Consider the following 124,020-nt stretch of genomic DNA (forward strand, 5'->3'; position numbering starts at 1 on the left):
CCAGACTCTGTTTTAACCAACCCGCTTTACGTTTCTTCATGGACAAGGACCATAAATAGTAAATCGCGTCACGTGCTGCTCTCCCATGTTCAGTAAGCGGTGGTTTCATACCATCAGTGCTGAAACTACAGCCGGGGGACTACGTAGACTTTCCACGATACCCCAGACCTGGTGTGTGAGATCGATCAACGAATGAACCGCACCCGGTGAGGTATTTTCATAGCCGCGATATTTGCGCGCGTCTTGGCTAAATACTACCATTTGAACTATGTCGAAGTAGCCGCACTGGTCGACTCGAAACGGATCGACACTTTACCACGGGCCTTTTTGTCGGAAAGACCCCTACCACCATTACTACGCTTCCTAGATCTCTGATAGGTCAACTCATCCGATATCAAGGCTTCATCATGAATGAGGGTTTAGATACCTACAACTAGAGTAAGACCAAGTTGCCGCCTTTGACTAAAGCCGGCATTTCTACTCTCGTTGTGGAGCATGTTACCTTGTAGATGGCTTCCCCGGGGTGCTTCAGAGCAACCCTTCAGGCCGCCAAGAGTTTTGCGATGACGGCTTCACATATTCGCTCATCTCACCTGTAGGTATTTCGTATAAGTAGGCACTGCATCCTCCGGCCTTCAGAAATGAGGTTTGTGTTGTCTCATCTCTTCCACCTTCGCCTCCTCTCCTCCCTCACCCTCCGTACATCTCTTCTCCCTCCGTCTCCTTTATTTTTTTCACTTCTTCATACAGCTGGGCTGTATTTCGGGTCACAATGGCACCCAATTTCAAAATAATGAAGGCCTTCAACAGTCGTCAGAGAGGCAGTGCCCCACCTCAGAATATTGATACTACGATCGCTGAGACTGAGGCGGCGGCCAATGCATCTGATCAGGACTTAGAGGCTGGTAGTTTTTTGACGGAGACCGAGAGGAACAACAATGTCAGCACTAGCAACCATGGCGACAACCCATACTTGGATGAGTATAGAGCGTATGTTTCCCCTCTCATGTCACAGAAGTCCCGGTATTAATCAGCGTGTTTAGCTTGGTCCGCTATGTCGACACATATAGAGATGCAAATGCGGAAGTGGGGGAGGAGGACTTCTCGCAGCAGAACGAGAAGAGGCCATGGTGGGCGTTTTGGCGAGGCGGAAAGACTGGCTATACTGAAGCTTCTCTGACCGACTTTGAGACTCCTACTGATTGGTTGAACACGGACATCAGAGATGGTCTTTCGTCGATGGAAGTCGAGCGAAGACGGAAATACACTGGATGGAATGAGCTGTCAACTGAGAAGGAGAACATGCTTCTCAAGTTCATCGGCTTCTTCCGCGGTCCTGTTCTCTATGGTTCGTACTACCTACGTCTGCTGCTTAAACCGAATGATCTGATTCTAATATAATCAACAGTTATGGAGGTTGCTGTCATCATTGCTCTGGGCATGCAGGATTGGCTGGATGCTGCTATCATCATCGGTATCCTATTGCTTAATGCCGTCGTTGGTTGGTACCAAGAAAAGCAGGCCGCCGATGTAGTTGCCAGCTTGAAGGGTGATATTGCTATGAAAGCCCGCGTCGTTCGGGATGGCCATGAGATAGAAATCAAGGCCAGGGAACTTGTGCCGGGCGACATCGTGAGTCCCTATCCTTAACGTTTCCTGTGGGATTACTCGCTAACAATAATAGATCATCATTGAAGAAGGCCACGTCGTCGCCGGCGATGCCCGTCTCATCTGCGAATATGAAAACCCCAACGGACAAGCTCAGTATCAAGCGGAACTCACAGCCCAGGACGTCACGTCGCCTCGTCGGGAGAAATTTGAAGAAGGGGATGATGAAGGCACCCCCCATATTGGCCACGCCATAGTCGCTATCGACCAGAGTGCTATCACTGGCGAATCCCTCGCTGTTGATAAATATATGACTGATACTGTCTATTATACTACTGGCTGCAAGCGAGGCAAGGCATACGGTGTAGTCACTGCTGGTGCACAAGCCTCTTTTGTTGGAAAGACGGCTAGCCTCGTCCAAGGTGCTAAGGATTCCGGTCACTTCAAGGCTATCATGGACTCAATCGGAACTACTCTTCTCGTCCTCGTCGTTTTCTGGATCCTCGCAGCCTGGATCGGAGGTTTCTATCGCAACCTCAACATTGTGTTCCCAGAGGAAAGCTCGAATAACCTTTTAACCTATGCTCTCATTCTACTGATCATCGGTGTACCTGTTGGTTTGCCCGTCGTCACTACAACCACCCTGGCAGTTGGTGCCGCCTACCTCGCCAAGGAGAAAGCTATCGTACAAAAGCTGACGGCTATTGAGTCGCTCGCTGGTGTTGATATCCTTTGTTCAGACAAGACGGGCACTTTGACTGCCAACCAGCTCTCCGTCCGTGAACCTTTTGTCATGGAAGGCGTTGATATTAACTGGATGATGGCAGTCGCAGCTCTGGCCTCATCGCACAACATTAAGGCACTTGACCCCATTGATAAAATCACAATTCTCACTCTCAAGAGATACCCCAAGGCCAAGGAGATGATCAGCGAAGGCTGGAAGACTGAGAAGTTTACCCCTTTCGATCCCGTCTCTAAGAGAATTACGGCTATCTGCACCCATGAGGGTGTTCGTTATACCTGCGCCAAGGGTGCTCCTAAGGCTGTTTTGGCCTTGACTAACTGCAGTGAAGAGCAATCCGCTCTTTTCAGAGAGAAGGCTACTGAATTTGCCCGCCGCGGTTTCCGCTCGCTTGCCGTTGCCGTCCAAGAGGAAGATGGCCCGTGGGAGATGCTTGGCATGATTTCTCTCTTTGACCCTCCCCGATCCGACACCGCTCAAACCATTGCCGAAGCACAGGCCCTCGGTCTCTCCGTCAAGATGTTGACCGGTGATGCTATTGCTATTGCTAAGGAAACGTGTCGCATGCTGGCCCTAGGAACCAAGGTCTACAATTCCGATAAGCTTCTCCACAGTGACATGGCTGGCACGGCCATCCATGACCTGTGCGAGAGAGCCGATGGCTTTGCTGAGGTGTTCCCTGAACACAAGTACCAGGTAGTGGAGATGCTTCAACAACGGGGCCACTTGACGGCGATGACTGGTGACGGTGTCAACGATGCACCTTCGCTGAAGAAGTCTGACTGTGGTATCGCCGTCGAGGGCGCTACCGAGGCTGCTCAGGCGGCCGCAGATATCGTCTTCCTCGCTCCAGGCCTCAGCACTATCGTCTCGGCTATCAAGATCTCTCGTCAAATCTTCCAGCGCATGAAGGCTTATATACAGTATCGAATTGCTCTTTGCTTGCATTTGGAGATCTACCTAGTCACTACCATGATCATCATCAACGAAACCATCCGCGCCGACCTTATTGTATTTTTGGCACTATTCGCTGACTTGGCTACTATTGCTGTTGCTTACGACACTGCGCATTACGAGAAACGACCCGTAGAATGGCAACTCCCCAAGATCTGGATTATTAGTGTTGTACTTGGTGCTCTACTTGCTCTCGGGACGTGGATCCTTCGCGGCACGCTTTGGCTCCCGGGAGGTGGCGTCATTCAGCACTATGGCTCGGTGCAAGAAATCATCTTCCTGCAGGTATCGCTTACAGAAAACTGGCTCATCTTTGTCACTCGTGGGTTCGAGACAAGGCCTTCGTGGCAATTGGTCAGTGCCATCTTCGGTGTTGATATTCTCGCATCGCTATTCGCTGCTTTCGGGTGGTTTGCTGGCGGTGAGGGTGAGCCTTCTAGCCCTGCCTCGCTGTCCTCTAAGTTGTCTGGAAACGGCGCAACGGATATCGTGACCATTGTGGTGGTTTGGGTGTACTCGATTGCCTGCGTCATTGTCATTGCTATCATCTACCAGATGATGACACGTATGAAGAGCCTCAACGACCTCGGCCGTAAGAAGAGGTCTGCGCAAGATACTATGATGGAGAACATCCTCACACATCTGAGCAAGGTTGCGCTAGAGCATGAGCGTGACGACAAGGGTGGTGACCGCTTCTACATCGCTCATAAGCAAGTAGTCGAAGAAGAGGAGTAATTGGCCAGGTTTAGACTAGAATGATATCCAAAGGAGCATGGGGTTCGGGTTTTCTCATATTGGGTGGTGCATATTCAATGATAAGGATTTGTCTTATTTTTTTTTATTTTTTTTTTACTTTGCTTTTGCTTTTTTCAACAAACTCGTCGTTCTCTTTGCGGGTACGTGCAGCTATCATGATTATGTACTTTATGTAACTCGCCCTCGACAATAAAAAGATCGGCTTCTTTTGTTCACATGTTCAGACTGTTATGCCCTTTTTTATGTCTTGCACATTCTACCTCGTATCTGCTGTGACTGGATGACCCTATTACCTATTACCCTATTTTCCTTGGTGCTTCATGTAGGCACTTAATCAGGTACTGTATGTAATAGTTAGCTACATGGTAGGTTAGGTATCAATACTATCAACGTAGGGAGGACCTGGGAGGTCCCTAGGTGCGATGCTAGTGTTAGTCAAGTGCAGAGGTTAAGTGGAGAGTCGTGTGTGTCGGTGTCGGTGTCGGTGTCGATCATTCCATGAACCATACTATGATAGGTTCCCTATCAACACGGTCGAGTCTATCTAGGTTAGATATTTTCAATGTTGTATTGTATCTTGAGGCGTACCATGGTATGTATATATTCGTATGTCGTATGTACATGTAGGTATGTAGGACCGGACATATGTAGTATGTATGTATGTATGTATGTATGTATGTATGTATGTATGTATGTATGCATAGGTATGTATGCAAGTTCATCTGCATAGTTAATACATATGTATAGTGTATGTAATGCATCAGGGTAAATGGAGACTTTTTTGAAAAAAGAAAAAGAAAAAGTACGTATAAACATTACCTGTCTGGTACATAGGATTCTGTGTGTACTACCATGTAGGTCAGTAGGTGAAACATGTTAAACGTAAAAGCTATACCAATATCATCGCTATGTGCACACCGGATAAGGTACCGACTGGATACATGCGCAGGTTGCCGAGATGCAGGTGGCAGCTCTTGCAGCTTCTTGCATTTGCCTCGAATCAGGATTTCAGATGTTGCATAATGTTGCACAGGTATCTACAAGCCTAATTCAACTTTCTGACCAATCAAAGGCCTTAGACGACTTTGTGGCCCGTGCATCAGGATTGTTGACTGGGCAACAGCAACTGGGGGAGCCCCTTGGAAAACAGTGCCTATTATGTAGTACATGTTGTCTTGTACTTGGATTTGCATAGATTTTAGCGGCGGGCGCTTGTGATTTTGGTGGGACAACTAGACTTGGCCCGCTATCCCCCACTCCCCACTTTCCTCAAGTCTGTTTACATCCACCGCCGTCCAAATAACCTCCTACACCTGCGATCTCAACCGTCGACCACCTGCCATCAACATCTTCATCCTCACCACACACATTTCCTCGTTTTTTCTTTTCTGGCTGAGAGGGAAAAAAAGATAGGAAAGGAAACAAATAAACAGTCTTTGGTCATAGTTTGGTTACTTTTCTCTACCTACTTGACCTTCTAATTTTACATACTCTTTTTATTTTATTTTTTTCTCATCTCACAACAATCCATACGCCCGTCTCACGTAGATCTCGATTGAATCGCGTGTAAACATTGATTGATCTCTTATCAACACACAATAGCATTCCTTGAAAGCCACTCTTCCCTTTGACATCGTTCTACGTCGCATACTACAAACAACACAACGGCATTGCGCTTCGCATCACGCCAACGCCGCGAGCGTACTCATTTTCTCTGTATTCTTCAATCCCCCCTCTGGGTGACATGAATTGGCCATAATTGAACCCCAATCTGCAAGTCCTTATCTGCCAACATGGCTTCTGATGAGCAACCAGTAAGTAACCTACCTACATATTATGCATCCAGCAGAAAAATAGAGGAATAGCCAATTGACAACTCCATCTTTAGGTAACGCAACCTTTGCGCATTTCTAAGAACAACACACCCATCACATCGCCAATTAAGAGTAGCATTCCTCGTCCGCTATCTGAAATATCAGCCACAGAACAGCGACGCAATTCCCCAAGCTGGACCGGATCTCCAAAGGTAAGTTTCTAGCCTGCATCAGCTTGTCTCAAACCATCCATTGCTAACACGCATTTCATAGAAAATGGGTCTCAACACCGACTCATCGCCATTCCAATCATCCCCCTTGGACAGCACCAGTTCCCCTCGTCTTTTCTGGCAGAATCGCAATGCTAATGGCAGGCCGGAAAACGATCTCTATGCTGGTCGCAATGGATCTCCTTCGCCAAATAGGCGCTCTTCTATTGAGCGCCTGCAAAAGGCATCTCGCGTAAAGAACAGCACCATGTTTGCCCGGGAGCAAAAGCTAGAGTATGACCCGACACGTATACCAACAATTGAGCGCCCTCTCGCTAAAGTCCAGGGCAATGCGTTCACTGGCAGCGGTGTCCCTGGCCTTCGACCAAGCCATATTCGTTCCGAAAGTCAAAACAGTGTCCAGAATAGTGGTTCCTACAGCCCTACCAAGGGTAGCTCTCGGCCAATGCCGGGCGTTACTAGCCCAGGATCCCCAAGCAAAGAACAATTCTCTCCCATGAAGTCATCCTTATCCTCAGCTCGGTTCAAGAGCAGTCAAGATTCCCAGACTGACGATGTCTTCTCTGACCCGGCGTCCGAAACCCACGAGCTTCCAAGCGGTAAATCACTCCACCGGCATGCTAAATCTGTCACCTTTGATGCTGCACCACCTCAAATCAATGAATATGAGATGGCAACTCCCGACCTGTCCTCGATTGGAACCAACTCTCGAGAAGGCAGCTTTGAAGACGACGAGGATGAAGACTATATCTATGGCCATTATCCTGGAGAAGATGGTGAAGTGCAAGACGATAGTTTCGACGCCACTCTGGAAGACACGGATAAGACCCCTGTCGTTGGTCCTGATGATTGGCGTCAGGACAGAGATGCGCGCTACGACAGCAGCCCTATGCCTGAAGGCACTTTAGCACAAGCATCCTCACCACAGTCACAGCATTGTCGAACGGACTCGTCTGCTTCTAGCAGCGACCATCGACCGCTCCCCCCTCTTCCAGGAATGGGCCACGCGCGATCTCAATCAGCGTCTTCTTCTAACGGACTCTCTGCCACAGCAGAGCGTATGCTTGGCTCTCCCCGAAGTCTCCCCTCGCCGCCACCAGCTTCGGTAAGCAAGTCCGAGCTACACAACATCGGCAATGGCAGCATGTCTTTGGAGGAGCGGCTAAAGCTCATGATGCTCGATGAGACTAGCCCCAAATCTGATGCCAGCTCGAAGACCTTCGCGGAACAACAACGAGAGCGTCGAATGCGACGAGCCGGAGCTCGTGAAAGAGTTACGAGTCCTACCCCTGACCATGAAAGGCACGAAGAGCTTGATGGTGTAACTAGTGAGGAAGATGACACACTGGGTGATCTATCCGGACTTGACATGGATTACCAACTTCCAAGCATCTCTCGCCAATCCATCCTTCGACGTGTTAATGGCAATAAGACGATGGAGCGGGAGTCTGATTTTACTTTCAACTCGCCGGGTCCAGACTCGAGTCTTGCTCACGCAGCTCCTTACGACCCCGATGTCCCTATTGCTAGCATCGAAGACTCTGTTCTTGATGATATCACAGAGCAAATGGAGGATAGCGTAGTAATTCATGAGACTGAGGATGACAAAGACGATGTATACGATCTATACCAACGATCTGAGGACGGTGAAGACGGCGATGATGGCTCGGATGGAGATGATGTATCACAGAAGGATGAGCATGATGAGCATGATGAGCATGATGAGCACGACGATGATACGGACAGCCAAAGCCATTACTCAGATGAGATGCACAAGCCGCAGCCTGCAGCCGGCCAATCTGTGGAAGATCAAGTGACAACTCCTCGAGCAGTTAGCCCCGTGTCTGAAGGCGGCATCACGAATTTCAGTGCGACGCTACCGCAGATAAATAATCCGTATAAGGATGCGGAATTTACGCGCAGCTTGCAGTCGCACATGCTACCAAGGCCCAAGGACGCGGGTGCCCTTACTTATTCAGAGATTCGTAAGACGTCTGACCCACAAGTCCATCTGCAACGGCCCGCCACCCCACCAAAGTTGTTTTCAAAGCCTGAGTATGATGGCTCCGGTTGGGGCGAGCCCGAAGACGAAGATGAGGAGGAAGAAGAACCCGGCACTCCTGAATCCGTTATTCATCATCCTGTCCCCGATGACGAAGAGGACGAAACAGAGGACGATGTATCAGAGGAAGAAGAAGATGAAGAAGAAGAAGAGCTAGAGGAGGGAATATCCTTATCTGAGGATGATCTTGAGGATTTTCTCATTGAATCCCCGGCAATTCCAGAGCGAGAAGCAACCATTAAGTCCACCTCCGGATCTAAGCTCAAGACTCGCCCTTCCGCAACTCCTTCTGATATTATGGCCATGCGCGAAGCCCGTAGACAAGTAAGCCGCGAGATAGCGCCAATAGTCCCCCCCATTCCAGAGCGACATCGTAGCCGGCTCTCTCATGACCTAGCACCTGGCCATCTTGAGGTCCCTACTGGTGACGATTTCCTCGAACGTCATCCCAGCTTCAAAGAGCGGAGCCTAACTCTGGACCTCGATTTGGGACTTAGCCTCGATCAGGATTTCGAGAGGGTTATCGAGGCACAAAAGGTAGGAACTAGTAACCTCCCCTCCATACATGAGGACAAACCCACCTCCAATTTCTCAACAAAACAAACCCCAATTCATTCTCCCACAAAAAACGAACTCTCCATCACACCATTCCAAGCATCTCAGAATACTAACCATGGTGTTCACAAACAGCGCGGTTACCTGATGCGCCAAAATACAAAGCTTGTGACTGCCAGTGACAAAGAAACTGACGAAACACGACCCGGAACCCGATCAGCAGGTAACTCACCAATTAAGCAGCAGAGGCCACAGTCGTGGACTGTTGAGCCTTGGAACGGTAAGCACAGAAAGAGTATCAAGAAGCGACACGGCCCGAGCATTGGTGGTCAGGTGCCACCTTTGCCTGGCCGAGAGAGCAACGCAACCGGAATGAACTCGCTGCCCGAAGAAGAGGCTCCTGAGCTGGCCACTGAAGAATGTGGTGAGAGAGGAAGACTGTTTGTGAAGGTGATGGGTGTGAAAGATCTTGACCTTCCCCTACCCAAGAGTAAGTTCCATGCCCAGAAAGCAAAAAGCTTGTCTTGTCCAGTAAGTCTTGATGAAGTACTAACCTTGTATCAGATGAACGAACATGGTTCAGCCTTACCCTGGACAATGGTGTACACTGTGTCACCACATCTTGGCTCGAGTTGGCTCGCAATGCACCGATTGGCCAGGAGTTTGAGCTTGTTGTCCCTAATGAACTTGAATTTCAACTTACCCTCAACGTAAAGCTGGAACGACCCGCCCCTCAGGATGTCCCACTCTCACCCACCAAAGTATCAAAGCCTAAGTCTTCGGCCTTTTCTCGCGTCTTTGCAAGTCCCAAGAAGCGAAAGGAAATGGAGGCTCGCCAGCGTGCGGAGGAGCAAGCGTATGCTCAAGCTCAGCGAGATGCTGCTGCTAAACAGAGAAGTGTTGTGCCTACTGCTTGGGATCTACTCTCCCCACTCGCAGCTGATGATGGTACCTTCGCGCGCTCCTATGTCTGCCTTAAGGAGCATGAGTCGCGTTGCTATGGTCGTCCTTACATGGTTGAGATTGCTGCCTTCAATGAGTGGGCTACCGAAGAAGCTGCCTTTGCCAGTAGCGTCAAGAGCAAGCGTGCTGGAGTTCCCAGCAACTCAGTCGTTCGTCGAGCACCTTACAAGATCGGCAAACTCGAAGTACAGCTACTCTTCGTGCCACGACCCAAGGGCTCCTTGGATGACGAAATGCCTAAGAGCATGAACAACTGTATCCGAGAACTCAAGGCTGCTGAGGAGAGACTGAGCAGAAACTGGGAAGGCCACTTGAGTCAACAAGGCGGTGACTGCCCTGTAAGTTCTAATGCTAATATAAGTCCCTCGAAGTGGTTGAAGATTACTAACCTTGCAAATAGTACTGGCGTCGTCGTTACTTCAAGCTTGTTGGCACCAAGCTTACTGCCTATCACGAGACCACACGTCAACCTCGTGCGACAATCAACCTCTCTAATGCCAAGCGTCTCATTGATGACCGTCGACAACTAGTTGACCCTGAGACTACCGGTCGCGGTGGCAAGAGACGTCGTTCTGCATTCGCAGAAGAGGAAGAGGGCTACATGTTTGTCGAAGAAGGCTTCCGTATCCGCTTCAACAATGGCGAGATTATTGACTTTTATGCCGATACCCGCGAAGACAAGCACGGTTGGATGGATGTCTTGGGTGATGTCATCGGCCGAGTTGGCGAGGAAGAGGACAGTGGAAATGCCCCTACTGGTCGTCGCAAGTGGTGTGAACTTGTCCTCAAGAGGGAAGAGATGCTTCGCAAGCGTGCTGACAGTAGACGAGTTCATTCAAGGACTAAGAGCATGATTGTCTAAACGTCTGACCTGGCCGCGGCAAGTGTTCACCATTGTTATCTGGCCACAGAAAATGAGAAAACGAAAATCATGCCCGATATGATAATGCACATGTTGATCTGCGTATGACTTGATGATCAGCATTACGGCACGGCTACACTTTCGCTTTTCCACCCTGCCATCCAATTCTTCACAAGGTTTGTTCATTCAGAAGCCTGCATTGGCTGTCTTGAATGGACTATTGCTGCACCACCGTTTGCTGGTCAGCCATTACACGCAACACACCCCTCTTTCCCCTGTTTATGGAGGTGTTGGCTTTGCCTCAGAAAAGCTCTTTCATTGTACATTTCTAATTAATCACTGTCTCCCCCCCTTTTTTCTTTCCCCCTTTTTTCAAAAAAACTTTCAGCACGCATGGCTGGCCCCCTTTGATGCAAGTTGCAAAAGATTCAAAGGAGGAGGAGGAGGAGGAGGAGAAGGAAAAAAAAATAAGGAGAGTGAAAAGAATGGAGAATGGAAACAACGGCCCCGGCCCCCCCTCTCCCCCCGAAAGAAGAACAACAGCAAGCCTGGAGCTCTGAAGTCTAGTAAGCTAAGGAGTGATGGCGTGTATTTGGTGGTGGGATGTGTGGTTTTTGAGGGCTTACATATATCTAAAGTGTTAGGGGAGTTCTTTTTTTACACCAATGGATGGCGAAAGATCAAGTCTTTTCTTGTCTTGTCTGTCTATCCGTCTGTGTCTGTAAGGCTGTGTTTTAAGGCATTGCGTGCTGGCTGGTGCGTGCGTGCTTGCTTGACTTGCTTGACTTGATTATAATAAAATCCACTACTACTGAACCATTGAAGTCTTTTATGCGTGTTTCTGTTACTACGTGTGTATGTGCCTAATCTATGTGGTTGTACTACTATAGGAATTGTGATGACACCTGCAGACATGCTACATAAGTATGTTGTATCAAGAAATTCCATAAGCAAGCACTTGGTGATAAGTAATAAGTGGTACCAAAAGTTTCATATACTATACTACTTACACCTATTTGCTAGGTGCCTGGGCAGAGGCCAAGACAGCTTCGTTTTCGCATGTCTCGCATTAATTACCTAGCATTGAAACCTTATGATTCATCTTGTCTTTTCCTTCAGTATTTGAGTAGGCACCCAGGTAGCTGAATCAACATGACTTCTATCCCTGGGTATAGAAGATATATTAGGTAGGTATCGACTACCTAGTAGCTCTCACCTATGCCACACTTACTACCCTACACTACACTACATCCGCCTATCCACACATGCATACATCCCACGCACACAGATATCATACCACACATCTAGCCTTTCTCGGGGATATATATTCCTTTTCGACTTGAGACCCTCCACTGCAAGATAGAAACAACAACAGGAAAAACCAGTAACTTGAGATCTCTCGTTGCTCGAGATAGCCCCGTCCTTCATCTCCCTTCTTTGTCCCCTCCCCCCCTTCCCTATTTATCCAGAGTGTTCAATGCAAATGCACTCAGTTTTAACGGGTTCAACCTAGTGTCCATACCGGGGCCTTTACCAAGACCTGTCGCCCTCTTACCTCCACTGCTAAGAAACCAGCGAACCGAACCTTGGAAGCGTCTTTGGGTGGTGGTGGTACCCCTGCTGCTGTCGAGGATGCCGTGTCAGTATTAACCGAAGCCGTGCTACCTTTTCTGCTCCCGGGATACGGTGTCCCGCTGAGCATTGTCAACATACCACTTTTTGTCTTTTCTCGTTTAGCGGCAGCAGTTTTCTCGCTGTCCTTATCGTTGTTCTCTTCCACGTCTTCTGGGGCGTCCGGTAAAGGAGGCAAGCCCGTCTTCTCCGGTTCCATGAAGTCGGGTTGCACGATGTCTCCAGGGAGGGGATAAGTAATGGCTACATCTCGGCTTTCTAAGGGTAGGTTGGCAGCAATGCCCACTGCTAACTCAACAATCATCGAAGCGCTACCGTCTACGCCTGCCGGGGGCGGATCCGTGAGATACTGAAATAGAGTGGCCGTGAGATTGTTGGTGGCCATCTTGGTGAAATCGGCGCGATACTCAGCGCTTTCAGGCGAATTGAGCACCTGTTGGAGTCCTTCCAAAGTGGCCATTCGCCAATTCACGACCTTAGCTGTTAACGCATCGAATTCTTCCTGGCTGTTTAGTGTGTACGAGAACCTTCGGATATTCTGCTCTATTTGTTTCAAGCTGGCGCTGACGTGGAAGTCCAAACCAGGATGGAAACACTTATTGAAAACCTCTTCCACTATCCATCGAACGATAATAGCCCGCCCAACTGCAGTCATCTCCTGTTTGCCGGTCTTGATCGCTTCTGGGCTAACATACCTCTCGATCCAACCTGGCAGCGTTCGCCAATCTTTACGAATATTAAATGCCAGGTTGTTAACCGCGCCGTTAAGACGATTAAAACGGGTTGAATACTCGTTGTCATCGAGTGCTGTGCGAGACTGAGACATTCTCTGATTCGCAACGGCATTTTGTAATTGTTCGACTTGAGAAGTCAACTGTTCGATCTGCGCCTTACCATCGAAATAGAGCCTCTTCACATTCTTGTACTTGGTCACTGCAATATAAAGTAAGTACTTTGCCTAGCAAGGCTATGGAGGAAAAAAAAAAAAAAAAAGACCCGGCTTCATACATAGGTCCTTGAATTGTTTCTCCGGGTCGGCGTCCCCACCTGCTGCGGGCTGGGGACTATTACGACCCTCGGCGCCAGGCCCATCAAACTGCGCCCGGTCCGGTACACCGCTAGTACGATAGCTCTGTGGTGTACCTGATACACTTGGCGTAGGTGGTGGAAGGGAACCCATTGTATTCATTGGCCCTTGGCTATGTCTATAACCGGGTGGAGGGCCCGGAGGGGGTTCGACGGAGCGCATTGGCTTGTCTTGGTCTCCAGTTCTACGGGTCTGACCAGATCCTCCAGCCGGGGGTGCCATGTTCTGCGTCTGGTCCGTTAGCGTCGACGATTGCTGCGAGTTTGGTGGATGCTGTTGGCCCTGTTGTGTAAGTTTTACGGAGGATGGGTCCTGAGTAGGTTGTGAGCTGACTGGTAGTTGCTGTTGCTCTGGATCAGATTCAAGCGACTCATATGACACCTGAGAAATGGTTTCTGGGTTGGGCGGCTGCGAGCTTCCAGTACTGAGATGCCCGGTAAAAGCAGATGGCCGACGATCTCCTAATTGGTATTGCTCGTAATTAGGAGGGTATGGGTACTGATTTGGGGTATGGTCAACAATAATTTGGCCAGCGTATGGCGATTGCTCTGCTTGCGCCTGTACCTGGGCTGCTTGAGCTTGAGCTTGAGCTTGTGCCTGTGCCTGTGCCTGTGCCTGTGCCTGTGCTTGCGCTTGCGCCTGAGCCTGGGCTTGTGCCTGTGCCTGAGCCTGGGCTTGTAGTTGAGCTTGGTGTTGAGCGATAGCTTGCTGTTGGTGGAAAACAAGGTCGTCGCGGCCGTAGGGTGAAGAGTCAGTCTCTGTGTCGGACTCGACAGGAACTTGCTTAATTGTATTCTGAGGTGGATCTGAACGGTTCTATAAAAATAACTCTTGGTTAGAATTAACTACAAAGGAGATATCTTGGAGATCGCATACTGGCTGGATTGGTGAGTGGTGACTACGGGAACTAGTGGATTGTGGCGAGACCCAATCGGGGTGGTCGACAGGTCGTGACAATAATGAATTCCCTCTAGGTGTGTTACTTGCACGTTTGGAAGGTCGACGAGTCAAGCCAGAATTATCGTAAGAAACGTCCGGGTAGTGGTCCGAAGTGGGCCTGCTGGTGGAGGAAGAGTTACCAGATAGGATATTCTTAAGCAATTTCCGAGTTGATCGCTTTGTTTCAGTGGGGGCGGTTTGTGTATGTGGTATGGATGGCTGATTGGGAGGGATAGCAGGAGAAGAAACGGTATGGGGTAAACTGTCAACCGAGCTCGAAGCGATACCAAATGGTTGCTGGGTCTGAAGTGGGTTTAATTGGGAATATCTTGCAGACTGGGAGCGAGACACTAATTCAGCGAAATTATCGTGGGGCTGCTGCCGCGCGGTGTAAGCAGCACCGGCTTGATTGAGGGGTATTGAATTAGTGGGTAAATTATTTGGGTTGGATCCGAATATTTCTAGGGGATGGCCCGTCTGGCTTTGTTGCTGGATACCTAATTGAGGGTGGTGCGGGTGTGGATGCTGATGCTGGTGCTGATACTGCTGGTACTGCTGCTGCTGGTGCTGCTGGTGCTGGTGTTGCTGGTGCTGGTGCTGCTGGTGCTGGTGTTGCTGGTGCTGGTGCTGGTGCTGCTGATGTGAGGAGGAGATATGTGGAGTTTGCTGCTGTGGTTGTGGTTGGATGGACCTGTTATCGGCTTGCTGTGGTGGTAGTGAGGGCTGCGGTGGTGGCAGCTGTTGCTGAAAAGACTCACTAGAGCTTAGGCCGATTGACGAGGCTGAAGACGGCGTAATATTGGACTCGCCAGCAGAATTGGGGCCGGATACAGGGACAGAGATGTTGCCAACTAGAGAAATAGGTATACCAGCGGCAGATGGTCGACGTCCTCCTCCGCTGATTGAAGGTGCAGGTCCCGAAATAGGCACGGGAGGAGGAGCAGAAGAAAAAGTATTAGCAGGCGTAGCAGTTGTAATAGGCGTAGTGGTAGTAGCGGTGGTACTGGCTTGCTGTTGATGAGGGTGATGGGGCGGTGCAGTAGCTCCACTGCCCGCTACCTGTTGTTGATGGGACAAAAGCTGTTGCTGATGCTGCTGTTGCTGGTGCTGAAGCTGTTGCTGCTGAATCTGGAACTGTTGTTGCTGATGATGAAGATGGAGCTGTTGCTGTTGCTGTTGCTCAACCAAATTATGCTGAGAACGATTGCTATGCTTGCCAATGCGACCGAACGAGGGCATAATGGTATTATCGTGTCAGTTCGCACTCACTGACGTAGATTTGAGCTTTTTCTCTCTTTGCACGTACTACCTCTTCTTCTTCTTTTTCCTTTCTTTTTTCTTCTCTTTTTTTCTTTCTTTCTTTCACACACACACACACACTCTCTCTCTTTTCTACAGTCGCAAATCTACTTAGAAGTGTAAAAGTAAACAAGCTAACCTAAATAATTGAGAAAATGAGGCAAAGCACAGAAGTAGTGATATGGAATTGTTCTGCGCAAAAGGTACCGGCTCTGATTTGAGCTACGTCGCGGGGGATATTGGATTCGCACATGCAACCCCTCTACAGTTGTATTGTACTTGTACAAGGATTGCAAGTGCTGAAAGGGGGGGCTGTGCTGACGATGTTTCCTCTTCCCCAGTTGATCCAGTTGATCCAGTTGATCCAGTAGCTCCAGTACATGTACTCCAGTCTCCAGGTGCTTGCTTTCAATGTTCAGTCACGGTGTTGGCTTATTCGAATCGGTACCTAATGTAGGTAGGTCGGAAGGGAATCCTGGGTACCTAGTACTGGGTACCCGGTGCTGGGTACTGAATACTGGGTACTGGGTACTGAGTATGTACTGGTGGCCCAGGTGGGTTCAGATGGCCGGCCAGAGGTTATCTATCTTCCCCAGTCGTATAAATGAATGAATGAATAGAACTCGCTAACTCGGCGTGGTTTGATTTGATTGACAATTGTATATAATAAAACGGGTTAGGTTTCAAAAAAATCCCGAGTTTGTCAATTCTAATTGTCTCCTCAGACTCCTCTCTTCCCACTTCTGACGTTACTAACCTAGGCAGTTAGGGACGGCGCAGGTGACAAAGCAACAGTGGTTCTAAATAGGCTGAACCAATAGTTGTATCTAGTAGGGATCGACGTCAAGTTAAAAAAGGAAGGGGAAAAAAAGAGCGTGATAATAGGAAGATAACCCAAAGCGATCTTGACGGCCAGGAACTTCAATGTATGCAGGTATGTACATAACAAAGAATGGAGACATACATAGGACCATGCGACGACATGCAACATGCGTTAATTAACCTAAAAGATGTCTAGTTAAGTCATATATATTATAGTGTGCATGTGCTAGTATTGTACAATGTAAAGAGTGCACAAACAAAAGGGTTCAAAGTTGTCAAGAGACAGGAAATGGGGAGAAGCCTAATAAGGAAGAGAAATTTGAAAAAATAAAAATAAAAAAATAAAAAAATGAGAGGTGAGCAAAAAATCAAGATCGCATTGTTCAGAAATCGCTGCGCGAGAAAGCACTACTGTGTAAATGTTTCAGTTAATACTCAACATGAATGCTCTTTCTTTGCTACGTCGGCAGTACTTACCTGCGCATGATGTACAACATACATAAGTACTATACTACCTAGGTAGGTACTACTAGGTAGGTTAGGCAGATTCAATGTAGGTGTGTATGTACGACAGAGTTTCTTTTCTTTTATTTTCTTTTTCTCCCTTCTCCAATAATGATCTATGCTAACCTTTAGTACTCTAAAGTGATATGTCGTTTCAATGGAAGTCAAGCCCAATGGATTGAACATATGTACACGTTGTAATGTCCAATACAATAACTATTAGGTACTACCTATGGCAGCTTGAACCAGCTAACTGTGCTATTCTTGGTTCTTTTCTTGTAGGCAGATCAAGCGGGTCAACCTGGTCAGTTAAGAGACCCTGATTACCTTCTGTGCGCCTGCATAGTATCAATTTGTCCAATGCAGGAAAAAGCCTCATGCATAAGGGGGAAAATTGGCATCAGCCCCAATGGCGCCTCTACTAGGCATGTAAGTTTCTTCGATAGAAACAGGTGTGAGATAAGAGGAGTAGCCTAGATAGGTATGTATGTAATTTCCCTCTCACATCAGACTGCATGCAAAGATGGTGTAAGATAGATATCTACCAAGGGTAAGTAAACAATATATTATATGACATTCAATGTTGACAGACAGACATTGAACCTCATGTCGAACTGATAGCCCCCAATGAGGGTACATATGTAGTAATATCACATATTATGTAGTATGTACATGTACCTACTGTAGTACCATTGAACCTAAGATCTTTCACAATTCAAGCCTAGCTGCAAGCGGAGTGAGGGGATCCTTCGAGGTAACCTCAGCCTAACTAGTGTCTGCTATATATAGATTTATAGTCTAAAACCAAAACCAGCCTGTGGTTGGAGGGTACAGTACATAAATACGTCATTGGGCTCTTTACTAGTAAGGCGTAGTATACTAGGTATACTGTTTCGACCCACCACAGCACTGAGGTAGCTATGTACACTGAGGTGCAGGTACCTAGGATCCCTAAAGGGTGCTTAAACAATTTAACGTTACTTGCTGCAGATCACATCGTATAGTGTAATAGGGGTCCAGCAAGATTGTCCCAGCAAAATGCCTATGTAGCTTATAGGAGACCAACATCTACAGTTTCAAATTCAACTCAATTGCTACATTACCGCCGAAAAAAACTAAAGCCATAAGCCGAAGAAGGCCCAACTTCCACATACCGTCTTCGGCCATATCAACTAATATTAGACACCAAATCGGTCCATATAAGATTTGAGTCCAGCCACAAATCTACAACATACCGGTAACCCTTTTCAGCTTATAGTAAGTGAAGATATCGGAATACTCCTAACTGGCCCCTTATTGTGAATACAAAGACTATCACCGTATGATATCTCATTTTAAATAAATTGTATTGTAATAATGCATTCTGCCCTAGGGTCATCATAGGCAGGCCGAGTGAACATCCTCCCCCCTTTCCAAACAGTGGTTCACTAGGCACCAGCAAACGACTCAATGTGACCCCCCTAGAATCAGAATTGTATCCCTACACTGATGAAAATACTTTCTATTTTGTTCGTCTTGAAGTCCAGATAGACGTTTCATAATGTGAAAGTAGTAAGTATCATGCATACGAACTTCTGAAGTAGACTGTGTCATACTGCTCATTGCTCAGAATAGTCATACCTACCTAACATTCATATTATGGTTCGATCTGAGTACAAGACCTCTCGTGTAGCAAATCTCCTAAATAACGATGTTTCGGTTGGCCGCATATCGTTGTCGTGCTTCCCTCGGACTGAAAAAGCTTTGTGCAAGGGTGGTTCATCACACGTGTGTGAAGCAGTAGCTGGAATGTTGCACAGTTGTTGAAGTCTCTGCTGAGGTTATTCATGGGCGGCGAGGAAGCTTGTTCGGGTATAAATACCTGGGTATCATATGATACAAGAAATTTAGTCAATGAGATGATTTCTAGACATTTCAACTCGGAAGTTAGAAGCCAACTTAAGCCCAGTTACCTCATCTCCCTATTATAAATATCTTTCAATTATGATCAGGGTGAAGGCCCCTATATTGCAACTACTGCTCGCCGTCACTCTACTCCTCCACTCCGCAGTTGCTCGACCTCCATCCCCTGGTAGGCATGCATACCACCCCATCAGAAGCGTAGCCTACAAGCCTTGGGAGTTGGCTCAATTCCATCTCGACCCTTTCCAGCTCACGCATATGTGTATCGAATGCAAGAAGAACATATGGGATTCCTTGCTCGGTTGTGAGATTCAATGTGAGTTACATCACAGTCTTCACTACATCCCTACATCCTCATTTGCCTATCTACCTGACTGCCCTCGAGACCACAACCTTTATCCTGACCTGACCTATCCAACTTACCCGCCATCTAGTCAACTGGGACGACCCTAACGCAAACCAATCCTGCACCTGCCACTCCCGCTGGCAATGGGACGGCGCCACGCGGACCCAGGGCCCGCTAAACAACTACAGCACGGAGTACTCCGCGTGCAAGGTCGAGCGCGGCGCAGCCTTCCAGTTCAAGTTCATAGACCTCTCCGAGCTGTCGAACTTCGGCCTCGAGCTCACGCACATGTACAAGGATACCGAGTAAGCCTGTCTTCGATCCTGGTCCCTTTCTGGTTTGGGGGGGGGGGGACAAAGGCTCACCGTTTGTCTAGAAACTTCCCGACGCCAACGGTGGCGAATATGTTTGCCCAGACGAATGTCACACTCCAGGTAGTTGAGAGGTCGAATACTTCAATCACCTACTCTTCCCCCTCCGACTGTCCTGTGAAGGCGAATATCACGGGGGTGACAATTTGAAGGTCTGGTGGTAATCCTTGCGTGGCGGACTACGGGAATCTCGATAGGGGGAGGGTTGGCATGGGCATTGACAGCCATGACTGAAATATCAGAGGGTGATTAGCCTAGCTTAAATACCGTCGATGCCTACATATATGTAGCTATTAATTCACAACATATTGCCATTTCTGTATACCTAAATCTACGAAGTGTGCGCTTTCCTTGGAGTATATTAGATAGGTATGTAAGGTATAATTCGTCAGCTATAGGCTGGTGCCTACATAGGATACCTCTGTAGGTGGGGACCTCAATTTGCACGAATACCTCCCAACTTACCTACCTGGGGAAAGGCACCGATACTAGTGCAGACTCTCCCTCAGCTCTCGAGGTCTGGACGCGGCGATGAATGAGAGCTGCATCGCACTAGTATAATGGGTAAGGGGGGTAAACCTGTATTGATTGTATGTATACCGAATTGCCTTGGAACTTCAACGTCTTGCCTACCTGCCTAGGTATATAGGTAGGTAGGTACCTATACACGTATATGTAGTAGCGCATGGACGCGTGACTTCTCAAGTTAGATATCCCAAGAAACCTCCTTTATTCGTCGTCAAAATGCGCTGGCTAAGTATCCGCGCTCTCATAGCGTCGTCGCTTGCGATGTCCGCCACCGGCGTCGGTGTCTCGGCGGCGCCCGAGCAGCACGCGAAAGCCCTGGAAGACGTACTATCACCAGGAGCTAAGGTGTACTATCCCAACTCGACCGAATTCACCACCCTCACGACGAGGTGGTCCGCCCTGGCCGAGCCCAAGGTAAACGTTGCCGTCGTCCCTGCCGTGGAAGACGACGTCGTAAAGACGGTAGGTGGCTTTTTTTTTCTTTCGCTTCTTCTCATTTCCCACTCCCCTGGATCTCTCGCCGTTCTCTCTGCCGCCATCCGTCTTGGCGCAGCCACCTATGCTACTCGAGTCCCGAAAATCTGACTGTAACGGAATCGCTCTGGCGCTTGCATTGTTTATTTAGATCCGGTATGCAAACAAAGCCAAACTGCCCGTGCTGGCATTTAATGGCGCCCACGCCGCCATCACCACGCTGGCCCGAATGCAAGGGGGGATCGAGATTTACATGGGCCAGCTGTCGAGTGTGACCATTGCTGAGGACCAGAAGACGGTAACGGTTGGTGGAGGGACATTGACCAAGGCCGTCACTGATGCCCTTTGGAACGCAGGAAAGCAGACAGGTAAGTGATGCTTAGTGCTAGCTCATGGCCTCGATGCTGATATTAGAGATAGTAACGGGTACCTGTGAATGTGTGAGTGTCTTGGGGCCTGCGCTTGGGGGTGGCCATGGGTGGCTTCAGGGGCATTACGGGCTTGCAGCAGACCAATTTGTCTCCATGAATGTCGTTCTCGCAGACGGAACCTTGCATAAGATCGATGCAAGTTCGGACCTCTGGTGGGCTATGAAGGGCGCTGGCCAGAACTTCGGCATCGTCACCTCTGTTACGTCTAAGATTTACGACATTGAGCAGTACGACTGGGCGATTGAGACTCTGATATTTAGCGGCGATCAGGTGGAAGCTATTTACCAGGCCGCCAATGATCACCTTTCTACCGTGCCTGTCAACATCATAAACTGGTCGTACTGGCTCAACATCCCCGGTATTGACCCGGACAAGGTAAGCAAAGAAGCGGTTCGTTGTTTTGTTCTCTTCGTACTGACTTCATAGCCTGTTATCCTATTTTACATCATCCAAGAAGGCGCCAAATCGGTCGACCCGGCCATAACAAAGCCTTTCCACGACCTCAACCCAATTTCGATTGATGCCGAATCGGGCGACTATCGGGACCTTGCCAGATGGACTCAAATCGCCCTTGAGTCTGCCCCTTGTCAAAAGTCCGGGCTCGCCAACCCACGCTTCCCCGTCTATGTCAAAAGGTACAACGTCCCAGCCCAGAAACTAGCATACGCTGCCTTTGCAGCTGAAGTCTCGGGGGACTCCCCCTTCTCTAGCTCGATTTTTATGTTTGAGGCCTACCCTGTCCAGGGCGTCCAGGCAGTTGACAGCAATTCTGCTGCGTACGCCTTCCGAGGCGACAGCATTCTTACTGCTCCACTGATCACTTACACGCCAGCTGGTGACGAACTTGATCAGCAAGCAGCCCAGCTTGGCAATAAGCTTCGTGATATTGTTCACCAGGGTACCGGTAACGAAGAGTTGCACGTGTATGTTAATTATGCTTTTGGCAACGAGTCTCCGCAGAACTGGTACGGCAACGAGCAGTGGCGCCAGCATCGGCTCAAGGCGTTGAAGAAAAAGTACGATCCTAAGGGCCGTTTCAGCTTCTTTGCACCTGTAGCGTAAGAGACCTAGCTGGCTGGGTGCATATAAGTTTGGGGCAAATAAAATACCAAAGTTGGCAGATATTCACCATTTCAAAGCTTATAAATAGGGGGGTGGGGAGGGGAAAATCCGTAGCTCGAGTTATTTTCAAGTAACATTACCCAGTCATACATTGATTTTGGATGGATCAATTGCATTTTCAACTGTGATTGCAATATCATATTCCACATAACAGTTTGGGACTCTTACCTTTGGCGGATTCATAGGTCGAAAACAAGGTACTGAATTGCCAGAAGGGAGTCATGTGATCCCATATTGTATGATCATTTGGTCATCGAGTTCACGTGATACCCCGACGGATGACACATATGAATGTCTTTCGAATTGAACCTCATAGTCAATGTTGAGGGCTTGGCGGCGGAGCTTCCCCGATGATGAAATCGGGGATGAAGGTGAGCCAATCCAATGGAAATAGACATGGTGGACCGCCGGGAATAAGCGTTTGCGACGTCCGAAGATCGCATCGTTGGAAGCTCCTTTCGTGGCTCTATCCAGACGTTTAGGTGTTAAATCTGTCAAATTTGTCAAATCTAGGGATCCGAGTACCGGCGATTGTTGTTTAGTTCTAATAAAAGCGAATCCTTACAACTACATACCTACCTAGGTATGCAACCCATCACTATGATTGCTACACGACAGCAATATGGTGATGATGAGCGCCACCCCCGAGGCTCACGTGCGCGCCCAAGCCGATGAGCATCCCATCGCTTTTCAAGCAGCTAGGAAACTCCTAGCTTTCATCTGGAAGAACTGGCTGGTATTTGGGTTCGGCATCGCTTGTGTTCTGGGGTACTACTTCCCTCGTATGTTGACGGAGACCTGCAAACACCTTGAATGATGTTAACTGATCATCCTGTAGATGTTGCGGCACGCGGCGGTGTTATTCGATCCGAATACTCGATTCTCTATGGGGGAATTGGATTAATATTTTTCATCAATGGGATGCAGCTTAGCCCAGCAAAGCTCAAAGAGCACTCGACAAACTGGCGCCTGCACATCGTTGTTCAGGGGATCAACCTAGTTCTCATACCAGTCATTCAACTAAGTATGAGATTTCAGTCGCAGCTCTAGACATCCTAAATAGGCTGGGTATGCTAATACTACCTTAGCCATAGTTCGCATAGTGATAGCAGCCGGTGGAGTGAGCTCAGGAACGATTGACCCTAGCATCATCGTCGGGATGATCGTGGTCGGCTGTATCCCCACTACCATCGCATCCAATGTGGTGATGACGAGGAATGCAGGTGGCGATGAAGCCGCTGCTATTATCGAAGTGGTAATTGGTAACGTGGTTGGCTCTTTTCTTTCGCCATGGCTAATTTACGGATTCCTTCCTAGCGAGGAGGTTTTCGACTCACTTAAACCAGCAAAGGCTGGTACGATAGGGCCAATGTATGCAAATGTCATGCAGCAGTTAGGCCTCAGCGCACTTCTTCCGCTTGCCATCGGACAGGGCCTGCGTTGGACGTTTCCGAAACAGGTGGCTTGGACTCTGAAAACATTTTACCTGGCACCATTCTGCTCCGTATTGATGATGCTAGTGGCCTGGTAAGCAAACATAAACAGCAAAGCCTGCCCTGACAAACATGTAGGGTTATTGAGTTAGGTAAAGCTGACTCGCGTGACAGGTCTACTTTCTCGGGAGCATTCCAAACCGGGGCACTGACCGCGTTACCCAAGTCGTCTGTCATCTTCAATGTCTTTATGAATGTGGCTGAATATGTTCTGTTTACTGGTATTTGTTATTGGATAGCCTCACCTCCAGAACGGTTGGCCAGGCTGGTCAATAGCTACATGGCTGATTCCCGGCTGGTTTCATACCTGCCTAACATCATAAGGAGGGCGTTGACGGTGAAGAGGATGCCCAAGGAGCTTGTTATTGCTGTGTGTTTCTGTGGAGCAGCGAAGACGACGAGCGTAGGAATTCCCTTGACTGGGGCCATGTGGTCTCAGCTCGACAACTTCACCATAGCATCCATTCAAGTACCGGTTCTCTTATATACAGTAGAGCAGGTGTTTGTGGCACAATTCTTTACTATATTTTTTGAGTGGTGGATTTCGCGAGACAAGAAAGGAGAACCAGATACGGAATCGACTACAAGTAGAGAGCAAAGACTAGCGGTAGATGGGCAGGAAGATGGAATTGTGCAGGGGAATCAGGATAGAAAGGGGGATAGAGATGAAGATAAAGGCGGCCAAGTTTCAACAGATTTGAGGAACGCAAACATGTCGATTGAGAAGAACGTGTAGTTGCATACGTACTGTATGTACATAGAAGCATATCTATCGTTTTATAAGTAACTAATATGTCGTACGCCCAATCAGCCCACTTTTGCAGGAAGGTATGACGCTATTCAGGTGAGTTAGATGCACCTATGAGTTAATGATCCTTACCCTGTCCAGGTAGCTGCCAGGTAGCTGCCAGGTAAGCTGCCAGGTAAGCTGCCAGGTACTTTCCTCAGTGCCACCATTCACTGTAATTCACCAATCTTGACAGAAAATTCTAGACTCACATGCAACTTCTATTCTCTTCCACCATATCGATATCTAATAATTAACCTTCTAATTTATAACTTGTACAATACAAACATTGACTTTACAATCTTTTACACTTAAAAATAATTAAATATTTAATCTTCAATCTTCAATCTTCATTCCACTCCCTCTACAAGTTTCATCCCCATTTCAAATCCTCAACTTCAAAATAATAGTAAAACACTAGAATCCAAGATGAGCTCCAACAGGCTTCTGCGAGGGAGCTGCCACTGCGGTAGGAACCAATACACAGTTCAGATTCCTACTGTTCCTACTGGCACAACTGAAGCTGCCCAGGTTCTTTTTGATTCAACTGCAACTCATAGTAAGTTCAAATCTCTATACTTTGAAGTCTCAGTACCTAGTAAATAAGCAGATACCTACTGTACCTAGTACCTATATAAATGCAGACGACTAAATGTACCTATTACTCGTAGGAATCTCTTCCGCTACGCCACTTTCAGCCTTCCTAAGAGTTCCGCTCTCCTGGTATCATAGCCAGACTTTTCCGTTCTTTCCCGACGAGTCGAGGGCCAATATTCGACGTGTCTATTCACATCCTTCCGAGCAAAGCGCCATGCGACAATTCTGCGGATTCTGTGGCACTCCTCTGACTTATTGGTCAGAAGACCCCAGAAGCGAAGCCGACTATATCCATTTGACCCTTGGAAGCCTGTTGACTGAAGATCTCCATGACCTGGAGGAGCTCGGTCTGATTTCTGACGAGGCGGAACAAGATCCTATGGACATTGTCCCTACTCGCACCTCTAACCAAGGATCCCAATTGATCGGACGTGACATAACCGGCATTCCGTGGTTCGAAACTATGATCCTAGGTAGTAGATTAGGCAATATGCACACCACACGAACTGTGCAACAGAGTCGAGATGGTAAAGTTCGGGTTGAATACGAAGTCACGGAATGGACAGAAGACGACGCATCGGAGAACGAGGAAGAAACGCCTGGATCTTCTGCAACGGGTAAGAGAAAACGTGGACAAGTCGACAACGGAGTAGCCAGCAATGCTGCGAGTACTGTTACCTAAGGTTAGGTTAGGACAGTCCTTTCGGCCACCATCCATGCGGTCGATTATCAGTCTACCTACCTCTACCTACTTATTTTATGACGATTACGCCTAAGGGGGGCATCGGTGGGAATGAGCAACGAAAAAAAAAACTGGAGAAAGAGGTCAAGTGCTGCAGCATCTGTCGGTAACATGCCCGCCTATCCCCACACGCTCCTCTGTATCGATGGTAGGTCATTGCTTCTACTCTGATCATGTAGGTAGCTACATGAAATCATGAATCTTGCACCGGAGTGTTTTCCATATCGAGAATACAAAAAATTCGTCAAAACGTTGAGACTCCGAGGTTCCGTTAGGTAATTTCTGCCTTTTATTTCCTCTCTTTGTATACCCATCTACCTAGATAGAGGTATTTTCGGCGAGGTGTTTTTGCGTTTCGGCATGCCAAGATGGTATTCGGCGACTGAAAAAATGAAGAAATGGTGAAAATGGTGAGTGGTGAGTGGTGAGTGGTGAGTAGTGAGTAGTGAGTAGTGAGTAGTGAGTAGGTAGACACGGCAGGCAAATTCGGTAGAGAAGATACAATCATTATTCGGAATGCGATATGAAGTTAGTCCTCATTTGTATCCAGGTTTTTCTCCGCTCCCGAAGTTGCAATACCGAAGATTCAATATATATACCCTTTCCGGCATCCTTCTCCCATGCATCTTACATAAAAACCCCTTGGATCGGTTAGAATTGTTCCAGCATATCTCCAAGGATGTGATGTTTGAGGGACGTTGCGCCGCATGCCAGCAATGGAGGTGGGCCGAGATCGATCTTCTTTGAATCCTTAGCGCTGCTACTCGTCAATTCATGACCATCCCGAATCCAAGGTACGGCGCTGTTGGAAAATGCGACTACTAGGGAATGATATGATATGATCTACCCACTCGGCTGTATCGCCGACATTTTCAATGAACCCCCTTGCCCCTGTTTCCTGTTTCCTGTTTCCTGTTTCCCCTGTGCCCCTGTTCCCATCTTCCCCTGCTTTCCCTACTATGTTACTTCCCCTGGCTTTCCTAGTTCAACCCTGGGTTGCATTTAGGGTCTGTCTCTTTCGATACTATGTAATAACTACCAAAGTACAGTATGTACCTAGGGTATGTGGTCTTGCTAGTCTCCTAGGTGGTGACCGGATAGACGGGCCGTCGCTGGTATCTAATATGTTTCCGGCACATGACGAGCTTGTTTGTGGGGGGCTCGTTCAATTCCCACGATAACTAGACCCTGTCTATTATTTTTCTTCTCTCCTCTTCCTGTGCCCGTTGCTTACAAGCTCCAATTACCCCGCGGCGGAGATGGTTACTATGGCATAGGACCGCATAGGACCTATGTGGGTAATGAATTAGCTGGAATGGCCATGAATGAGCATGACTGGTTATGAATGGCTTGGAGATACAGCCATGATCGTACAAGCCTGTTGTTCTCGGTCGTCACGGTCCGACGCGGGAGAATGGGGAAAGTACCGGTCCTACACTGCGCTGCACCATATACTAGATACTGCACTATACACTGCACTATGCTACACTATGCTACATAGTATATGTCGAAACGACAACCTGGAAAATCGATCAAACCTGTACAAGGGTATAAAAGAAGATGCCAGCCTCCGGTATATCGTCGAGTAAGACGGTGTGTGTTGTCTCTAATAACACGACACTCAGCGTCCATCTCCAATCGCCTTCGGCTACTCTTCTACGTTGTTCTCGGTCCTTTATGAGATCGTCTGTTGCAGTCTTGGCTGGAGCATCAGACATAATACCCGTTTTCCCGGACGACTTCGAAACACTAGTGGGCGGCTTAGAAGTTCGAACAGCAGCCTAGATATTAGATATATCTTTCTGTTGCCCTCTGCCTCTGTGTACTTAGACTACTAGATACCTAGCCTACCTGCCTATATACCCAGGTACCTACTAATCCAATATGTCTTTGCCCTCAGACTTCCTCTGGGGCTTTGCTACAGCTGCGTGAGTAAACCATCGTGTTCTCTTTGAAATATTTACCGCCGTAGCTATATGCACCCCCTGATGAAAATCTGGTTCGCTGACTTCACCCCTTCTTCCATGTAGCTACCAGGTCGAGGGCGCTACCCAACAAGATGGCCGTGGCCCGACTATTTGGGACACCTTTTGCAGCATTCCAGGGAAGATCGCAGATGGGACCGATGGGTCCGTCGCCTGTGACTCCTATAACCGGACAGCAGACGACATTGCGCTCTTGAAGAGACTAGGGTCCACCTGCTACCGCTTCTCCTTATCATGGTCACGGATCATCCCCCTCGGTGGTCGAAACGATCCCATCAACCAAGCGGGCATCGACCACTACGTCAAGTTCGTGGATGATCTTCTCGAAGCAGATATCGTGCCCTTCATCACACTGCTGCACTGGGACGTGCCGGACGCGCTGGACAAGCGATACGGCGGCCTCCTGAACCGGACCGAGTTCCCGCTCGACTTCGAGCACTACGCGCGCGTGGTGTTCAAGGCGATCCCCAAGTGCAAGAACTGGATCACGTTCAACGAGCCCTGGTGCAGCTCCATCCTCGGCTACAGCACCGGCTTCTTCGCGCCCGGCCACACCTCCAACCGCGCCAAGTCCGCCGTCGGCGACTCCAGCCGCGAGCCCTGGATCGTCGGGCACAACCTGCTCCTCGCCCACGGCCGCGCCGTGAAAGTGTACCGCGACGAGTTCAAGCCGGCCGACAAGGGCCAGATCGGCATCACGCTCAACGGCGACTACACGTACCCGTGGGACCCGGAGGACCCCCGCGACGTCGAGGCCGCGAACCGCAAGATCGAGTTCGCCATCTCCTGGTTCGCCGACCCCATCTACCTCGGCAAGTACCCGGACTCGATGCGCAGGCAGCTCGGCGACCGGCTGCCCGAGTTCACGCCCGAGGAGCTTGCGCTCGTCCAGGGCTCCAACGACTTCTACGGCATGAACCACTACACGGCGGACTACGTGAGGCACGGCGACGGCAACCCGGCGCCGGAGGACTTCCTGGGCGACCTGACGACGCACGCGCACAGCAAGAGCGGCGAGTGCATCGGCCCGGAGACGCAGTCGTTCTGGCTGCGGCCAAACCCGGCAGGGTTCAGGGGGCTGATTAATTGGCTCAGCAAGCGCTACGGGTACCCGGCGATCTACGTGACGGAGAACGGGACGAGCATCAAGGGGGAGAACGACCTGAAGGAGCCCGAGATCCTGGAGGACACGTTCCGCTACGAGTACTTCCGCGACTACGTGCAGGCCATGGCGCAGGCGGTCAGCGAGGACGGGTGCAATGTGAAGGGGTACATGGCCTGGTCGCTCATGGATAACTTCGAGTGGGCCGAGGGCTACGAGACGCGGTTCGGGGTCACGTATGTCAACTATGCGGATGGCCAGCAGCGCAAGGAGAAGTACAGCGCGCGCAAGATGAAGGAGATCTTTGATGCTGTCATTGAGAAGGCTTAGCTGCTGGGTATGTAGTAGTTAGGCATATGCGGGTAATGAATGGTGGTGATGGATCGTGATGGATCGTGATGATAGGCGAAGGAGAAATGCGGAGCAATACGGTCCGGGGGATTTTATATCTTTATATCTTGTTCCTCCCTCTTTGTCATCGTAGGTACGTGATTTTTTATCCGATTTTGTCCTCGATACCTCAGGTAAATTAGGAGTATATATATATACCGTAGTTTAGGGTTATTATTACAACTATTCTCTCTCTCTATATAAGTCTCTGTTATACACTATGTTATATCAATAGTTGGGCTTATTTTACTACACTAATATGTACCTGTTATTTAAGAGAATTGACTCGCTGAACTTGTGCCATAAATCTATTACTCGAGACCCCGAAAAAGCTTGTCGGTTTCATTCCTTGTTCCCCCCCTTTTTTTATCCCGCCCCCCATTCTTCAAGACTGTCTCTTCGCAGCCAGATCATGTAAATCGCCCGTTTCAGCAACCTGGACTCGGCCACCAGTAGTTTCGTCGGCCTTCTTGGGCCCTTTTGTTATTGCGCCGTCAACTTTGTCCTTAAGCGCCTCGTCGTTTTGGTCCAGATTAGCCCCGAGTTCCGACTGAGTAGTAGTGTTATCTTGTGCTAAGGATATCTCGTCCATAGCTTTTCTGTTGAAGATGATTAGTGAATGAAGCTTAGCTACAATTGTAATCCTAGGTGCTACGTCTTTTGTCAAGAAAGGGGTTAGACAACTTACTGTACTTGGCCATTTTGACTCAAGTTTGGTGGTGTTTGATCAGTCATATTAGATGTAGGGAGTTGTTTTGATCTGTTTGTGAGATTCGGTACAGCAGTAGAAGGAGTTCAAGGTTGAGTACTAATAAATCAATGAAGAAGATGTATTTATGGTGTACATTCTGTGATATGTAGGTATGTACGCCATGACGTATGCTGAGGTCATACATAGTACCTACTATACCTAGTACCTACCTAGGTAAGTTGGCGCATGTACAGTACATAGTAATTTGTGTATCTATGTACGTATGTGAGTACCTACATAGTAGTACCTAGTGACAGACTGACAGTACTCTATACTACATAATTAATATGCAACTGTATATATTAAAGAGTATCAGTCTCCATGGTTCGTGGTTTGAGTGCCATGACATTAATGGGTTATGGGTTGTTATTGTTTTTTTTTTTTTTTTTTTTTTCATTTTCTTTCGTTTGATTCGGCTGATTCGGCTGATTCGGCTGATTCTGTCGATGCTTTTCTCGATTCTTGGAGAGATGCGATATTGTCGTCTATGATGGATATTTCAGCATTGATATGCAAAATCTTTTCCTCAAGCATTTCTTCATATTCCTTGTCGGACAGTCGCTTCATGGGGATCCATTTTGAGTCGAGCCAGGACGACTTCGGCTTTATAGCAGAGTCACTTTCCTTAGGGCTTGCCTTGAATCGCTGGGATATATACATGCCCGCGGTTCCGGCTGTGCCGAAGAAAAGGGTTCCTGGGATGATATTTCTTGGACCTCCTGCGCCGCATTTAGTAATGGCTCATAGAGGAGCCTGCATAATCGTAGGGGATGATGACTACTTACGAATCATGCCACCGACCATACCAGCCATGCCGCCAGCTAGTCCGCTTGCTTTGACTGCATCAGATGGGCCAAGGGTTTTCTCACCACCCCATGCGTGCTCAACGAGACTCCTTGAGGCTATCTCCAGATCAGTAACACAGAATCAGGACCTAGAGATTAGGTGTCTCACCCATATAGGTAGATCCGAGAGCAAACCATTGAAGGCTAGCAGCAATTGCGAATATCACAGGTGGAGCTGATCGAACAATGCCAGTACCAGCTCCTACTAGTAATCCAATACCACCTAAACAAAGTTAGAAGGGTACATTATAATATAATAGTAGGTGAGGTATGGCCCCTACCAGTCATTGCTCCCGTCTGTAACGATTTGGCCGCAATTTTCATAAAGTCATTGGTTGAAGGCGCGTCATCATTGTCTGCGTTTGAGATAGGGGTTGAGGCCGAGGACGGCGGACGTGAAGGGGCCATTCTGTTGAAATGTTTGCCGGAGTAGAGGAAGAAAAACCAATAGCAGCCCGTTGAATGAATATTGAAAGGAGCAAAGACTGTTTGTTGGTTGCAAGTTTGTTTAGGCACTGATACTGACTAGACTCTGCCAGACTTTGCCAGACTCTGCCAGATCACCCCAGAAGTACCGTCGATTTGCATGCATTAGTGTTCAAGTAAGTATAGGTAAGTAGATACCTAAGCAATCACAAATACGAGAATGGTACTATGTTGAGTGATGTGTTGGGAGGTTATTTACAGATTTCACCTATGAGATTTAATGGCATTTAAATAATTATATTGATTGGAGAATGAGATCGAAGTGAGATTTTCGAGATTTTCGAGATTTTCTAGATTTCCTGCCTATCGGCGGCAAGAACCCCTCTATGCCTATACTACCTAGGCACGTACTAGGCACTACATATGGCTGGCATTGGCTAGGTACTTGGGAGTTAGGTACCTGACTAAATGACTTAGGCAGAGAAATCTGGCCAATGAAGAATGAGAGAATGATCCAGTAACCGCTACTTAAATTGGAAGACGATGAGATGGAGGGGTTGAGCCGGGGTTAAGCCTCCAAAATCTTCATCGAGATATTTAATATTGGAGTATTTCTTTAATATTCTAGGTTAGGTTATAAAGGTGTTGTTGGGAATATACCTAGATCTTGTTCTCTTAAAAGCCTACGTTTTAGTTTCAATAGAGGTACAAATAGCTTTGCAACTACGTCAAAATTATGGGGTTTATGCATTTATGAGCATAGTGGCGTCTATCTGCATACGCATGAGTATCGCCTATAACCCAATCTGGTCTAGGCTCTTGGTTACCTAGGCAGCAGCTATACCTATTCAGGTAGTTAAGCATTTGACTGAACTTGAAGTGGGCTGGTGGGCTGGTGGGTTTAAAGTTAAATGTTCACTCATAAACAAAATACATCCATACATTCATCCATACATAAGAAAATAACCCCGCCATCACAATCTTCTTCAACCTATTAAGATAAGGGTACTCGAGTAACTTGTACTCTGTGTCTTCTCCAGTCAATTCTTTCTTCCACCCCTAACGCATTTCATCTCCTCATACGTTCCGAAGAGGGTACATAACTACCAAGTAGTAAAAAAAAAAAAAAAAAAAAAAAAACCAAACCTGAGCTAGCCCTCCCGGCCATTTTTTTCACAGCATCCATTTTTATTTTAATTCTGATCGAGGAAACTTTTCCTTCGTCACCTCGCCAATCCCCCCAATCCCGCAAACTTTCGGTCACCACTTATCATCTCAATCCCAACCTTGTCGGACTAGCATCTGTATCAGTATTTCGCTGTTGTTGCTTCTCCCGACTTGTCTGATCTTTACTCCATCGCCTACTGAAGGACTATTCCCTAGTTTCTTCGGCGATCCTTTCTAAACCACTACGCGCGACGACTACCAGAAGCGTTGCGCGTGGCCTTAAACACCGCAATCATGGGTATGCTGTTATCCCCGCCTTTTCATATCCTTCTTTAACATCACATGCTAACAATTGATACATTATAGCTCCTAAGAAGAAGGACCAGCAGCAGCTGAAGATGCCCATCGGGGTCTTCTTGCAGGAACCGAGTTAGTCCACCCTTTCGTCCACCACCCACCTCCCCTTTCCCCTGTTATCATCGGCTTTACCGCTGTCAGTTGACGGCACACAAAGCAAAAACAAGAAAAAAAAACTTCAAACCAGAAAACTCCTCTTAATAGCGAGAAAGCGAAACAGGAACGAGCAACCTAGCTAACTGAATATAACAGAATATGGCGGCTCCTGGGCTGATGAAGTTGAGGACTCATACGGTATGTTCATTCCCATTTAATTATCTGCACAAATTTGCGTTTGCTAATCCATCATTCTCTAGGTTCTCAGCCTTTGCCTTCCTCAACCGCTGATCGACGAACTGGAGGATATTCTAGCTACGGAGGTCAAACTAATGATCGAGGTATGTTCAAGTATATATAACTGTTTAGTATTGTTAATCGATTGCTAACATTTATAAAAATAAATAAGGCTTCTCTATTCGTGATCGTGATTCCTACTCTCAGGGTCCCGCTCAGCTCCCAACCAAGCCTCCCTACACCGCTCATCTGGGCAACTTGTCCTATGAAGCGACCACTGAATCCGTTACCGATTTTTTCGAGGACTGTGAGATTACTAGCGTCCGAATTATTGAGGATCGTATCGAGCAACGTCCGAAAGGCTTCGCGTATGCAGAGTTTGCAAATGTTGAAGGTCTGAAGAAGGCCCTAACCCTCGACGGAACTAGCTTCCAGGGCCGGATGATCAAGATTAAGATCGCTGATCCCCGTGAGTATTTTCTCTGGTAATTTCTTGTTAAGCAATCATGCTGATTATATTATAGCCAAGGATAGAGACAACCGTGGCGGTGCCGGCGGCGAGTCGGCGCGTGATCTCAGCAGCTGGGAACGAAAGGGCCCCTTGGCAGATCTCCCAGGTCGTAGTAACGATCGACGTCCTGCCGAGTTTGGCGAACGACGAGGACCTAACTTCCGTGACCGTGAGCGTGATGCACCTGTTGACGACGGCAAAGTCCGTGATTTTGGCAACTGGGAGCGCAAGGGCCCATTGTCACCACTACCTCAGGCTGAACGAACTGGAGGAGGCTCTTCAGGGTCACGAGACAACAGCCGTCCGCGATCCAATGATACCAACCGAGGCGATGGCTTTCGAAAGGATCGCAGAGCATCACCTGCTACCTGGGGCGAAGGCCGTCAAGAGGGCTCCCGGCCCCCTAGAGAATTCAAAGATAAGCCCGAACGCGCGGAACGCGTTCCTACTGCGGCAGAACGTGACAACCAGTGGCGCAGCAACATGAGACCTGATCGAACTGTCAAGTCACCCGAGCAATCTCGTGATGGAAGCGAGGCGCCCCCTTCCCCCGCCGCTGCCCCAGCCGCTCCTACAGGCCGCCCCCGGCTCAACCTTCAGAAACGTACTGTGTCCGAGGCTCCAGATGTCGTATCCCCTGGATTACCCTCTGCAAGCGGCGATTCGAAAGCGAGCCCATTCGGCGCTGCTCGTCCTATTGATACGGCAGCAAAAGAACGTGCGGTCGCAGAGAAGCGTGAGCGAGCCTTAAAGGAAAAGAAAGAAGCAGAGGAAAAGGCCAAAGAAGAGCGACGCCTTGCTAAGGAAGCTGCGGCAAAGGAGGCTACAGAAAAGGCGGAGAAAGCTGCCGCTGATGCAGAGAAGGCCACGGCAGACCTGAAGGCGTTGAAGGAGCAAAAAGCAGAGAAGGCTGCGGTCGAGGCCAAGGAAGAACTCAAGGAAGAGCCTAAGGAAGAGCCCAAGGAAGAGCCCAAGGAAGAGGCCTCTCAGAATGGTGGTGCTTCAGAGCAGAAGGCGCCGATCAAAGCTAAGGAGAACGCTCCGACCCCCAAATCTAGGGCAAACGAGAGCGGCAACTGGCGAACGTCATCAGAAAAAACGCAACAGGGTGGTCGCGGTGGAGGGTATGTGAATGCCGCGCGAGGCCGTGGCGAGGGTCGAGGACGTGGTGGTGCTCGTGGAGCACCTCGAGGCAACAATGAAGGAAGACCTCCCCGAGCAAATGGGAACGCTCCCGCCTCTACTCCACAGCAGCAGCCTGCGCAGGTTCAGTCTCCTACGCCTGAGACTGAGGCTGCTCCAACACAGGATCCTGATGGATGGACGATGGTATCTAAGGGAAACACCAAAGGCGGCCGTCGTGCACGCGTCTAGGCAAGACGACAAATTGTACAAACCCCCAGATTTTACACGCCCAGGCCTGTATTTGAGAGCTCTGACACCATAATGATGTGGACTTACAATACGAATAAGTCTTTTTGATCTTTCCCCAATGCCCCCTTTCGTTGTGACGACTCCTTTGTTACGGCATAAGGCTCATCCTACCGATAACGTCCTTGCCCTACCGTATATACCCCTAGTCAGTCATGAAGGAATTGTCATTAGTACCATAGGACGCACTTTATAACACTGATGTGTGCATCTTCCTAGAGTTGATTCAAAAGGTCTGATCATTTTCTCTGGTGGTTGGCTTTGCTACTACCTATTATTCCCTTCTATTTTGCGTTGACAGGCACTTTGCTAAGTTCGGTCTAACTGGAGAGGGGATCGTCACCCTTACGAATACGAAAAAAAAAGCACTTCTGGCATATTCTTAATGTGCATCAAGGTTGTCACTGGGGGAAAAGGGGAGGTTTTGAATTTGGAGGGCGGCAGGGAGGGAAATGATATCATTGAGCAATGACAGGCTGGGCCACACAGAACTACCACGAACGAAGAAAACATACAACTTCGCTTAGGTAATTTTGTTGGTTTCCCCCTCGGAATGACAGAAGAGAAAAAAGTCTTGTTTGGAGTTTGCGGATGGGGCACAAGGAAACTATTTCCCTCACTTTTTTTTTCTTCTTCGTTTTCTTTTAATTCTTCTTCTCCTCTCCTCCTCTCCTTTCAATCGTCTGCCGAGTGAGGTATGGAAAAGGAAGGCAATGGATGTTTCTTGTCTCCGATGCTACCTACCCAGTAATCAATCAATCAATCTACTAGGTACCTACCTACTCAGGGGTTAGTTAGTTAGGTGGTCGGTCATAGTCACGACACGGCCCTACTAGCTACGACTACCTATGGTGTGATAGTTTCTCGATAATGTTGTATCGGAGTTTGTGGGGCGGGGGGGAGGGGAGAGAGAGAGAGAGAGAGAGAATGAATCACGGGACATTTTTTTTTCTGTCTGTCCACTCTTCTTTCTTCCCTTCTGAATGAAGTTACCTAGGTAGTCGGTCAGACCATTGATTGATGTTCATTCACATAGACACATCGGTATAAGAAGAAATGCGAAAATGATGTTTTGCCATGTTACATTTTGTCTCCTTGATGCGTTGCTATTCTGTTCTGTTCTGTGTGCTGTGCTGTGCTATGCTGTTCTAGTCTTAGGTTAGTTCTTTCGATATTATTGCTACTTACTAACTAACTACCGAGGTAGGTAGGTAGGTAGGTAGGTCGGTTACGTAGACATAGACATGACCAAACCCTCCTAGCCTAAGCAGAATGGAAGATCCATAACTTCTTCTTCTTCTTCTTCTTCTTCGGTCCTATTACATACATACATACTATACTGTAACTCCCTAGGCTACGTACTTCCCTACTTCTTAAACACCAGCGCGCCCAGCTGCTCGATCTCCCTGCCCTCGGGGGTATTCCTGCCGGCGTTCTCGAGCAGGCGGTGCCAGGCGTCGACGTCGCGGACCTTGACAGCCTCCTCGGCGGCCTTGACGGGCATGTTGCACTTCTCGTACATGGTGATGACGGCGCCCGGCTCGAGGTTGGTGCACTTGGGGATGAAGAGGGCGGCGAGGCGGGCGTTGCCGGCTTGGAGGATCTGGTTGAAGAAGGGCTGGAAAAAGAGGGGGGGAGGAGGTGTTAGTATTGGAGGAATGCATATGAGGCTGGATGGATGGAAAAATATGGAAGTAGAGAAAGCTCTCTTACCTCCCAGCCGATAGGGCTCTTTCTGCTCTTAGCAATGTCCTCAATCTCGTTCCAGTCTCGCTTCGCGACGAGTGCTCGTAGTCTATGGCCGGGTAGAGATAGTTGTTAGCTATTGCATTGATACGCACGTATTAAGTAAGGTATGGGAGAGCTGGGGGGAAAGGGGAAGGGGGAGAGATGTAGAAGATAAACTCACCGGATCCACCAGGCCACCTTCTCTGGGACCTTGAACTCGCTCTGGATCTTCTTCGCCTTGTTATGATAGCCCAGGCGAATCAGCTTGAATAGCGTCCCGTTGACGCTAAGGCCGGTGAACGTGTCCGTCAGGTCGCGATCAAAGCTCTCTTGCATCCGCAGCAGCGTCGCCGCCTCCTTCAACGCCGTCAGCTCGAAGTGGTTCTCCCGCGAGTCGGACAGGAGCTTGGCGGCAAGTGCCAGCTTGTCGCCAGCGGTGCGGGCATCGGGCTGTTCCATGGATTCGCGGAGGAACACTCCCGCCCCGTCGATCCGGCGATCATCCTGGTAGTAGAGGTCTTTGAGTAAGGAGTTATCGTTTTCTAGCGCCGCCGAAGACTCCACGAGGGCAGTGGCTGTCGGCCGCGCGTTTATTACGCGGAAGAAGGACGCGAGCGGGAGCTTCTTCTTTAGCTGAAGGAGCACGAAGAGAATCAGATCAGAGTCTCCGCTCTCGATCGCCTTGTCTAGTGCGATTTCGTCTTCCTCCATGCTTAAGAGAAGCGGCACCTGTCGTCCCGCGCGGGGCTCGTGGTTCAGTAGTTCGGTAGCCAGTCGGCCGCGACCCTCATCGTAAGCAGCACGAGCGATAGCCTCAAAGGAAATACCTGGCTTGCCAGAAAGCTTTTCCACGACTAATCGGCAAATCAAATCATCCTCTTCAGTTCCAACACGCACCTTGGCAGATGCCCAATGGACGTATATGCGATCTGTGGGCAGCCGGAGGTAGCCAGCGATGCGAAGCGCTAGCAAGTATTCGTGACGATTGATAAGCCTCTGTATCAGACCTTCAGGAGTGAGGCGCTGATACTGTTCATAAGACAGGGGCAGGCCGATTTCGTAGTACCGTACGGCATTTATTACTCGCATTGTCTCGCACATGTCGACGAAGTCATCGCTGTTGTATATATCTAACACTGATTTACCGAAAGAAGCAGCTTTGAGCAGTTGCTTTTGCCAGTGGATGTTGAACTCATGCCCAGCAGCCGCGACACAAGTATCCACTGCTTCAACGAGGTTCGGCCTGATGAGTTGGATGTTATCGTCCGCTTTTGGGGACTCATTCTCGAGCTGCTCTACCGCATCGAGCAAAACAGAAGCCGGAGACTCGGTGCCATAGCGGAATACTTCATCCGTGACGTCCGGTACCTTTTGGAGAAAATCGCAAACATCATTAGTGATGAGCCGCACACCATCGTGATCTATAAATTCGTTAGGGGACAGTAAATTGGTAGTTGGCATTTTTGCAGCTTACCTGCGATAACATGTACACGATCTTCGTAGACGTAACTCGCTACAGCATTGTTGGGCCCTACAACATTCACTTCATCCTCCCACGCGATGACGACGGCATCGTTACCGCACCACTCCAAATACTTGGGCGTGAGTTGTGATCGCGAATCGTGTTCGCTCAGCCGGCTCTGGAAGTCTGAAGTGATCACGTGAGCCTTTCCATCCGCGGCATAGAGCGCTGCGAATTTGCCGTTCGGGGATACACTGATATGTGAAAATGGACCGATATCAAGGAACCGGTCTTCGGATTCGGTTGCGTCGATAACGTAAACCGTCTTTTCAATACTCAGCAGCACCTCTACCGACCTCGATAATGTAAAGCTGGGGGAGATGATAGCCCACGCATGGACTTCTCCTTCCGGTGGCGATACAAGCGCCTTGGGCCGTGGCTCATCGTAGGAGGATACCGAAATAAGCGCGTTGTTGGTAAGTAAGGCAACCATGCCATGGTCGTAGAACCGGCATGAGTGAACACCGAATTCTTCCGCCTCACGTCCAAGTGAGAATTGAGTAAAGTCGCCTTGTAAGCTGTAATAACATCTTACGGTCCCATCGTAGCTCACTACCAGGAGCTTCTCGTCTTCAGACCAACCCAAGCCTTTGATAGACCCCTTATCCCAGGAGATGCTCTTCAACAATTTGCCGGCACAGCTATATATATCAATGCTGGGCTTTGACGACTTGGAAGGCTGATATGAGACGATTTTGGTGTCGTCACGACATATTGCTGAGTGGTGTTAGATATGTATATATGTGTAGGTACTTCGTATATATGATATTTGAGTGGAACACCGGCTTACCTATAGCACCGCCATATGGAGCACCAGCAACAATATAACTGTCGAGGTCGATATTTTGATCGAATATGGCGGTATACAACTGTGTCTTACGGTAAAACTTGTCTCCCACTTTCTCCCAACCGGTAGTTGGATGCGTTGCTTCCATCTTTGTTTTTCACTTTATCATCTTGATACCATGTTTCTATCAATTTGTTTGATAGGAATCACAATAATCACCTGAGTTGGTAAGACTTTCAAGTTGGGAGCACTGCACGGCACGATCTCATGTATTAAAGAGCACTGTATTGTTTGTACCTTTAGGTAGCTGAGTTAGGTGCAGTAGCTCAGGTCCAGGGTGGGCAGTTCTGAGTTGTTGATGAACACCGGATAAAGTCCGGCCCAATAAGCAGTATAAGCAGTACTAAGCACGTACCTGCACAAGTATCCCAGGTACTCATACCAGGTATTACATGTACTCATAAAATAGAACAAATATAGGATACAAAAACACCCTATTACCCAGATCGATCATCAAGCACTTCTCAACCACAACCCCGGAGCAAGTACATAGGCAGATACAACAAGAATAAGTCTATAAGAATGATACTACATATGGGACCTAGTAACTAGAAGTACTCTTACACATTACATCCTAATCACTAAATAAATGTTATCAAGAAGCAGCACATGGAAAATATCAAAACCAATATATTGATCGTCACCTATATGTTACATGACCAAGGCCTGATGGCAGTTGCATTACGCCCTCTCTGCTACAGGCCTGTCTTGCACGAGGACTTCAAGCCTAGGCATACTTACTGGGTTCTATATACCCAGTTGTCCATCATTATGTACCAAACAGCTTAGTCGTGATGCGTGATGAGGTCATCTAACTCCGTTTATAGAAGCTCAGATGTACAACCTGGACCAGGCTTCACGGCATATCTCCTTCCTCTTGGTAGCAGCTAAAGAGTCGATACTGATGAGACACACGCTACTGATGCCGGAATGAGAAGTAACTTACTCATATGCCCCTTCGGACAGATGTAGCGTTTAGTGCTACTATCATGGCTTAGTATTGTAGCAGTGCGACTGTTGCAACTCCCTGGTGTCATGGTAGGCGAAATTTCGCAAACATCCAGGAAGAGGAATGCTTCGCGCATGTCTTACGCCGCGCACAAATGGGGCGCGAGTTCATGCTCTCCGTTGCCGAGCCTCAACCCTTGTGGCCATATCGCTTCTCCATCATCTTCTTGTAGTGACCCTTCTTGCCACTTGCCTTGACACTTTGAATCTCACCATACTTGTTCTTGAACTTGCGAGTGATATCCTCAGTTTCCAGGACCTCTTCAAGCAGAGTACGCTTCCGTTCCTTCTTGGTTAATCTAGCGTTGAAGAAATCGGTCGGGCCCTCTACTATGGTTCCCACTGAGGAGAACTCAGGTACCAGGGCCCTCGCAGTGTCTTTGCGGTAGAATCGCTTCGAGTCTAGTACGTCGCGCATGCGTAGTAATTGCAGGTCCTTCTTGAGTTCGGGGGTGAGATCTGTACGCGGTAGATTGAACCACGAGGCACCGGCATCTGTCTTGACAGCCTGGGAATTGGTTAGCAGGATAGCCTACGAAGAAGCCAAACGAGAGAGACCAATAGAGGAAAAGTCAGAGTAACTATGATAATTGATCTATCATTCTGGTGCAGCTATGTTACCCATAACGGGAACATTGGCCGCTTCAATAAAATTGGAATTAAATTTCATCATGAAGGTGGGTGCCGGGAACAAACTTGTACAGGGCAAAAGGAAAGCATGAACTGACGTACCATTTCCTGTTTTGATTTTCGAACTTCTGGCACCCTCACCGACAGCTTTTCCTTTTCAGATTTGCTATTGTTCTTGGAGGGGCCTAAAGTGGCCGAGACATTTTGCTTAGAAGCTTTTACAATGCTAGACTTGGAGGGAGCAGCGACAACCTTGCTATCATTTCCCTGTTCTTGTTGCTTGGCTTGCAATCTTAATTCAGCTTCCTTGAGGAGTTGTTCAATCTGGTCGTCTGACAGATTTTCTGCGGCCATTGTGTCGGCCATGATAGGCAGCCACACGATTTGTTGGCAGTCTCGAGGGGCTTGAGAGTTGAAGAGATTAGAATTATCTGGGGCTGTCGAAGAAAAAAAAAAACTTGAGCCTACAAAATTTCTTTTGAACAGCCTTAACATTATTGAGCCTAGTCGATAGTAGTTAGGTCGTGGCTTGAATGAAGTTGTGTGGCTTTCTACTAGGATAAATTTCAAAGTTATCGATAAGACATGCGGTCGCTTCGAGTTGTATGTAAATCCTTGATAGCCCACTTCTAGGTAACTATTGAAGTCGCTGAAGTCGCTGAAGTCGAGGGTCGCTGATGCCCAACCATATTGCCAGCGCATTGATTTCCATCGAGGCTGCCCAGTCTCAACGGCCAGCCCTACATCCTACAACGTAAAAATGCATCGAAGATCTGAGCACTTCTAGAAAATCGGTTCTCGTTATTACCCAATCCCGACCAACGCATACATAGAGCTAAATAAATAATCCTGAGTTGTTAATGATCAGATCATTGAACTACCTACGTACTTATACATACATACCTACTAGGTAGCATACATATATGTTCATGCAATACTATTAAAACGTATGCTGCATAAATTGAACAACTACAGCAGCAAGCAGGAAGCAGTCAGTCATAAGGATAATCATCCAATTTTATTTTTTTTCCTTTTTCCTTCTTCTTTTTTTTCTTTCTATTCCTTTTCATTAATGAGCCATCTCGTCAGTTTGAAAAAGGATATCAAGCAAGGATTAGTACCTACCTACAGTACCTTACCTATTTTACTAGGTGAATAAATACATAGCACCATCTTACCTAAGTAAGTGGGCATCTCGGAGCGAGCCGCCAGACAAGAAAGAAGGTAAGCAAACCTTTCGATTAAGAAACTACCCTTAGGTAAAAAAAGAAAAAAAGAAAGGAAAGAAGAAGGCAACAGTAAACGGACGAATAATATTAATGAGCATATGGTACATTTCTTAGTAGATCGAATCATAATACCTTGATCAAATCCTCGAACCTAAAATCACACATCACAAACAAGCATAGCCCAAACAACCTTTTTTTTTTTCTTTTTTTTTTCTTTTTTTGTTATTTTCATCTAAAAAAATAAGTTCAAGAACAATCGTCCAATCAACCTCGACTCTCCCGAGAGCTCGTCACTTCCCGCCCCCAGCCACCTTGAACTTGTCCTCGGGCCAATCAATCTCGCCAATCCGAGCTCGACTCAAATACTAACTGGTTCAAAAAAGCTCTTTTGTTACATCACCACGCGCACCAAGAAAGCTTCGACCCCGGCCTGTGTAAACAATACAATACAAACAGTTCAATTATTCGATTTTTAATTCTCCGCCCTCGGGAAGTCTGTCTAGTGTCTACATACAACAGCACAGCACAGCACAGCACAGCACAGCACAGCACAGCACAGTATCCTTACTCAGTCATACCTACAAACGAGGATACCCGGCAAACGATAGAAAGGGAAGAAAAAAGAAGAGAAGAAAAGAAACGAAGAAAAGAAAAGAAGAAGATTGAAAATATTCTCTAGAGGTTAACAGCTTCAAGTTGGTGTCGTGTGCAGGTACAGGTGCAGTGCAGTAACCTAGTGCATTGCAATACCATCGCGCAAAGAAAGCCTTGTCGTTTGCCTACCAGCTGTACCAGCTATACCAGCCATACCAGCTTTAGTCAAGGACAATACGAGTTGTGTTTGTTTTGCGCAGCTTTTGAAATACTCGGTGCTTCTCCGCTTGCGCACTTTAAGCTTGTAGGACTGTTCCGTGCGCAATTCCCTTCAAATCAATCGAAAAAAATCATGGATCAGTCCTCGTCGAATCACCCGCAGTCCTCGCGAGGAGGTGCAGCGGCTGGAGTGTATGATATAGCACACGGGGGACATTATGGTAAGTACAGCTACCTTGCTACCTTTTGATTGCATTCTCTCATCTTGTTGCGAGTTGCCTTCTTTCGTGCGACGTCGCTAATCATCTCTGCTTCTAGGTGCCAGTGCAGCTGTGAGTCCCACCATTCTCGCTCTCTTCCCCCCCCCCCTCTCTCCCGTATCCCTCTTCTCTTTTCCCCTTTCCCCTCTCTTTCCCTTTCTATTCTACTCTACTCTACTCTAATCTGTTTTTCTCTCATGTCATCAAGTTCCCATCCCATCCGGCTATCTCTACCTAGCTAAACTAACACAATATCCTCTATCTAGCTTGCAAATTCCGGCTTCGCACCCGCCGAGCTCTACACAGGACCTTGGGCCAACGTACATCAAGGTCTACATGGCCAATACAAAGATATCCTGACGACCTACTGGCAAAACACCATCAACCATCTTGAATCAGACCAACATGATTACAAACTACATCAACTGCCCCTCGCCCGAATTAAGAAGGTCATGAAGGCGGATCCAGAGGTAAAAATGATTTCGGCTGAAGCACCAATTCTATTCGCCAAGGGCTGCGATATATTCATCACCGAGTTGACCATGCGCGCCTGGATCCACGCCGAGGAGAACAAACGCCGGACCTTACAGCGTTCTGACATCGCCTCGGCCCTCGCCAAGAGCGACATGTTCGATTTCCTCATCGACATCGTCCCGCGCGAAGAGGCGAGCCATGCCAAGCGCACGAACCCCGCCCAATCGCAGGCAGCCCAAGGCGGCGTGCCTCCCGCCGCAGCCGGTAACCAAATGCCCGGAGCGCACGGCATGCCCGGCGCCAACCACATGGGCCCAGGCGACTACGGCATGGGCGGCCACGCCATGGGTGGCGACCAGGAATACCGTGGCCCGCCCATGTACAACCAGGTGCAGGCAGGGCCCGGCGGCCCCTACAGCCAGCAACCCCCGCAGGCCATGTACGGCGACATGGAAGGTATGTATGGTTATCCGGGTATGCCTCAGCAGCAGTAGGATGGCCTGAGGCACGTGGATAATAACGAAGACCCCCACCAAGCGGGGGGCAAGCCGGAAAATACAACATCAACCTCAGCTCCCGTGGAACAGGAAGAAGGTGCCTAGCTAGGCACCTTGCCTAACCCAGAAGCTGGTTGGTTGGTTGTACAGCCCCCCCTGATGCGCCCACGCCAGGACCGCGACGGATTTTGCTAGATAGAGTACTAGGAAGGAAAGAGGTGGACGGACTACGGACTTTTTAACTTGATGAATCCCATCAGGATAAGAGTCGGGTGATTTTTTTTATGCGAGTTTATTTTTGTTTTTTTGTTTTCTTTTTTTATCGGGAGTCTTTCTTTTTATTACTCAAATCCGGTATGCTGCAAGGTGGGAGGGAGGAAGGGAGGAAGGGAGGGAGGAAGAACGACGGTCTTGAAACGAAGTTTACGAAATCCGATACTACACAAGTAATACCTACGTCCAAACACGGGTGGTTATTACATCGACAGATACACACAAACACACAGGGAGGCAGGAAGTGGAAATGGAGAGGCAGACACGCAGACACGCAGACACTCACAGACAACATTTGAAGACAGAACAGTACATTCCAGAGAGAGCTGGTACTTCCGTGCATATTACGAGGCGATACATTGTCCTTATTCTTTTGCTAGTTTGGCGTAGGAGGGGTTTCTAAGGTCGAGCTCCAGGTTTTTACTACTACCGCTATTATTTTCATGCGGATACAAATGGTGATATGAATGCAATTGAACCTCTTTCTCTTCTTTTTTAGATGACCTTGGCTTCTCTATGTGCCTGCTCGTGGCATGCATGAATATGGCTTATACAAGTTGAGCGCTGCCCTGATTAGGTAGGCATGTAGATAGATAACCTTGCCTTGTCTTCTCTTGCATGCTTAAGCATCTGCTTTATTTAGTTCCAAAGCGTGATGAGAGGTTCGAGGAGAAGTTGGCGAATCGCTGCGCAGTCTGGCCTGGACTCAAGATATGTGAAGTAAGCCTAGAATAGATGGGTCAGTATATGTTGGGTCGGCCCCCTTGAAGGTTGAAGGCGTATGTAGCTCGAAGGGGCGGTACTCACTTTTCTAACAAGATAGGACCATTCAAAGCATCTACGCGCCCGTACTTCTTGTTCCTGGTAGAAATGTCGAAGAATTCGTCCGAGTTATCCGACTGCAGAAGCTGGATGGTCTGTTCCAGCTCGTCCAAGTTGGACCGGAGCATAAAGCCATTCTCAAGGCCGTCGACGAAGTGAGTCAGATGCTGGACATCCATCGAAAGCGCCGCAACGCCGTTCGGGTTGATTTTCTTGACGTCCGGTGACAGCGGGAGGGCCTGCAATTCATCTATCAGTCTCACGTCTTGGAGCTGCTCTAGGAGATACTAACGAGGATCTTGTTTGCCGCGTGGCTGAGCGCGTCAAAGTAAATAAGTTCCTTAATTTCTCTTGGTAGGCCTAGTAGCGTCGAGTTCATAATGTTCGACAGATACCTGGTCAATGTCTGCATGTAGTTGCTCGGTTCCGTGGGACGGCTGTATGCAATCCAATCGTACTCTGCCGTCTCGACAAGGTCATCGATTTTGGAGTTCACAAGCTCAAAAATGCGTTTTTCCGCCGTCTTTTTATGATCCCTAAACTGTTCCGTGGCAGCCAAAGTTAAAGGTCCGCCTGCAGACGCCGATGACCGCGCTCGAATAAGCAGCTGCTCCAATTCCTGACAGGCAATCTCGAAATGCTCGAGATTGATCAAAATCTGGACTATTTGGCCCAGATATTGCGAACTTAATCTCTCGACCAGGGACTGGCACACTTTTGTGGTGAGGAGTTCATCAAGAGACTGGTGGCACAGGTTAGCAACAAGATGAGAGAGTGTGGATATTTGAGGCGTACTTTGCGTAATGTATCATCAATCTTATTAGGATGTTGAAAATGGTCATCTGAGAAAAAGTAGAACTGGTTGAGGAAGTTCCTGATATCGATGCAACACAGTGGATACATCTGCGAGAAGGGCAAAACACAGGGGAAACTAAAGACAGTTAGATAGGTATTGTCATAAGAAGTATCATCGAGGCTTACGTGAGCTCTTCAATAGGTTTCTCAGGGGCAAACCAGCTAACGTTAGCCACCTTCTCATATTCTTCTCTTGTGTTGATAGCCATTGGCATATAATCATCAGTCGAAACGATCTAGTAAAAGAGTCAGCGATGGTATTTTCCTCACAATAATTGCCAGACAGAACCTCTTGGAAGTCATCGCTGAACCTCCTCTTCAGTAGATCAGCGTATCTATCGAAAAGATCGACCAGAAACTCATCTAGTCTTGACACGGAATATCCCCATCCCTAAAAGAAACATGTTAGAAAGTCACTAGCTCACCAGGTTCCCGTGCTAGGCTACTTACCTCCATTGTCAGAATGAAGAGATCAACTCGCCCCTTGACATTTAAGAGAATTTGGGCATCGTTTATGTCAGTTAGCGCTTTCGACGTCAGGGATATCGCAGCAGAGCACATCGAATCCCACAGCTCCTCAACCTAGAAACATTCAGTCTCTTTACTCAGTGGAATGGCGGATACTACTCACATCTATAGCTGTACGTAGTTGAGGAGCTTGCCGCATTGTCGCCTTTTCGATAATCGCAAACCCGGCAATGCCCTCCAACAAGCTACTCAATGAAGAAGATTCGTCATCAGTCGTAAGGCTCACGGAAATCGGTATCAGAAGTTCTTTTTGCCGTCTTCTGGTTGCAGCATATTCGGATCGAAACCTATCAGTTTTCCCGAGGGCATCATGTATGTGTAAAGCTTCGAATAGAGGCGAAAAATCGACCTGTCTCAAATTAGTACAAATGGCATCTTCAAGCCCATTAGGGGGCGGGGGTATCAAAGTGGCACCTTTAACTCTTCGTTGTCTAGCACGTCAAATTCCTCACTCTCGTCGAATACCAGCTCGATCGCAGAGTTTAGTTTGAAATGGTTTAGAAACTCATCCTTCTCTGACCTCTCTCGTTGCCGTGTACGGCGCATCTCAGTGTGGTAGAATGCCACCTCGCCAAGAAATTGGGACGTCTCTCTAATACGGAATAACCATGTGTTGAGATCTGTCATGACCGCTTCGGATATAGTCTTCTGGGAGGCAGGAATGGACTTCTGTATTAGGTTGGCGAGTTGGTGCTGGGTTGCATAATTATTCTGTATTATCGGAACCAGGAACTCGTTCTGAAGATCTTCGAGAGACTTGAGGGCAGCGTAGTACTTCTTTTTCCGGATCAATTCGTGGGCGTTGTTGACTGCGTGCAGGATCTTCGAAGACTCCTTCAACGCATCGGATACTTCGGAAATATTCTCTCGAACAGCTTTCGTATTGACCAATGCTTGCTTCTGCTCTGCCAACTTCTCGGTACTGGCTTGAATGGACTGATTCAACTCGAGGATATCCGCAGTCAGAGCGACCGTCCGCTCGCGGACATTTTGGAGGTGATTGACAGAACCGAGGAATTCCTCGTGCTTCGTTAAGCCTATCCTCTCAATTTCTGACTCTCGATCGTCGGCATATTGCGATAAGTTTTGTGTGAGAGCGGCAGCTCGATTAGTTGCTGTCGCATCTTTTAAGACTGGTATTAACTGATCGAGGAATTCGGCATCTGAGGTTGATAGGATTATCTGATGGACTGCGGTGCCATAATCGTCGTAGTTCTGGACCCTTCGTGCCATCATGATGGTGGACGTTGAAGTAGGTGCATCACAATGCGACAGGGAGCGTTGGACAGGAGATGTTTATGGATAAAGCCTATTCGAAGTAAAGCAATTCCTCATCATTCAGCTTCAATGTTTATAATTACAGGCCAAATGATGAAGTTTAGTATCAATTAGGTCTATATGGAGTTTCGTTAGTTGAAGGTTCGACGTTATTAGGTAATATCTAGGTAGAGAATAAAAGAATGCTTATGCCACTGTGCAGTATCGATGCTTCCAACAAGGCGACGACGACTCACGTATCAGGATCGCGGCTGCGTACGTGCATACCTACTAGGTACATCCCTAGACCCAGCACTCTCAGCGCTGTAATGTACTAGGTAACGTACTTGAGTGCTACGTAGATAGATACCTGGGTACCTACTAGGTATACCCCCCAAACAGAGAACCTTATTGAAGATCTCCAACGGCAGAAAGATCCACCACCAGCGCTGCAGGGATATGCATGGTATTAGTAAATCTGTGGCTTATATCTGTGGCGCAGAACTACATACGTACTTAGCTAAAAGTATTCATTATTATTTCAACGAAGGAGTTTCTTTTCTTTTTCGCCATATAGAAAGGGAATATCACTTAAGACTACTTGCTCGATATGTGCTGCGGACTAGCCTAACACCTTCAGTCTATAAATCTATCTGGACTAGTAGGTACCATCAATGTCGGTGCAACTTCACTCGTCCAGAAGATTCCAAGAGAGTGCATCCAGATGTGCTTGCTTGCTGTAAGCTCTTTTTATCAATGTTTGAAGCATTAACATAACGGTAGTTTCTCGTCAAAACCATAATAATTTATATTATTCACTTGAATTGACTTGTATCCGACATGCTTAGGAGCCTAGATACCTAGAATGAGTAGAACATGTATTGCACGTGCTTCAGATGGCATGATTGGCTTCTAACCTAGGGATTGGGAGTCAATCGATGAGATCAGATGAGTCCTGCTTTGTACATTTATAGGTAGTACATAGTGCATAGTAATCTCGATACCTAATCACGGGAAGTACTACATAACAATACTGGGTATCCTTGCTTCCAGCAATGACGAGTGGTCTGGTCTAGTTCTATATAAGTCCATGATATTTTGGCAGTCTCTCATCGACTAAGGGTTCGCCCGTCATAACTAATAGGTATCTTAGATATAGCCACATATGAGGCAAGGTGTTCTGAACTCCTAATACATCCATGGATCACTACAAAATATTCTCAAGAAGGCAAATTAAAACCACCAAGAAATTTACTGCAGTCCTTATTCTTAGCCAAGTTTATCTAGAATAATTCTAGCCCAACAACTCAACCTACTCGTGGTTTGTTTAGAGCCTCCTGTATGGAGAAACGTACGTATAGATTCTCTTTGAAAAAATCTTCATCAGTCATATCATACTGTATCGACAGTGCCTAGTTTAGGCCAATTATCCATACATGGCCATGTTCCATGAGTGTCCGAACGGGTATTTGCCTAACCCCTATTTTAGATGATTCATGTTTAGATAAATATCCACACAAACTAGAATAATAACTAGAATAACAGACGACCTATTAGATAGATAGCTCCAGTGGTTATTATACATTTCACCCCCTTTTTAATAAAAACAATCATCTAATACAGTAAATACTTAGGGTGGCTCTTGGACAAAAGGGGTCATATATGCGTTTAGAAGAAAGAAAATCATACTTATGACAACAGTGCTATCAGCCCCAAATCTGATTACAGGCTTAACCTGCTCAAAAAAAAAAGTGGCATCTCCATGGGTCATGGGTGTTGAAAATGTTCCTTGGGGTAGCTCCCGGGTTATACTAGCAATCATCGCCAATTTAGACCTTGTTGGGTGATACACCTGATCCCATTTCAGATGATCCATTCACCCCCAGCTAAACCCAGACCGGTTGAATTTGAGTACCTCTTTCCTTAGTGGGGGACGAGGCCAGCCAGGAAGGAAAAAAAAAACTAATAAGCTACTGGGGAAAGTGCAAACAATGAAAGTACATGTGCAGCACTGCAGCTGTATTCAATTGTTATGGTCATTGCCTGTGTATAATTAGTAGTCGATTGCTCTGTCCAACAGTACAACTAGCCACATGTATAGTGTGCTATATGTGTACTTGGTAGGTCCTGCCATATTCTTACCAAAGTATGATGTCCATATGCCACTCTTGAAACGAGCTCTTTCCATATTTATGTCAATGTAGTCATCCTTGCCTTCCTTATGAAGCTTCTTGTATGCACAGTAATGTAGAATTGGCCCGGTTTTCTTGTCCTGGCTCTTCTCAATTTTTAGTATTTAATCCTGCTGATCTTTGGCCCATCTTCTTCAACTACAACATCCAACCTTACTTACATATCTCAATCCTCAACTCTCACTCTATCTGTCTCCAGCCTTGGACCATTGTCACGTCTTGGGGTTGGTCTGGATTTCATTTTCTAGCACCATTTCATTCCCTAACTTCTTGTCATTGGGGTGAGGTGGCCTTGGAGCAACTTTGAAATCACATTCAAGCACCCTTCTTGAGCCAAACTGATATTCCAAGGGTCACTAAGTTCCCATATTTTCCAACCTCTTTTGTCCTTACGTGAACACGATATCACAGAATTTCTCTGTAAGTTCAAGTGGCATTGTCTTTATAATAATGGACTAACCTCCTCATCTAGCTATTTTGTGTTCACTTACCCAGTCTAAGTAATCCTCCATTCCGTCTCATACAAGTTTACAGTGTATGATTCGGAATTCAAGCCATAGATTAATCTAGGAGCCTATATTCCTCCAAGATCCTCCACAGAGACATATCAGGACGCAAATCATCTCTTACCTACCTACCTACCTACCTACCTATCTACTTACCTAGGTACCTACTCAACTATCACATACCTTTGTACTCTGTACAGTTACGAAAAACTTCAGTAAGTGCCTACCTGCATATCTAGTACCATCGTCCTGAACTGGCACCTGCCACTTCCTGTGTATTACTCTGAGTATCACCTTCCTATCAACCCTCTGAAAACGACTCGAAATCGACTCGAGGTCGATTCATCTCCCACACAGTATTAAAGGCAGTATTTTCATTTGAATCCCTCCCTCCTTCCTTCCTTCATACTTCTCTCTACTCCTCACACACTTAACCTTTCCTCCATCTACTACACATTCAAGTTGTCTCTCCTTCCATTTCCCTCCATGATCTTCAACTCCATTTCCCAGCACCTCGTTTAGGTTGTAAAGAATCCCACTACCAATCCAAGTTTGGTCTTACCTTTAGACAGGCCAACTGTTTCCTAACTGAGTATTAGAATAGGAGACAGCCCCGAGATTCACAGAACCATCGTGAGGAAACACTCCCCTCCATCCAAGAAAAAGATTACAAGAGATAGGAATCCATTTGGTATGTTGTTTTTCATATGTTATTTTTCCCTTGAGTTGCTAGCTTTGTATCGCGCCTCCCAGCCCTGGGGTACTCATGCTTGATTGAGTATTCTTCTTAGTCTTCTTCCAGCACTACTAAATCCCAATCCCAATTCCGAAGACTCCTACCTCAACGCGAAACTTCATATTCTTTACCATGTTTTCCTGCTCTAGTCGTTATCGAACAGCACTCGCATAATCTGTTCCCTATCACACTTATAATGCCCATCCCTTCTCTCTACAGTTTCATGATTCCCATAGTCAGGTCATTCATTGACCCAGACCATTCTAAAGCCATTCTACACAGTACCCTCATTGAGACTTATGGAACATGATCCGCTAACTGTACGCAAGGCCGTGCGATTTAGTTGTTCTATAGAATATAACTCTAGGTATTCAGTACCTGATAAACGACAAGACAGGTAAGCCATACCCTATCCCTATCTTTAGAATTATTCGTAAATGGGCTCATGTATTCATATGCAACCACCCTCTCATTCACCACATCATCTATAATCACTAACATCGGATCTAAAGACTACCTAGGTAATGAAGTCTTATTTATAAGGCATTACTCTTCATCAATTGCCATAAATGTCACACGACTCAGCAAACAAGATGAACATTCAGCAGGCCCCAGAGGGTCATTTTAACCCGGCCTCTCCTCATTCGTCGAGCGGAGGTGCCGATTCATACAAAGGCACTCCTGATACTCGATTGACCACTTTCTCTCCAGAAGATGGATCTGTTCGTTCCATGAAGATGTTGGGATCTCTCACAGCTGGTGCTCGCGAAGCTGGTCCCATCACTTACCCTTCGAGTGCACCCCAGACTCTCGAGAAGTCCAATGTCTTCTATCGTACCAACCTCCACATGGACAAGGACCCATTCATCTCTCCATCCGATCCCGGTTTCAAACCTGGTCAGAAGCTGTCCCCTACGGCATCAGTCTTCTCTCCTCTCCCTTCGTCCTTGGTTGTTCGTAGTTCAGGCTCGGCATCCGAGCCTAAGCGAGGACCCGACGTTTTCTCAGAGGGCTTAGGTCAGAACTATGGCCAGAACTCAGAACAGTCTTCACCTCGAGCTGGTATCACCCACTCTGAGTTTGTTCATGACCAACTAAGCACCGACTCTGGGCTCTCACGATGCCTCATTGTATCCGCCAAGGATGGTGGTAGAGTGACCGTAGCTGCTTTAGAGATCTACCTATCAGTAAGATCTATTACTATTAGCACGTTTGTGTACATCAACTAATTGTATCGTATCTAGGAACTACAGCAGGTTGGTATTTCAATCCAGGGAAGTAAGCAGGCCTATGACTGCGCCGGCCAGGTGTTCGCTCGCTTCTCCAATATCCGTGCCGCCTGTAGCGTTTTCTCAAATCTTCGGATGGGAGGTCGCGATTGGCTTGTTCGTTCAATCAGTCCTCGAGAGTTCTCTATGGTTGTAGAGCCAGGCTCAGGTCTTGTTACTGCGCATGAAGGCCAGCTCTATATCAGTGTGTTTCTACATCCTACCCGAGCCTCGAACGAAACACACCAGCTCGAGAGCTTTGTGAAGAGAGTTCTCCAGACCGAGGGTGACTTATTCGCCTTTAAACTCCGAGATGGTGTAGAGGGAAGCATTTTGAGCGCCGTTGTTGAGTACTGTGATAACGACATGTCATTACGCGCTGTGACTCGGTTTCAAAACCTCGTCATTGATGTGAGCATCCAAAGCTGACAGTTTAAGGTATATTCAAGTAACTGACATGTTCATCATAGGGATTGCAATTTTGCGCTACATTGTACCGGCCGGACTTGATCCAAGGCGCGTCTGGTGGATTGTTCAATCCGACTCGAACTGGACCGATTCCAGCTGATTTGGACACCGGCTTCCGACACATGTCTCTTGGACGACAACAGTCGGTTGTCTCGTCCTCGGCTGATACCATATTCACCCCACAAGCCCGATCGCCTGCCTCTGCGAGCAGCTTTCCAATGCAGCCTTCTTATGGAATGGTACCTATGATATACCATAGTTTACCAATCAGTCCTTCGTATGTAGTCGACCAAATCCCCTCTCGAAGTGCCAGTAGCATGTTATCATCAAACAACTATTCTCTGGTGAGCCCTATGACGCCTCAAAGAGGTTCGTTCATGTCTACGGATCTCACGACTCCCCGTCAGTTTCAGCATTATGGTCGCCCAGACAATCGTCGACAGAATGCCATGAGAGTCTCTCGATCACCTTATTACAATGCTGCCAACCATCATAACCACGTCGATGTTGGCCGCATTCGAGAAGGCACTGACGTGCGCACGACGGTAAGTTGCATATGATTAATGTGCTCATGAGCAAGAACTAACCCTCATAGATCATGTTACGCAACATTCCTAACAAGGTCGATCAAGCTCTGCTGAAGAGAATTGTCGACGAGTCTAGCTGGGGTAAATATGACTTCATGTACCTACGCATCGATTTCGCCAATGACTGCAAGTAAGTACGTCCGCTACACGGTGGATGAGTTTGTCATTGATTAGATTCTTAGTGTCGGTTACGCTTTCATCAACTTTGTCGACGTAAGTCTCTCACCCCCAACTTCCTTATATATATTATCAGTGTTGCTAATCTACTCTTTCAGCCACTCGACATCATCGATGTAAGCTGTCTTCCATGCAAACAACAAAGGGCTATATTGACATATTTTAGTTTGTGAATGCTCGGGGAAACCAACGCTGGAACTGCTTCAAGAGCGACAAAGTTGCAGAAATTTCCTACGCAAGTAAGTCCATTGTACAATTGACCCATCGTGTTTATCAGGTTCTGACCAAAGCCTAGCCATCCAAGGCAAAGACTGTCTTGTCCAGAAGTTCCGCAATAGCTCGGTGATGCTTGAGGCCCCTCATTATCGACCCAAAGTAAGTTATTTTGTTGGATAACGTTATTTGACAGTAATTGACACATTTTATTCATCTAGCTCTTTTATACCCTCAATGGCCCACGCGCTGATTTAGCCGGCCAAGAAGAGCCCTTCCCCGAGCCTGACAATCAGTCGAAGATGAAGAGAAGCTGTGAGAATGCCGAGCATGTTGGTATGTTGAACTTATACCGTGACTTGTTCCAAGAGTGAAGTTGCTGACTATATCTGGACAGGCCTTTTCACTCCGAACGCAGGCCAGCATTTCCGCGACGAGCAGCGACGACGCCGCTCTCAATTCGACCGTGGAAACCCGCGACTCGAGGAATACGATTACGATGCAGCCCTTCCTCAACTACCCTTTTACTAGTCGTCGTAGGCATGGAATGCTTCTGTGGCCGTCTTATGGATGACGTCCCACTACTTCCCCTCCCACCGACTCACCCCTAAATTCATGATATTTCTCAACAGCACCCAAGATAGTGTATGAATGAACTTTCAAAGGGGTTCATCGCATTTACAACATTGATTGCGTCTACGACCAGGTCAAAAGTCAAAGCCCTTATCATGGAAATCAACAAATATCAGGAGGACTATCTATATTAAACCATACTGCTACGAATCTTAGCTCCTGGTGGATCTCACCAACAAACATAGGGGAATCACCTTATCACCCCTCCATCGATGTCACAGTTGTCGCAGATTGTCCTACTATATAGGTCTGAACTTCTAAGTTACCTATCTGCGAGCAAAGTCGAATTATGGGTTTCATCATTTCTACAGTGGATTTCGATGAGAGCCATAACATATGGCACTGCAATTAGAACAAATCTAGGTGCTAGGCTGAGGTGGACGCCTGAGTTTTTTCTTCCCTGCACGTTTTTCGTTTCTTTTTTCTCTTTACGTCTTTTCGTTTCTTTTCATTTCCTCACATTTCCTTTCTAAGAAATCACACCAAGTATAACAATCCTCGTTCATGAAATCGCAATGATCAGGCAACACCCTTGCGTTCTGGCATTTGGTGTTCTCGACATTTTCCGCTTTGCGCTCCCAGTCAACATTGGGCGAGGATAGATCGGCTTCTCAAGCCGGCCCAAACCACTCGGTAAATTAAGTTGTGGTTCTCGCCATAATTTGGGTTGGGTTGGCTGCCAAATGGTTCTTCTGGTGGGTAGGCAGGCTATTATTGGCAGGGCTAGAACAACATGGCTTTAGACATAGATAAAATACTACGATTGTCTTTATAACGATCAAATCCCCCCATCCTGCCCCGTGATTCTTAGAAGACTCTAAATGTTAGGTATTAACAAATTATCGAATCACTTGTAGGCACTTTGACTTTGAAACATGACTTCATAATTCATAACTAATAGGCTGGAGCCTAAGAACATTACATACGTTAATCTGGATCTTCTGGCAAAGCAGGTAGGGGCTTCCGCGCGGATGTCATATGCGGCAAAGCCGGCCTACTCGACAAAGACATGTGTTCCGGATCGACAGTCTCTAACGATGGCGTCAGTTGTCTCTCCGACCGCCTATCTAGCAAGTCCAGGTAACTGGATGCGCCATTCTGACGTGACCCTTCGCTGTCATCGGCGTAGTAGCCCCCCTCTCTCTCGCCATTACCGTTTTCGTTTCCGTGTCCGTCGGTGCCACCGTTCCTACGCAAGATAGGCGTCAAAGCGGGTTCAGAATCATAGCCTATGTCGACGCTTGACGGTGTCGGGGCGTGGTAGTAGTCTACGGCGTTGGCGGAGGGGGGCTCGGTTGAGGCCCTGCTGGGCGATGGACGACGGTGGCCGTCTACGTCATCGGGTTCGTCGTCGTCCCGGTCCCGGGAGGAGCGGCGAGGTCGGTGGCGGAGGGAGGAGGGGGTGGAGGAGGGGGAATTGGGGGTCTGCTCGAGGTCAAGGTTTCGGCGCAGGTGGGCTTGATGCTGCTGCTGTTGCGGCGGGGTGTCGCCGCGGATGGGGCTAGCGTCGGCGTCCTCGACGGAGAGGAGGGGGTTGCTGGCGTCACGGTGGCGGGGGCCTTTCATGGAGGCGGCTCTTGGGGTGGAGGGGAAGATGGGCGACGCGAGGCCGTTGAAGAACTGGGAGGGGTAGTAGGCGGACTCGGTGAAGCCCATGCCCATGCCGACGCCACCGCCGACGCCACCTGGGCCGCTGCCGCGGGAGAAGATGACGAGGATGAGGCAGCCGAGGAGGAGCAGGGACTGGAAGATGGCCATGCGTTTCTGGAAGATGACCTCGTCGGCGAGGACGCCGAGGCGGGAGCTCAGGGCGACGATCTCGCGCTCCGACTGCTCGCGCTGCGTCTCGAGGGCGATGATGGTCGACTGCCAGATCTGGTCGTACTGCGTGCGTACCTCGCGCAGCTCGCCGAGCACCGTCTTGTTAAGTGTATCGAGGAACAGGTCCACCTTGGCTACCTGCCGCCTCTCGAGCCTGGCCAGAGCTTCCTGGAGGAACTTGGACTGCGACTCGATGTATTGCAGAGACAGGGTGGTGTTGGACTCGAGCGCCTGGATGCGTTTGGTTATACTCTTGAAGAAGGATTCTTGCACCGTGGGACCCGAGGCGGCTGAGGAGGTTGTGGATGATGTCTTGTTGTTGCGGGGCGTCGTGGGAGAGCCCGAGGGCTGGTTCTTGGAGATGACTGAAGACCTTGAAGAGGGTGGTTTAAGAGATGTGGAGGCAGTGGTCTTTCCCTTGGAAGACGTCTGCACGCTGGGGGAGGATACGGTTGTGGTAGTTGTTGATGAGGCTCCAGCAACAGATACGGAATCTGGAGAGGGCGTCACAATGGAGTCGGACTCTGTTGAATTGGCGATAGCCGTGGTGGGTGAGGTGTCACTAGACGCAGTAGAAGAAGCAGGCCTGGCTGTCTCTGTAGTTATCTGACTGGTTGACGACGGCGTCGTTGTAGCCCCCGATGAAGATGTACTCGAGTTGGCCGAGTTTGTCTGCTCGAAGGTCCCCATAGGCTGGGAGTTGGGTACTGCTGTATTTTGGCTGCGTTCTTGGCTAGGCTGTGATGTAGCTTCAGCTGCTTCCATCGTTCCGCAGGTCAAGTCAAAGGGGTAACTGTGGCGGAAATATGATTCTTTCCAGAAAGGTACCCATTCGCTCTGTTCCAAGACAGCTGCCGTTTGATTCTCAATCCGGGGAGACTCAGCAGCAACGACCACCTCCTCAGGCGGATGGTCCTCGACTACTTCTACTGTTTCCGTTTCTTCGGGAAATTCAGGGGCAGTCTTGCTAGATTCGTCTTCATTTTCCAGGTCGGCAGGATCGGCTTCTTTCCACGAGTCGAGCATACGGGTGCCGTGTACTCGTAACAAGGACATGGGGCAATAATATTCATTTCCATAGTGGCTCAGGATCTCAATCCGTATATACCTAGCCCATATTTGGGGGTTCTGGACAAGAAAGGGCTGGATATCTCTGGAATTGCGGGCCTGGAAGGTGCCTAATATTTTCCATTTTTCTAACTTGACGGGATAGCGATCGCTTACACTTACCCGGAAGTGGCGTATCATGCTGGAGAAGAACTCGAAATTGGCTAGCACGACAGTATCGACAAGAATATCGTCGCTCAGTTCGACGACGACGAACTTGTTTTGCATAGAGCACTCAAGGAGCATATACGAGTCCTTGTTCTCGACGAGGATAGCCTTGGGGTTCTTGGCACCAGGGCTAGCTTTCTTGACGGTTGCGCCAGCGTCAAACGAGGCATACGAAAATCTCTCTTTGCACGTGGTTCCAGCATCCTTACTACGGTAACCCTGAGCTAATCCCTCGTCATAGGTTACCTTTTCTACCTGTCCTTCTTTCCCCTTCTCTTTCTGCGATGGTTTCGTGGACGATGCGATCTCGGAAATCCTATCGGAGTATGCGTCAAAGTCGAGCGACACTTCGCCTTCGTCGCCGAAGCTGTCAAAGTCGTCGGCGGGGTATGGATCGCCTCGCGCATCCTTGGTCCTCCGGTTTCTAGGCTCTAACTCGTCTTGGCCGGACTTGGCAAGCATCATGCGCTTCCATTCCTCGAAGGACATGAAAGCGCCTGTGCTGAGGTCATTTCCGTCGGCGTCGAGATCATTGTTTTCGATATTGCCATTGCCATTGCTATTGCTATCGCTGCCGCTACCGCTACCGCTGCTGCTGCTGCTTCTATCACTACTGCCGCTATCTTTGATACCGTCGGTACTACTAGGGCTACTAGGGGTAGAGTCGGCAACGGTGGAGGAAGAGGTGATGGTAACGCTAATAGACTCTGGAGTCGAGAAAGTCGTGGGAGCAGAGGTGAGGCACTGTTGAGGTAATGTGTGGGTGATGTAGTTGATGGTTCTAAATTCGCAGGTGGGTTCGACGGAGGGTATACTGGACGGTGATTTTATAGTATCGTCGGTCGTTGTTGTTAAAGGACTTGGGTCGGCCTGGGCTTGACCTTGACCTTGACCTTGTCTCTGGCCTTGGCCCAATGCATAGCTAACGAAAAGCAGCAAATGCAAAGGGGAAAGGATCACACTGGGCCTTTTCTTCGAAGAGAGCCACATTGCAAATGCGGTAAGGTCTCGTGTCGAACAAACAAGCAATCCATAGGAGAATGGGAGTATATGTATTAGGTAGATGGTTACTATGTAGTATGTAAATTAATAGTAGGGTAGTTATGGATAGGTACATCAAAATGTATGCAGAAAGGAACTTCAAATGAGAACGAACTAAAGTTGTAGATCAGCGGCTGATTACATTAGTACAATGTATGTATGTAACTTAGGTAACTACTACATGTAGGTACATGACACATGTACACATGGCATTTTGTATCTACATATGTATCCATGCTTTATACGTGCATGTATTCAGGTCCACTCATATGTATGACTCTAATTACATCAAACGCGCAGGTTACAATGTAACTACATAAGTTAACTATTCTTATTTTTTCGTAATCTGAATCGGCACTAAACCAAAATGGATGTCATTGACAACAACATGGCCCAAGCGCTTATTTCCTAATTCGGACAGAATTAGACTTCACTTTGGAATTAATTATGACATTTTCAGTGAAATTACCTAAGATACCTAGGATATCAGGTTGCACATGTAATAGGGTACTACTAGTACATATTGTATTTTATTATATTTTAGGTTAACCTGCGCATTTGCAATTTTCAACCTAGCAACGCCGTTCATTGGCTACCTAGGTAGGTAAATATTTAATTCACAGTGTCAGTTGTACTCAAGATCATGATATAACGGCGATGTGATTGGCCGCTCACCTAGGTAACCCTAAGGATCGCATATAGAAAATCTACCATCGCCGTTGTTCCCATTGCGTTCCTGATATATAAGGCACGCAAGGCATTCTGGAAAACTATATAAACTCGCAGCCCTCCTGGTGATTCTTACACTTCTTTCCTTTTTATTTATTTACTTATTTTACCCTTCATCGCCGTCCACTCATTAATACCGATTAATACATCTCTTCCACATCACTCACTACGTTCATACCTTTACACATCTATACATTCATCCAATATTATTGATCGTCAAGTATCATACACACCAATTGACACATTCACATTCCCTGACATTAACCTACACTCTCTTTAAAAATACCCCGTCACTACCACTCATCGACGACACCAACACGCCTTGTTCAAGCAACATAGACACAACCTCCTTATCCATCCCCAAGAAACAAACATACAAAACGCCTCATCAACATTACCAACACCTTGTATTACCAAGGCCTTCTTACACTACCAAAATCTAACAACATGGCCGGCCTATCTACTGAGCTGGCATACAGATATGTCCAGCTATATCAATATCTGATGCCTAAAATGACCAATCAATCCGCTCCATCCCCTCGCCTCTCTATCCTCGACTTGCCGCTAGAACTGGTTTGGCATATCATCCACTTCTTGGATCCGGCAGAGATAACAACATTCTCTATCACCTGCAAGGCGGCTCTCAAAATAGCTCGCAGCACCAGGTACGGGTTGATAGGCGCCTCTGTATTGCAGAGACCTCTACAGGCCGGTGTCGAGTCAACAGTGATGCGACAATTGAGAGTCAAGTTTCTGCATGGACTCATACAGGACAAAAAGAGTGCTTTCTTTTGTCCTAACTGTGCCAAAGTTCACAGTTACCAGTCTCTAGTTTGCAAAGGGCAAGCGGTATTCATATTTAATCGATCGCTAGCCCTTACCCAGCCAAGCACGGCATCAAAACATCGAGCGACGCTCATACAAGGCATTATGACTTTTGGTCCTTTCTGGCCAGAGTATGCTTTTACCTATGAGGATGCCCGTCAAGCCCTTTCAAAGATAAAGCGCAGTCAAGCCGTCTCACACCTCCCGCGATTCGCGATATCAACCAACTGGAAACTCTCGAAGCTGGGCACTCATTGTACCAACCCAGACGCTATATGCGGGTACGTCAAGCTAGACACCGAAGCGATGGTAACAGAAGGCCGACTAATCCAGCACACGACCCATCGAGTCTTGCTGAATGAAGACGCCGTGGTCCCCTTCTTCAAAGCTAGCAAACTAACGAAGCGGGGACCTTTCTTCAAAGGGTGCTGCCACGAGATCGACATAAACCTCTTATTTTACCCCCCTCTGAATCAACTGGTTTGGTCCTTTCTCGACCAGCTAAATGAACAAACAGATGGGTACGAGGTGGCCGACCATCTCTCCCCCATGGCTCTCCGGAAGGCTTCCTTCATCCTCGAGAGCGCCAGGCTCGAGGGCTGGGATATGCAGGAGATGAATATTAATCCTTACATACTCGCCGGCTGCAGCGGCTGCTGGACCGAAACAGCCATTACGATACACAACCACCGACAGAGCGGAATCGAGATTGTATTTGATGTCTTCCAGTGCCTCTTCGACGGAGAGAAGCCACATGGAAAACATTGGCAACACAGCTGGGGCGGCAACCTAAAGATGGAATTCCAAGACGCGGCATCACGTCGCTTGGAGCACGGTCAAGTCCACCCTGCCGCCTTCCGCACCCCTCCTGGGAAAAGTCTCCAACGACACCACTCAGCGCCCAGTCGCAAAGACATAGAGGCCCTGAAACGAAGGCCGGAGAATGCCCCACCCAACCCGTTGACGACAGTCAGCACATAGAGGAATGCGGACGTCCGAGGGTGCCTTGTCCTTCTGAACCTCATACCTACCAGGTGTATTGGGGGAAAACGAGAGCTTTGTGTACACAACACGGAAAATCCGCAAAAGTCGTGGAGTTGTGCCGCACACACCATGGCCTTTTTCTATCACGAAAAAGACAACGCCAACACTGGCCATGGTGTCTGTGATTACATAGGAACAATGATACGACATGCAGATCGGCGGACAACCACACACACAACACACAACACACCATAACACACACTCAAAGGGAAGGAGATATAAACTGCTTCAACTTACTTCGGACGTATATTCTCTGCTGGATGATCGGGGTGGTCTCTTCCACGGGGACCACCGTCCCATCACGTTCGTTCTGGGAAAAGTCTTCCACTCCAGTTCTACTTTACCCTCTTTTATGCTCTGTGTGCAAATAGAGACCCGGATGATATCGTCATCATGGCGTGTGCGCGTGTGTGCGGTCTTGGACAATTGGGCACGTCCAGATCACCAGAGACGTCCGCCTCGAGCGACAAAAGCCTTCTAGCAAGCGATGGAGGAATCACAACAAGACAAGGAGGTTTAACGCTGTTCAAAGATATGCGACCTTGCTGTTCGGTTTGGGCAAAACATCCCGAGGCCTTGATGCCCGTTGTCGACATACAGGAGCTGCCACTACTCTTTTCACTTTCACCTTCACCGTCACCCTACTGGACATTCCTTCTCTTGGTCCCATGGCTGTATCTATGCTTCTCTCTTCTATCACGGGCTGGCCCGAGTGAGAGCAACATTCGGGCCGGCCGGGGGCGGCAGACAGTAAAGGAACAACGTTCTAAACAGTCAACATCAACTCGTTCTTAGCTGTCTGTCTTCTCGTGGCCACAGGTAGAAGAAGGGCGGGAGAGGGACATGGTAGGGAGGGAAAATAAGCTCAACCCGCGATCCATGGGGTTGGGCTTCCCTCCTTTTCCTTTCCTTGTCCTGCTTCTACCTGTGGCAAGGCTCATGCGACGGTGGGGCTGTATAATAACCTGACTGTCCTGGTAGCACGGGAGCCGGAAAAGTTGAGCGCGTCCAGGCGAAGGAGGCGTGCCGGATGCTTTAGGCCGCGGAAGTATCGACTGACAATGCTATCGCGAAAACAAACCACTGCTTCCTACAAATAAAGCCTATCATCGTGCTTGCTTTGGGAAAAGGATTGAAGTGTTTCGACATAACCTTCTGACTTCCAACAACCAGCCGGCGATCCGCTGGTTGGTTTGGGCTTTCCCCTTTTCCATGCTACTTCTACCCGTGGCTTAAAGAAGGTTCTACACAAATTCTCCGCCAAGATATCACCCAACACCCCGCTCCACCTTCTTTCGGCCTGGGGGGCTCACAACGTCCGCCCACTCAGGCCGAAAGAAGGTGGATTATCCACCCGAACCCGGCGCTGCAGCTGATATTCTACCTTGAAACCTGCACCTACCTAGGACGCCGCAGGTCGGGGCGGCAATGGGCAGCAGCCCCGACCTGACCGCCGCCGCCGCTTCGAGCACTTCCTGAGGGTGGCATGTCAAAGCCGGATGGATATATGGGGGATGCCACTGGATTCTCCTACATACCTACCTTGCCATATCCTATCATGACGGCAACTGCGTGAAGGAAAACGGATGCTCTTGACACGACACGAACGACACGACACAACGTGTTGGTTTTTCTGTTGCTGCTGTTCGCGGCGAGCAAAGGCAAGCTCAAACCCGCGATCCACGGGTTTGGGCTTGTCCTTTTTTTCTTTCTTTCTTGCCCGACTTCAACATGTGGCTCAACGTCTTCTCGACAACAATTCTACGCGAAGATCAAACGCCAGGTCTATCTTCGGCGCGATGGGGGGGCGGGGGCTTAGCAAAACTGACCCCCCCAGCCTACCTCGGCGGTGCCTTCCACGCTCAACTCCCCCGGTCGCAGAATGGTTGATGCTTCGGTGGTCGCTGTGGTGCCTTCAGGCTCATTGCAACCCTCTCCGTTACTCGGGGAGTTGCGTGAAAGCCTAAGCAAGGTACCTGCCGCCGCCGGTGGGCGCTTGCTAGCAGTATCTTGATGTGCGACACGATCTACTATCCAAGCCCGGTGCAATCAACAACAGCATTCCGCTCGAACTCTTGGAACCCTAGGGGGGGGGTTCGGACTGGTATGCGACCTCGCGAGGGGTGGGGAGAGACGACGCCCCAGCAAGCTAGCTGAGTGCAAACTGAGGCGAGACGGCATAGGAACCAGGTACCAGGTGGATGACAAACCGTATGGAATGGTGGATGAATGGCCTAATGGATCACGAGAGGATGGAATGGGATCAGACACATGAAAAACGTTGTTTCGAAAACTTTTCGTTTTCTGCGGGGTGCACGGCGACGACTACGATTACGACTTCATCGGTTCGGTGGCGTTGCCTAGGCGATTGGAAGATGGATGGGTTTGGGTGGATTATAAAAAGGATGGAAGGGAATTAGACACACATAGGTACATGTAAAATCGTTGCTCCACAATTTCGTTTTCTACGGGGTGGACGACGACGACGACGACGACGACTACTTTATGGCTTGGCCGGTTAGGTAGTGTCATGCTCGTTAGTTGACTGATATAGCCCGATCACATTACACGGGACTCTATACAACGGGTGTACAGCACAACACACTCTCTCCCGTTTACTTTTTGATGTGATTGAAGTGATGCCGAAGACCTCTTACGTACCTATCTGAATAGTTACAGGTGTGCTGAACTTAGTATAACAACCAATTACTAGGTAGATAGTTTCTATGACCCTCATGCTCTAGGGCAGCTTCTTGTTAAGCCCATTGTGAAGCAGCATACATACCTATATATATATGTCTTGGAGAACTGACTCAAAAGAAGACTTAATTAATACAGCTCAGGGGCACCGATGAAGCCAAAAGCTCAGCCCACCCTCCACTCCAAACACATGCACACAATTCCAGTTTCAACATTAGGTAGGTTTAACTTCCTTGAATATATTCTTAATTTATTTGCATACAATTAACCGCTCCTACCATACTCACGAAGAAGTGAGAAGGGTAAAAAAAAACAGGGGGGGAGGTAGTAGGTAAGCGTGGTAGAAAATTAGTAGAGCGGTTTTGCTTAGGGGGGGTTTACTAAACAAGGCAGAGAGCCCAGGGTATTGCTTTGCCTCGCCAAATACTTGTTGTGGTGGTTGTTTGTGATACACATGCCTTTCATTTCTTTCCCCTTTCCATTTGCCAGTAAACATGACCTATACGCCTTGTACTTCCCCTTCATGAGCAGCCTGCCGGGCCAACAACTGTCACTTGAGAATAAGAAAAATCTCAATGAGTCAACGGCTCTATGATAGAGCCACTTTGTCAAAATATTAAACTAGTAGCCCAAACAATCAAACAAATAGCGGGCCAACTAGGTATTGCACCATAATCATTATTCACCATCACTCTGAATACCACCCGAACCCACACCGGCTTGGCTGGTACCGTTAGTCACCAGCTTTATCCTCGTAGTGTTCGCAGCGGACTGTGGTGTCCCAGCACTGGTAGGAGGAACTGAGCTGTCTTTTCCAGACGGATCCTCGAGATCCGCCAGTTCTGGATGTTCGTTGATCTCTTCTTGAGCTCGGTCGTTGAAGAATTTCTGCGTCTGTTAGTACAAATCTCATGAAGGCAAAAGGGGTATCAAGTATAAGTACCTCCATAACAATTGCGTCCGAGTACAGAAGACTGCCATCTTCATTGTACGTCTTGCAATTGCTGCACATCAAAGCAATGTCCTTGCGCATATCATTGATGCTATTGTATTCCTCCTTCTTGATCTTTGCCTGTATTTGATTCATGCAGATTGGGTTCTGAATCAATAGGTAGTAGTCACCATAATCCCGTTTCGATGGCAGCTTGACAAATGGTCCGATTATCAGACGTTTATTCGGCTCTTCATCGTCATCGTCGGCAACCTGATCTTCTGGTGCAATATCGGCTTCAAGCTCCATCAGGCCCTCGTAGAGATTACGCAGAGTCCTCTGAAGAACTAGTCGTGTTTCGAAACTGAGACGCGAATCACCTCCATTACCTGGTATCATTCTAGGACGCCCTTGAGGTCCTCGACGCTTCTTGGCAGGCGGTTCACCATCGTCGTCTTCAGCCTTGCGTTTTTCGTTCTTACTGCCTGGCTTACGACCGCGCTTCTTGGGAGGCGTCTCAACCTCCTCAGTGCTAGCGCGACTTGCGCTCGGAGAATCTGCACCAGATGCATTTGTAACTGCCAGCCGTTTCAGTCTGTTTGTCTCTCGCTTGTCCTTGCGGGCTTGTTTCCGCGCCGCCGCAGCTTCTGGTGTGTCTTCCTCATCATCCACAGCCATTAGCCATTGCTCTTCGGTCAGACCATCATCATATTTGACCCGTGTCCTCTCACGAGCGCCCCGACCCAACACCTCTTCTGCTTCTTCGCTAACGGGATTTCCTTCTGATAGATATATATCCGGAAGCTCATTATCGGCCATGAGGCGCGGGATACGTTTCGAATTGGGGCCATTGCCGTATAGAGGATGCTTCGCACGTTCCTCGTCCAACTTCTGAAACACCGTAATTTCATTGTCATTGCGAGCAAGAATCATGTTCAACTCCTCATCGTCCATTTCTTCCTGCTCGCCAGACTCAGCTAAATCCGCCGATTCTAACAGCGTTCGAAGCATAGCGTCACGGTCAGTCTCCGACGATTTATTATCGAATCGACCAGCTTGGATGACTTTGCCGTCCATATCCAACTTGAACCTGGCTCGTTCCAAAATCTTCTCCTCGACGGAACTCGAGCTAATAAGTCGCAGGATACGTACTTCGTTCTTCTGACCGATACGATGAGCACGATCTTGAGCTTGCAAATCCTGATGGGGGTTCCAATCTGAGTCGTAGATAATGACAGTGTCGGCGGTTTGCAAATTTAGACCCAAACCACCGGCACGGGTGGAAAGCAAGAACATGAAATAAGGGGAATCTGGAGCATTGAAGTCCTTCAACAATTCTGAACGGTCCTCCGATTTTGTTGTTCCGTCCAAGCGGAGATACTGGACCCCTCGGTATTTAAGGAAGTCCTCCATAATATCCATGATAGCCGTCATTTGGAAGAACATTAGAACACGATGACCAGTAGCCTTGTACTTCGGGAGGATCCGATCCAAGAGCTCGAACTTGCCGGCGGTTCGCCAAAGGAGATCATTACTTGTGTTCATAGGATTCATCTGGTTCTCTACATCGTCAAATACGAAGGGATGATTGCAGAGTTTGCGCAGTTGCATAATCATGTTGCTAAGGCCACGGGTACCGGTCTTGCCGTTCTTCCCATCACTGACAGTGATCTTCTGATGGGTGACCATTTGCTTATATAGGCGACTCTGTAGTGCAGAGAACTTGCACTTGATGACCTTCTCGGTCTTGTCCGGTAGGTCCTTCTCCACATCCTTCTTCAGACGGCGAAGTAGGAAAGGTCGTAGCACTTTGTGGAGACGACGAATAACAAGAATTTGCTCTTCTTCATTGAGCTCCATCTTGTCTTGTCCGCCGGTATTTGCGAACGGAGTATTGAACCATTCATCAAATGTCTTTACCGATTTGAAGATGTTTGGAAGAACGAAGTTGAGCATGGCCCAGAGCTCGCCCAGGTTGTTCTGGAGGGGAGTACCAGTGAGAATAAGTCGGAATCTCGTATTGTAATACGAAGAAATGGTAGCGCTCAACTTTGAGTTGGTGTTCTTCATGCGATGTCCTTCGTCAATGATCATATGAAACCATTTGATCTTGCTCAATACGGGCCGATCTTTGATGATGTATTCATACGTCGTCAGCAAAACTTGGAATCGTCCTTGGCGAATCTTCTCTTGTTGTTGCTTTCGAGTATTCGGTGGTCCCTTGTAGACGATACGGCTGACTGAAGGGGCCCACTTCTCAAATTCCAGGTTCCAGTTAGTCAGGGTACTGAGAGGCACAATGACAAGGTATGGGCCCTGTTGCATCTTGCGCTCGATGAGGTAAGTGATCAAGCTAATCGTCTGGATCGTCTTTCCGAGACCCATTTCGTCAGCAAGGATTCCATTGAGGTTGTTGTTGTAGAGCGAAAGCATCCATTGCAGGCCCTTGATCTGATATTCTTTGAGAGAACCACCAACAAGCATGCTGGCTTGCTCTGTAACCTCCTCCTTGATACGATGGGCCACGGCATAATAGTCGATCTTGCGTCTGGCCTCTTCATCTTCCTCAACTTCGCTTTCTTCTTCCGGCACAATTTCGTCACCGTATCTTTCCGCGGCTTGACGTTGTTGTGCTTTAACAGAAGATGCAAGCTGATGCAAGAAGCCGTCAGTTTGCCTGAGAAGATGGGTAATACGTGTGTCCTTCGCCTGGTCGAGCAACTTGAGGTAAGCCTCTTCGTCGTTAGCCTTAAGAGCTTGGAGACGTTGCTTGGCTGTACGCTCAATGCGCTTCTGTTCTTCCTTCTCGATATTGAAATGATGAGAATGCATAGTCCTTCCTATCCTTCCTGACCTGGTCTTAGCAGCGAGTGCAGAGCTGAAAATATCTGACTTGTGGTGTTGAACGGCTTGGAGGAAATCAACGTGCTTCTTCTTCTCACGAGTTTCACGAGCATCTCGCTGTTGCTTCTCAAGCTTCTCTGTGATGCGAGCTTCGCGCACGCTTTGCTTCTTGGTCCGTCGATACTGGCTACGATTAGTAGTCATAGCCAGATTGTCATAGTGCATCATCTGACGACCAATCTTCTCACGCAGAGCACGCTGCTTGGCGTATAACCCTAGAGACTTTAGTTCTATGATAGCTTTGCGTTTCAGCGTGTCATCAGAATCAACGGTCTCCTTCATAGTATCCCAATGCGCAACATTTCCCGGTAGTGCCTTAAGCTCAGCATACCTGGCCTTCATGCGGTTGAAGATTATGATTTCCCGTTCGTGCCGTAACTGCTCGAAGTCGACGCCAGTAGGGAAAATGCTAGGGATGAGGAGCCGCTGACCACGCAGGCCATGATCGTAATAGCTAACGTCCTTGCGGACAAGACCACCTTCGTACGGGGACTTGATTGTCTTGAAGGTTCGTCCTTTGGGTGAGGAGGCTTCTGCTTCTGCTTCAACTTCGGCATCACCGCTAGGCGGAACAGACTCTGCTTTGGGCGCCTCAGATGCGGGAGTTGCCGTAGCAGCGGCGGTAGGAGCAGGTGGTTGAGTGGATTGCTCGGCAACCGCCTGTCTACGCTGGCGTTGCGCGTTCAGCGCTTGTTGCATTTGGTAGGGTACACCAGCATTCTTGCTAAGTAACTTGAAGGCTTGGATCTGTTGTCTCAAGAGACCTAGCTGCTGAGGAGAGAACTGGGTCATGGGTGAAGCAGTGGAAGGCGACGATGTAGTTGGCTGGGCGCCTGGGCCAGAGGTAGAGGGCAGTGCAGAGGCACTCAAGGCATTGGGAGTAGGCGGCTGGGTAGTGTGAAGAGCAGGTTGCTGTGGTTGGTTGTGCGGGGCTGGCTGATTTCCAATTACAGTGCCATTAGGAGTGTTATGCGACATCTGTGCAGCCTGCATCTGCAAATAGTTCTGTTGTTGTTGCTGCTGCTGCTGCTGCTGCTTGCGCATTCGTTGTTGCTGTTGAACGTTGATCAAAAATTGGCTCGTCTTCACAAATTCGGGGTCCGTTTGTGGAACGCCGCGTTCCTTCATCTGCTGAAACTTCTATATCCACGAGTTAGCACATATTATGACAAGAATAACTTTTCGTATGGGACAGGTAAGTACGAACCATGTACATCTCTTGCACCTGCGCCTGGTTCATCTGCATTGGCATCGCTGACGAACCAGAATGGTGCACGGCCGGAGGGGCCTGAACCGATGCCATTTTGTCTAAGCTGGAAGCAGCACTATACAAGTCGCAACAAATTCTAGTATTCTCCCAAGTTGAGTTACGAGACGTTCATATCTGAAGCAAAGCTATATCGATAGATCAATCGATTGAATTAGCGCAGTGGCCTTGGGGAATAAAATCTAGCTGTGATAAAAGAGCGACTAGGGAAAAGGTGCTGGTTAATGACAATCAATGGTGGTGAAGGAGTGTGTTGATGGTCAAACACGTCGCAATGATTCGCGAGCCTCGTTGGAATTGACGGGGACCGGGACGGGGATTAGTATAAAAAAAAAGGTCGAGAATACCGGATGTCGTCAAGATGCGCGACGGGTGTCGGACGCGGTGCGCAGTGGTCGAAGGGCCGGGAGATCAAAAAAGAAAATCTCGGTGGGGATTAGGGGGTACAGTAATAGAATAGGTTGTTGGTGGTGGTAGGCAATAGCAGGTAGTAGTGATAGCAGGTAGATTAAACTCACTCTAGGCCTTTTTTTCCAACTTCGCGGTCGCGGGGGAAACGCAAGTCCGGAAAAGGCCAACAAGTTGTAAGAAAGTGTAACTGGTTGGTGGAGAGCGCGTAAAAAGTCGGTAGAGAGGGGCCTTATTTTCGCGAGATAATCGCGTAAAATAAAAGTTGGAGGTAAGTACGGATGGTTGTCGATGAATTTAGACGGGGATGGGTGATGCGGCTCGCTTTTTTTGATGCGCGATTGATGGCGTGGAAAGAGATGGTTTGATGTGAAAGGCGCACAACCGCACAAACAAGTCAAGTTCCATCTCCGTTTTGCTTGTCACCTGAAGGAAAACCACGCTAGTCTCCACAACCAGCAATTTGAACCAATCGGTACAACAATAATCCTGACTAGCTCTGGAAGTCTCCACTTGAATTAATCAGCTTGCCACCTGTCCATAGGCAACATACAGTATCGTACAGCCTGATACAGGCCATACTTGATAATTTGGCACCTGTAAATCGCATTCAGCCATGAGGAAATTAGGAGATGCAACTTTGAACAAAAACTTAATACAAATGTCCTCATTAATTGCACTACTACTACTAGTAGTAGGTACTTATAGTACCGTAGTACTGTATCTACTATTATCTAGCACCCAGTGCCACCCACATAGTACATAACACCTACCTAGGTATATTTATTCTTTGGAAACATTGGTGTCTAATACTTGGTGAAAATGATCAAGCTTGTCAGCATTGAAGTTCATAAAGCATCCGTGAATGTGTGATAAACAACTACAGCAAGAAAGCCATAAGTAGCTATTAACTTACTACCTACTCACTGCACTGCTATCCTAAGTGTTACTATGTAGATAGTATTTTGTTCTCAGACTTTTGTTCTTAGACTATAAATTAGATAGTAGAAACCTTTATTTCAGTTGTCCACAGTAGAGATAGGTAATCCAAAGCAGAGTATGTAAGTACCTAACCTAGCCTTAATGTTCCTATCAATATCCCTAAAACTCATAAACTTCCAGTAAGCTTCCCAGGGTCTTTGCCATTGGCCTAAGCCCGGCATTGTCGATCTACATATGGGCCTACCTTTCACTGACCACCCTGTAACTCTATGCCTAGTATGTATTGTACAAAGCAAGAAGCGCTAGGATTTCAGGTGCCTAGCTCTTATGCATACCTAAGCTTTGCCGGAATCCATCGCGGCCCCTAGGTGGTGATATCTTATATACATACCTAGGTACCCTAGGTAGGTAAGTAGTATTTAACTGGTACAACTTATTAGACAAGCTATCTTAAGGAATCAAGTCTCACATTTGCTGCGGCGATATCCGCATCTTCATTGAGTACCTAGCTTCTCATCTCTTCACCTTCTTCTTATCTGGGCCGTCATCTTCGTCGTCACTTACGTCGGCGTACTGTGTTACAGGCTGCGTGCTCTTCCACGCCTTCGTGAATACAGGATCCTTTTTAGCCAAGTCTGCATACTTGAGAAGCGCTTCTCTAGGATCCTCGTGTAGCATTCGACTCAGCGGAATGTTCTCACTAATGTGCTTTTCGTCAGGCTGGCTTCGCAAAAATGGAGTCTGCTGGGGAACGTGTGGCCTCCTGGGATCCTTTGATTTTCCAGACGCCGTGACACCGGTCTTCCTAGTTCCAGGCAACGCTCCTGGGGTGATAATCGAGTCCCCGGAGAGCCCAAGGGACTGGTCAGTAGTGAACTCTGGGTTGTCATCGATATGTCGCCTCTTCGGAGCGCGCGACATAACATCCACTGCACCCTTTGTCGACATGGAGGGATTGTATAGAATATGCGTTTCCGCATTTGCGGACCCAGTGATTATCTGGTTAATCTTGGGGTGCCAGTCCACAGCAATGACAGGCGACCCGGGCGTAATAGGTGTAATGTATTCGGGGCGCAAGTTCCCGGGGTTTAGTATGTGAAGATGGCCCGTTGCCGACCCAGTGATGATGCTTGTAGAATTCGGCGCATATTTGATGTTGGTTGTTGGATAATGATCGGAGGTGGACGGATGCTCAACAAAGAGCAGGGGCTCCTTGAATTTCCGCGTATCCCATAACTTGATCAAGTTATCGCCTCCTCTCGTTACTATCATTCGTCCATCCGAACTAATGTCTATACCTCCAGTCCAAGTGTTTGGTTTATGGGCCTCTCTGATCTCCCCGACAGGTCGTGTGAATGGTCCATTTCCGCTCCACATCACCAGGGTCCCATCGAGAGCTGCAGAGACGAGCACGTTGTTGCCACCTTGTGCCGGAGTGCCCCAAGCAACAGCGGTCATTCGTGTTCGGCCTGCGGCTCCGGGGGCTTTCGATTTGAAAACCAGCACCTCCTTCTGGCAACGTTTGTTGTTGATGTCCCATATGCGCAAAGTACTGTCCGTCCCTGCGGTGACACACAGATTCTTGTCTGTGGGATGCCACGTACCTGTTGTCACCTCGGAAACATGGCCCTTGGTGTTATTCATGTCCCGAAGGTACATATCGCCTTTGACGAATTCGGTCACAATATCACCGTCTCGAGATAGTATTTTGGCTTGGGGATGTGCCGAAATGCAAAGGAAGACACTCCCAGCAAGAGGATTGAACTCAACATGGTGTACCGGATGGGACTCTGAAGCGGCGGATGACTTGGTTTCATAAGCATCAACACTCCTGAAGGCTCGGATGGTGGTTGGGGTCAAGGAAGAGAAATCGTGGAGCTTGACGGTGCTGTCGATTGATCCCGATATTAATCGGCCACCAGCGGGATCTAGCGAAAGCGAAGTAACGGCGCGGTCGTGAGTTTTGATGATCATTTCGTGGGATGTAGGATATTCGTCTTCGTCATCTGCGCCATCTGAGTCATCATCGCTATCGCTGTCATTGTTCGAATCTGATTCTGGTGACTTGGATTGACGAGATATCGGCTCGTTGATAGTTCTCTTGCTTCGGTCGATTTGTGCAGCTATGTCAGCCTCTTTCGTTTTCTTCCCGAATGAAGTAGGTAAGAATGCGCGCATGGGATCATCTTCCGCCAAAGCTGGTCCTTCAATTTGGACGTCATCGTCGTCGCTCATCTTGTCGAAAATCTTGGTATAGGCGAACAAGTTGGGTGGTTGTAGGGTAGAAGTTCAATGTTGTTCAGGTATGCATTCAGGTATGCATTCAGGTATGCATTCAGGTATGTGCTTCATTCAATGTTACCTAGTACATAAATGTTTATTATCGATTGTGGGGTCCTGACTCTGCAGAATGACGGCACTGCATGTGGCAGGCAGCACATAAGTTAACTACCCGGGCACATACCTAGGTTAGTACCTAGTAACTACTAACTAGGCATGTAACAAACTTTCATAACTTCAATGTTCCGGTTCCAGAGCTGCCTCCATCGTTGATGTACCACATGTGCAACATTGAACTTAATTCAAGTTGTATCCATATTGTATAAATTCTACAAATACCTTTAGGTAATGAGTACACACAATGTCATACATAGGTAGGTAGGTATGTACCTAGTAGTACTAAAAGGTCCGGGTTAAGGTTACATACATAGTAGTTATCATGGCGACTATCGACTATCAACTATTGACATCAGTTACAGTTGTTTATTTCGATGTATTATTTATCGTTTTCTATGTTATACTTTTTTTTCTTCCATCTACATACTCGAAATAATCGATAATTTTCAGAAACGTTTTAGGGCTGTTGTCCAGGTACAATAGCTAATCTCTTTTTTTTTCCTACTAGTAACTATTATAAGCTCTTCTTTCCATGAGCATTCAAATTATTGATATTCCGTTCGTCCATCCACAATACTATAATGCGATACTAAGTTCTAAGTTGGGTATCATCTAATAGCCGTAGAACTTCCTCGCCTTGCCGAACGCTTATGTGCCATCGAGAATCCCACGACTCTCCACCCTAACCATTGTGCCGATCATCCAATACATAGGTCACTCACCACATACCTAGGGTTACTACTTACCCAGGTAGGTAGTAACTTCGACTTGACAACAACTTACCAGCCTACTCAAATCACTAAAGGCCTCATCTTCCTGCTTAGATGCTACTTGGAAATTCGCTTCAAACGGAGCCCAATGAATCCATTCACTACCGGCTCACACGGACGAACTAGCCATAGCTGGCGCGTTTCAATTGCTGGCACAGCCACGGCAATTACTATCTCGAACCTCATTACAACTTAATCCGCCACGGCTACCGCACCTCCACCCCTTACACCTTACAGGCCGCCTACACCCGAGTCAGAATTAGGCCCATTCGGACAATACAACCAACACCAATATGGGCTGGGCTGCGAGTAACGAGGCGAGCGACCACAAGGTTGGCTCTAACCTAGGTAACTGGAGCTCCCTCATCGGTATCATAACCGCTATAGTGGGCAATGTCCTCATTGCCCTTGCGCTTAATGTTCAGAGATACGCGCATATACAGCTCCATCGGGTGCGCATCGAGGCTCGTGAGCGAGCGAGAGAAGCTTCGAAGAGAGCTCGAAATGGCCATCGTAATGGCTACGGAACCACCGAAACGTCGGTCGATAATACGCAGAATCATAATAGCGACGACGATGCTACCGATTTAGATAGTACTCACCTTCTCGCTCACTCCGTCCAATCCGTAGACTCCAACATGACCGATCCGTCATGCGACGGCTCCAAGGTTACTTCGACGTACCTGAAGTCTCCGTCCTGGTGGACAGGACAGGTCCTGATGACTATCGGCGAGATGGGCAACTTTTTGGCGTACGGCTTTGCGCCAGCTTCCATTGTGTCGCCACTGGGTGTCGTAGCCCTGATATCAAACTGTGTCATCGCGCCATTGTTCTTCGGCGAGATATTTCGGGCGCGTGACTTTTGGGGTGTTGTTATTGCCGTCGCCGGCGCTGTCACTGTCGTACTAAGCGCCAATCAGGAAGAGACCAAGCTGGATCCTCATGATGTTTGGGATGCAATCGCAACAATCGAATTCGAAGTCTACATGGGTGTTTCTATTTTTCTTATCATCGTCCTTATGTGGGCAAGCCCGAGGTATGGCCACCGAACAATTCTGGTTGATCTTGGTCTTGTCGGCTTATTTGGTGAGTTATACGTCCTTTCTTTGTAGCCAGCTTGGTGCTAACATATTGTCAAGGGGGGTATACTGCCTTAACAACCAAGGGTGTCTCATCTATGCTTTCATCAACACTCTTTAGGGCTTTCACCAACCCGATTTTATACGGCCTCATAGTCATTCTACTTGGGACTGCTGTCATGCAAGTTCGATACGTAAACAAAGCATTACAACGATTCGATTCGACACAGGTCATTCCTATCCAATTTGTATTATTTACTTTGTCAGTAATCATCGGAAGCGCTATCTTATACCGAGACTTCGAGCGTACAACGGCGCGACAGGCTGCCAAGTTTATTGGAGGCTGTCTCCTTACCTTTTTTGGTGTGTTTCTGATCACTAGCGGCCGGCCGCGACACGACGATGAGGAACAGTTGTCCGACGATGAAAACGTGGAAGAGACTATCGGTCTTCGAGATCAAGAGGCCTCTGGCCCTTACGCTAACCGAGCCGAGCAGCCCAGGCCAGTTCAACGCCAGCAACAAGGCGCCTCGGCTCGATCATCAAGGCGGTCGTCGCGCGCTTCGCGAATCAGCTTTGCAAGCACGGGTGGAAATCCGTCCAGCCTTCCGCAAAATAGTATCATCCCTTCAACCCATAAACCTGATACATCAACTTCTAGAATCACAATTCCGACTGCGGTCGAATCTTCACCACTCCTTAGTAATCCATGGAAAAACTCGATGGATGAGCAGTCTGATCACCCGGGCCTCCCACCAAGGACGTCAGTGGATAGTGTCCCAACAATTTACTCTATCGCTTCTAACCCCATATCCGAACCTTTGCAGTCTAATATCAGCCTCCCCGAACCATCCGTCCCACCCCCAACCCCTGATCGGCCTATGACTCCACGCGCTGCTCAGTCTTCCAAACACAGTCATCATTTTTCCAATGCCTTCATTTCTCCATCCCCACTGTCTTCCACAGTCAGTGCCGTGGTGGCAGATGCTCTCCTACGTAATGAGGAAAATCCATCAGGGCGAAGGAGATCCATCAGGAGAGCGAGGCCTAGCATTAGATCTAGCTTTTTCGTTCCACACAGTGAGGACGGTGTAAGCTCTGCAATTGGGCCACTTTTACAAAGCGATCGGGAGAATGAGGAACCGCCTTATCAGGACGACCCCTTGCCAGATGATCAAAAGACCTTCCGAGGACGAGCACGCAGCCTAAGCAGTGCATTAGGTGACTTTTTCGGTCGAAAAAGAAGAAGGATATCAGATCCAGAGGATCCAGGTATAGATCACGACAGTCAACGCAGCAATACTTCACTACTTGACCAACCATAGCACCGAAAACGCGGGCGAATTCCGAAAACAGATATATGGTGATAGAGATGCATTATCGAACGTGCTCAGCAACCAACCTATTTGGTTCTTTTCGGTTGAAGCAGGGGTGGCTGGCATTGCATTGGATAGGAGTTCTGAGGTGTTGTCTCGTCTCTTGGGGTTATTGCCAGATGCGCAGCTCCATTCATCACACGAAAGAAAAGGTTCGTCTATGAACTTAACACACTACTTGCCTACATACATGGAGTAGTATTTTTTTTATTTTTTTTTTGAAAAAGCTATATAGAGTTTCATTGAATATTCTAATTGAGATATCCCTCCTACCTTATATGTGCCCCAACCAAGGATCCATCTATAACGTTCTAAGAGTTAATCTATTTTTCGACATACCCGTATATTGCCGGTATGGCTCTGTAGATTCGATGGTATATATACCCATTATATCATGGATCTTGGTTAGATTCAGGCATTCTCCATTCCCCATGCCACAGCGTAGTACCATGGGCCGTCTTTTTCCACGGGATACTACCTCGAGACATGGCCACTACCTACTATATATCTGCTATGGGCCGGTACCTATTAGCCATTGCAGTCTATATGCCTATACATATGGTACCTGTGTCCACCTAACCAATGTACTATCAAGACGAAGAAGAAAAAAAACAAGCATGGGGCCTTCCTTGATTCTACGTGCAGCTCTCGATTGTACCGGCGGCAGCATCGTGATAGCCTCAATATGTCCGAATACGCAGAAACATACATACATACATACATACATACCCACCTACCTAGACACACACATATAACCGTTGGAGAGCATTACCCGTCCTCCATCGCCCCCCCCCCCCCCCTTTTTGTTTTATGGTCGCTTAAGTACCTACCTACCTACCTACCTACCTACCTACCTAAGGTTAGGTGACTTATCTTCTAGGCGAGGCGAGGCGAGGTGAGTGAGGTATGTATGTATATAGGAGATAAAATGTACATAGCTTAAGCCACCTTGCGTACCTACATACATTACCTAGGCACATACATACATACATACATACATACATACCTATCTAAGCTAGCCGAAACGAAAACATTGATTTAATTAACACGACCTGACCTCGTTCGCGGAGCCGAGCTCACACACACGAGACACACAAGATAAACGAATACGGCATATTGCAAGCACGATAGATTAGACTGCATGCCTAGGTTGTATATACTGCATAGACGAAGAGGGGGAGGGGGGGAGGGAAAGGGGTGAAATTTGTATGGCATGGTGGATTAGGTAGGTAGGTAGGTAGGTCTATGAGTTGAGAGTTAAGCTGACATCTTCTTCTCCTTGAATCCTCCCCGAACCAACAAACAAACAAACACGGGCTTCAGCCCCTTTCTAGGCACAGGTCTCTGAACTCTATCCTCTCCTTCTCCTACTTCTTCTTCTTCTTCTTCCTCCTCTTCCTCCTCTTCCTCTTATTCTCTCTAGGGATGCCTCGGTAAAAGGCAAAGTTGACAAAGAGACAATGTATAATGCTCCAATGTTATTCCTCCGTAGCAAGAAAAAGCATTGAAGCCGGTATAAATTGTTTGTACAGCTTATATAGGTACATGCCTACTTAGGTGAAGTAGGTTTTAGATGAGGTTGGTTGGTTAGATACCTTTTGGTAGCATATACAAAAATATGATGATGTAGGTATTGTTGTATGTGCGAATCCTCCTTTGATACATGACATTTTTCCCCCTTCCCCCTTTCCGTCATGAGTAGTTAAAACCCCCCGTTTTCCCTTTTTGCTTTATATACATCGTCAACCCGGGGAAAGAAAGAGAGGTTGTTGTGGGTTGAAGAATGTAAAACAAAAAAAAAAGGGAAATCCCTCCAGAACATGCAATTGTAAATTAACTCCCGAAGCAATATTGTCTCGATACTCCGCGCACCGAGCTTTTTTCGACCATTCAAGCCCATAATTTTTTTTATCTAGAGAAAAGAAGATGCTTGGCAAAAGAAATAGGGCGGAAAACAGAAAGAGAAAAACAAATGGCAAAAAAAAGGAAACAGAGCAATCGCCCTATAAAGGGGTTGGTGATCAATGATGGTGATGGTGATGATTGGTAGTGGGAAAAAAAAAACGAGGCGAATCGCCGGAAACGACAGTTTTTCGAAATAATGCAACCCCTCCATCCTTTAAAATATCCAATATCCAAGCAAGCCAGTGTCTATGTGTCGAAGTTGATGGGCGGTAGGTAAGAATGGTGACAGGTCTAAGAAAAGTGCAAGCACAGGTGGCTAGTATACCCGATAACGCCTGGCTCCCAGGCCAATAGGAAGAAGTCTATATATCCGAAACCAAGAAGCTTTTGGTGTGAGACCTGAGTGGTCGGTTGGTAATGATGATAGCGTAATGAATGTATAGCTCGCTATAGCTGGGAGAGACGACAGAAGATGGAAGATACAGTTTTGGGAGATAATATGGAACTTGGGGGTCCTTTAAACACGACCACCTGGTGCAGCGGCGACAGCGGGAAAGAGAGCAAACTGAGGGGCAGTGTGGCTTCGGCTGGTGGTTCGAGCCCGTCCACGAGTCCTGATCGTCTCTTTTGCAGGCTTTGACTCGGCAGCAGATACCGCATCGGGGGTAGCCCTCATTAGAAGGCACGCATGTGACTGCGTCCTCGAATGTTTCTCGCGGCCAGAGTCTTGCGGCGAGACGGCCTCGTCACTAAACTTGGGGAATACTGACACCTTGGCAGGCGAGACATTAGCAGCGTGTCCATTGTCACTGGTAGGTTTCGTGGAGTGCCAGCTCGAAGTGCTGCTGCCAGTCCAGCGAGTATAAGCAGTCGAGGTCGAGTTCGTCGACTTGTGGCGGCTAGATGTCAACGAGTGCTCAGAATAGACAGAGTCAGTGGTTGATGCGCTTGAACGAGCATTCGATGGTTTCAGGCTATTGCCAAACTTCAAAATAGGCCCCTCGTTGAGCAACGGTCCTTGAATAAGGAGGTCCTCGTCATTATCACTATCTTCCAACTCGTCCCGCTCGTATTGAATCATCTGCTGGTGGTAATCACTCGGGATTAGGAGAGACGGCGATATGGTAAACCCTTGAACCTCCTTGAAGTTACACTCAGGTGAGTGAGCACGTGAGTCCGCGCGAAGATGGTGTGCTGAGCTTTCCCGTCGTGGAAGAGAAAAGTTGGACGTCACGGGAACAGCCATGTTCGTGGGCGTTATAGCTTCATGTCGAGTTCCATTCGATGATTGGCTTGCTGGGCTCAGCGCAGGGAGATCAAAGAAACTCCCAGGGGAAAGCAGTCCAGACGAAAGACGGCCTGAGAGAAAGACGGTTTGTGTATGGGTTCCTGAGGTTCGATGGCCTCCCATCTCGCGTCCCCGGGTTGCATCATATGATGGTCGCTCCCAGGCGAAGTCGCAATCCGCCTCGGCCTCATGCTCGTAGCAATAATCAATGTCATCCTCCCAGCCCTCATATATTGTCTCTTCAAACGAACAGTCTTCGTAGATATCTCCACGAGAGGCATAATGAGCACTGGTACCGAATATCCCCAAAGTATCAGAGGCATTGCTAGGCGATCGTTTGGATGTATGTTTTATGGACATCTGTCGAAGTAACGGGGCTGATATACTACCTCTGAGAGAAGAGGAAGGGCTTACGACGCTCATCATGCGGCCTACACGTGCTGGAACGTGATGCTCTTCCTCCTCAGGCACATCGGGCAAGGAGCTGATGCTGTTACTCAAAGGCCAAGCCTCATCATCGGGTGTAGTAATGGCGTGGAGCAACTCTTGTTGCGGTTCTGTGGTCATTTCTTGGTCCAATGAACTCTTGGATGAGGCTCGCGGGGGGCTAGGCGGTACTGGTAGCTTATTAGGCGAAGAGGGCGTGAATGGCTGAGGCCTTCGGAAGCCGGTAGTCGAGCCTGGACGGTCTATGACTGCTGTGGCAGTAGAATCAAATCGCTTATGTCGCGTAGAGATTCGGCTAGATGTCCTCGGGGGCGGGTGCTGCATCGGCGGTCCAAAATCAGTCTCGGTTGGAGATCTCGGTGGGCGTGGAGGGCGGCCTTGATTTTGTGATTGTATTGGGTTCACCCGGCTTTTCGGCGACGGCGGTGATGGTGGCGGTTGTTGTAACCTTGTTTCCCGTGATTGTGATCCATTACTGTTTAGTCCTGCTGAATCGTCTTGACGGAAAAATGACTCGGAAGAGAAATTCCTAAATGGTGAATCTTCATGTTGAAGGCTTTCCATGGAAGGTCGTCGTGGCCGCATTTCTGAAAATTCCGATACAAGCTCCATTCGATTCGACCGGTTTAAATCAGGTACGCTATCCTTGCGCGTATGTGTGAGATGCTGAAAGTTATAAGGTCCTGATATCTGTAACTTCTTCGAGGTCGCTAGCCCAGACTGCTCTCCTCTTAACGCCCTCCGTCGTGAGAACACGGATTGCATAAAAGGATATGCAGTATCAGTTGGCATCTCAGCTGTATCCTGCGAGGCATTGGGATTGGGATTGGGATTGGGAGTCGGATTCGGGCCACCCTGGTCGCTACTTTCCCTGCGTAGTCTGCCTCTACGGTGGAATATCCCCTTGCTAAAAAATTGCGCGCTATCAGGTCGATCATGCGACGGTACAGCAGCGGATACAGACCGTTGAGATGGATTTCGTGATAAACCCAAACTTTCCATACTTCGGTTCCACGAGTTTTTATCTGATGTCGCTGAAAGGCGTGACGATGAGCCTGATGATGTCGTAATTTCGCTGACATGCTTGTCAGTCGCCGAGTTTCGCTTCACCCGGCTGCTGAATGATCGGAGGCGCCCCGGAGATGACGGTTCGTCATTGGTTGGCTCGAGGATATCAATGCCATGATAAGGTCGATGGTTTACCGGTGCTACTGAGAGAGAAGTCGAACGGCCGGTCCTCTCAGGGGGATAACGCACTTCGTCTCTCATGGACGATTGCCACGGGTCCTTGCTGATTGAATTCATGTTGGGCAACCTGTCGTTAGAAAGCTTGACACGAAAGTCGAGAGTCGTATTGAACTATTCCCACGTTCGGATAATTCGAAAACTCAGCACGGGACTGGATTTCCCAGGTCGCCGTCGGTTGAAAGTTATTCGATTATCACGAGGGGCTCTCTGCCAGAGCGCAGGCGGACACAGAAAGAAGGCTGTGGAGACGGGGTGGTAAAAACAACTTTTGTCCCGTTAGGGAGGTAGGTTGTGGATATAAAAGAATCCCAGTGTTGACACTGACGCGATGGGGTGGGTGGAGATGCTTGCCAATATTGGTACCTTGTATGATCATGCAAGGCCCGACTCGGGGGTAGGATTAAATGCAACAAGGGTAATATGGTACATGTACAAAGACAGGGGAGGGGGTAAGGGATTGTCTTCGGGAAAAGTGAGAAGACCGTTACGTCTCCATGGATCCTCTTGACTGTGCCCCAAAGTTGATAGCTAAATTTCCACAGGGCCGTTGTCGTACTGTACTGTTTTGTATTGTATTGTATTGTTATACAATGCAAGTTTGTTATACAGGCTCAATGGGTGAATAAGAGAACACTATTCAGTGATAGGCAGGCAGATATTTAGGTAAGTACCTAGTTAATGCTGCTATGTATAGAGAATTCACTCAAGTTGCTTTCCAGGTTCAAGCTGCTTTTAGTGTATGTAGTCTCGGAGAGCATAAACATAAAAAGATGCCGTCAAATTCCAACTACTATGCACAACAACGGTTAGAGCATGGAAACTCCTCGGGTCCAATGGGCAACGGGGCAGGGCAACAAGGTTGAGATCTAAAGATAATACGGTAAACTGGATCCCACTAACCTCTTAGTAGCGGCATATGGTTCCTAAAAGGATGGTTTGAAGTTGAAGGATTGGCCGGTGAATCTGCAGGTACATACAATCCAGGTACAATCGGGGGCCTACAAATTAGGCCAGGAACCGTTCGTATACCGCGGTGGATAGGATGTAGGTGAATAAATACGGAAAATTAGACCGCTGTAGTCTTGATTTTCCCCCGCAGGTTCGGGATGGATATTTAATAGTCGTTTACTTCTTTTCTCACTTATGGCCCGTCAAGCTCCGAACCGGATATCTGTCTTGTCAGACAGTTTAGTCGACTTGATGACTTGATGGCTTGGTGGTGAGACGGTATAGTGATAAAGAAAAATAAAAATAAAAATAAAAAAAGATAAAAAAAGAAGATTGACTTCGAGGAGTGGATGTTGATCTAGTCAGCACCGTCCGGTATGTGTGTGGTGTGGATTAGGCTAACAAAGATTCGGATCAGCATTCAATACAGTAAAGCGGCATCTCGAAATCATGACAATAATATAAAGACCCGATCTCTCTCAAATCATCTGTAATCTGATAGTGTGGGGAGTCTTCTGGCTTCTCGTGCACAACATCATGACGGCTACGCTCAGGCCATCTGGGCTCCTTCGACTTGGGGCGTGTACAAGGTAATAGGTAGGAGCATGAATAGGAACATAGGTGAATTGGTATTGTAGGAACGGAGGATGTGATGCTCGCTGGATAGACTCCCGAGTTGATCAACATCTCTTACTCCCAAGTCAGCTTTAAGACCCGCCAGAATTTGACCAGCGTTCAGGGCTCATGGCTTCAACAGCCCCCTGCAGCCTTGGTATCTCCACCGAGGATGAATCCTTGTTACACTGCAGATTGGCTAACGGCCACATGCTACTCATGGATGATGGTACTGACTGTAATGTAGAATGCAGAACGCAGAATGCAGAATGCAAGCCTTCCTATTTCGAAACAAGAGAGTCCACAACTCTTTAGCCCATCTTGAATCCGCTCAAAACCAAAACACTTGACACTGATTCGAAGGATAAAATAGCATATAATAGAAGACAATTTTATAGACTAGGAGCTTGCATGTGCGTACCTCTGTTTTTTGTTTGTTTTTTGAAGTTATGAGATTTGCCTAGGTTAGGTAGGTATGTAGTTGAAGATGACGCCTGCGTCGCCTAAGTTGAGGAAGACGACAAGAGCTCCAACAATGTTTTCATATATCCGATAGGTTTCTCTCTGTGGCTTGTAGATTCAAGGGCCTCTCGGATAAAAAAAGAAGGAATACGTAATGTAGGTATTTTAGTATGCTAGAGTAAAACGTAAAGAGTAAAGAGTGTCTGGTTTCGATGCGACTGCGACTGCGTTTGCGTCTGCGTTTGGATACCGGTATAATTCACCCACGGTTTACTTCACTTCACAGGCCAGCCTGTTCGGTACTTTCTTTTCTTCTCTGACCTGGGTCACTTGTGCCGTAGTATCGGTGATCGATTTTGTGGAGGTGCTAGTAGCTCGGTAGTACTATAGTAGTTCGTTTCGAAGGTGAAGGATTCGGCCTTGGAGTAATTAAGTTAGTCGATGATGTTGAATGGTGAAGCTCGATAACGATGGAGCTGGCGATCTTCTTCTTCTCTCAGGAGACACAAGTTTAAAGATTGAAACAGAGAAACGGGGAAAGGAAACAACTTGAAGTGCATATGTGAGGATCAAGAATAGAAACGGGGTTACGATTAGCAATACATAATTTGTAGTTATCCATCACGGCAAAACAATATTGAAGATTTTAGTAAAATATCCAGTAAAATATCCATAGGTACTAGGTAACTATGTACTAGCACAGATGGCACAGACTGGAGTCACTGGACGGATGGCATGGTCTGGTACTACGGTGTTTGGTGGCTCAAGTACCTAGGTTACCCGGTACCTACCCGTGGGTCTTCAAATGTTGATTAGGGGCAGTTCACTACTAGTTACTAGGTAACTACCTAAGTGAGCACATACCTTTAGTACTGCAGTAGTCTCATAAGATTCTCTCTCAAGAAAACATTAGGAACATTAACTAGCTGCTGGTCCAAAAAAGCTAAACTGATAGGTAAGTAGTACGACATACATACGATTATACGACATCCCTCAAGACCTTCCCCTGAAGAACCAGTGACCCCTGGGGGCATTTGAACCTTAATAGTAAGGTAGCTTTTCTAGTAGTAGTACATAACTACTTATGTAGTATGACGGTTAGGGCTAATATGTAAGGTTAATAGGGTTAATAGGTAGTAGTTATTAGGTATTGTACATACATATCTCCTCCATACATCTGCACTGATTCTACATACATGTATGTGTAGTTACATATATGTACTTCGTACACGATAATAACAAGTACATAAACTCCCGCTTCTCTCCACATGTGCGCCAGAGCAAACATTGAACTTCAATTGATTGATGCGCATCTTTCTTCAAGGATACCTAACTGTACTATCCAGTCTATCCTACCTAGGGTAGGTAAATACATGCATCCGAGAGGTCTGCCAACTGAAACATACATGCAAATGAGGCTCACTTCACAAAGAGCTTTCTAAAGGACATGCGTAACGCTTTGACGAATTGACCAATCATAATAATGAAAGAGCTGGGAGCTTTGATAGGATAGAATAGAAACCTAGCTCCCTGACAAGTGCTAACGCCGCGGAACTTCCAGAGTCCAGACAAGCAGACAAAGCAGACAAAGCAAGAATGCATAGACTCATAGAGACCCAAGTGTCTGGGTCCGTTTTACATAACAAGCGTATTCGCTATTACATTAGTACATACATGGTATTATTTAGTGCTTGTTTTACTGCATTATGACACGCAATCTCGGTAGTAGTCGAACAAAATTTCCTATTTCCTGCTCGCTTTTAAGATACCCCTACTTTTGCTTATTTATTATTTACCTCGAGGCTCCAGCCTATTACTTACAGGCTTATGTACAATAGTAACAATACTGTACTATAAATATATAAATACACACATGCTATTCAGCAGCCAGCTAGGTATTGTACATAAGGCATTGTGCATATTGTATACGCAGTAAGTATGTATGTATGTATGTATGTGTGTATGAGCCCTTGAGCTGGAAAGCGAACAGACATTAACTATTAATTATAAATGCCGCTGTGGTTCAAGAGGGGCTTGTACGGGAGGGAAGAAAGAAAAAAAAAGAGAAGGGCTGGGCGGACCAGGGTTCCGTGGTTTGGCTACGGAAACATACTGCGACAAGACAACATGAAGTCAGACATTCATACTACATAGTTAGTAGTTACTACATAATTCATACCCAACTATGTACTCAAAGCAATGTTACCAAGGTTGAATATTGTGTCATACAGCCAAGCTAAAGTAATTTACAAGTCTACTACTTCGTACAGTACTACTACTAGTAGGTATCCTATGCATCCTAGGCATCAACTAGGAAATACCCCTTAGATTGACAATCTCTGGTATGTACTAGGTAAGGTCCTTGGAACCCTGTCCTCCCCGAAATACATATTCTCCAGATGCGCTCCACGTTGATTGCTCTCCACGAGTCCACGGAGTCCACGCTATACGGCATAGTACTATGTACGCAGGTCGAGAAGTTATAGTCCGTGTGCTTGGCTTTACTGCAGTAATAACCGGTATTCACGGCCACACTAAAGTATGTCTAACAGGCTATTCGACTTTGGAGGAGTTAGGAGTAGCTTGCACAGCCAGATATCAAGGGATATGCATGTTTGTAGTATCGTGATGTTCACTACCTGACTTACCTCCTACCTACACTGGTCCTACAGGCTACAGCAACCTACATGTATTGTACAGTAGCTACTAGTTGCTGCATACTGGACCTATACAAACGCACACTTTTCAGAAGATGATGACTTGCGCAGGGGAGTCGGAAGCCACACACCTACCCCGTAGCAAATCGGCAAGACGGCTCGTACATACAGGCATCAGACCGACGATACAAATATCAATGCATGATCAGCTTGACGAACAGTTGCATTGCAGTTTGCAGCAAACCTATGTACTACATATACCGCCGTACTGCCTGAGGCAAATTACATTACCGAATCGCTTCGTTAAATTGACGTATATTTTCTGCAAGTAGAATCGATGTCCGAACCCCTTACTGCGTGCATACATATGTACTCTCCCAGATGACATCGTACATATTAAATTGTTAGATATTTCGACCGCAGGAAGTTGATTCGCTTGGGAGAAATGTTGCCCGCTTCCAAGCCGTCGGAATCTTAGTAGATCGATCCAACGAAAGCATCAATCATATGTAGGTACATAGGTAGTTGACCTAGGTAATCAATACTATCAGCAGGCTGCCAAGCTGGCAAGCTGCTCTAACAAAAGACATTCTATGTAACAATACCGTTCTACCTATTCAAGCATAATATGTTTGTTTGCTTATTTGCCGAGTAACTATGTGCTGATAGCCTGATATGATCGACGACATGTTCGCTAGGGAACGTCTGACCTAATACAAGCGTTGCGACCTAGATCTGACGCAACTCCATCAGCTTCCCATTCAGAACTAGCGCCGAAAGACTTCTGAATAATACTTCCCTATTCTGACTATTCACCTTCAAATGTTCATCCGACATCGACCTCATCTCAAGATCCACAATAATCAAAAGCCTGGTTGTCTTTTGGATTGGATCCGATTCCTTCAATAAAGAATGCCTCTATGTAATCTTGCCCATTACAGGTAGGCCAGCGTACATGCCCGGCAGCAAACATCAGAGCAAACCTTGAACCAGCCATTCCCGGCAGCGTACTGAGCGTAGACCTACTTTGAATGGAACTCTATAGGTCCAACCACATCAAATATATTCCCCGATGAAGGCGGGAAAGCCTACCTAATGTACCAAAAAGAGCTTATCAAGATCTCAGTCACGAAAGAAGTCGCATGTTTATCACCCCAGAGATCTATGCACAGTACCAACCACCATGTGACCATTGCGTCGATTCTTATCTCAGATATACAGTACATGTACCAACAAGGCTCGAGTGAAAGAGAATACCTACATATGTATGTGATTTTCAGACAGTTAGGCGTCTCGATCACGACTTACATAGTATTACATCAATAATATAACACTACGTAACATGACAAGAATGAACTAATCGTCCACTGATATCGTTAATACTACTTAGCAGCAAGCATTATCCTTCCTCAACCTATCTGCCGTAAGTGCCGTTGTCTCGACCTACAACCGACCTACAACCGACCTCCCCTACAGCTGGAGATCTTCAAAGCTCATGGTTTTAAGGAGGCGGGAGATATTATTATCAACCTTGAAAGTTCAGCCCACGGAGATTTTTTTGATCTTTTCTCTTTCTCTCTACCCAGGCAGTTTCAAGAAGACATGCAAGGAAGATGCGTCCGACCTGTCTGTGCGCGAGACTCTCAATTTCTATGAAAAAAGGTACCAAGTACACCAAGTACACCAAGCATTCAAAGATCCTTGTTAATAACCACGAGCGATTCTGCATCTCGGCTCCCAAGGTGCTTAGGTTAGAAGCTTCTGTGCAGTAGCGAGGTTCTGTTCGGCTCGACTCGTATGTAAGGGGGTTTCTTCTCCAATACAGGCGATCAATTCGCTACCAAAACGAGGGAATCCCTTCCTCAAACGTTGGTGGTCATTTGTCCGTTGTCCTTTCGATACCGAGGAATGCGAACGTCTGTCGTAAGGAGTTATTTGTTTCGACTCCATGACAATATCGTAAAGTCGCCATGACGCAGGAAACTCGGGAGACAAGCGGTGTAAAATTGGCTTCGTTCTTCGCATTTCTGGCTCTCCCTATTCTCTAATCAGGCCTTCTATCACAAGATTCACAACACGAACCGGCTGCAGGCTCCCTTCCTTCCACAGCCCTTCCCGATGCTAGTGAGACATCCGTGGCGCGGACCGGCACAGAATTCCCAGCCCTTCTTCATCGGAACCCGGGATTCGGACCCCTATGGCATAGTAGGTACGTTAAATATAAACTCAAGTTAATTCTTGCCACGCGCGCATCATGCACCATTAAACGTGGTGGTCACATATCTAAGGCTTCACTAAATGTCCCGGTCGTCCCGGTTCCGGTCCCGTCTCTATTTTCCCTCATCTCCAACTTTTCTTCATCATTTCATTACAGCGTTGCATCAGCTGCCTAACCTGGGTAGACATACCCGCCAATTTGGACACCATTTGCTATTGCTACCTATACAAGTGCGCTGTGAGGGTAATCACTATACGAACCCGAGTTGATCACCACTCTTCATCCTCACCAAGTCTACACTAAATAGTACGAGACGATGGTATCACTTTCTTCTTGCATGAATTGAGTAGATCGGCGACTGCAAGATGTTATTCTGGGATGGGAAGGTAGCCATAAGAATGGGCCATGAGTGGGATTGGGGACCACCTACAAGTATTCCTGTTCCCCCACGTGAAAAATTCGTGATGGTCGTTCGGTTCGGTCGGTACCAACCCTACATACCTACATACCTACCCAGTAGGTACTTGGTCCGTTTGGGAGTTCAGCCCCCCTTACACACCTTCCCTTTGAGGGAGCTGCAGGCCCTGTAATGTTTGCCTGCGAAGTGCTTTTGCAGCAGCGTCTTGGCCCTTTTTTTTCTTCTTTCCAGTGTAGCGCAACTCCAGCAGTTTGGTTCCTTGGTTTCGTTTTGGGGTTGCGATGTTACGGCAATGCCGGCGACGATGCTGCCTTCGATTGCCCTTCTATAGGTATACTACCATTCTACAAGGGCGCTCTTGGTTTGAGAGCGTAGCGTTGCGTAGTAAGAAAGGCGGTAACCTTGGTATACTACTACATACCTACCTACCTACCTACCACCATGCGTGCGCATATGCAAGGATCGAATTACCTATTCCTCCCACGCTACAAATCCTGAAGATCCTACGCCGTAACCCTTAAAAAGGGCCTTAATGGATGTTATACATAGGTAGTAGTGCCTCACAGACAAAACACTACTTATAGTATCAGATACTATTATATGTGGACCGCATCATCACTCTATTCTAAATCTGATGTCTTCAAATGCTAACGGGGCTCAGGTATATGCCTATGTACCTCTTCAGATCAGCCAACGTACTTATGTAGGTACTAGGTAGATAGGTACGAATCTTCTCTGGTAGGGTATAAATCTTCCTAATGGAAACGCTCAGCATCGCCCATGGAAAATCACTCCAATGATCAATTCCAACTGGGCACCTGCCAACTGCCAGCTGCTTTACTACTGGACCCTACCTATTGTATCACCCATATAATTATTAGGGGTACACCTGAATAGGATTCGTGCGATCGGCGCCATCTGCGGGATGAGGCACCATTCGCCAAATCCTTTGCCGCCCTTTATGACGTCGTGATCGAATGTGTAAATCCTACCGAGCTGAGTCGACACTCCCCAATTGGATGCCAGTCATGTGAAGCTGAGTGTCACTGTGGGACCATTGAGTCTTTTCATACTGGATAAGTGAGATTTATAGGATCTATAGGGAGAGCTAGGCCGGTATTTGGATACCAATCTCATCGCAGTTGATATCTGATTTGTTCGAATGAAGCCTATCAAGCACAGTAAGAAGATACAATGCCTTTCTTGCTATTATTACCTTCTTCCAGCATGGGCGTGGTCTATCTTAAAAAGGCGGCGCCCAGTCTAAACCCTGATAGGGGTCAGTAGATGGTTATAGGTACCTAGGTAAGCATATATCTATCCACGGAGAGCAAGAGCGTATCAAGGTAATGATGAGGCGTTTTCTTAACACGGCCCAACCATGACGCCTAAGCTAAGTTTAGGATAACGTCTTGTATGCTCATCGTATGTTGTAGACTCTATATGCCCAATCGCTTCAATTATATTCGGCAAAATGGAGAGGGATAGCACTGGTTCTTCGCCAAGTACGATGTCCTAGGAGACAGCATGAGGGTTTCATAGGGAAGTAATCCGGCCTTCATAGGAATAAGAATGACCTTGTAGGTTCCAGTGAGCCTAGTATATCTTTGCTGGAGTAGACTATGATATAGACTCGAGGTAGACTCGATGTTTGTTAGTATAAAACTGCAGCGCTAGTGTCTCGTGACGACTCCAAAGATGTAGCAGCCCCTTGAGATATCCAGGGGCTGAACTTAGCCAGTCACAGACTTCATTACACCCTTTCGCTTTGATAAAGAGCAGATATAGACTACCCTACCTAAATAGTTAGCCATAGGGCATTCTATTAGTGATATTAAGGCGATGAATGAAGTGTTGGCACCTCCCAAATCCCATGCGCTACCAACTTCGACCTGACAGCAGTGCCAGACAACTGTAAGCTGATGGAGATGTCCTTGGTAGTCGATCGGAAGGAATCCATTACCCAAGCAGTCTTGGTAAACGTAACACAAAGCTGACGACGACTCTAGCATCTCATTTCCGGGACTGAGCGGCCATCGCGAATATCTCAAGTTCATTCGTTGGAGAATCATGTCGGCCATCGTTCCAACCAACCCCTGGGGACGTTCACGATGTAACTCACTCCTATTACCAACAGTTAAGCCGTAGAATATTAAATACTGTGAGTTTATCAGTACTTGGTTCTTCCTCCCCTTTGAAGACAAGTTGGTGCCCGATAGCGACTAATAAGCATAAAAGCCCTCTGACATTTTTGGTACCTGACCTAATGCACTGTCAGCCTATGAACTATTCAGTCCAGGTGTCAAGCAAAGACAACACATGTCAAACAGCCACCGCGTGTCATCAGCGTATCAAATTTGCCACTCGGATGGGTAGTGAATTCTTAGGCTTTGCTCGAGTAGGGGCCGATAGAGCCCAGTTGGATAGAGTCTTTGTAAATAGTATGTAACTCGTCGAGACCTCAGCTAAGCAGCCAATCGAGACAGAATGATTGCCAACAGCCGTAGCTGTGTGGTGCCGTTAGGAGAAGCATAAGGCAGCCACAGTCCACTGCATCTCTCTGAGGAATCGGTGTGAAGGTTTTGCCAGTCCTCGCATTAGATTGATACGATTACGAACCATTCACATAAAGCAGCATCATAGGATATAGAACCCGCATGACGGATAGAGGTTCCAGTCATCTGAGTCGCAGAGAGGGTGATGGTAACAGGCTCGAGTAGCATAAGTCGGCAGCCTACTGTGGATTTTTTTTTACCTAACTCCCTCCTTGAACATCCGTACTATGCGTTAACAAGTTCTCGGTCTTGCATTGGCACATGCACGTGGCGTCGTTCCATCATACAGAAACCCCTGACACCAAGACACCGCAAGCAGCGGGTAGAGCCGCCTTGGTTGACAACTATATCCTTTAAAATGACCAGTCCGAGCGAAGGTCTAGCGTCTCATTCTCTAGACAATTCCATACGGCAAAGAATGACTATTGACTCATTAGTAAGGCACCCAGTAGTGTGGACTGCCACTTAGGTTGAGAGGAGGTTAAGCCGGAGCTTTATCGTGGGGCTCCCAGCAAGCCCCTATTTCGCGAGAGTGTATTCCCGGATCATCGATCATCTCCCACTTGAGCGAGTGCGATAGAGCAACCGTAACAAGAAGAACCATTCCACAAGAAACTGATTCTCTACCCGTTGAAGACGAGGGCATGGAGTTCAACGTCGAGTATATGGCCATGAGAAAGATGATCCTTAATAGCTTGGATGTTGGTCATAGCTTTGGCATATGTATACTTGAAGGTAATGAAAGGGTACTTAGATGGTAAACACCAGGTAGATGCCTACGTATTGAACATATCTAAAATGGTCTAATAATGACAATACATCCCTGAAGTTGATATATATAGTACATATTGTTTCTTACTCCATCCCAACCTTCCAGAATCTCACCCCTAATGGAACCGCATTTTAGGACTCAAAACGGATACGTCGCTTACCACCGTTACAAACAGTCATGCCTCCAACGGGATTGGTGATCCTCCTTAATGAAACCCTTCTTGCATCTTACTTGCTTGGGCACCTCACGAAAGGATGGTACAATGAGTTTGGGTTTATCGGGCGAATCATAAAAAAAGAAAATAAATCAAAATTAATCAAAAGATCCGCGATGCATCATGCCCTACGGAACCGGCCCAAGTTGTAAGAAATGCACACCCAGTACCTAAACGCGTCGTTTTTCTAGTTTCAACCTAGGTATCATCAAATAAGCCATCACAAATTCTCTGTTACATGATCGTGATTCTCACCCTATTGACACTGGAATCAACTACCAACCACGGCCGGTTTAAGAAACAGCAGTCGGAAGCATTACCTAACCAAAGGCAACACCCAGATATTCCACCATGTTCTCTCGCGCTTCAGTTTAAAGGTGCCATCGCATACATGTCTAATTATATATGTGTGCCTACGTGGTATATCACATATCACTTTGATTCCGATTGTCGGGACCGATGACGGATTTAAAGGGATCTATATGCATGGATAAAATCGCGGCAAGACCCCGTAATAGGGATGGCTGACAATATCACTTCTTGCAATCTAGAAACATATACCTATAACCAACACACAGCTACGCCACCTAAGTATAAATATATCTCTATAATGCAGGAGTTGTCACAGACAATATGAAATTATGCCTTAACGTCGCTTACATACCTAGTTGGTCACTCAGCCGTACCTAGATCTGGACCCAACAGAGCCTACCTGCCACGATAGGGAACCCCTTTTAACAGGCTGATTTAACGGAGTGTACTAATTCAACGCATTTAATGGCAAGGGTTAGTTGTAGCACAAAAGCCGTTCGGGTAACGGTCGATGAATCGGGACCCTTGCTGCCTGGTGTTTCGAGGACTAAGGAGGATCTTGATCGAAAACGACTCCCGCGTTAGGAAATAACTCCCAGGGGCTCCATATAGAAGCATTCGACAATGAAAAATGCTACTTCAAGCGTACCCGGTGGCTGGAGAGCGGGGTTCGTTCCGAGCGGCAACCAGGAGTGATTTCCAAGGTAGTTGCTATTCGGGCGCATGCATCCTCCGGTCTGCCCTATGGGAACCACGGCCGAAACAGCACAAAGGCGTCAAGAAGTATATACACGGTAGCACGTGGCAGATGGCCTAAAGATAAATGTTGTTTGAACATTCTTTTTTTCTGGAGCCTAAAGTCTCGGCACCTAATTTGGTATTGTGTGTGTGTTGGAAGCTGGATAGGGGGCCTTAGCTGAGCACTCGGTTGTCAAGGTAATTTGGATTGGCTAAGCATTTCTTAACAACGAGGTCTTGGTCTGTAAGATAATACTGTATAATGAAATGTCTATTAAAGAGGATGAAGGCTTATATCTGCTGAGAAGTTCAGTCCTAGTACATCCATCTAAACCTACTATATAGACTACATAGGTACCTACGCTTGCAAATGGCCACCCACCATTGACTACAATTATCCTTTCGATACTCACGTCTTACCATTAATTCCTCCATCTTTCCTATCAAGCGAGGCATGAGTTTGGATGTCGTACAAAGCTTCACACCGTGGCGATCCGGTTGATAAGCCACCTCATGTAAGTTTGTCATCTAGAACACTCCCCCTACCTTCAGTACCTTACCGGTACGTGCTTCAAGTTGCCTAAATCCCGAGGGGTGTAGGAGACCTAGCCTGTCTATTTTTACTGTTGTTTCCACCTCATTGCCGATTTCAGAAATAATGCGATCGCTTCTGTCAGGTCTCATTAAACTCCCAAGAAGTGCAGGACTGAGACCAGTACTAAAACCAGCCTCCCGGACACACAACATAAAAGCCCCTGAGAACCAATAGACCATAAACAGCCTTTGAGAGACATTGAGAACACCGAAAAGTAACCTACCCGCTGACCATCAATATGCAGATGGTTTCTTCATCAGAACAGTTTCCAGCGGTGCTTGTCTCTGACGAGTCCTACTACAGGAACCAACACGTATCTTCGGGGGGCCCACAGGCCTCGTATACTGCCTACTCAACCACTACACCAAGTGTAACTTCGGAGAATATGATGGGCTACCAAAGCCAGCCACTACCCCCTACCCCGGTCCAGGGAAACGCCCGTTACGTCGCAGGCGGCCATACCATACCAGACGTGAACATCGGGTTATCTAGCACCCCCTCGTTCAGCCCCCCCGCCGTGGACCCCTTCGACTATTCGTACTACCAAGCCGTGCCAGCGGGATCCCGGTCCCTCGACACCGGAGAGCCCTACCACCACGGGTACAGCACCCAGGGGGGCTACGGGGCCGTAGCCATGACCAGCCCACCCCCCTCCAGCAGCAGCAAAAAACAAAAACACGCATCATCGCGATCCACCACCACCAACAGCAACAGCAACAACCACAACAAGCGGTCCAAGAGCGCACAGCAGGTCTTCTCGCCGGGCAGCACCACATCCTCCACCTCGAACCACCACCACCACCACAGCAACAAGTCCAGCCGGCTCCGCAGCGCCTCGCGCACCAGCAAGAACACGCACCACAACCCGCCGTCGACGGCGGAGGAGCAGAAGAGCCGCGACACGCACAACCAGGTCGAGAAGCAGTACCGCAACCGGCTGAACGCGCACTTCGAGAGCCTGCTCGACGCGCTGCCCGAGAACATGCAGGCGGGCGAGGTGTGCGACGAAAACCCCAACCCCAACCCCAACGGCGACGGGGAGGGGCTGATGGACTTGTCGGACCGCCGCGTCAGCAAGGCCGAGGTGCTCGACATGGCGCGCCGGCACATACAGGCGCTGGAGAGGGAGTGCGCGGCGCTCGAGGGGGAGAGGGACGAGCTGAGGAGTAATGTTGCGAGGCTGAGGTGGCTGTTTGGGAGGTATGAGGGCGCGGAGGGGTGGGCAGGGGAGCAGATGGGGCAGGGGCAGATGGGGGGGTTCCCGGATCCCGGGGGGGTGGCATGATTGTCGTCGTGAAGTCACTTACTGACCTGCGTCTAGAAAAGGGGGGATTAGGGGGGTAAGGACAGGGAATAAGGGAGAAAGAAGACTGGGTTGGGGATAGAAGGGCAGGCGCTATTGAGAAACAACTGGAGGTATGTGCATATTGGATTCGGGTTTCGATTCTTGTATCAGTATTATTAGAGTAGGTTATTTTTTATTTTATTTTTTGGCAGGCGGGAGTTCGGAGTACGCATTTTGCTTTGATGGGGAGGTATACATAGAGAGACCAGGTACTTCAATTTAGACGCCAAATATTTTGTTTCTGTTGCTGCCACATGTCGCCGTCCTATTTCTTCGTCTCTCGTTTCTCTCGTCGGCTGCCTACTACTTTAGGTAGGTACCTACTATGTAGGTGTCTGTTAAAAAATAGGGGCTACCCCTATCTTTGAGGGTTGAGTACTATGTACCTGCTTAGCCTTACCTAGTACTAACATGAACCTACTGTGTATTAGTAAGGGGTTAGTGAAGTCGTAGTTACTGCAATTGAAAGCATTGAATGTAAACACAGTAAGTTAGGATGGTGTGTGGATGGATACTACTAGTAGTAGTTGAGATGATGGCATGGACCCACTTAGACTGCTGACTGCCGAAGTAGCACAAGCAGCAACACTGCATCAGTGTGCATCTCATAGCTGAGGCACAAGTACCTAAATACTAAGTTAGGTACGTAGTATCGTGCTAATCCTGAGAAACTCAAAAAAGTAAAATCGCGCGCAAAGCTGAATTCTTCATTGGTCTCGGCCAATAATCTCTGTTTCTTTTTTTGAAAAGGGGGGAGACTGTTTACCTTGGCTGATTTACCAATTTTGGAGAGATTAATCATGGACAATAGGAGGATTCTGGTCATCGCAGGCAGCGACTCAAGTGGTGGTGCGTAAGTTTATAATACTCTGTTTCCAATTTTAAACACCTTCGCTAACACCCTCTCTCCTATTCGCTCATAGTGGTCTCGAGGCAGACCAAAAAGTTATTGCTGCTCATGGCTGCTACGCCATGACTGCAACAACAGCCTTGACGGCCCAGAATACCACAGGTGTTGCTGACATACATCATATTCCTCCTGAGTTTGTGAGGAAGCAGATCGATGCTGTTTTCAGTGACATTCACCCAGGTGTCGTGAAGACAGGTGAGTCAGACTCCCATGTATTCCATCTGTCCTTGTTCATCTCGAGGCTTACCAACATGCTATTCAGGAATGCTAGCTTCTGCACGCACCATCGAGATGGTCGCACAGGCACTGAAGGATTACAAGGTTGAGGCGTTGGTGTTGGACCCTGTAGGTGTCCTTATCTCAACCGATTCTTACTGAAGGGTTGCACGATATCATGGAGCTCATCTCTTGACAGGTCATGGTTGCCACTACTGGCTCCCAGTTGCTGCCTTCGAAAGCTGTGAATGAGTTGCGAACCCTGCTACTCCCCCACACATTCATACTCACGCCAAATATTCCAGAAGCAAAGCTCTTGATGTCTGATGGTGGCAAAGAAGCCGTCGATATTCGACGAGTGGAGGACTTGGAAGTAATTGCTCGAAGAATTCTCGAGTTAGGACCCAAGTGGGTGCTCGTCAAAGGCGGGCACGTACCGTTTAAGAAAGACGGTACTATAGCTACGACCCCTGAAGAAAGAGAGATGGTTGTTGATCTCCTTTTCGGAGAGGGCCAGGCTACCATAATCGAGAGCCCGTACATAGATTCAAGCAACACGCACGGGACTGGGTGCTCTCTTGCTTCTGCGATTGCCTCTAATCTCTCTAGGGGGCTAAAACCTGTCGAGGCGGCCAAGGCTGCTTGCCGGTATGTTGGAGCAGGTATCAAGTCCGCGCCTGGATACGGGAAAGGGAACGGCCCGATTAACCACTTTCATTCGATGTTAACACTCCCTTTTGCTCCGTGAGTCTTCCCCGCCCCCACGTCATGATGTAACGATGGTACTAACAGTGACAAGCGGACACTTCTTAGAGTATCTCCTGCAGCGACCTGACGTAGCGCCAGTGTGGCAGGATTACATTAACCATCCATTTGTTTTGGGCCTAGGGAGTGGGGAGTTGCCTTTGGAGTCGTTCAAAGGCTATCTGATACAGGATTATCTGTATTTGATCCATTTTGCAAGGGCAAATGCGTTAGCCTCATACAAGGCTAAGAATATAGACGACATCCAAGCGGTATGCAACCCCTTAACAGAATACTACCTACCAGTCATGTGAGTGAGAACCTGATGCTGACAGGGCTTTTCTAGGGGGCAAGATTAGTGTCACACATCCATACTGAAATGAATCTTCATATCGAGTATTGCAAAGAATTCGGTATATCGAAGGAGGAGATACAAGCGACCGAGGAACATCAAGGTGCGAAATCGCTTTTTCATGAACTATCACATACCTATATTGGCTTCCAGTTGCTGATTGACCTGCCAGCGTGCACTGCTTATACGAGATACGTGCTGGACATTGGACAGTCTGAAGACTGGCTTGCTCTTCAGATCGCGCTTGCACCGTGTCTATTTGGTTACGGTGCTATCGCGAAACAACTACAAGCCGACCCAAGAACGAAGAAGGAAGGCAATACATACTGGCTGTGGATTATGAACTACGTTGTCGCCGATGATGCGCAGGCGTTGCAGACCGAATCCGGTGAGATTTCCTTCCAGAGAGCGAGCACTTGACTATAAAACCGTCTTGCGAGATGCTAATGTATGTGTTGCAAACAGCTCTTATAGAGCAAAAGGCAATTCTGCAATCCCCAGCTAGGATAGAGGAACTTGTCAAGATATTCATTCATGCTACCAAGGCAAGATATCACTAATCAACCACACATTTTGAAGCATGCTAACCGAGAAACAGATGGAGATTGGGTTTTGGGAGATGTTCCCATCAAGTTAGCATAAGTCGGTACGTATGTAATGCGTAAAAGAATTATTCAATGTTAGGCGTTATGATAAAATAGCAGGCACAATGAATAGTTAGACGCCATGATTCATAGATAGCATATATGTATATATGACATATGACATATGATGTGTCTGCATAGTGCTATCACTGCTCATTAATTGCGTAGCAGGCACTAAGATATGTACTAGTTACTGTGTATCTTCATAATAGGCCTTAAAAGCGTGCGGCGTATCTAGTAGATACGGAGGCAGCGACACCTTAGTCCACGATTTTTTTTAAAGGAAAATCAAAAAATTTAAAACGGGTACGGCACTGCCGAATTCTTCTCAAATACAGTAGTTCTTCTACCATTGACGCTATTGTTTATGATAGTGGCGACTCATAGTAGTACCACTAGGTACCTTAGGTACATATTGTGATTAGTTTAATTCCCAGAATTTCCCACAGTATGTAGCACCAAATGTGCATAGCACTTAATATTTGTGGGTCTTATCTAATCAGCTAGTACAGTGTATAAATGGAAGAGGCAAAAAGAAAAAAAGAAAAAAAAGAAAAACCATCCCAACACCAAGCACGGACCACCAATCGGAGTTGTTGTTGGGTCTAGACTTAGTCCCTTCCCTCGCGACTAAAAAAAAATTATTCAACCGCTACTTGACTTTTGGCTTTTTTTCTTCATCCTCCCCAAACTCATCAACACGCCCTTCCTTTCATCAAAAAAACACGCGCATTTTATTGCAGTGTTCATCTCATCTACATAACATCCGCTCCTTTTCTGCAGATTGCACGCTGCTCTCAGATAATATTTCCCAAAGGGCTTTTTCCGCTCTGAGCACTTCTTCAATCCGATTTCTTCCTCTCAATACCCAATACCAACCTCGTTTGCGCTGAGCATTTTTTGACTCGGTCTTCATTCTGTCCTCTTTTAGGTTCTTACCAACACCCAAAAGAGATAATATGTCGTACGGCGGCGGCGGCGGTTACGGCTCTCGCGGCCATGGTGGTGGCGGCGGTGGTTACTCAAATGGCCATGATAAGTACGGCGGCGGCGGTGGTGGTGGTCACGGAGGTGGTCGCCAGGACTATGGGTAAGCAAATGAACCATGCCTTTCTTTTCCGTCTTAAAATGCATATTCCTTATCCTGTACCCTCTCCACTGTCCCTACATTTGATGCTAATTATTCTTCCCTTATAGAAATGGTTACGGCGGTGGTGGTGCTGGCGGTGGCTACGGCGGTGGTGGCGGTGGTGGTGGTGGTGACCGAATGTCCAACCTCGGAGCTGGTCTTCATAAGCAGACCTGGGGTAAGTAAATCTACGATATCTTGCTCTTTTGATCTTAGACTGACGCGTTTATCAACAGATCTTGGTACCATGCCAAAATTCGAAAAATCATTCTACAAAGAGGACGACGCTGTCGCTCGACGACCTGCTAGCGAAGTTGAACGATTTCGCCGAGATCATCAAATCGCCATCCAGGGCACTGATGTACCCAAGCCCGTCGAAACCTTCGATGAGGCTGGGTTTCCTCGTTATGTCATGGATGAAGTCAAGGCCCAAGGTTTCCCTGCCCCCACTGCTATCCAATCTCAAGGTTGGCCAATGGCTCTTTCCGGTCGCGACGTCGTCGGTATTGCCGAGACGGGCTCCGGTAAGACTCTAACTTACTGCCTTCCCGCTATTGTCCACATCAACGCGCAGCCGCTTTTGGCTCCTGGCGATGGTCCAATCGTCCTTGTCCTTGCACCTACGCGAGAGTTGGCTGTCCAAATTCAACAAGAGATTACCAAGTTTGGTAAATCTTCTCGAATCCGTAACACTTGTGTTTACGGTGGTGTCCCTCGTGGCCCTCAGATTCGTGACTTGACTAAGGGAGTGGAGGTCTGTATCGCCACGCCCGGTCGTCTCATCGACATGCTTGAGGGTGGCAAGACCAATCTTCGCCGTGTTACTTACCTCGTACTTGACGAAGCTGACCGCATGCTGGACATGGGTTTCGAGCCCCAGATTCGTAAAATCATCAGCCAGATTCGACCCGACCGTCAAACTCTCATGTGGTCTGCTACCTGGCCCAAGGAAGTTCGTGCGTTGGCTTCTGAATTCCAGACGGACTTTATCCAGGTTAACATTGGTTCCATGGACTTGTCTGCTAACCATCGTATTACCCAAATTGTTGAGGTAGTGTCTGAGGGTGAGAAGCGTGATCGCATGATCAAGCATCTCGAGAAGATTATGGACAACAAAGAGAACAAGTGTCTACTTTTCGTCGGCACGAAACGTGTCGCAGACGAAATTACTCGATTCCTCCGACAAGACGGCTGGCCGGCACTTTGTAAGTTTCAATATGCATTCTTGGTTTTATTCAAAGCAAAGCTAATATTCTGATAGCCATCCACGGCGATAAACAACAAAATGAACGAGATTGGGTCCTTGACCAGTTCAAGACTGGAAAGAGTCCCATCATGGTTGCCACCGACGTGGCATCTCGTGGTATTGGTATGATTGCATCCCCCCTTCCCCCCCCTCCCTCTACACTTCGTAGCAATCTTCAGCAGAGTTGTATCCGCTGTGCTTTACTCTCATGTTTAGGGGCTTTCTCGATTGCGCGCATTTGCCTAACTTCCTATCGTGTCTCGTGGTTCTCATCTATCCAGGAATTTTGGGATCCATGGTATAGCCGTAATGCTATACCCTTGTTCCGCTGTTGTACCTTTCCGTTCCCATGGTACAATTGCGGAGTTGGCATTTCTTGATCGTGCGTCAAGCTGTCTCCTGATTCCCAGTTCCGAGGACCCAGACCGGATTGTTGGAACTCGTCCAAACTGGCATGTTGATGCAACAGACAGCCCCATTCTCCGAGGAGAAAGCACGGAAAATATACTTAAAAGGCTCCGTCCACCGGTTGCTGGGATTTGTTGCATGACCCGTTGCTTCGCTTTTGCTAACATGCTCTTATTAAGATGTGCGCAACATCACTCACGTGATCAACTATGATTATCCAAACAACTCGGAAGATTATATCCATCGTATTGGCCGAACTGGTCGTGCTGGCGCCAAGGGCACTGCCATTACCCTCTTTACCGCTGACAGTAAGTCGTTTAACATCTAAGGATTTTTTTTTAGTACTTAAGACTAACCGTTTTCTTTTTTTTAGATTCTAAGCAGGCTCGTGATCTAGTTGCAGTTCTTCAAGAAGCTAAGCAGCAGATTGATCCTCGGCTGCATGAGATGACTCGCTATGGTGGTGGTGGCGGTGGAGGCCGCTACGGTGGACGAGGCTACGGCCGTGGCGGCGGTGGTGGTGGTGGTGGTCACCGAGGTAGGTTTTGATAACCTCGGTCCCAGTTTTACGATGAACGGGTAACTGACGAATATACGTTACCAGGTGGTGGCGCTGGTGGTGCAAATGCTCTGCCTATCAACAATCGCCGATGGTGATTTTCGTCCTGACTCATCTAAACTCGTGTCATGGAACACTCCAAAAGTCGTCTGGTTTCCGTCGGATTATTTGCATTTTCTCTGATTTCCTTTTGATTGCACATATGCACAGATGGCGTTGCGTCTAGAGGTACGGATGTTATAATGTCGTTAGTGTCGACATGTCGCGAAGCTCTTTGCATCTCCACTGAGGTTGCCAAATCGAGTCTTCTAATTTCGTGTAGCAAAACACAGGTTCGAGATGGTTGTCCGATCAATGATGCCACAAGTGCAGGGCTATGGATCAGATACCAGAGACGCAAGTCTGCTTTGGTTTTACAGAGGGGTATTTTAATCTGACACTTCATACGGTCTCCATATTCTCGACTTCTAGGTCGATGAAGAGGTATGTTACTTACTTAGGTACTGACTCACTTCCAGTATGGAGGCGCCGTTGAAGGCCCTCATCAACTTTGCATGTCTAGGTAGAGTTTCTCATCCAGTCTCACTAGGAGACGATGAGTAAGTAGTTACATAGCATGAATTAATGGACCAAAAACTAATGGATAATCTTCTTTGGCTGCGATCATATGTGATGTAAGCAGAGCACATTTCTCTAGACAGCTGCTTTGCATCAGAGTATCGTGCTTGTTCACATTAGCAACGACGCTGCTTTATTTTTGGTCGCTTACAACTTTGGGTGCGTCTATAAACTATGCTATTCCATAACATTGCCGACTAGATCGTGGTAGGATTGTTGAGGTGTGGCAGTCTTGTGTATGCCCAAGTGGTTTCCAAAGGCTTCTAAGTGGCTGTCGAATATAACCGGGAATGACTTCTTTTTATCCGCTTATACAGGGGGTGTTCTCCCCTTACCCGGTAAACGCAACCTCATACTCCGTCTCGGTTTGGGTCCTTCTGCAGCCACCCCTTGGCAAAACTATTATAAGATGACGGCCTGTCGCCGGCAGGGAATCCTGTACTTTCGTCTGTCGTGGATCTTTGAAGTCATACAATCCGCATAAGAGATTATCTAGTGCTTGTTTTCTGACCTTTGCGACCTTTGCTTGAAAACCTGAACTTGCTTTCTCGAGAAGAACGTTAGCGAGAATGAAGGCCGTCGCTGCATTCGCGCTCCTTGCGGCTGGCGCGAGGGCTGCTCCTCATTGTACGTAAATATATACCCATGTACCTATATATTCCATTCCTTCCTTTCTAGGTCGTCCCTGAGAGGACGTTGTTGGATACACGGACAGAGAGATGATATACACCTCAGAATATATCTAACCAGAACCCTCTCACGATTTAGACACCTTCCCGAAGCTAGCGGGCACCGCCGACTGGTCCTCCGTCCGCATGACGGCCAACTTCCAGTCCAACGGCCCCGTCACGGACGTCAACTCCGACGCCATCCGATGCTACCAGCAGGCTACCGGCGGCGCCGCGGAGACTACGGAGGTCAAGGCTGGTGGCACGGTTACCTGGGTTGCTAACCCGAATATCTATCATCCTGGAGGGTATGTATGGAGTCTTGCTTATTCTTTTCCCCTTGGGCATTCTATGAACCATTCCGTTGTAGGTGGTCAGGGGAACCCCTCAGATGAAGATCAGAATTCCCCTTAAAAGTCAAGTTACCATGGGATCTCAAGCTAACCTCTCTATCTATCTATAGTATGTCATCAACACTCATATATCACTCACGTTTCGAGATCTGCCTACCTTTCCTACCCAGCCACCTACCTAGCTCTATAAGCAAAGTCGAGTTGCTAACGAAATACCACCACTAACTAGCTCTCTCCGCCTACATGGCCAAGGTCCCCTCGGGCCAGACGGCCGCTACCTGGGACGGCAGCGGTAAGGTCTGGTTCAAGATCTACCAGGACATGCCCACCACGTCCGGCGGACAGTACACTTGGCCTTCGAACGGTAACTCCTCCTCTTCGCCCTTTTCCCCTATCAACCTAGCCAACAAACCAGCCTTACTAGGTGGTACTTTACTAACACGACCCTCAGGCAAATCCCAAATCCCCTTCACCGTCCCGCAGTGCCTCGCCGAGGGCGACTACCTCTTCCGCGTCGAGCACGTGGCGCTACACTCGGCGTCATCCGCCGGCGGGGCGCAGTTCTATCTGTCCTGCGCGCAGCTGCGCGTCACCGGTGGTGGCTCCGGCTCCGCGAAGGAACCTGGTGAGTTGGTCTCGTTCCCCGGAGCGTACAAGGCGACGGACCCGGGCATCATGATCAATATCTATAATAATGGCGGCAAGGCGTATCAGCCGGCGGGGCCGGGGGTGTTTAGTTGTTAGGGAGGTTAGGGGGGTAAGGGCTCGGGATTGGGTTGGATAGGGGAGGGTATCTTGGTGTATAGTTATTTTTGAATGCAATGATGTCTCTGGATGAACGATAGTAACTCTTGAGATGAGTGAGCGTAGTTTGTTTTCCTCCTTGGCAGAATAGCTATCCCGTATAGGTAGGTATATATGTGTGTTACCTAATAGTATTCACGTCCGCTCAGACGGCGTTAGTACCCCTTGGCCCCTTTTCATTTCTATCTAACCCAGGTAGGCAAACAACCTTGAATAAACAGTAACCTCCCAATCTTCTAGTTTCTATCTCCCCGGGATCGTGATATCATCCCGGATAGGGAGCACGTCCTGGATAGCTTGGCTCGGTATATAGCGAACTACCCAGTAGGTGGGTTAAGCTACCTTACCAGTTTTGCATATATTCCGAAGTCAGGTTGGACAAAAAAGTCCTATGTAGACTAGTGGTGGACAAAAGACGTCCCGTCCTCGAGCTATGAACACGTGGGAATCCTGACTACTCCAACTTCATGCATAAAGCTCTTTGGGGTCCGTAGGAATCTAGATTAGGTAGTTGACCTGCATACGTGTAGGCTCTTTAGCTTTGTCACCGGTTACAGGTCTTACATCAAATACACGAAGTAGGCATATGGTGTTGCTGATTGGGTGAGCATGTGTACGTCTGATAGCACGGGAGTATTAATCGATGCTATACTTAACCCCCAGCTTGAATTATTTATAGGAGTGAATGTTTGTGGCGTTGTAGGAATACTATTCCCGTGACAACCTCTTACTATCTTGATATTATTATCTAAGTAATAGTATACCTACCTACCTAGAGTTGCTGACACAAGAGTCATGCACCGAGCGCCATGAAGCACATGGCCTATTGTGTATGGGGCAATAAGCAGCCTATACAGGCGTGAAGCTTCGATGAACATGATCACGCTACATAAGGCATTCATCCTTACAATATGGCCATGGTCATGTGCAAACCAAGATAGTTTGTCATCAAGATACTGAGACACCGAGCAAGGAGATATATACAGTTTGAACTGAAGAGACCTCTGCAATACCGAGAGCTTTGGCATGGACAACGCAGCACAAAAAGGGGACCAGGGCTACAAAAAGACCAATAACATCTTAGAAGTAGAGGGAATTTCACGTTTCTCTACGACCTAAGTGTAACTTGCATTGATTGTCCGCACTTCACGATACCATCTCTCCTTCCTGGCTAGAATACTCCAGTTTGATGAGCCTCTCTCCCCTCCAAAAGGGGAGAGTTTTCGGCATCTTTCATCACTGCCCGACGCAAACTAATTTGCTGGGATTCCAATATCGTCCCCTTACAGATTTTTACAGCAAAAACAAAAGAGAATGGCGATATTCGTAGTACGTAGGAGGCCCTCTCACGCACAGTGGCTGACGGTGCAATTTTACGGAATATGACATATGGGCAAATATCTCTTTTTTTTTAAACGCCCATTAATATGACTGATCAAGTAGCAGTAAGTCAAATAGGCAACCGTTGCGAGAGTGCCGACCTACATAGGGGGTTCGGAAAACTACGATACCGAGCAGATGGATGGCCAATACGACTAGTAATCTAGGAAGCACGTTTAGTAAGGAGGGAGGGAGGGAGAAGAGAAAGGGAGAGAAAAGAAAGGCGATGTTGTTGGTAAGATATCTTTTTTGCAATCTGCAGAATGTTTGCATCAAGGGCTGGGATATAATGGAAAAAGCAAAAAAAAAAAGGGCAAAAAGGGCAAAAAAAGCAAAAGAAATTTAAGAAAAAATAAAATAAATTGGAAGAGTCGCTGGCTGCTGTCTCTTGTTGCGTCTAGGTTGATAACTGATATTACAGTAGTATTGCCTTTAAAGGAGCTCGGTGCTTGTGATAGAATAACGAGAAGTAAAGAAGTGTGTATGTAGGCCTGGAGGTAGGTATCTAGTGTAGGCAGGTAGGTCAAGCCAGCATGCAAGCCACAGGCCCAAAGCAGGCGGCGTGCCAGCTGTTGCGATTGGCTAATACCTCGAGCATACCTACATATACATACATACATACATTCACAATAGGTTGTAAGAAAGCGTTACTTCACACCTCTGAAACATTGACCGACAATTCAATGGGCCCCAAGGTAGAGCGAGAGAGAGAGAGAGAGCTGATGTAACACAACAGAAAGAGAGGAGCTGACATCTGGATTATGCGGTTAGATGTACGGCGTGCGTCTCGCGATTCGTCATATGACTTCGTGGAAAGGGGGAAAGCGGGTGGGGGAGGACGGGCTGAACATAACGACCGACCGTCCGTCTACTGCTGCGCAACTCTCTACCACACTACTACCTACCACGATGGGCGATCCCATTGAAGTGGTAGACATGAAACCGACCCTGAATTGGGAGACAGAGAGAGGGGGGGAAAGGGATTGGATTGGATTGGATTCGAACCCAAGACAAACCGGCAATCCACAATTCCCAGCTGTGCCATCGAGCAAATAACGTATTGCTTCCTTCCTTGCTTCTTTGTCTCCAGATGTCTCTGCCTCTCTTTCGTCCTGGGCATACTGATCGTCGGGATCCCTGCGCGACAAAAGCCTACAACAATCACAACAATTTCACCGGGCAACTTTTAAGAAGATATTCTGTGTAGGTATTATTGAGAGTTTGCTTAGGTTACCTTGATATCAGCTAGGAACGATTATATGTGAGAGCACGTCAATATGTAGCTAGAATATAAAGTTGTGTGTCACTCACTACTACTGTACCTACCTACCTAGGCATGTACTACACACATCATACATATATCTGCCCTATACTAGCCCAGGGGGAAACCCCCCAAGCCTCTTGACGGTTTTACGGTTCACGGGCGACAAGAGAAAAAAAAGACTCGAGCTAACCAGGTAGTGACTGGCGCGCTTCTGTTCCTTGTCAAACGCCTCGACAGTGTCATTGTGTGATGGAGTAGTGGTAGTATGTAGTAGTCGTGCTCTCCACTTTATGGACTCCGACAAGGGGGCTACGATCTGAACTGGAAAAGGAAGATGCTAAGCTACCTCAGCATGTACACAATACATACCCTACATACATACACACAGCCATTTACATATGTACATAACTAGGACCATAGGCAAGTGTGTGTGTGAGTGTGTGTGTGGTGAAAAGCAAAGCCCAACAATGCAATATGCGCATCTGGCAAATTCGGGTTGTTTGACCGAATGGAACTTGAGGAAAGAGGGTCGTAAGGAGGAAGGGATGGGATTAGGAATGGATGGATGGCAGTGGGCAGGGGGCATGTCAGAATTAATGCCCTCGCAGCGCAGCTCTCGTCTAATAATAAACAAGATTGCTAAACTGGACATGCTGAAGAATCCCTAGCTAGATACACTAGGTCGGTATGCATGTATGTACTGTAGGTAAGTAGGTAGTTATGGGTATGGGTATGGGTATGTGTAAGTGTAATTGCAATGGTTGAGGTTAAGATAGAAAGAGGAAAAAATGACCGAAAATAAGAAAAGATATAACGCGTCAGTTTCAACTCATTTCATTTCATTTCCGTTCATTACATTGGATGTATGTATTATAGAAGAATCCAATAATGGCCCTTAAGCCGACCTTTTACATACGCAGCCAGTAGCCAATGCCGCTCCTCCTTCGGGGATAAGGAGAATCCCAAGAAAACACGAATACGCTTAAGGGGGCTTGCTTCGTCGGGTTTTTTTTTCTGCCAAAGAAAGAGAAGAAAGAAGAAAGAAAGAAAAAAACGTGTGTTATTTCGCAGTCGTTGACGTCAATGGCGCCGAGAACGTTCCTATTTGACATTGGCAAACCCATCGTTAACCCTTGTAAGAGCATCTGGATTGTATTTCCTGCTTTTCTTGAAATTTCGCCTACCCACAAAGTGGATTTTTGGTTGATTTTTTTTTTCTTTCGTCCACATGTTGTACATACTTACAGTAATATCTACCTACCTACCTTAGTAGTATGTACATATGTATGCCTAGGTAAGGTGTGTGTATGTAGGTATGATATGTAGGTGTGTGTATGGACCTGCCTAGGCACTGACATCTAAACTGCCGTTTCCAGCAGTTTACATAAGGTGCCCAAGTTTTTCCAAGCTACCAATACCAAAGTTGCAAAGCTGAAAGATGCCTGGTTGAGAGTGATCGGCGCTGCAGTGCTTGGCGAGCAGGGGTGGCTAGAGATCTGCTTTCCGCATCGGTCCATTTGGGATTTCCCTTTTGGATGTTGGTCACTTTACATAAACTACCTTACCTACATACCTACATACATACATACATATGTAGTACGTGGTAACTACATGGCAGTAAAGAAGAAAAGAACATTGAAGAAGAGGGACATCAAGCTAAGGCATGTACTATGTACTGCAACGTAGGTATTGTGCCTAGGCATGTATGTATGATATGTACATACTATACAGTTATACTACTACACGTACATAGGAATACATTTACACATGCATCACCCCCTTCGATCAACATCCTTTCTCATCACCGCCGTCCGGGTCTAGGTAGGATGCCTGGAGTGCCTATGTGGGATATAAGTATTTAAGGCGGGGAGCTCTGTCTGGTTGGTGGGTCGATTTATCACCTCATTTGGCGCCGACTTGTCTAGTGCTTGTTTCTTTACCCCTATTTAGAGGTTGAGCGGATCAGGCGAACTATAATGATGCCGAAACTATTCCTGGGATATTACCCACATTGGGGGAGATCGTTGATGATGATGGAGAACTGACAGGGCTGGCGAACTGAGTTACGTATGGATGATTTTGGGCTGCAGCTTTTTTTTTTGGTTTTTAGCTTAATTCTCCAGGATTCTCGATTGTGTGTGAATCGATTAGCCTGGCATGGCATTTGAATTGCTTCAATATCATATGCCAGGTGTGTTACTACTAGTAGTACATATGTACAATACATACATATGTAAACTTCTATGTATGTAGCTGATAAGCTAGGGTACCCAGATGTGATATGTATTCAAGAATTCGGATAATACAAGGAGAAAACTCGTATTGTATTTTGGGATTCAAAGGCGGAATGTTACATAATCATATATAATATTATATAATGAAAAGATCCCTTTTTGGGAAAATGATAGGAGGGAAAGGTACGAGTACGGACTTTACGGAGGAGGTTGGTAGAGGCCCTGAGGGACTCGAGGCAATATGCCGTTGGCCGACTTACATAGCATAGTATAGAAATAGCACGGCCACCTTGCAACTGAAACGCAAGGACCCATGGATGGATACCTTACCTTACCTACCTGCCATGTATGCACATACATACAGTAGTTATTAGTAGGTAGTTCTTGTTTACAGCGGGATAGCTCGAGATCACGCTAACTCTAACTCACTGCTTCAAACGTGGCCAGACCTGGTATGTAGCAAGAACGTGCAGAAATCAACACAAGACCCTGAATACATATGTATGTATGTATGTATGTATGTATGTAGGTAGACAGGCAGGTAGGCAGGCAGGCAAGTAGGCAGGCTTAAGGCTTAGGGCTTACCTTGGATTTGCATCTAGGTTTCTATTCGTATGTATCTGGTCAAAGAGGAAGCTTCAAGCATGTCAACATTATGTACATAGCTAACATAGTGTACACGCCCCATGCATGATGTGAACACGCGTACAACCCCCTTAGTTTATTATTTTTTTGGTGTTTAAATCAAGTATTCGGAGATCTGATATGTACGTGTATATTAACCTACAGTAGTATATTCGATATTTTGAGATTACAAAGTTGATCGTCGAGGGATTATGCAGCTGTGGAAGCTAACTTGGGCTAGAACAATATCGGAATTTCCTCAAGCCATTAATAATAATTGCAGTGCCGAAGACAGCGGTGTACTATGATCATGGATGTATTAAATATATGTATGTATGTATGTATGTACCTATTGGCACGTTGGCATTTGCGCCTTGATTGGACGATCGTTGAGTCAAGACGGTATGGCTTTGTTTAGTAAACGCCAATAAGCTTGATTGTCGTCGAATTTGAGGTCTTCGTTTTTTCCTCGCTACCAGAGTGACGGGTGAGACTAGGTACTCGAACTTGGCCTTGGCCTGTGGGGAATCAAATAGCCGAAAGAGATAGGTCCCAATTGATGTGACCCCCAATACACTACGTACCTAGGTAGGCCGGTAGGTCGGTAGACTGGTAGGCACTATGGCTACTATGGTAGGCTTGTCATTGAACGAATCGATTGGTATTAGGCATTAGTTTAGTTAGGTAGGCATTTTCAATAGCGCCTGGGAACTTGACCACTGGGTTCGAGATGGATCTAAGATCTCAAACCCCCCGACTCGAGGGGGCCTTGTCGTTTGGGATTTCCTCATGCGTCTCTATTTTGTCTATTTCATCGTCATAACCTGATAGGTTAGTAGGGGGTGGGTGGGTAAGGGGGAGTAAGGTAGATCACCACATGCACATATCAACTGTGTTGTCGCTTTTCCCTCCCGTAACTCTTTGAATCCTACGAGGGATGAATGTTCAATGAATGCCCAAAGGGCGCAACATACATACCTACATGTACCATGACTACATAAATAATTCATACATCCATGGATAAGTACTTACATAGTAACTATGTAGTGGTAAATTGTAATATGTAAATATCTATATTATGTATGTAGTAGGTAGGTATCCATGTGTATACAAAGTACTTAATATGGTGAGATGCACGTAAGATTCGACCGCCTACCTAGTGTACATATGTATATGTATATGTATATGTATATGTATGTACATAATAGCATGTTGTTTGGAGTACACAGCACATGGCTGCTAGGTATGATGAATTGGAAAAGTTCTAGAGGGAAGGTTGAGTCGACTTGGTATTATGGGAAAAGAAAATCGGGCTTGTCTGACCGGGATTCTGGCGGGGATACCGCATGGACGTTGTGGTTGAATGCGGAATAGTGTGATGAATGCGGAAATATAGCCGAGACTTGGGAGAGGGTCATGGCTCGACCGAGGCCCATCTGTCCAGTACCTACGTACTTGTGGGATGAGATGGCCTAGACTTAAGGGGGTTAGGTAGAGAATATCCACGAGATGTTCACAGATGGACTGGATGTATGTAATATTGGAAGACTGGAGCTATGCGGTAATGTGATGATGATGATGGTGATGATGATGTATTGTGAGCGTATAATGCTTGGCTACCTAACTACATACATACCTAGGCACATATGCAGTACGGGATAATTATAATAAAATAGATCTTGGATACCGACTGATGTAGATGTTGGTGGGTGTTGACATACTACACAATTCTGTGTGTGCTACTAGTATTCCATGAAACATTATTCAATAAACCGTTGGAAGATGGAACTGACGATAGTTACTATGCATGTATGTCGGTAGGGCCATTGTAGGTCACTCACCCATGTCTGTACATACATGATTACATATATATGTACTCGACTGTTGCGGCTACCTAGATTAGATTAAATCATTGCGTGTGTATTATGTAGGTTTGGGATGGGATACCTTGTAGGTCGAGACCTTGGTATGTATTATTGTAATGAAACATACATACACGTACATACGCATGCGTGTAGGTAGGTATTTACTTGATACTAGGTATACATATGTAGCATCATACTACATAGTCTGTCGTCTGTAGTATGTACCTAACAGGTATTATATCATATTATATTCTCTGCAGGCGGCTGGCGTGAGAGCCCAGCTTCCTTTAGACTGTTACACTAACCACTCTGCAGCTTGGACAGTGTCCACTTGGACCATCTTGGCGAGTCTGGGGACCACCGTGGCGGTTACTAGGGTACAAACTAGCTTTTCGACCACGTGAACACTGGCTGAGGTGGCTCTGCAGATGAATGTGGGAGGGGTGTGGATGGGATGTGGGAAGGGGGGGGGGGGGGGGGAGGAAATGGGGTAGGGGTGGACGAGGTTTGTGATGGATGGTTCCAAAGAACAGACCCTGCCTTTTGCATACCTGACAGGTAATAATTTGGCCGACAATGCCCGCATCGTCCGCAACCAATCCACCTTGAGAGGAGGGAGCCGCTATCGTACGGTCCCTAGGAATTGCCCGATATCTTCGCCAAAGGGGGAAAAAAAAAGGGAGGGAGATATGTATTTCGCATATGCTTACGGGCCAAGGGCGGGATGCCGACGTACTCGGTACTCGTACACACTAAACCAGTATTCGTATATCACTCGTATTCTGGGCTGGTAAAGCACCGACGTCGATATGTAAAGGGCCAAGCTCTGGCCAAGCGGAAGCGGGCTGAGCTCAACACAACACATCAAAGTCGGGGTCATCCTCCGAACGTCCATCCATCACATGCCCTCGCCCTTCAACGCCCTTTCGATGTACGGGTTATTACGGATCATGTATACAAAGCTGATGGCGCTGTACATCTGCGCGCCCATCGCCTTCCCAGGAGGATGGCGGTGTGCAAGAGAGTGGAGAGAAAATCACTGGACACTCGGTAAAGTTCGAAGGCAACAACAGCACACATCCGACAACATTCGTGTGCAGAACGCAGAACGCAGAACGCAGAACGCAGAAGGAAGTAAAGTTACTCGTTCCAAACGGGGGTACATATATGCATCAGCGGGCAGGGCGAAAGGATGTTTATGTATGCTATATAGTACATGCCGTATATACCGTACACATCATACCTTACCTACCTACCTAGTCAGTAGCTACCGCATGATAAAATGATATATGATAGAATCTTATCGCATGTCGTTGAAATACGGCTACGCCGTCGCGTCTGGGCATGAATGATCTCTGTTTAGCCTCGATCCGACTGCGCAGCATGGGAGGAATTTGGATTCAACGCTTGCTTAGTTCATTCCAGAGATTCGGGTCACCAAAGATCTGACAATGTCTGGCGCCATAAAATAGGTACAGTACATAACCTACTGACATATCACCTTAGACCCTTAGCGGGAAATCTTTCTGGGGAACCATGCCGGGGGGGTGTTCATGTTGAGATGCGTTTGCTATTATGTACTAATAAATATATATGTAAGAATATATATTTTATTTATTTATTTATTTAAATATATCTATAGTTATTTATTGCTTGACTGAAATAGAAAATAGACGCAACGGTGACACAAACCTGAAATTCTCTTGAGACTGCGACGCCACATGCAACATACCTAGGCAAGCTGTGAGGTATGCATGTGTATGTAGGACAGCTTGGATATAGTTGATAACTGACCGACGACCTATGGATATGAGGCAAAAAAATTGTACATCGTGGCGAAGTCCCGCAGGCTTTCTTCGATGCTTTTACTGGAAGCTGAATTCGATATTCATTTCCTCCTTCTTCAATACTCGCTCGGTCTTTGTCCAATGCGCTCCTTGATGTCTCGTACACTCCGAATACCGATGTGCCGAAAGACAGCACGGATTGTAAGTGGCTGGAGAGCTTCAAATCAAAGGCGGTAGGTAGCCTATCTAGTAGCTACCTGATAGTTGTTAGGCAATGGTAGGTATGTCACATCGCGGGACTTCTTAGTTAGGGGTAAGATGGGGTACCAACGGCGTGGGAGATCATATAGCAACCCTGAAAGACTATGATGAATACTATGGCAGACGTATGTAAGTAAGTACCTACTTATTTAGTAGGTAATATGTAGTACATCCTTACAGATACTACATAGACCTACATACATCGTAGCATCTACGTGCATACATACATACATACATACATAGTATGTGGTATTATAGCTGCCCAGGTATGGATACTTTGGATAACCTACCTTACATCAAAGTAACATACACATGGAAATGGATCTTTCAAAATTCGGTTCATTATACAATGTGGCAGCTATGTGATAATTCACCTCACTCTTCAGTGGATCGCGGAATAATCACTCCTCACGCAGCAGGAATATCACCGACTACAATTCCACTCCCAATGACTAGGTCTACTGTACGTAATGTCGGTGGTATTGCAAGTCATCCTACTATGTAAAGGCAAGATGCCCATTTGCAATCTCGTCAGCTCACACTTCTGGTGGGTCATCCACGCTCCACGTCGGGATTTGTAGACGGCATATGGTCGCACTATAGAGCTGAATACATAGTTAGTAAACAGTAGGTAGGAATCTGCATACACACACACACACACACACACACACACACACCCAGATAGACATGAAAAAAAAAAACTCTTTCGCCAGACACACAATTCTCTAATTAGTCAGATAATTACTCGTTCCACAATGGGGAGGGTCGGCCTTTTTTTCTAAACCGGAATATTGTACCCGGTCGGTTCTTTTATGGGTTCACCGGATGTATCTACGTTTACATACTTTGTGTGGATATACAATCTCGTTAATTGATATGTAATCGAGGTTGATGTTATTGACATTGCATAGTAAAGGTAGGCTATCTGAAATAGTACTAGGTTAGGTACATAGGTATGTAGGGCCATTGTAGGCATAACAGCTCCAGAAGGCTGAATCTCGACAGATCGCTCAAGAAGTTATCTTCTTGCCTGGCCATGATTCGGACTTATGCGCTTCGAAGCTCTCCAAGTATCTTAGTTAGAAAAGTGTGGACGTTCCAGAACGGTCGCAGATTCTCCAATGTATGGTACCAAGTATCTTTCGGTACAGTTTTCCTGCGAGGGAGTTAGTACGGTCATACTGGGCATATTGGGGTCACTTCTTTACATGGTTCCATGCACCATTCCCAGTGTCCACCCATGACCGATAAATAATGGCACGCATTATCACCGCTTCATGCCACGCGAGTCTGTCATGCTTGATTACTCACCCATTGGAGGCGCCTCTCACTAATATCACCTTTTTCTATGTATTCCAGGTTGGTACTAGGTATGTATGTAGCTAGCCCTGTAGACGTTAAGGAGGGAACTCCGCCTATCGCGTTACAAATATCACCATGAGCTTCCGCCGCTCAACTACATAATTGGACAAATGCTAATTAGCCCAATAACAAAACCAAGACCAAGACCAAGACCAAGATGAAGCATGTTGGGGGCTGAAAGAGAGTTTAGAAATAATACACAATGCTGAACGGGTTGAATGCTGAACGGGTTGATGGAGGCCGAATGTATCACAAACACTTACGAGCGTCATTATACATAAGTTACATACATACATACCTACATACATACCTACATACATATTCGCTGCTTGATCGTTCGGAAAATTCAAACCTGAAATCAGGACATATATGTATCTGTGGTAAACTGTGTGTCTCTAACCCTGCGAATCAGATGTGCAGCGACCAACCGCTCGGATCCGAACTTAAGTTTATTCTGTGTCTGTACCAAGATTTCCCTTCCTTTTTTTTTTTTTTTTTTTTTTTTTGCTCCTTGTGTCTCTTACGCAGTACAAAAATTTGACTGCCCACCCACTTTGACGATCCTCGGTGCCTCCAATATCATCACCATCGCGGCATGTCCAAGGAGTCCGAGCTCATACTGTGGTCCCAATATCTGTCCACAAAAAGGTGGACCTAAGATGCAAGCTGTGGGTTCTGAATCCGAACATTAGTTCATTTCCATCTTTCCTAGGCCCCGCAGCTACTATGCCTAGCTCCATTACGCAGTTTGTAGCATCGTGATGTTATTGTTATGACGAAGCCTACGGGTTCCCCTCCCCCCGGTCTCATCCTACCATAGTATGTTCCCGGAGCCCATTATGGCGACCGAGACCCGATGGTGAACTTGATTGATATGCTTATAATGAGGGTTTCCCCCGGCGCAGCACCGATTGATTACGGTACTGGCATCGTGTATCACAGGGGGGCGGGAAATTCGGCGGCATCGGCTCAGAGTGTCCGGCCAGTCAAGTTGTATCTCTAGGCAGGCAAAGCGGTAGGCAAGCAATAATTCGTGAAACTGTAGAGCACAAAGTGGTCGGTCACCCCACGTTAGGAAGACGATCTAGGTAATAAGCATTGGATCCGCTATAGAAAGACCTGACGGTCTATCTACCGAAGGCAAGATCCAGCACTCAAGCTACCTACATACGTACATATATACATACATACCATAATAGTACATACATATGTACATACATACGATCAGGGCTGTCAGGATAATGCCGGGGGTCAAGAGAACATAGACTAAACCCATGCTCAGCATCATGTCCCTATCCCGGCTCGTCTGGAACGTGCTTGGATTAGGGATGTCGAGGAGTTTACATAATGATAGTATAATAGTCCTCTTAAGGAATCAGGATAGTGAGCGATCTTAGTAGCACCACCGGAGGGGCCAGATGGCCATGACTCTTTGCTGGAGACTTCTTGTTGGAGTCTTGGGGGGGAAGGGAAGAAGAATGACCCACAGTCCTTCAATGCAATCCGATTGCACGTTATGTATGCATCGAAACATGCCCCTTCGCATCGACTCTTGACTCTTGGAAACGCAGGGATTCCCACGTCTTGGTTTGAGTATCGTCGATGTGGACTTCTTTTTTAATGGAAACCTCGTGAGAAGTCTGGAGCCTGGGCGAGAAAAAAAAAAAAAAAAAAAGGCCCGGGATACCTCCTCACCTTGGCTCCATTTACAAGATGATGATGTTGTATCATAGTATTGTAATTTTGGAGGTCGGGCGTGTATATACAGTATGAATTTTGTTTTGCTTGCGTATGTAATCCCAATCTCAGATGAGATGATAACTTTTTTTTGTAAAAAAAAAAATTTGTTTGAGCGAGTAAAACTTACCAAGAAACCTGGACAGACGGCGCAAAACGGAGGACTCAAAAGTATCCACCTTGCATAAGAGGGCAAAGTATACCATCCATGGTACATGGGATTTCCTTTCCAAGCTGTTCACTATGCATGTACCTGGTAGGTAATGAAGATGATCAGGGATTGGCACTGCGACTAGCTTATCAGGGATGCTGGTTCTTTTGTGAGTGGCAGAGTGGTTCCGCCGCCTCCCATGGGTGCGGTGTACGTACCTACTAGTCCTGTATCTAACTATGTACCTGCTACCAACATTGAACACTACACCGCCTTAGCCTCCCCACAATAGACCGTCGACTTTTTAAAACCTCGACCGTACATGAAGGTTTATCTACTTAGGTACATATGTAGGATGTACCTTCTATATGTAGATACCTAGGTATTTAACATACTTAGCATTGCTGAAGTTATTTTACGCTTTTGAATTTGCGGGTGGCATGTGTGTCGTTCTTAGTAGATGCATGTGGCTTTAATGCGCCTGATATGTTTTTTACGAGTACCAGGTAAGCGGTTGTAATGTAAGCAAAACTAAATAAGCAGTCGCGGTTCTCTGTTGTAATATATTGTTGTAGTGTAGCAGAGAAAGAAGAGGCTAGAGGCGAGGGGCTGATGGAGGAGTAGGGAGAGTGGGGTTTCCAATATTCAGCTTTGCTACTAATGTACCTAGGTACTTATGTTGAGGTAAATCTGCCAAGCCGTACGGAGGGAAAAAAAATATGTAGATAACGAAGGGGGAGTTTTGCCCATAGTGGATTCTGGTGGAGATGAATGCGGCGATTTTTCACAGAAAAAAAAAATAAAGTAATAGAGTTTGCTGGTTACGATTTTGAGTGTTCATTCGAGTAGCGGCCCGAGGAAAAGGTAAGGATGGGTGTAAGATTTCTAAACACTCGTATACATAGTAATTGTAACACTTACTTAACAGTCTTGATAATATGTACTAAGTTGTAAATTGCTAGTTAGCACTATAAGCAACGAAGAAAGAAAGAACATTACACACATGTGTAGAAAGAAAGAAGGCAGCCCTGGAGGAAACTGTACGTATTGGTAGGAATAAAGAAATGAAAATAAAAAATGAAATAAAATAACTACCTAATTATTACAAACTTACTGTATGTAGTACCAAAAACTGTATTCTATATCCCACTTTCTCCCAGTTTCTTGTCGTTTGTCTATTGCTGGTAACTGCAATCGGGTCTTAATTGGCTAGATCTCCCGGGGCTTCCCAGAAAAAAAAAACACACACACACACAGTACAGTACAGAAGGGAGGTACCTATCTGCGCATAGTACACAGAACGCAATGCCCAAAAGAAAAAAAAATTCAAATAATTCAAGCAGTCAATAAATCTCTCCGAATCTTCCATTCTTCTCCAACCTTTAAAAACATAAAACACACATTATTATCAAACCCAGCCATTCAATCATCCAGGCATTCTTCTATGCTGGTTCGGCAATCACGTCGTACATTCAAATCATCCCTCCACGCGTGTCTAAGCAGCACTGCAGCGTCGTGCCTCGAGCTTGCATCCCATCTGCATATAAAAATTCACCATCTTTCCCATCCCCTCGGCACTAACTCTCACTAAGCCCAATCTAAACCTGCTTAAGTCTGGACGCGAATCGCTTGAGTTCAGACTAAAGTTTGCCATTTGGCGCACCACGCAAATTCTGTCGTCACTGGGCCCCTAAACCGTGACTTGTCACTAGTCCGATCGCCAAAAGGCGAGGCACTGCGCGCTACCTGAACACCACAACTGCACGTCACCGCCTTAGGCTGGCGATCGTGTGTAGGTTGTCGACTGACTAAAATAACCAACAACTTACTTACCTCACTACACTATAACACCACAACACTACAACACTACAACACTACAACTCTACAACTACACTACATTACACTACCCTACTTTCTTATACTTTACCACTACTGCTGCTGCCCTTGCCGCTGCCGCCACTACTACGGCCACCATTTCCCTGGTATTCCCTACTAGTATCGCTGGTGTATCTGGTATCTGGTATTTGGTATCTCATTGATACTTACCGTATCTGACCTAATCACTTACGTGACTTACCCTTACCTACCTGGTCCTGGAGTCGCGTGTTCAAAAGGGAAATAATAAAAAAACCGTTAGGTCTACTTACGCAACATCGGTTCGGCACATTCAAGGTTATTTTATTATTCTCTTACATGGATTCTTTCCATACGCTCATACGTAATATTTCAAACACGTCTCGACACGCCCGACTCAGCATTGGGAAATAAAAACAAAGAGTCAGTCTAGCCGGCCTCGGGTTCTTCTAGCGGCTCCCAAGCTTCGACATTCCGAAAAATCTAGCATCGCGCCGGTCTAAACTCTCTTCTGGGGCCCCTGCCACCAATAGCAACCCTTGGTATCTCTGACAAGACGCTAAGGTCTCGCGGTCTAGACAAATTTAGGGATCGCTTGATTATCTACATAGCCCTCACCCATTTTTTACTTCCGACTATTTTAGTGAGCTATCTCTACTAGAGTAACCCTCTCTCCACCTCGGGTTAGCCGTCAAACTCGGGTCAGCCACCGTACAAGGGGGGCCTTTCAAGGGAAAACCAGATCGCATCCTGTGCTAGATCGCGCGCAGTACTTGACTTTTTTTTTTTCCCTCCCTCACTCCCTTCTAAAGGTGTGACTTCTTGTCTATATCGACAGCTGGCGGGAGCAACAGGTACTCTGTTGTGTGTGTGGTACTTGCACTATTTGTTGGTGTCCGCGGTCTAAAAAGACGAACTCTAAAACGACCCTGGTCCCAATCCGCTTTCTTGCGACCCCATCTACGGCGGAACCGCGACTCTCAGTAGCGCTGCTCCGTATCTAAGTATCACTTCTCCCAGCTAGCCTATCTCCAGCAACAACCTGGTGGCTGTTATCAAACTGCGGGCTAGTGGATCTGGTGAACAGACTATTTCATCTCTAGAGGTTGGCACGAACTAAGAAGATCTACGCTATCTTCTCTTGGATCAGTATCCCGCCGATGACCAAATAGCCGCCAACAAATACGCCAGTGCAGCCGCAGCTTGTGTCCCTTGGTGCAACTCTATCCTTCTTCTCCCTCTCCTTACCCAAGTAGTACCATATCGATCCAAGACACCGTTCCCTACTACCCTGCTTTGAAGTTGAGACTGGTTTGAGGACTAAAAATCCCGGGCCGTTCACTTTCACCTCGTTCCTGGCAGTAGTAGTATGCGCTTGGTGTTAACGCGTCAGCCCCGAAGGCGATCGTGAACAATCACGCACCACTACCTCCCATATTTCGAGTACCAAACTTGGGAATCAGAGTCCGGGACCGACCCTCGGGACTCCCCTATACGACGTCGATAGCTTCATGGAACGGAGCGTTCCCGAATATTCGCAGTCAGGTTTGCCATCGCCCTATCCAAGCGCCTACGGGGACTCTCAGTCTGAAGCTTCCTCTGCAGATCACGCATCTGCTGCACAATACCACGGCAACCAGGAAGCGCGAGGAACCAACTATCCTACGTCTGCGACGCCGACTTCTGATTACGGAGCTTTCCCGCATTCTGCGAGATCAACTGGTTCTTTTCCAGAGCATAGTCTCCGTCAGTACCATCCAGCGAGCAACCACGGCGGCAGCAGCGGAGGTATGGCGCAAACACCAACAAGTCCGTCTATGCCTATGCAAGATGGGCGCAACCATCAATCCCAGCAAGTCAAATCTGACAGCGATGTACCCATAGATCCTTCCATCGCGGCGCCCAGCCCTACGTACGCCCCCCCAAACCAATACTCGCCCTACGCGCCGCCCCCGCAAGACATGTCGCACAACTACCCTCAGAGCGCCGGCAGCCTCTACGCGCAGCCTCGACCCGACTGGGCAAACTACGGGCATCCAGGCGCGCCAGTCCCCCACCCCCATTCAGTATACCCTCATACTCCGACATCAGCGCCCCCGGGCCGACCAACTCAGGTAGGTAATCTCTCTTCCTTCATGATAACACCATGTGTGTAGACCGCGAGAAATCGTGCGAGCTGTACCGGATTCCACGAGGTGATCAGGTGGAAAGGATATCTCCGATGCGCGAGGGCGTTTCCGGAACATGCTAATCGAGACGGGCGTTTTATTGTTTCACCTTATTATATACATGTGGAGTAGCTGATTTGATTGACAGTATGGTGCGCAGCAGGTATACTCATTTGTACCAATTCCTGGAGCACAGCAACACAAGCGGCCTCGGCGACGATACGAAGAAATCGAGCGCATGTATAAATGTGGTTGGAATGGCTGTGAGAAGGCCTACGGTACTTTAAACCATCTAAACGCGCATGTTACCATGCAAAGTCATGGCCAAAAACGAACCCCGGAAGGTAAGGTTATAGCTAAATATTTCCCCTTTTTTCTTTTTGATTTTCTCCCTGGAGGCGGGAGCATTTTAACGACGCATAAACGAAGCATAAAGATGTCTAAAAATTCACATTGTTTGCTTTGGGCTTGCACTAAAAAATAGTCGAACCCCCGCTTTGCTAGTCGAGGATCGGGGAGCAGGACACTGCTTGTCTAGGCGTTCGCCGGACTGCATGGTGGTTTGGGACCTAGCTTTGTGCTAGACAAGGGGCACCACATCCCTGCATGACACATTTATAGGATTTGTTACATGGACATTTTGCTAACGAAGATATTTGTTATAGAATTCAAGGAAATTCGAAAGGAATGGAAGGCCCGCAAGAAGGAGGAGGATGCTGCAAGGAAGGCTGCTGAGGACGCTGAGCGCCAACGTCATGCTGCGGCGGCGGCAGCGGCACAAGCTCAGAACGGAGGCGACCCGCAAGGCGGTGATTCAGGCCAGGCACCTTCATCGTACACGGCCAGCCGTCAAGTTCAGCTACCGCCTATCGGTTACCAGCCCAGTCAATATCCTGCCCCCCCGTCGGCTACTGTACCGCAGCAGCAACTGCCAGAGTACAGCCCTACGGGTCACATGTATTCTGGGTACCAACAACCGCAATCGCCGTATGGACCGCAAAACCAGAACTTGTATAGTTCGCGAGAATGAGGAGGGCAACCCTAACCAGACAGAGATGCTCCGTCAAGCAATTCAGTCGACTAGCCATAAGCAACAAACCCTATCTCGCTAACATAACTTATCGGGATGGGCCGAACTCGTTCTCGTTTTTCTAACATTACTTTTTTTTCATGGAATGGAATTTGAAAAGGTTTATAAAGCTGCGGCATCACGCCTGGTGTACGATATGCAGTGATTTCCCTCCGCAACCCAAAAACAAACAAATCCTCCCTTAGCCATCTGATCCTATTGATTCAACGAGGGTAGACTTCTGGGATGATGGGGTTACTGGCACGACAGTATCGCATTCATGAGTTTACCCGAGTGAAATCACGTGGATGATTTGGAGCATACGCATTCTAACGACCAAACATTGATTTTTTCTCGCATATAGCATTGGGGCCGCGCGCAGGAGGTTGGGGGGTGAGCCTTGCATTTCGGTTGGGTGTCTGGGCAGGCAGGTGTGACATAATGGATTCGAGCTTCTAGGCTCTGAGTGTTCATTCATAGCGCGGATCTGGTATTGTTTTTGTCTTTTCTCCCCCCCAGAAAGGCCTACTAAGGTACTTTGGTAGTTACGAGGCCTTGTGAATGGGGAATTTACCTTTTTTCACGGCGCAGGTTTTTCCCTCGGTGTGGTGGTGGCTCTTCTTCTCTTTCACATATTTTTTGTCGTCCGTATGTACTTGGCGGTGAGGCAATTGTCTTTTCCTCCTCCTCCTCCTTCTTGTGGGTGTGGAAAGGGATGCATTCGGCCTCGCTTAGCATTAGGTATTAGCATCCTACGGGATTATGAAGATGACCGGTCTGAGATAATCTTTCGTTTTGTCTCTGGTACCGCGATAATAATCAAAATCAGTGTATGATGCCGAAGTTCCTTATCTGGAGATTCTAGCCCTCCTTGTATTTTTTGTCATTTTCATTTTCATTTTCTATTTCTTATGAATCTTGTCTTTTTTTTGGTCTATTTTGATTGTATCAACTAGTTGTGATTATGCTTTTCTTGGTGATATTACAGCCATGAAAAACTACATAAAATACCTATATATATATACGAAAACATTGGAGACGGATAGTGTTTGATATGTCAATATTTGCAAACGGCAAGGCTGTCTTTGAACCAGGTCGCTCACTAGCTAACCAAAGTAAAAGCTACTTTACCGTACTCTCGTTAGCACGATTCCCGAGGATCTGGATTGTTACCACCATCACCCATGCATCTCCAAAGTGCAGACAGTAGAAGGGTTCTTTTTTTAAAAAAAGAAAAAAAAAGAATAAGGGGAAGGGGAGGGGAGGGGGGGGGGACACACTCTAAATTAGAGTGCCTTAGTCCCTTGTGCGACCACAGGCCACGAGGTATCCATGTGTGGAAGGTAAATGTCGGCGCATTGTTGACGGGAAGGCTGTGGGCTCGATCCAGGCTTTAAGCAGTATTTTAGGTAGCTACATGTGGTTACTAGGTGGGTTGATAGGGGGTAGGGTAAGGTAAGCTTAGATAGGGTGGATTATGTATGTAGGTAGGTAGTAGGGTAAGGAAACATGACCACGGGTTCGGGAATTTTATTTTGGTGTGGTTACACATACATACATTACGTGCTAACCTAGAACATTGGAAGTATGTATGTATGTATGTATGTATGTACCATAAATATGCTAAACTGATACCCTCTTCGTGACACCGAACATGCAACTAAGAGCAAGCAAGGTACCCTTCTAGTACCTAGTAGTATGTATGTAGTACCAGCCTAGATATTAGAATGGTAATACAGAACCATAATAGCCAGTTAGTAGCAAGGCTAACACGAAACTTCCCCAATGGGTTAACCTACTGTTATGTGCTTGGGGCGGATTGCAGATATTATATCGAGCTAACCTTCTCTCACTAGGACGAAGTGAAGTTGCTTTAGAGTATTTTCTAGAATAGTTCTTGGAAACTCTGGAAAGCTCCAAAGGGGTGAAGTCATTTGTGGGCCTTGGAGGCTACACGTACTCCATCAATAACAACATTGAACATTGAACTTGCTATGTACATAGGTATTAACTATGAGGGAACATTGAAGGTTCAAGTTGTGTATATGTACCTAACCTAGTAGGCTCTGGGTCTCAAACTTAAGGGGGCTTACTTACGCCATGTACAATTCGGACAAACAAGAACCGAACAGACCTTCTCCAAACCCTCCCCCGCATAGTAAACACTAAGGAGTAAGTACCTACCTACCTACCTACCTGCTTACAGTATGTACACATGTTCATAAAAGCCTAAAAGATAAAAAAGGAAGCAAAAAGCGATTACCTAGCGATTACCTAGCGATTACCCTTTTGTTATATGCAGTTAGATGGTTTAGGTAGATTCCGCACTTGCTTGCGTTGGTGAGGGTGTGTATGTGTGTGGAAGACAGCGGGCGGGCTAGACAAGGGGCTCTTTCTTACACTACCAGGTAATGCAAGTTTAGCACACACACACACACACGCACCGTTGGAGCTTGGAACCGCTTACCTACATACATACATATCTCATGTATGATGTATGTGTCTTCCCGTAGCTAGCCAGCCAGCCACTGCAGCGGGCCGCAAAAAGGTTCCAAGGTTACCATGGTTCCATAAGATGGTTCCATGAGGGAGCTGGAGGCTTGACGTGCTTCTTAGCTTAGGGGGGTCGCACATAGTCGCACATGTATTGCTTATTTTTGTATACTTACATCCAGTGTACATGATGTACATTAGTAGGTAGGTACCTACTACTAGTACTACTTACCTACTTACATTAATACCTAGTACCAAGATACTGACATATGTATGTGTAGGTAGTCACCGGGGCAACGACAATTAGATATTAATTAATTAATTGACCTACCTAGGTACATATCTGGACCTCTATCCTCTTGATATCACCAATATCATCACCCTCGGCACAACAAGCTAGCCAATTGACGTCTGATGCTGATCGAAAGAGC

The 124,020-nt window shown here is 47.3% G+C and overlaps 28 protein-coding genes across 28 annotated transcripts; 16 read left to right on the forward strand and 12 right to left on the reverse strand.

Annotated features, from left to right (window-relative positions):
- The first annotated feature begins 517 nt into the window (after window positions 1–517).
- GGS25DRAFT_135784 (plasma membrane H+-ATPase) lies at window positions 518–4,270 on the forward strand. The gene is made up of 4 exons (XM_049256268.1): window positions 518–990; window positions 1,044–1,348; window positions 1,409–1,632; window positions 1,685–4,270. Exons 1-4 carry the CDS (start codon window positions 773–775, stop codon window positions 4,037–4,039), a joined length of 3,102 nt encoding a protein of 1,033 aa, XP_049120360.1. The 5' UTR covers window positions 518–772; the 3' UTR covers window positions 4,040–4,270.
- Window positions 4,271–5,697: 1,427 nt separating this feature from the next.
- Window positions 5,698–10,899, forward strand: GGS25DRAFT_135886 (DUF1709-domain-containing protein). Its single transcript, XM_049256269.1, has 6 exons — window positions 5,698–5,874; window positions 5,949–6,086; window positions 6,148–8,703; window positions 8,857–9,211; window positions 9,286–10,022; window positions 10,085–10,899. The coding sequence occupies exons 1-6, from the start codon at window positions 5,854–5,856 to the stop codon at window positions 10,544–10,546; spliced, it is 4,269 nt and encodes a 1,422-aa protein (XP_049120361.1). The 5' UTR covers window positions 5,698–5,853; the 3' UTR covers window positions 10,547–10,899.
- Window positions 10,900–11,838: 939 nt separating this feature from the next.
- Window positions 11,839–15,563, reverse strand: GGS25DRAFT_135923 (uncharacterized protein). The gene is made up of 3 exons (XM_049256270.1): window positions 14,142–15,563; window positions 13,187–14,081; window positions 11,839–13,111 (listed from the first exon to the last, which is right to left on the reverse strand). The coding sequence occupies exons 1-3, from the start codon at window positions 15,441–15,443 to the stop codon at window positions 12,051–12,053; spliced, it is 3,258 nt and encodes a 1,085-aa protein (XP_049120362.1). The 5' UTR covers window positions 15,444–15,563; the 3' UTR covers window positions 11,839–12,050.
- A 3,249-nt stretch (window positions 15,564–18,812) lies between these two features.
- Window positions 18,813–19,598, forward strand: GGS25DRAFT_518486 (uncharacterized protein; the record flags this gene model as incomplete). The annotated part of the gene is made up of 3 exons (XM_049263548.1): window positions 18,813–19,047; window positions 19,166–19,382; window positions 19,454–19,598. 3 exons carry the CDS (start codon window positions 18,813–18,815, stop codon window positions 19,596–19,598), a joined length of 597 nt encoding a protein of 198 aa, XP_049120363.1.
- Window positions 19,599–20,192: 594 nt separating this feature from the next.
- Window positions 20,193–21,943, forward strand: GGS25DRAFT_518487 (FAD-binding domain-containing protein; the record flags this gene model as incomplete). Its single annotated transcript, XM_049263549.1, has 4 exons — window positions 20,193–20,438; window positions 20,602–20,818; window positions 20,871–21,256; window positions 21,308–21,943. The coding sequence occupies 4 exons, from the start codon at window positions 20,193–20,195 to the stop codon at window positions 21,941–21,943; spliced, it is 1,485 nt and encodes a 494-aa protein (XP_049120364.1).
- Window positions 21,944–22,625: 682 nt separating this feature from the next.
- GGS25DRAFT_518488 (uncharacterized protein) lies at window positions 22,626–24,232 on the forward strand (the record flags this gene model as incomplete). The annotated part of the gene is made up of 4 exons (XM_049263550.1): window positions 22,626–22,785; window positions 22,842–23,027; window positions 23,092–23,530; window positions 23,611–24,232. The coding sequence occupies 4 exons, from the start codon at window positions 22,626–22,628 to the stop codon at window positions 24,230–24,232; spliced, it is 1,407 nt and encodes a 468-aa protein (XP_049120365.1).
- Window positions 24,233–24,431: 199 nt separating this feature from the next.
- GGS25DRAFT_136167 (uncharacterized protein) lies at window positions 24,432–25,737 on the forward strand. The gene is made up of 2 exons (XM_049256272.1): window positions 24,432–24,842; window positions 24,955–25,737. Exons 1-2 carry the CDS (start codon window positions 24,713–24,715, stop codon window positions 25,560–25,562), a joined length of 738 nt encoding a protein of 245 aa, XP_049120366.1. The 5' UTR covers window positions 24,432–24,712; the 3' UTR covers window positions 25,563–25,737.
- Window positions 25,738–27,405: 1,668 nt separating this feature from the next.
- GGS25DRAFT_136171 (glycoside hydrolase family 1 protein) lies at window positions 27,406–29,262 on the forward strand. Its single transcript, XM_049256273.1, has 2 exons — window positions 27,406–27,550; window positions 27,653–29,262. Exons 1-2 carry the CDS (start codon window positions 27,507–27,509, stop codon window positions 29,037–29,039), a joined length of 1,431 nt encoding a protein of 476 aa, XP_049120367.1. The 5' UTR covers window positions 27,406–27,506; the 3' UTR covers window positions 29,040–29,262.
- Window positions 29,262–30,038, reverse strand: GGS25DRAFT_136160 (uncharacterized protein). The gene is made up of 2 exons (XM_049256271.1): window positions 29,788–30,038; window positions 29,262–29,698 (listed from the first exon to the last, which is right to left on the reverse strand). The coding sequence occupies exons 1-2, from the start codon at window positions 29,832–29,834 to the stop codon at window positions 29,485–29,487; spliced, it is 261 nt and encodes an 86-aa protein (XP_049120368.1). The 5' UTR covers window positions 29,835–30,038; the 3' UTR covers window positions 29,262–29,484.
- Window positions 29,968–31,244, reverse strand: GGS25DRAFT_136205 (uncharacterized protein). The gene is made up of 4 exons (XM_049256274.1): window positions 30,977–31,244; window positions 30,805–30,918; window positions 30,636–30,752; window positions 29,968–30,569 (listed from the first exon to the last, which is right to left on the reverse strand). The coding sequence occupies exons 1-4, from the start codon at window positions 31,101–31,103 to the stop codon at window positions 30,244–30,246; spliced, it is 684 nt and encodes a 227-aa protein (XP_049120369.1). The 5' UTR covers window positions 31,104–31,244; the 3' UTR covers window positions 29,968–30,243.
- Window positions 31,245–32,686: 1,442 nt separating this feature from the next.
- GGS25DRAFT_518493 (uncharacterized protein) lies at window positions 32,687–34,863 on the forward strand (the record flags this gene model as incomplete). Its single annotated transcript, XM_049263551.1, has 5 exons — window positions 32,687–32,717; window positions 32,898–32,939; window positions 33,002–33,082; window positions 33,151–33,447; window positions 33,503–34,863. The coding sequence occupies 5 exons, from the start codon at window positions 32,687–32,689 to the stop codon at window positions 34,861–34,863; spliced, it is 1,812 nt and encodes a 603-aa protein (XP_049120370.1).
- A 1,122-nt stretch (window positions 34,864–35,985) lies between these two features.
- Window positions 35,986–39,265, reverse strand: GGS25DRAFT_477164 (vacuolar protein sorting-associated protein 16). The gene is made up of 5 exons (XM_049259827.1): window positions 38,961–39,265; window positions 38,123–38,887; window positions 36,830–38,069; window positions 36,634–36,715; window positions 35,986–36,538 (listed from the first exon to the last, which is right to left on the reverse strand). The coding sequence occupies exons 1-5, from the start codon at window positions 39,103–39,105 to the stop codon at window positions 36,287–36,289; spliced, it is 2,484 nt and encodes an 827-aa protein (XP_049120371.1). The 5' UTR covers window positions 39,106–39,265; the 3' UTR covers window positions 35,986–36,286.
- A 206-nt stretch (window positions 39,266–39,471) lies between these two features.
- Window positions 39,472–41,119, reverse strand: GGS25DRAFT_477165 (Fcf2-domain-containing protein). Its single transcript, XM_049259828.1, has 3 exons — window positions 40,758–41,119; window positions 39,964–40,533; window positions 39,472–39,904 (listed from the first exon to the last, which is right to left on the reverse strand). The coding sequence occupies exons 1-2, from the start codon at window positions 41,019–41,021 to the stop codon at window positions 40,156–40,158; spliced, it is 642 nt and encodes a 213-aa protein (XP_049120372.1). The 5' UTR covers window positions 41,022–41,119; the 3' UTR covers window positions 39,472–39,904; window positions 39,964–40,155.
- A 1,313-nt stretch (window positions 41,120–42,432) lies between these two features.
- GGS25DRAFT_136457 (histone-fold-containing protein) lies at window positions 42,433–44,086 on the forward strand. The gene is made up of 3 exons (XM_049256275.1): window positions 42,433–42,918; window positions 43,016–43,029; window positions 43,224–44,086. The coding sequence occupies exons 1-3, from the start codon at window positions 42,831–42,833 to the stop codon at window positions 43,923–43,925; spliced, it is 804 nt and encodes a 267-aa protein (XP_049120373.1). The 5' UTR covers window positions 42,433–42,830; the 3' UTR covers window positions 43,926–44,086.
- A 750-nt stretch (window positions 44,087–44,836) lies between these two features.
- GGS25DRAFT_518497 (exocyst complex subunit Sec15-like protein) lies at window positions 44,837–47,639 on the reverse strand (the record flags this gene model as incomplete). Its single annotated transcript, XM_049263552.1, has 9 exons — window positions 44,837–44,927; window positions 45,009–45,262; window positions 45,316–45,765; window positions 45,819–45,954; window positions 46,005–46,114; window positions 46,168–46,269; window positions 46,329–46,460; window positions 46,510–46,755; window positions 46,821–47,639. 9 exons carry the CDS (start codon window positions 47,637–47,639, stop codon window positions 44,837–44,839), a joined length of 2,340 nt encoding a protein of 779 aa, XP_049120374.1.
- A 4,051-nt stretch (window positions 47,640–51,690) lies between these two features.
- On the forward strand, window positions 51,691–54,341 carry GGS25DRAFT_518498 (RNA recognition motif 2-domain-containing protein; the record flags this gene model as incomplete). Its single annotated transcript, XM_049263553.1, has 10 exons — window positions 51,691–52,284; window positions 52,342–52,776; window positions 52,836–53,378; window positions 53,429–53,550; window positions 53,603–53,633; window positions 53,696–53,713; window positions 53,764–53,836; window positions 53,893–53,972; window positions 54,032–54,146; window positions 54,208–54,341. The coding sequence occupies 10 exons, from the start codon at window positions 51,691–51,693 to the stop codon at window positions 54,339–54,341; spliced, it is 2,145 nt and encodes a 714-aa protein (XP_049120375.1).
- Window positions 54,342–55,276: 935 nt separating this feature from the next.
- On the reverse strand, window positions 55,277–58,772 carry GGS25DRAFT_477178 (uncharacterized protein). The gene has a single exon (XM_049259829.1). The coding sequence runs from the start codon at window positions 58,527–58,529 to the stop codon at window positions 55,371–55,373; it is 3,159 nt and encodes a 1,052-aa protein (XP_049120376.1). The 5' UTR covers window positions 58,530–58,772; the 3' UTR covers window positions 55,277–55,370.
- A 984-nt stretch (window positions 58,773–59,756) lies between these two features.
- On the forward strand, window positions 59,757–61,115 carry GGS25DRAFT_529362 (uncharacterized protein; the record flags this gene model as incomplete). The annotated part of the gene is made up of 1 exon (XM_049265277.1): window positions 59,757–61,115. One exon carries the CDS (start codon window positions 59,757–59,759, stop codon window positions 61,113–61,115), a length of 1,359 nt encoding a protein of 452 aa, XP_049120377.1.
- Window positions 61,116–64,384: 3,269 nt separating this feature from the next.
- GGS25DRAFT_136627 (chromatin remodeling complex SWI/SNF, component SWI2 and related ATPase) lies at window positions 64,385–69,176 on the reverse strand. Its single transcript, XM_049256276.1, has 3 exons — window positions 68,921–69,176; window positions 64,822–68,853; window positions 64,385–64,766 (listed from the first exon to the last, which is right to left on the reverse strand). The coding sequence occupies exons 1-3, from the start codon at window positions 69,014–69,016 to the stop codon at window positions 64,557–64,559; spliced, it is 4,338 nt and encodes a 1,445-aa protein (XP_049120378.1). The 5' UTR covers window positions 69,017–69,176; the 3' UTR covers window positions 64,385–64,556.
- Window positions 69,177–70,156: 980 nt separating this feature from the next.
- On the reverse strand, window positions 70,157–72,674 carry GGS25DRAFT_477186 (WD40 repeat-like protein). The gene has a single exon (XM_049259830.1). It carries the CDS (start codon window positions 72,563–72,565, stop codon window positions 70,844–70,846), a length of 1,722 nt encoding a protein of 573 aa, XP_049120379.1. The 5' UTR covers window positions 72,566–72,674; the 3' UTR covers window positions 70,157–70,843.
- A 1,016-nt stretch (window positions 72,675–73,690) lies between these two features.
- GGS25DRAFT_136699 (DUF803-domain-containing protein) lies at window positions 73,691–76,225 on the forward strand. The gene is made up of 2 exons (XM_049256277.1): window positions 73,691–74,583; window positions 74,637–76,225. Exons 1-2 carry the CDS (start codon window positions 73,791–73,793, stop codon window positions 75,899–75,901), a joined length of 2,058 nt encoding a protein of 685 aa, XP_049120380.1. The 5' UTR covers window positions 73,691–73,790; the 3' UTR covers window positions 75,902–76,225.
- A 1,996-nt stretch (window positions 76,226–78,221) lies between these two features.
- On the reverse strand, window positions 78,222–81,033 carry GGS25DRAFT_136733 (uncharacterized protein). Its single transcript, XM_049256278.1, has one exon. The coding sequence runs from the start codon at window positions 80,895–80,897 to the stop codon at window positions 78,375–78,377; it is 2,523 nt and encodes an 840-aa protein (XP_049120381.1). The 5' UTR covers window positions 80,898–81,033; the 3' UTR covers window positions 78,222–78,374.
- A 12,397-nt stretch (window positions 81,034–93,430) lies between these two features.
- GGS25DRAFT_529363 (uncharacterized protein) lies at window positions 93,431–94,629 on the forward strand (the record flags this gene model as incomplete). The annotated part of the gene is made up of 1 exon (XM_049265278.1): window positions 93,431–94,629. The coding sequence occupies exon 1, from the start codon at window positions 93,583–93,585 to the stop codon at window positions 94,627–94,629; it is 1,047 nt and encodes a 348-aa protein (XP_049120382.1). The 5' UTR covers window positions 93,431–93,582.
- A 781-nt stretch (window positions 94,630–95,410) lies between these two features.
- On the forward strand, window positions 95,411–97,819 carry GGS25DRAFT_477210 (Phosphomethylpyrimidine kinase-domain-containing protein). The gene is made up of 8 exons (XM_049259831.1): window positions 95,411–95,538; window positions 95,613–95,794; window positions 95,862–95,944; window positions 96,015–96,559; window positions 96,615–96,831; window positions 96,906–97,299; window positions 97,377–97,456; window positions 97,510–97,819. Exons 2-8 carry the CDS (start codon window positions 95,662–95,664, stop codon window positions 97,546–97,548), a joined length of 1,491 nt encoding a protein of 496 aa, XP_049120383.1. The 5' UTR covers window positions 95,411–95,538; window positions 95,613–95,661; the 3' UTR covers window positions 97,549–97,819.
- Window positions 97,820–98,114: 295 nt separating this feature from the next.
- Window positions 98,115–101,544, forward strand: GGS25DRAFT_477223 (p68 RNA helicase). The gene is made up of 7 exons (XM_049259832.1): window positions 98,115–98,645; window positions 98,753–98,862; window positions 98,921–99,889; window positions 99,946–100,053; window positions 100,518–100,646; window positions 100,712–100,876; window positions 100,943–101,544. Exons 1-7 carry the CDS (start codon window positions 98,515–98,517, stop codon window positions 100,993–100,995), a joined length of 1,665 nt encoding a protein of 554 aa, XP_049120384.1. The 5' UTR covers window positions 98,115–98,514; the 3' UTR covers window positions 100,996–101,544.
- Window positions 101,545–102,084: 540 nt separating this feature from the next.
- Window positions 102,085–103,280, forward strand: GGS25DRAFT_513056 (glycoside hydrolase family 61 protein; the record flags this gene model as incomplete). Its single annotated transcript, XM_049262847.1, has 4 exons — window positions 102,085–102,142; window positions 102,284–102,502; window positions 102,766–102,900; window positions 102,988–103,280. 4 exons carry the CDS (start codon window positions 102,085–102,087, stop codon window positions 103,278–103,280), a joined length of 705 nt encoding a protein of 234 aa, XP_049120385.1.
- Window positions 103,281–104,308: 1,028 nt separating this feature from the next.
- On the reverse strand, window positions 104,309–105,132 carry GGS25DRAFT_477228 (uncharacterized protein). The gene is made up of 2 exons (XM_049259833.1): window positions 104,787–105,132; window positions 104,309–104,669 (listed from the first exon to the last, which is right to left on the reverse strand). The coding sequence occupies exons 1-2, from the start codon at window positions 104,991–104,993 to the stop codon at window positions 104,634–104,636; spliced, it is 243 nt and encodes an 80-aa protein (XP_049120386.1). The 5' UTR covers window positions 104,994–105,132; the 3' UTR covers window positions 104,309–104,633.
- Window positions 105,133–107,783: 2,651 nt separating this feature from the next.
- Window positions 107,784–108,392, reverse strand: GGS25DRAFT_477232 (uncharacterized protein). Its single transcript, XM_049259834.1, has one exon. The coding sequence runs from the start codon at window positions 108,209–108,211 to the stop codon at window positions 107,987–107,989; it is 225 nt and encodes a 74-aa protein (XP_049120387.1). The 5' UTR covers window positions 108,212–108,392; the 3' UTR covers window positions 107,784–107,986.
- Window positions 108,393–124,020: the final 15,628 nt, after the last annotated feature.

The sequence above is a fragment of the Hypoxylon fragiforme genome (genome assembly GCF_022984875.1).
Source record: "Hypoxylon fragiforme strain CBS 206.31 chromosome Unknown GGS25scaffold_2, whole genome shotgun sequence".
Lineage (NCBI taxonomy): Eukaryota > Fungi > Ascomycota > Sordariomycetes > Xylariales > Hypoxylaceae > Hypoxylon > Hypoxylon fragiforme.

Coding starts and splice junctions, on each gene's coding strand:
- GGS25DRAFT_135784 (XM_049256268.1), top strand. CDS start 773: ATGGCACCCAATTTCAAAATAATGAAGGCCTTCAACAGTCGTCAGAGA. Junction 1,349..1,408: donor CCGCGGTCCTGTTCTCTATG/GTTCGTACTACC, acceptor TATAATCAACAG/TTATGGAGGTTGCTGTCATC. Junction 1,633..1,684: donor AACTTGTGCCGGGCGACATC/GTGAGTCCCTAT, acceptor TAACAATAATAG/ATCATCATTGAAGAAGGCCA.
- GGS25DRAFT_135886 (XM_049256269.1), top strand. CDS start 5,854: ATGGCTTCTGATGAGCAACCA. Junction 5,875..5,948: donor TGGCTTCTGATGAGCAACCA/GTAAGTAACCTA, acceptor CTCCATCTTTAG/GTAACGCAACCTTTGCGCAT. Junction 9,212..9,285: donor TGACCTTCCCCTACCCAAGA/GTAAGTTCCATG, acceptor ACCTTGTATCAG/ATGAACGAACATGGTTCAGC.
- GGS25DRAFT_135923 (XM_049256270.1), bottom strand. CDS start 15,443: ATGCCCTCGTTCGGTCGCATTGGCAAGCATAGCAATCGTTCTCAGCAT. Junction 14,082..14,141: donor ACCACTCACCAATCCAGCCA/GTATGCGATCTC, acceptor TTATTTTTATAG/AACCGTTCAGATCCACCTCA. Junction 13,112..13,186: donor GAAACAATTCAAGGACCTAT/GTATGAAGCCGG, acceptor TTTATATTGCAG/TGACCAAGTACAAGAATGTG.
- GGS25DRAFT_136167 (XM_049256272.1), top strand. CDS start 24,713: ATGAGCTCCAACAGGCTTCTGCGAGGGAGCTGCCACTGCGGTAGGAAC. Junction 24,843..24,954: donor TGATTCAACTGCAACTCATA/GTAAGTTCAAAT, acceptor TATTACTCGTAG/GAATCTCTTCCGCTACGCCA.
- GGS25DRAFT_136171 (XM_049256273.1), top strand. CDS start 27,507: ATGTCTTTGCCCTCAGACTTCCTCTGGGGCTTTGCTACAGCTGC. Junction 27,551..27,652: donor TGGGGCTTTGCTACAGCTGC/GTGAGTAAACCA, acceptor TCTTCCATGTAG/CTACCAGGTCGAGGGCGCTA.
- GGS25DRAFT_136160 (XM_049256271.1), bottom strand. CDS start 29,834: ATGACTGATCAAACACCACCAAACTTGAGTCAAAATGGCCAAGTACA. Junction 29,699..29,787: donor AGTCAAAATGGCCAAGTACA/GTAAGTTGTCTA, acceptor CATCTTCAACAG/AAAAGCTATGGACGAGATAT.
- GGS25DRAFT_136205 (XM_049256274.1), bottom strand. CDS start 31,103: ATGGCCCCTTCACGTCCGCCGTCCTCGGCCTCAACCCCTATCTCAAAC. Junction 30,919..30,976: donor ACAGACGGGAGCAATGACTG/GTAGGGGCCATA, acceptor AACTTTGTTTAG/GTGGTATTGGATTACTAGTA. Junction 30,570..30,635: donor TATGGTCGGTGGCATGATTC/GTAAGTAGTCAT, acceptor AATGCGGCGCAG/GAGGTCCAAGAAATATCATC.
- GGS25DRAFT_477164 (XM_049259827.1), bottom strand. CDS start 39,105: ATGGAAGCAACGCATCCAACTACCGGTTGGGAGAAAGTGGGAGACAAG. Junction 36,716..36,829: donor AAGGTGGCCTGGTGGATCCG/GTGAGTTTATCT, acceptor ACCCGGCCATAG/ACTACGAGCACTCGTCGCGA. Junction 36,539..36,633: donor AGAGCCCTATCGGCTGGGAG/GTAAGAGAGCTT, acceptor CTCTTTTTCCAG/CCCTTCTTCAACCAGATCCT.
- GGS25DRAFT_477165 (XM_049259828.1), bottom strand. CDS start 41,021: ATGGCCGACACAATGGCCGCAGAAAATCTGTCAGACGACCAGATTGAA. Junction 40,534..40,757: donor GAAAATCAAAACAGGAAATG/GTACGTCAGTTC, acceptor ACCAATTCCCAG/GCTGTCAAGACAGATGCCGG.
- GGS25DRAFT_136457 (XM_049256275.1), top strand. CDS start 42,831: ATGGATCAGTCCTCGTCGAATCACCCGCAGTCCTCGCGAGGAGGTGCA.
- GGS25DRAFT_477178 (XM_049259829.1), bottom strand. CDS start 58,529: ATGTGGCTCTCTTCGAAGAAAAGGCCCAGTGTGATCCTTTCCCCTTTG.
- GGS25DRAFT_136627 (XM_049256276.1), bottom strand. CDS start 69,016: ATGGCATCGGTTCAGGCCCCTCCGGCCGTGCACCATTCTGGTTCGTCA. Junction 68,854..68,920: donor AGGTGCAAGAGATGTACATG/GTTCGTACTTAC, acceptor TCGTGGATATAG/AAGTTTCAGCAGATGAAGGA. Junction 64,767..64,821: donor CGGACGCAATTGTTATGGAG/GTACTTATACTT, acceptor TAACAGACGCAG/AAATTCTTCAACGACCGAGC.
- GGS25DRAFT_477186 (XM_049259830.1), bottom strand. CDS start 72,565: ATGAGCGACGACGATGACGTCCAAATTGAAGGACCAGCTTTGGCGGAA.
- GGS25DRAFT_136699 (XM_049256277.1), top strand. CDS start 73,791: ATGGGCTGGGCTGCGAGTAACGAGGCGAGCGACCACAAGGTTGGCTCT. Junction 74,584..74,636: donor TGGTCTTGTCGGCTTATTTG/GTGAGTTATACG, acceptor CATATTGTCAAG/GGGGGTATACTGCCTTAACA.
- GGS25DRAFT_136733 (XM_049256278.1), bottom strand. CDS start 80,897: ATGAATTCAATCAGCAAGGACCCGTGGCAATCGTCCATGAGAGACGAA.
- GGS25DRAFT_477210 (XM_049259831.1), top strand. CDS start 95,662: ATGACTGCAACAACAGCCTTGACGGCCCAGAATACCACAGGTGTTGCT. Junction 95,795..95,861: donor CCCAGGTGTCGTGAAGACAG/GTGAGTCAGACT, acceptor CATGCTATTCAG/GAATGCTAGCTTCTGCACGC. Junction 96,560..96,614: donor TTAACACTCCCTTTTGCTCC/GTGAGTCTTCCC, acceptor AACAGTGACAAG/CGGACACTTCTTAGAGTATC.
- GGS25DRAFT_477223 (XM_049259832.1), top strand. CDS start 98,515: ATGTCGTACGGCGGCGGCGGCGGTTACGGCTCTCGCGGCCATGGTGGT. Junction 98,863..98,920: donor TCTTCATAAGCAGACCTGGG/GTAAGTAAATCT, acceptor GTTTATCAACAG/ATCTTGGTACCATGCCAAAA. Junction 100,647..100,711: donor TACCCTCTTTACCGCTGACA/GTAAGTCGTTTA, acceptor TCTTTTTTTTAG/ATTCTAAGCAGGCTCGTGAT.
- GGS25DRAFT_477228 (XM_049259833.1), bottom strand. CDS start 104,993: ATGCAAACATTCTGCAGATTGCAAAAAAGATATCTTACCAACAACATC. Junction 104,670..104,786: donor ACGGTTGCCTATTTGACTTA/CTGCTACTTGAT, acceptor CCTCCTACGTAC/TACGAATATCGCCATTCTCT.
- GGS25DRAFT_477232 (XM_049259834.1), bottom strand. CDS start 108,211: ATGTATTGTACATATGTACTACTAGTAGTAACACACCTGGCATATGAT.